The sequence below is a fragment of the Rattus norvegicus genome, chromosome X (assembly GCF_021556685.1).
Source record: "Rattus norvegicus strain SHRSP/BbbUtx chromosome X, alternate assembly SHRSP_T2T, whole genome shotgun sequence".
Taxonomy (NCBI): domain Eukaryota; kingdom Metazoa; phylum Chordata; class Mammalia; order Rodentia; family Muridae; genus Rattus; species Rattus norvegicus.
In genome coordinates, this window is record NC_141554.1 from 135,690,776 (window position 1) to 135,819,182 (window position 128,407).

Genomic DNA, 128,407 nt, shown 5'->3' on the forward strand with positions numbered 1-128,407 from the left:
CAATTAAAAGTATGTTTGAATGACCTGGAGAGACATTTATCCAAATTTTTGCTAATTGCCAAAAATCACATGAAAAGAAGCTCTCCACCACTAGTTATTAGTGAAATGCAAATCAAAATTATGATGTAATAATACTTTACACAGTAATAAAGATAAAGAATAACAAATATTCAAATGACATAGGGAAATTTAAAATCCCCATTCATATCTGGTAGGAATGTAAAAATAGTAGTCACTATGAAAAATTATAAAAGTTATTTAATTTATTAAATACATACCCACCACAACACCCAGAAATTTCATTCCTAGTTATGCATCAAAGAGAAATAAAAGTCCACATGAAAGTTTTCAGATAAATAATCTTAGTAGCAGTATTCATAATCAATAGCTCAAGTATCCATTAACTAATGAGTGTATAAACAAACTATTGTCCTTGTAGTTAAATATTACTTAGCCCTTCAAATAAAAATGATTGCTATATGCTATGACATTTATTAACATTAAAAACAATTTTCTAAGTGAAAGAACTAGGAATTGATCATATATTGCATGATTTTATTTTTATTGGATATTTTATTTACATTTCAAATGTTATTCCCTTTCCCAGTTTCCCCTCCACAAATCCCCTATCCCATCCCCCTCCCCTACTTCTATGAGGGTGTTCTCCCAGCCATACACCCACTCCCTCCCACCTCCCCACCCTGGCACTCCCCTACACTGGGGAAAGAGGCTTTCACAGGAACAAGGGCCTCTCCTCCTATTGATGCCCAAGAAGGTCATCCTCTGCTACATATGTGGATGGAAACATGAGTTGCTTCATGTGTACTCTTTGGTTGGTGGTTTAAGCCCTGGGAGCTCTGGGGTGTCTGGTTGGTTGATATTGTTGTTCTTCCTATGGGGTTGCAAACACCTTCAGCTCCTTCAGACCTTTCTCTAACTCCTCCGTTGGGGACCATATGCTCAGTCCAATGGTTGACTGCAAGCACCCACCTCCTCTGTATTTGTCAGGCTCTGGCAGAGTCTCTCAGGACACAGCTATATCAGGCTCCTGTCAGCAACTACTTCTTGGCATCTGCAATAGCATCTGGGTTTGGTGACTGTATATGGGATGGATCTCCAGGTGGGGCAGTCTCTGGATAGCCTTTCCTTCAGTCTCTACTCCATATTTTGTCCCCAGATTTCCTTTAAACAAAAGCAATTCTGGGTCAAAAATTTGGAGATGAGTGGGTGGCCCCATCCCTCAATCAGGGGTAGTGTCTAATCTCTGGATATGGTCTCGACAGGATCTCTCTCCCTGTTGTTAGTCATTTCAGCTCATCTCATCCCTCTTGGGTCCTGGGAGCCTCTTCTTTTCTTGATATCTGGGACTTTCTGGTGGCTACCCCAATTTGCCATCCCCCATTGCTACACACCTCTGTTCAATTTCCTGACCCTCTGTATATATCTCTGTCTCCCATACCTAATCCTGTCCCCCTTTTTCACCTCCCGCTCCTCTCTTCCTCCCAAGCCCCTCCTACTCTCTATCTCCCCTGAGTATTTTGTTCTACTTTCTAAGAAGGAGTGAAGCATCCACATTTTGTTCTTCCTTTTTCTTGAGCTTCATATAGTCGGTGTGTATTTCAAGCTTTTTGCCTAATATCCACTTATCAGTGAGTACATACCATGTGTGTCCATTTGTGATTGTGTTACCTCACTCAGGGTGGTATTTTCTAGTTCAATCCATTTGCCTATGAATTTCATGAAGTCATTGGTTTTTATAGCTGAGTAGTACTCCATTGTGTAGATGTACCACATTTTCTGTAACCATTCCTCTGCTGAGGAACATCTGGGTTCTTTCCAGCTTCTAGCTATTATAAATAAGGCTGCTATGAACATAGTAGAGCATGTGTCCTTGTTATATGTTGGAGCAACTTTTGAGTATAGGGCCAGGATTGTTATAGGTGGGTCCTCAGGTATTACTACTTCCAATTTTCTGAGGAACCTCCAGACTGATTTCCAGAATGGTTGTATCAGCTTGCAATCCCACCAACAATGGAGGAGTGTTCCTCTTTCTCCACATCCTTTCCAGCATCTGCTGTCACCTGAGTTTTTATCTTAGCCATTCAGACTGGTGTGAGGTGGAATCTCAGGGTTCTTTTGATTTACATTTCTTTGATGACTAAGGATGTTGAACATTTCCTTAGGTGCTTCTTGGCTTTTCCATATTTCTCACTTAAGAATTCTTTGTTTAGCTCTTTACCCTGTTTTTAATAGGATTATTTGGTTCTTTGGGGTCTAACTTCTTGAATTCTTTGTATATAATGGATATTAGCCCTCTATCAGATGTAGGATTGATAAAGATCTTTTCCCAATCTGTTAGTTGCTGTTCTGTCCTATTGACTGTGTCCTTTGCCTTACAGAAGGTTTTCAATATTATATATGGTATTCAGAGCAAGCATATTTTTAGAGCATAAATAGATTGATAGTTGCTTAGGGTTGATTTAGGGAGAAGGGAAATTGGGAAATACTAATTTTATGGGATTTCTATCAAGAATGAAAATTCTGAAACTATATTGTTGTATAATACTGTGACAATACCAAAACCCATAGACAGATCCTGTCATTTTAACAGGTGAATTATTATAAGTGTTAGTTACTTTATATTTCAGCAAAGGTATTGTAGTAGATTAACTATGTCTCTCCACAAAAGTGTGATAATTTGTAAATAAGTTATTTAAAGTTTTGCTCATGTTAAGGAAAATTATTAGCTTAATTTCTATTCAACTATGTCTGGGTCCCCATAGAAAGAAGACAATTTGAACAATGACACTCAAGAAAAGTGTCATTTGACAAGAGAATATGGAGTGTTGCAGTGCCAACCAGGTACTAAAGATTACTACTACAATCTAGAAAGACTTAAGAAAGGATTGTCCCCATAGAGGAAAGTATAGTTATGCTAACACCTTGATTTTAGACTTATAACTTCAAAAATCAGAGGCAATCTATTTTCTGAGTTTGGAGCACAACTCAAACATAAGTGCTACTATAGCATGGAGCTATAAGTCATTCCAAATTTTAATACAGTCTGTATTTCTGCCAACTATTTATGACTTTTAAATATCCAAATCCGAAGTGAACATTTGTATTTTACATTCAATGCCTCACAGATGTATTTAGCCTCTTTCATAAAATGAAGGCCAAGGAGCTACAAGAAGATCTCAGATCCTCACTCCAGAATTCCTGAGGACCCCATTCTACTCATGTTCACTGGATCATTTTGAAGCCACAATCTGAACATAAGCCATTCCTGAAGTTAGGTGATGAGGCCCTTAATGGTGGGACTATAAGGCTGCAAGTACAGGGAACCATAAAGGAGTTGGGAAGGGTTAACTCTGAGCAGGAAGTGGCTGCTATTTTCTGCCTCTTCCAGAAGAGATTCTGCCTCTCCTTTCCTGTTGGTGAGCTATCACATTCACAGAACAGTGCAGAGTTCTCTGCCTAAACTCCCACAGTGGTACTTTCTTCCCTGCCATGTGTTACCAACAGGGGTGGAGAACCTGTATCCCAGATCTCAGGAGGCTGGCACAGCAGGACCATGAGTTTGAGGCCAGCCTGGGTTATATATGGAGGTCCTCATGTGTTTCCTAAAAACTGTGACTGCTTTAAGCTTTTCTTTGTTTCCTTCATGTTATTACCACTTAGGTATACCAACTCATCCATTATCTTCAGCTCTTGAGACTCATCAGATGGGTGAATGTGCAAAGAATAGAAAATGTGGAGCATGGACACATGCAAGCATGTACACATGCACGTGTAGAAACATATTCTAGCAATTCTGCCAGACATACTCGTTACCAAAGCACTTAAGAGAAGGAGGCAGGAGGACAGTGCCTGGGCTACATAGAAAGATACTGTCTCAAAATGATGACCATTACTGAGGACTGAGAAGAATTCTATTTTAGACAGATTTCTGGGTCAGAATGTAGTATTATATTCCTTTATAGTAAGGAAATGAGTCCCTATAAAATGCCAGAGAACGTTACAAAGGAGTGAAAGGTCCACAATTTCTTTCTTCCATTGTCTACTGTGGCTTTTTTTTTCATCTTTTCAATATTTGCTTATGAGACAGGTCATCAATTCAAGACTTCAATTTCAACGTCCATAATTTGTCCAATGCATGCTTCTCTCTGTGACTTCTGGTTTTCAAAATGTACCGCTGTTGTCTCTAATAAAGTGTTCCAAAACAAAAAAAAAACAAACAAACAAAAGAAAAAGACACACAGTTCATGGTGTTCTGATAAAGTATCCCTAGGAGACAGCTACATTTTCTTTTTACATGTGGTGCTAGGATCAGAACCAAGGAGTTAAATGTACTAGGCCAGTATCCCACCAGTGACTCATACCGTCAGCCCTACAACCACAGCTTTGGAAAAATAAAATCAAATAACATGATAAGTTTTAATTTGTATGAACTGTCAGAAATGACACTGAGCTAAGAGTTAAGATTCTGTCCCATCTCTACTCTGACTTTAGTTCTCTGATCCTAAGTTTTCCCTTTTATATTAAACACAGATGACTTTGCATTGCCACTAACTCCCTTGAAGATCATATTCTCCCCCATTAACTAGACTCATTTAAAATTCTGAAAATGTAGCATGGGACCCCAAAGTGAAATAGCTTATCAATGAGCTCCTTCATTCTGATACTATTTTTTTTTTTTTGCTCATCTTGAATTTCTACTGGAAATAAAGTTAGTCTATTTCTTTTTAGCCCCTGTAATAGCATGATGTCGCTCTGTAAGGAAATACATGCCACTCGCTTTGCTACCCGACAATTGTGAGGTAAGTGTCATTGTCCTTCCATCTTTACTCCGTAAATGTGTCTTTATGAAACCTATAGGATAGTGACGAGTAAGCTTGATCCAAGGGGGGAAAACAACTTTGGCTCATTTCTTGCTTCTAAGTTCAAAGGCGCTTTGTGTAGTTTGTAAACTACTGGTTTTGATATAAATCAAAGAAATCCCATGCGGATATCCTTTGTCATTAAAAATGTACTGCATGTTGTTGCACGACTCAGCAAGTGTTCCAAAAGCCGCCCCTTCCACGGTTTGTACGATCTGGTACACAATGCTACACTTTTCCCCCTTTGTGTTCCATTTCTTTTTAATCTTCCTTTTATTCTCCTGCAGTCTTGTGTTTGCAAGAAAAGTCACTTGACCCTATTGACACTGCATTGTAGCTGAAGAAATGGAGTACACATCAGTTCTGCAGATGCTATAAAAATGTCTTTTTCTTTAACACAGCACCATGTGAGGTTTAAATTAACTTCCCAAATCACCACAAACCAGCTGAGTGTTTTTTTCACTGACTGAATATTCAGGAAGCAGTTTTATATTTAGCTTCAAAGTAATGAACTCTTCTATCCTAAGTGCCAATCATTGGCTTTTTGGCAACTCATTATGCAGAATGCCAAAGAGAAAACAACAAAGCACAATAGTCCTACAAAGAAATGACTATTAAATTGACAATGGAAGCTCAACTGAAATGGAATGATCACTTCAAAGAGATGAGGGGAAAAAAAAATACTGCTACTCCTGAAGCTTGTTCCTGGCTAAACAATCATTAAGAAACGAGAACAAACAAAAGGCAGTTTCTGATAAACAAGACTTAAGAGCAGTTTCCATTCACGGACCTTTGCTGAAAGACAATGAAAATATATACCTTTGTAAGAAACAAGCCATGATTCCACAAGGAACACTCAGAGCATGAGAAACATTGATGAGCCGAGAAAATGGGGGAAATGGTTTCAAACAAAAAAGACACCGAGTTTTAAAATGAGTACCATCAGGAATAATTTGATGATAAAATTAGTATACTAGGAAGTAACATAGAAAAGGTAGTGGGGTTTTTATTTTTATTTTTATTTTTACATTATTCAGAGAAAACAGGTTTTATGCTGGGCATGATGGCACTTCCAGCATTTGGGAAGCTTACGCAGGAGAAGCTGGTTAATCATGAGTTTGAGGCCCATTTTATTTCCCTAGAAAGGCATTGTCTCAAAAATACCTATCAGATTTCTTTAAGTCATATTATTTCTATAATTTAAAAGTAAGAAGGAACTACTTGAGGAGAAGATATGAAATGTCTGACTTCCAAATCAGTAGACGGTGGAAACAAAAACAAAGGAAACCTGACCAGTAACAAGAACCATCCCTGGAAACGCCTCAAAAAACCTAACAGTCACAATGTGGCCCAGCAATTCCAGGCCCAGACACATACCCAAGAGAACCGCAAATGTTCATAGTAGCATTAGCCACAGCAACTAAAGGGGACAAACAACCAAAGTACCAATCAATTGATGAACACGTAATCAAACCATGGTTTACCCATGTAATGGAATACAATTTGTCCACGAGACAGATGAATATCACCCATGCTATATGAGTGAGCCAAGAAAACCAGATATAAAAAAACCATACATTTGGGATTGCATTTTTAAAGCAAAAAGATTGAGGCTTTAATATATGAGAAAAAATTTTGCATAGCAAATGATTGCTTTAAAATAAATTATTTACTACTAGTGAATGCTTAGTTTCTATACCTTCTTTTTAATTTCTGAGGATTCCATACATGGACGCATGTATTTACCTTACTTCAACCCCTTCCTTGCATTTCCATTTTTATGACTAGTTCAGAATAGGCAAATTCACAGAAAGAAAGGACAGGTCACCAGAGGTAAGCAGATTCTGTTTCTTATAGCTTGTTTCTTAAATTCACTCCCCCTAAACCAAGCTTGGAACCCAGTGGACAGTGCTAGTGGCAAATTAAGATCTCTCTCTCTCTCTCTCTCTCTCTCTCTCTCTCTCTCTCTCTCTCTCTCTCTCTCTCCCTCCCTCCGTCCCTCCCTCCGTCCCTCCGTCCCTTCCTCCCTCCCTCCATCCCTTCCTCCCTTCCTCCCTTCCTCCCTTCCTCCCCTTCTCATTTCCTATTTCTCCTCTCCTTCCCTCACCTCTTCCTCTCTCCCTCTCCTCCTCTTCCTTCCTTCCTTTCTCCCTCTCTCCCCAATGTCTGTCACCGCCTCTCTCCTGCTACTGTGAACTGAACAGTTTTCCTCCACCGTGCCCTCTTTGCTTTGATGCTCTATCCAATTGCAGGCCCACAAACAATAGGAAATAGTAACCAGGGTCTGGAGCATCTAAGACTGTGAGCCCAAAGCAATCTTTCTTCCTGCAGGTTTACTATCTCAGACCAGCAAAAAGCCACTTAACATAGCATTTGTGCAACAAATGGCATGAGCAACCATTTTTAGCAATGTGGCTAGATAGCAAATCAACCTACATATGATGGTTTTATCAATTATCACAAATTATATCAATTTTTAAATAATATCGGTTAGCAGATTTTTTTTCTACAAAGCATTAGACAGTAAAACCTTCAGGTTATACATTTCAAGGAGCAAAACTGAGAGCTGAGGGTGTAGTGTGACACTTCCACACAAAGGAGAAGCTTCTGTCCTTTCCCAGCCTTTGTTCCTCGAGTATATTGTCTCAGGCTTTGTATCCTGTGTTAGAGACATTCTCCAGATAAAGCACTAGTGTCCAAAGGGTAAAACTACAATGACCAACTGTCCTGGTTCACCTGATGCTGCCTTTGTTTTGCTTCTAGGGATTATCTAGAAAATGGTCATGTTAGTCACTCTATTGAAAGGAAACTACAGTCTTGGAGACGATGCTTGGCTTTGAGTTTAGTCATACCCTGACCTCATCACACTCTTCTTTCCTTCCATAAAGCTGGCCATGCTAACTTTCTCAGTCTGTGATTCTATGAGTGCAATAAAAGACAACTCCACTGCTGCACACTTGTACTCACCAACAATAAGGCCTCCAAGTAGGCAGAGATTTGGGGATCGGAAAAGCAACAAAAAAATGGATAGCAGAAAGGGCACGAGCACTGGGAGCAGAAATGAGAACAGAGGCAAAAGGGTATTCCCTGGCTGATTCTCTACCACTTGTATTATAAGCTAGTTTTTTGAGTGTTAGGGGGCCATACTTAGGGCAGTACATAGCTCACTGACATCTTATAAAATGGATCAAGGCTTCAGAAGAGAACCTAGAAGCAGAGCTGCATATATATGGAAACTTGCTATGTAACAAATGGGGTTTTTCCTGTTCTATTTGCAATAGTAAGGAAAGGGAATCCACCCAGATGTCTATCTACTAATAAAATATGCTCCATATACACAGTGGAATTTTATGTAGCCATAAAAATGAAATTATGAAATCTGCATAAAAGCAGATGGAACTGGAAAATACTATATCAAAGTTGCTCAAGCACAAAAGGATTTTCTTATATGCACATCCTGCCTTCTAATCTGAGTGCATGTGCGTGTGCGTGTGCGTGTGCATGCATGCACGTGTGTGTGTGTGTGTGTGTGTGTGTGTGTGTGTGTATGTGTGCGTGTGTGTAGGGACCAGGAAATTCAAACAAGAAGTATAGGACTGGAAGAGAAGGCTTTGGCAGAGTAGAAGCAGGAAAAATGGTGGAGTGATTACTATATTGAAGTGAACGGAGACATAATGCTGGGGAAGGAAAGGTTTAGTGGGCATAGGGATAATGACTAGATAGAAATGGGAAGGAATAAGTGTTAAGGGAGGGTCAATCCAAACCAGGGTTTAATGAGAAGATCTCAAGCAAACCTGATAACAAATTAAAAATGAGTTCGAACAGAGGTATACCATGTAAGTAAATAAAGCTGCCTCCAGAAGTCATAGATTATTAAATGAAAATAATCCCAGTGCTGGATGTGGGATAGCTTTTTGAGGTGTTGTTTAAAGGATGTAGAGACTCTTAAAACAATGCAGGCAATTGCCATTTCTATTGGTTACCCACTAGAACAGGACAATAGAATCCTACTGCTGAGTACAGTAAATGCTTTGGTCACAAGACATACAGAAATCAAGTTGGAATTGAACTACAAACTTCCTGCCTACTGGATTAGCCCCCATATTACCAGAAGGTGGTATGTAGGCTGCTGGTGGAGAACTGTCATGAATAGTCATACTCAGTTATGACCCTGTGCTACCTCAACTGGCCACAGAAGACGTACCCACTCTTGCAATAATGGTAAGTCTCTTATGGGGATAAACAACCACATTCTGATTGGACATGGAGCCTACTCCACAGAAGAGAATTTATAGCTCATCATGTCAACCTAGTCAAAGTCTGTGGCTGGGGAAGACATAGGCACTAGTAGATAAGCTGCTGATGTTGTTTTGCTAAATAGACATAATGTTCCTATCAAATAAATGTCTTGATTTTTTATTATGATTAATAAATCAGTACAGCTGTTATCTTTGATCAGGCTTGTTTTCAGTATATGGCAGTTATTCCAGTGGTGCATAGCTGGTTAAAGTGCTGAGAATAACTGGTTTCTTAAAACTAATCCCTAAATAGGACATTTCTATCACTCCCTATCACGCTAGAGACAATTGTATAAAAGTATGTGGAATGAATGTAGGAGCCGAAGGAAAGAGTGGAGTTGTAGAATGGTTTTTCTAGGCACAGCATGGCTTTTGTACACTCAAACTGTCAGTGAGTGTGATTATCAACACAAGATCAGCATGGAATTGTACTCTGTCATGGAAAGAAGAGGTACCAAAAGGTCCCATTTCTTTGTAAGTATATAAATATACTTATTTAATGGTTTCTCAAGGAGAGAAAGAATATCTGCCTTATATAATGGCTTTAAAAAGAGATCATAAGCTTCAGAATGGAGGTGTTTTCAATTCCTCTAACCAAAAATGTGTTATTTATTACTTTACTCATAAAAATAAAACCAAACTACTAAATAGCTTAAATGAAGAAAATAGACATTACATGAATAAGATTTCAGTAAAACTGTCCAAAGGACTAATACAGGAAATACAATGTATAAAGATGCTACATGGCCTCGTTTGAATCCACCAATCCCCGTAACTATGCATCTGCTTCTGTACGCCCGCTTCTGCTTCCCCAATCCCTATAAAAGCCCCATGCTGGAGCTGCTGGGCGCGCAAGTCCTCCGAAGAGACTGTGTGCCCGCAGGTACCTGTGTTTTCCAATAAACCCTCTTGCTCATTGCAAAAAAAAAAAAAAAAAGATGCTACATGAATCAGAGTAGGTTGGACTTCCAATGACTTAATGCACAAAAGTTTCACATTCACAGTATTGGACATGAACTAGTTCTCCATTATGTGAACAGAATAAAAGGTGGAAGAATCATGGGGCTCCATTATCTCTATAACCAATCTCCATGTCCATGAGCCATACAAAATGAGAGAAGCAAGAAAGACAGACAGAATCAGAGAGGGGTAGTGGGAAAGGGAAAGAATGAATAAATGAATGAATGAGTGTGATTCACAGAGAATTTTTTTCTCCCTCAGCCAAGAAGTGGCTTATATCATCTATGCTCAAAACTTAATCTGCCAAAACAAGTGACATAATGCTGGGAGATGGGAAATATAGTTATCTGATGTTTAGAACAAGAATAGGCGTTAGCTTTAGAATTAACAATATGGGGAATTAATAATCGAAATATGAACAATTGATTCCAGGTCTAATTTCTTATGCATAGAAATATCAGTAAACAGATTTCTATCCCAGATGGGCAGGTTTTTTCTGTGGAGAAATTAAATTGTCCTAGGACAAAGTCCCCAACCTTCTGACCCTGCTCCCTGCAAAATTGCCCTAAAAATGAAATAGAGTTGAAAAGCTTTATATAAGCAGGTCTCCCAAGCAGCTGCATATTCTTATAGAAGATGACATTCAAGGATGATCAGACATATGAAAAAAAGTATTGTTTATTGATAATAAACATGATAATAGCTCCAAGAAACTGAAGGGTGGAAGAACAATAATATCAACCAGTAAGCCTTCCCCAGAGCTCCCAGGGACTAAACTATCAACCACAGAGTACACATGGGTGGACCTATGGCTCCAGCTGGATTTGTAGCAAAGGATGGCCTCATCTGGCATCGATGGGAGGGGAGTCCCCTGGTCCTGTGGAGGCTCAAGGATGCAGCATAGGGAAATGCTAGGGCGCTGAGGAGGGAAGAGGTGGGCAGGTTAGGGAGAACCTTCATAGAGGCAGGGAGTGAGGGAAGGGGATAGTGGGTTTGTGGGGGGGGAAACTGGGAAGGGGAATAGCATTTGAAATGTAAATAAATGGGGAATAGCACTTGAAATGTAAATAAATTTAAAAACTGAATCAAAAAAAAGAAAGAAAGAAAAGAAAAGAAAATAGCTCCAAGAGAAACAGCAATAACTCAGGAAATAAAGAGAACTTCACTGCTAGTAAGAACAAAACAGGTATTGTAGAGCCAGACACAAATAAAATATATTGCACCTAATCCCCAAGGATCAGGGACCCACAGCATAAACAAGGGCAGAAATTTGTAAGAGCGAATACTTGAAGTGAAACATCATTTTCTGAAGATGATAGGACCAACAGCTAGCTGCACCTGTGACATCAAAGCAGCTAGGGTTGCCTGCAAAAGCCATGCACAAGATCAAGACTGCTAACATCCTAGCACAGAGTGGGAAGGGGTTCAGGAGTCACCACCACTAACAGAGGAGCTAAGAACAGTTGATCTCTGAGGGAGGCAGAGTAAGTTTACCTTAGTAAGGGTGTGGTCTTAGTAAGTCAACCGTGCTCCAGAAGGAGCCCATACTCAGAGACAGCAAAATTGGACTAGGTGGACTATATTTAAAAGTTGGGGACACAAAGTTGGGAAGGTAGGGAGGTGAGGAGGATATGAAAGGAGGTAAAGGAAAGGAATGGAGTAGATATGATTTTTTAAAAAGGCGTTGTATGAAAATTTCAAATTAACAAAAATATTCGAATAAAAAATACTGCAGCACCAAACAATAAACAATATGCGAAATCTATGAGCCAATCAGAAAACAAGAAAGAGCTTGTGCAAATTTAAAAGGTTTTTCCAAAGCAAAATTTGTGACAATGTGAACCATAAAATTTAAGAAATTCTCAAGAAAATAGGACGGAAAAGCAAAGGAGCTGAAAATCCATTTAAAAACATCAAAAATATAGAGGACAAACACTGAACACAAACATTATAGGCAAAGAGAAGAAATTAGCAAAACGAATAAAATCAGAGAATTTTACTGAACTTCACAAATAATACTTTCTGTATCTGATAAGATCCTTTAGTACCCAGTACAAAAATACCCCACAGCAAGCTGCATCACCCTGGATTTTAGAACATCAAAAAACAAAGGGAAGTACTAAAAGCTTTTGAAAAAAGAAAAAGAAAACCGATGGCCTATAGCAATGCAAGCATTGTACCGGCAATACCACGCCTCATCAGGACCATGGGATCCTAAGAGACAACTGAGCCATGCCTTCAAGTTCTGAACAAAACTGACTTTCAGCTGAGAAGACTGCAGTACAAACCTATCAATCAAAAATGACAAAGGAATCAAAACAGCTTCCCTCCAAAAGTTTCTATCTCACACATTATTTATTAGGAAGTTACTGGCGGCATGGCTCCAGCTAAATAGAGCAAAATAGAGCAGTAAGCCAAGGAAAAGAAGTCACCGAGATCTAATAACCAGTGGATCCATCCAAGACTGAAGTGAAAAGAACTCACAGGATGACTGACGACATACATTAGTACCAGAAAGCAATCATGTCAGACTGAAAAGAAAGGAAAGAGGACTCTAGAAAGAAAACTATCCATTAAAAACAGCAGGAATTAAGAAACTGTACACTTTAAAAATGAAACCACCTCAGGAGACATATAAGACAGCCTAAACCCTACAATTAAGAGAGACATCATGCAATCAAAAACTTAGGTAATACAGTTCCAATGGAAACTTTTGGGAAGAACTCCTTTAATGAAGAAATCTACTCAAGAAAGAGATAATCAAAATTAAAATCTTAATGGGATCCTTCAGCGAAATTCATTCGTTTTCCAAAGTCTTAAATCAATGTAAATATAAATCTAAAAACAAGAACCATGGAAATGGGGAAATACAATTCATCAATCTCCCCAGAATGAACCTAAGCAGTAAAACAAAGAAGGCATTTGGGACAGCTGGAATTACTTTGTTTTTACCTTCTTCATCTTTGCTCCTTCTTTGAACCACAGACATAAGTAAAACTTCAACAGCCATATAACCTTGACAATGAAAGTCACACCCTAATGATGATGGCCAACCAGGAAGCAACGAGTATCTGGATGTCTAATGAGTCATGGAGCCTTGAACATGAACTCTGGGCTCGCTTCACATGAGAAATAATTCCTTTTACTTGTTTTGTTTTTTATTTTGTATGTCATGGTCTCCTGTGTAGCTCAGTGGAGATCTGACTAGTCTCAAATACAAAATCATCCTGCCTCTGTTCCCCAAGTGCTGGAAATTAAAGGAGTCAATCACTAAGCCTTGATCAAAACTAAATTTGTACATGTTAAGTTTCTAGAGTTTTGTCTTTATTAACTGGCAAACAATCTATAAATGGTTCCTTCAACGTAAAGCAAATGTTACAATCCTGACAATGTAATAAATCATTTTAGAAATAAAATAATGTTTAAAGAAGAAAATACATGGGATTTTCTCACTTGTCATAACAGGGCATCAATCAATACTATTTACAATTGAAAAAAGGTTTGAAAAAACATAAGGACACCAACTTTTGAGTATTTTCATCACTTTTTCCTCAACTTTAAAGGTATCTGTTGGAAATTGATATCCCTAGCAAGATATGAATGTTTGTCTCCATTTTATATTATTTTATATATTCCACTAAATCCTAGCAAAATTACATTTTTATTAAAATATGTATAGTGTGATCCAAATTTCATAAAAATGGTTCCTTTTACTTACCACCGGTCTTTAGGTACACAATGACATATAAGGAATCCAGCTAACCTGGATAGTTAAGCATTGTCATTGCAGGATGACAAGATTTAAGGGAATTTTAGCTCTCAACATTTTATTTTGAATGGCTGGAATTTTTATAATGAACATGTACCATTTTTAGAAGTACAATAAAATCATTTTTGAAATGAGATTACAGCCAATGGTCTCCAAAAATCTCAAAGCTCTGAAAGTATGATTTAATGTTGCACAAAGGAGACACAGAACCATAATTCAGTGGCAAGATGTTCAATAATCTTTTTGAATAAGTGCTATTTCACTGACTCATTTATTCTCTGTTGATCACGGCTCTTTGTCTAAGCCCAAGGCCTGTAAAAAAAACACTAGATGACCTCAAATAACCTTAAAAATGTGTATTCTTACCAACTGAAAGCAAAACTCTTAATAGAGATGAAAACTCAAAAAAACATGTAGCTCATATTATTTTGCATTTTCCTAGAAAGATGAATAAATATCAATTTTAAAATAGTATAACCATAGTATTTAATAGAATTGTCACCTCTTTATTGAAAACAAGAGTCCAAAAATATCATCTGTTGATTAAAACATTTCTAATTTCCCTAATCTCCCAGCTATTTTATACCTCTCCTTTTGCACAGATTCTTACATTCTTTCCTGCATCTATATTTGGCCAAATGCCATTTTCTGCAAAACTCAAGAATTTTCCAACTCCTACTGCCAGCATATGGGAAATAACTCTGTCATAACAGTTCTCAGAACCACCACATATAATCATCAAGGAGATGAAATCCACCCTGCTGTCAGCTGCCAAGCCAAGCCAGGCTGTACCTGCCTAAATAAGGTCTTTCTTTATATTACATTTGCATGGAAGGATCTTATAAGTTTATATCCACTCTTCCAGCTGTTTGGATTAAAATCAGAGACAGACTGTGTAGATACCTCAGTGGGCCAGATCACTTGCTAAATAAGCATGAGAATCAGACTTCAAATACTCAAGTCCCTGGTACCAACAGGAAAAAAAGCCAAATATGGCTGTATGTACATATAAACCCAGGAACATTGTGGTGGATACAGAGGATAAGAGGATTGCTGGTCACCAGCCTCATTCAGGTTCATTCCCATCTTAAAGAAATACCTTGGAGAGCGACAGAAGGGGACACCCAACATCCTTCCCTGACTTCCGTACAAATGACTAAACACACACACACACACACACACACACACACACACACACACACACCACAGACATGCACACACAGAGAGAGAGAGAGAGAGAGAGAGAGAGAGAGAGAGAGAGAGAGAGAGAGGGAGAGAGAGAGAGAGAGAATGCTTTTCTCTGGAGACCATGATCTTAAAACTGTGAGTATTCATCCCTTCAGTCCCACCATGCTCTCAGTTCCTGGAATTTAATAAGATTTCATGTGTGTTGGATGGGTGCTAAATAAATATAACACGTAACAAAGGTTGTCCAACCCACACCCTCAGGGCCACACCCATGACAGCGATGAATTCAGCCCAACTCGTTTGCAGATCACCACGTCACAATGTCAAATGGTTGGACACTCACGACGATTTCCTTAACCTATTGAGAACAAAAATAAAAATGGTTAGAAAATTTTCTTTCCCTTTATTGAGGTTGAAAAATATATGTTTTCAGTTCTTTGAGGGGAGAATAAAAAGGAATATTTATTGAGTAGTAGCTATGTATCAGGAGCCTCACTTATACTCTTATTTCATGTTCTTAATAACCCTACTTATCACTCTTTTTAATTGCAACAGCCAAACTATTTAACTGAAAGTATATTACGGACACCCATCAATCAGAGTAGACACTGTTCCAGGCTTAACTGAGCTCAGCTATGAACAAGTGTTCTACACATGCTGCAAATAGGAACTGAATGTCAATCCTAAGCATATCACAGAAAGGCAAATGAATGTTCCCAAGTAAGGCAATGTATCAAACCCACGTGGCAGCCAAGTGAGAAAGTGCAGTTGAACCTCATAGTCGTTGTTTTCCCAAAAGCTGTGTTGTAATAATCCTTACTCCACACATCACATGTAAGTACACACACTGCTTTATACCATTGCTTTGTTATTTTAATAAATAGGAGCTGTGTGTTTTTATTACTTTCGACACCAAATGTTTTAGCAAAAGATACAGTTATTAAATAATGCTTTTTGCTCCTTTTGTATTTCCTAAAGTCTATGTTCTTTAAATGAGATCTACAAAACATAGCTCTTTTTAGCAAACGTATTTCAACTGCTGGAAAGTATACCCACCATTATGATGTTCTGTGGAATTCAAAGCAATAGTTTATATCCTATATACTTCACTGTTGGCTGATGAATTCTACAATTTTTCAAAGAATTGTGTGTCCAAGGAACCATTATATATCCATCTGGGGACATGGTTATTTACTGAAGCCTTCAATCAGCCATTGCATACCACTGTGGCCAGACAATGAACATCATGCTGAATCCCTACTAGGAATAAAAACATTGAACAATGTTTGGTTTGCTCTGATGTTGTTTTCCATTACAGCCCTGTAGAACATTCTAATAGATTTGCTTCTGCTATGAAATCTGTTCTCCTCTGCAAAGAACAGAGGAATGTTTTCTTTCACTCAGTTTTGCTGGCATGTCATTGATCTACAGACAATCTGAACAGTCCTATTTATGACCAAATTTATTTTTCTGGCAAAAGAAAATGAACCTAAGCAAAGATTATCACTTAAGAACATTTTGAACACATGATTTCTCCCGTGTGCGTGCGTGTGTGCATGCGTGTGTGCGTGCATGCGTGCGTGCATGCGTGCGTGCGTGCATGCGTGCGTGCATGCGTGCGTGCATGCGTGCGTGCATGCGTGCGTGTGTGTGTGTGTTGTGTGTGTGTGTGTGTGTGTGTGTGTGTGTGATTAACAAAACTACTGGTAAGTGTTTGATTCAGAGTAGGAAATGCTAAAATTGCTTTATTAAAAAAAATCAACTAAACCACTAAATACATAGTTTGCAACTATATCAAAATAACTATATACATAGAACGTATTATATGAGTATTTTTCTCTGTAATGTAACTTTTGGATCTTCTGTCTAAGTCATGGGAATGGCATCCATAATAGTAATTGGTATGACACAGACATCAGCAAATCAAAATGGAAGCTAACATTAGCCCCAAGGCTGACGTCTAGAGCAAATCTATAGTTGATGGCTAGTCAGAAGTTATTGTGAGTTGCAGGAATGGATAAGGTCACTTGAGACTTAGCTCAGTTATTTATTAAATATTTTTAATATCATATTTTAATTTGAGTTATATATTAATATTACTAAAATCATCAGTATGTTGGTGATAAATTAACCTCTCAATCCATTTACAATACTCAAAATGTCCACTAGTACTTTCCAAACACTAAGCCCTCAGTCCAAACACCTCTTGCCTAGTCAGCTATGATATTTATCCTGTGACACTAATCTTCACTAGCTATAGCCATTACAACTCAGGGTGAACTCACAATCAGAATCAATCAAGTTCATGGTGCATAAAGTTAAGGTGATCAGCTGACCATGTTCCCAGTCTTTGGAATTTTGATGTACGTGGAGGTTAATTCTTTCCTGGCAGGAAATGAATTTGGAAGATGTTCTGACAACAGTATCCATGAATACACAGTGGATGACAAGAGTTGGAGATTCATTCATCCAAGTGGAAACAGCTAATCATAAAAGTAGGTGCAACCACGTCAATCAGCTGCACACAGGGCAGATGTCAATTCTGCTAACAGGGAGGACAGAACCCAAGGAGACCTGTTTGTGCTTTACAAAATGAAGGGTTCAGAAAAATGCAACTAGCAGACAGCCTTGAGAATTTTTTTTTCTGGGTGGAACTTACCAACAGTACAGCAAAAACCCACTGCTACTGAGCCACCAAAAGTCTGATTCAAGCCAACATCCAAGAATGATGGGTCTCAAAATGTAGTTCCCCAGCAACATGAACACCACTTGACAACTTCAAAGGAATGCAAAGCCCCACTGACTTGGAAGTGCAGAGGGCGCACTTGAGCTGTCACAGACCATCCAGGTGGTTCTGATCAAAAAATCAAAATTGAGAACCAGATCTGTAAGCCGTGTTTGCCCTGGGTGCAGCATTACCTAGAAGCAGACTGCTTCTGCCCTTTAGGCATCTCAAAGGCAGCATCCCCTTGAGTCAGATTCTCCAGTTTTTCAGAAATGCTGATGGAAGAACTCCCTTCTCTGCAATATGTTTATGCTTATTGCCTCTAACTAATAATTAGCCATCTCCAAGTAGCTACCCAATGCAATATGGACTTTAGGAAATGGTAAGTCAAGAAAATTGAAGTATGAAGATGTCCCCTAAAGATTACAGATGCTATATCTGACAGGCAGTTTTTAGTGTGTTCCTTTGGAATTGCTTCCAAACAAAACTGGCTTGTCTTTGTCCTGGAAAGAAGTTTTGGTGGCTAAGGTGTAAGAGTTGAAAGAGACTAGGCAAAGACAACTTTGTTGCTTTGGGGAGAATATTAGTGCACTAATTGGCAAGAAACAGACTTTAGGGAGGTGCCAACCGTGGCCTGATAATACACTATTTTCCCACATCATGTTGCTTATAATGACCAGTTTTGTATTATATGGTTTCACCCTTCAGCCATAGAACATGGCCCATGTCCCACCTATAGCCAAATCAGCAAAGCCATTTAGCTATGTGACCTTACATAGGAGACATTCTACCTATATGAGCCTCCCACTCAGAATTTGAAAACACTTAACAGTGAGAAATAAGGGCAAAGGTTTACAAAAATGTTTCCTGAGGTCAGAAGAAGCATGATAAACCATAAGATGAAAGCAAATCTATTCCACCACATGGAATTCCAAGAGACAAAACCATTAGGTCATCCCTTGAGGCGAGGGTAAAGATGGGTAATGCTTTGTCAAAAGCCAAAGTCAGGAAAGTACTAGGGAAGGAAGATAGATCGTTCAAATATCCACTCCACTAACAACTGAGTCATAATCTTTTGCCTGGCATGTTTCTGTGTAAAGCATACTATCCTCAGTCCATTACTACCACCCTTGTTAGGGTTTCCCCATTAGTTATTCATTGCCCCATTTAACTCAGACATTACTACCTCCACAAAGCCTTCCCTTCATCATCATCCTAAGGTAGGTTCAGACACCATTTAGCTAGAATGAGAATGTATCCATAGACTCATAAATTTTAATGCTTGGTTCCCAGTTAGTGAGAGATTTCCCTGTTTGTGTTTGATTTGGAGATATGGCCTTTTATGAGGAGGTATGTCATTGGAGGTGGACTCTAAGGTTATAAAAGCCTACCACATTCCAATTATTTCCTCCTCTATCTTTTTGTGTCTCTGCCTCTGTCCTGTCTCTGACTCTCTCTGTCTCTGTCTCTGTCTCTATCTTTCTCTCTCTCTTTGTATCTCTCTCTCCCTCTCTCTCTCTCTCTCTCTCTCTCTCTCTCTCTCTCTCTCTCTCTCTCTCTCTCTCTCGGTATGGCCTTTTTTGAGGAGGTGTTTCATTGAGGGTGGGTTCTGAGGTAATATTCCAAATTACCCAGCCCTTCTGCCTTGTGGTTGTTATCTCAACATGTAAGCTTTCTCAGGTACTGCTTCAGCATCATGCCTGCCTGCCTGTTTCCATGCTTTCTACCATGATGGTCATAGACTTTAACCCTCTAGACCCATGAAGCCCCAAATTAAATCAACCTGAAGGGATTGAATATTAGATATCCAATATTTACATTTTTATTCATAAAAGTAGAAAATTATAGTTATGAAGTAGCAACAAAATAATTTTATGGCAGGGGTCAGCACAATACGAGGAACTATGTTAAAGGTCACAGTATTAGGGAGGTTGAGAATGACTGTCTTAAGCTAATAGATACATATAGATAGGAGAAGAACCACAAGGAGAGAAAGATGATGACAGAGATATCAATATATGTATCCTGTTACCTGGAAAGTAACAGAAAGCATAAGTGTCTACATTCCTAATGCTCAAGGCCCCTCTACTAGCTCTCCTTTTGTAATTTATGTAATCCAACTTAGTTACCGGAATATCTGCAGAGGGTACCATTTACTTTAAGCATCTGCTTTAAGTATACAGTAACAGAGACAACTGATGAGAGATAGCAACTAATGGGAAAACAAAACTGAGACAAACAGTTCATCCCTGTGGCTTCAAAGCTTGAAAGGCATTCTGTGGGGAAAGTGGTCATAGACAAAACCCCTTCTCTTAAGGGGCTTGATCCAAGGTCTGGTTGGAAAGTCATGCCTGAAAGAATAAACAGATGCATGAATGGCAGATGTAAGTACATTTGAATGAGTAATTAAAGTAGCAACATTCATTTGGGTATAGAAAGGCGTCTCTGGACAGGGCATACAGCACAGAAAAGCTTTTGATTATCAAATATGAGTAAGTAGAAAGGAATGGATGTACTGAGCCACAGCCCCTGTAGTCTGACAGACACAGGACTGAATCCATGAGGTGGGACACTCAACACGAATAGTGTTTCTAAAAAGCTGAAGTGTTTAACTTCTAGAACAGGTTTTACTACAGCACCTGTACTGAATGGTGGCCTCAGTAAGAATCTCACTTAGGGGCCAGTGAGATGAGACGGCTGTTTTGCCCCTGGACACATCGATTTAGTCATAACAGGTAACAATAAAGCCTCAGCAAAAACAACAATAAAATGGCAATCAAGGGGTCACAGGCCTTGACAGCTTAGGTAGCAGACATAGGGAAGTGGGAAAGCTTGTTCTGAAGCAGCCTCCTTGGATGCCAGAGTTAGAAGTCTCATGCCTCAAAAGGGATTACCTGATTGCTAGCCTGGGGCCTTCTCAGACAAAATAAAATAACCAAGTTTGACCCTGCATGCAGAAGTATTTTTGTTTTGCATTTTGCACTTTCATCCACTCAGAATACAGCCCACTTGAGTTATAATAATTCAGCTTTCCTCAAGAGTTTCATTTAATACCTCCTTTCAACTCATACTATTTCTTTGGATGCATTAAAAAAAAACAACTTAGGTAACTGAATATGTGACATATTGTGTTTAATCCAAACTGCCAACCTAACAAAATTACAAGTTAAATATTGTTTTTAGGCACTAAGTTTTTGGGTGATTTGCTATACAACAAAATCTGATACTCTAACTAAAGTAAAGCCAAAGCAAACACAGTTGTTGTCAAAGCCTCAAGTTAACAATTCTGAATACAATTCACGATGTTTACCTTCAGTGTAGGGATTCCAAACCTCCTGCAACACAATCCCGGGTTGCGGTTCCATGAGTCAAACACAGTGCAGCTTGCCATATCACAGCACTTACCTAGCACTATGGCAGATTACCACAGGGGAAATTATACATGTATAGTTTAGATTTATTTAAAAAAAACAAAACAATCTATTGCAAAGTCCAGGCATATTCAAAATACAGCAGTGCGTGTTTGTTGTGGCTTATAAAAGGAACTTGTTTTCTGCTGGTATGGTGACCAGCAGCAGTTGCCATCTGATCTCAAAAGACTCAAAATACTGGCATTGATATTCAGTAAAACATTGTTCTCAAGAACTCGGACTCAATGAAAATCTCATCAATACATCCCCATGCACGCACACACCAATATGTAATAAGAAATCTCATGGAGAGGATACGGTTCTCATAACAAGTTGAGAGTTTTGAGGCTGGGGGTGTAATTCAGTGGTAGAGCCCTTACTGAGCATGTGCAAAGTCCTGGATTCAATCTTTATGTATCAACATGCTTCTTGTGATACTTTCTATTTTACTCAATGCTCTAGTCACATAAGAGTGTATAATCAACCACAAGCTGTAGAAACTGACCCCACTACAGAATCTTAGCAGTCTAAGGTTGGTGACCAGATTGATTTCCAAAGGAAGAAGTCCGAAGATCCTCTGTGGTCCACTCTCCAGCTACCTTCTAAGTAGCAGAAGAGTACTGAAATAACTGGCAATATCCTTAGGCACTGAGGAACAATTTCTAGTGTATGGAGCCTTGAAAATATATAAGCAATACCACATAGATAGGAAATCTCTATTCTGCTCTGGTAGCTATGATTATTTTTCTTGCTGGAACAGCAAATTTAGAAAGTTGATTTTTGGCTTAAGGGAATACTCATCCTTTTCAGTTTTGAGTTTCAAGCTATCATCCTAAGCCCCCTTAATGATCAAAACTAAATCAGTAGAGTGCTGAACTAAGGTTTGAGGCTAATATCCTACTCAATAAAATATATGTGCTTCATGTGTCACCCTTTGGGCACATGTATCCTTTGTGGAATAAAAATGGATGGTGGAGATAATGCAGGACTCAAATATTCTCTGGGCTGGTTATCACCATGATTTATCCCTTAACAGCATCTGGAACTCATCTCCATCTGTAACACACACTTGATCTAAGAAGGCAAGAGCAACTATTTGCCCCTAGCATTGATTTTGGAAAATAAGGTTACAGAGACTAGACAGCCCTCATATTTGAATCACTGGTGATGGAATACTAGGGATGTAATCCTGTGTGTACCTGACAGGTGTCAGTTTTCATGAAAACATGACAGTTGAGAAGCTTGACCATGATTTGACCCTGCAAGCGCAACAAGGTTCCACATGAGCTCAGTCTCCTTCATATAAAAAAAATAACAGTGTCTCAGACATGTAGCCTATTAGATCACCAAATACATGCACTCTGGTAGTCAACCAATTGGCAAGTAAAATTGTTCTTCTTTTAAACTATGCTCAGAAATTTGGAAAAACTGACAATGCAATAAAATCTTAAGGTGTCACAGTATAGTCTCCTAAGTCCCTTCCCCAGAAGACGTTCTCATACTGGTTTTAAGTTGGACACTGTATAAACCTTAACTTACATATTTCTTAAGACCAGATAAAGAACCCCTAGTGAACTACAAGGGCTAACCAATTTACAACAGACTCCTTATAACTGCTTCTTTGCCAAGAATCTTAGCCAAGTGTCTACTTATGCTTCTGGATTTGAGAGTCAAATTGTGATCACTGAATGCAGGGGCAGAGTTCCTAACAAAATGGACAGAGCACTTTTCATAGATTGAGATGGAGAAGGAAACTTACTGAAAAATAAACAAGACCACAAGGAAGAAAAACAGCAAATGATTGCTAGGAAGCAGATGCCTTTGCTCTGACAATTGGGTTGGTCTAGACACACTTAAAGACCCATGATTAGCAAGTAGTAGCTACAGGATATTTTAAATGAACAAACACACTTGTCCAGGGGATGTTTTAGTTTTAGAAGTTATAAGAGACAAAAAAGAAAAGGAAATGGAAGAAATGGAGAAATGGAGAAAAAGAAGAAAGTTTGGGATCCTAAAAAGCAGGAAAGACTTGTTGATAAACCCACAATGATATACTCAAATCTCAAACTTAATTGTAATTAATAGAGGCCATCTACTTAATTGCAAATAATGCAGATAACACATGCTGGGAAGCAGTGGGTGGAATAGCATGGAAATCTTAGTAAAAGAAAGACCAATGGTTAAATTCTGGCAAGTCTGATTGCCAACACAAAAATAAACAGCCAGCACATAAAAACAGCACTTGGGAACTTACAGTTTATTTTATAAGAGGGCTAACCAGAGTCGCAGATAGTGATTAATAAGAAACCTAATAGTCTAGTCAAGATGAGCTTTATGGAAAGACCTTGTTCTGTCTTCAATATGTCGAACAGGCTTTGTTTCCTGAAGGAGATACATTAATTCAAAACTGTATTTATGATATGAGTTAAAGAACTGGATATGATTAGTGCTTGCTTATCAACATATTAGAGATGCATAGAGACTCTCAAAAGTAGCCCATGTTATTTACTAGTCTAGTATATTATTAAATTCTAACATTTATATAGCAGGGAAAATATCAAAGGTGCAAAAGGTGGGTCTTATAGGAAATAAGAAAGCAAGGTTTAAAGCTAATTTAAAAGTTTAGGTTAGATCTGACTAAAATAGCCTAGGTAATTTTTTCCCAACAGGAAAGAAATGAGAAATCACTAGACCAATGATTGAAAAAAGTCATGTCACAAGAATTCTATACTGCGGGCTGGAGAGATGGCTCAATGGTTAAGAGCACTGATTGCTCTTCTAGAGATCCTGAGTTCAAATCCCAGCAACCACATGGTAGCTCACAACCATCTGTAATGAGATCTGATGCCCTCTTCTGCTGTGTCTGAAGACAGCTAAAGTGTACATATATATATATATATATATATATATATATATATACATATATATATATATATATATATATATATAACTTGGAGCATTATCTTTAGTTACTTGAAGAGTTTCTAGTTTTTTTAATACAGTTTATGTTAAAATAATCTTTATTAATTTAGAGAAGACTATCAATGTCTGTGAAAGAATGGACTGTTTGGATTTTTTTTTTTGTGGTCATTGTGAATGATTGCTTTTTCTTTTCCTTAGTTTCACATTCTTCCTTTGTTGTAAATCTTAGACTGACATCTAGCTTTGACAATCATAGTATGTTTTATTTCCTGAGGGGGAATAACTTACAATACTGTTTAGTTTTGTACTATTGGTGTGTTGGTGAATTTTTAAACTGTGTGCTAACTGCAATAAATTATATGAACTGAGAAAAAAATGAATCTTAAAAAAAAAGAATTCTATACTTCTTATATACAATGCCACAATAAAACATATAAAACTTTAAAAAGGCCAAGTCCAACCAATAGCCAGCCTAACTTGAGACCCACCCCATGGGCAAGCACCAAACCCTGACACAATTACTGATCCTCTGTTATTCTTGCAGACAGGGGCCTAACATAACTGTCCTCCGAGAGGCTCCACCAAGCAACTGACTGAAACAGATGCAGATACTCACAGTCAAATGCTGGAGCTTGGGAACTCTTATGGAAGAGTTGAGGGAAAGATTGAAGGCCCTCGAGGGGATAGGATCTCCATAGGGAGACCAACAGAGTCAACTAACCTGGACCCTTTGGGCTCTCAGAGACTGAGCGTTCATAGGCTGGACCAATGAATGTACATATGTAGCAGATGTGCAGCTCAGTCTCCATGTGGCCCCTGAACAACTGAAGTAGAGCTATCCATAAAGTTTGTCTGTGAAATGCATTCCCCAACAGGGCTCATGTATATAACCCTGCAGAAACTTGATACATCAGAGTGGGGGCTACCGTCTCAGAGAAGTAGGGGAGGACAATGGAAGAAGGAACTCTGTAAGGGAGGGACAGGGGACCAGCAACTGGGATGTAAAATATAAAAATAAATAAATAAATAAAATTAATAATTAATAATAATTAGACTGGGCATGTTGTTTATAAGAACTAGATCTGAGCCATTTGCAGTTGATCATCTCACCAAATTTCTCCTCTGCAGACTAGAAGGACACAAGCAGAGTTCAAGATGGGAAGTTCTCTGCTCTTTCTTCTATAAAATTGTCAAAATAATAATAATAATAATAATAATGATGATAATAATAATAATAAAGTCTTTTTGCTTAAAGTTATTTCTAAAAACATCCAAGTCCTGGTCCAACAAACCACTGGTATTAAAAATGAGTGCCTACTAGCATAGAGAACGCTTTGAGACAGTCGCCTGGACACCAGTTTTGGCCTTACCAAACCCTTTGGTATCTTGTAATCTGTACTGAATAATTTCCAATATTACAGCTATCAATGATATGAGAAAGTTCTGTCAGTAGAGAGAAAGTAGTAGCCAATGTTGTACCTGTCCCAGGGCACAGCCATACTGCCTATTAACTCTTCTCAGAGTGCAGTCATTACAACAACATATCTGTGGTTCATTACCTGGTCATTACTTTTCTTATCTTTACACATCTTCCAGATTTTCATGAATTCACTAAGAGCAAGGAAGAGAGAGCTATCTTTGTGAGATGTCTTATTGTGAGTTTCCTCAGAAGCAGAACCTAAGAACAATTCTGATGCCAGTAACTGTATTGAAGAACCGGCCCCAGAGCCAATTGCTGCAACAGTAAGGCTGTAAGTTGCAGGCAAGCCTGAGCACCATAAGTAAGTCCAGGAAAAGAAGAGGGAATATGAATAAGCAAAGGAGAAAAATGGCCTGAGAAAACACCGTGAGGAGTAGTGAACTAATAAATGATACAAGAAAATAATAATCCAGTAGCAAATTTGAGGTTTTCAGGAGCTGGCAAAAAAAAAAAAAAACCCTGAAGAGAAAGTCATGTGAACTTCAATATTAATTGTGGGCCTGTACACCAGGCAGGGAAACCTAAGTACTGCTAATAGGAGTAACAATTAAGCCACAAAGACAAACCTTTGACAAAACTTGGGGAAATGGCATTTTATTTCAACAATAGTGGTCGTCATTCTACCAGTTAAATGGAGGGCTTTGTTAATTTTTTTCAAACCAAAACATGTACCATAGCAAGCAATGTAGTGGCAAATATTCTATCCGAAAAACTGTCGTACTCAGAGGGCCTCAAAGCGTAAACTTTTGTGAACATTTTTTCTTAGAAAAAAATATAGATTCAGACTGTGCACCAAGGAGATCCAAAGACTGATGACGACAAAGCAATGACTGAGCACCGTCGTGTGGGTATAAGGAAAGTGGGGCCAGAGCTTAAGATGGCTGCTTTACGAGGGACCCTACAGAAACCTTGCTGTTGTTGGAGACATCATCAGCCCCTATCTTCAGGATAGACTCTTTGAGGGAAGGAGACTCCTACGGGGTTCACGTCTCTCGACCGCCTTACCCCCACCCCGCACACCACCCAAAGAATTGGGTTGACAATCAATTAGAATGCTATTGTTAGAGAACCGAGGGCAGGGGCATTGTGCTCTTACAAAATTCCGTGCACATATGTGGTGTTCTGCTCTGTTTCTTCTGGCCTTCAAACAGCTGGTGTACGAACTGTCTCTGCATATTTCTCTCTGGAACATGGCAAGCAATTCTAGGGATATGATTCCATAAATCTAGACCTCTTGTTTGAAATGTTATTTCTCTATTGGAATTTTAAAGTCGTCTATGCCAGTTTAGTTTCTCTGTAAATTTAACAACTAAAAGGGGTCTGACGGTGCCCTCGGCACGACATTATTTAGATTGTGCTATCATCTGGTGGTCGCTGTATAAGTGGTCTTCTTAAAAGGCTTAGTTCAGTAATGCAATCGCCTATCTTTAAATACAAAAGACATGCTTCCCCATGTGTGGTTGTGAGGTTTGGGACTCTTACATAAAACCATTTTATGTATTACAAGTTTCTAAGGATGAAGTCTCAAGATTTCATCGACAGTCTTCGAGAGCTGATTGGCACAACTCATGCTATGGACCAAGAAAAGAGCCTCATCATAAAGCTTGAAGAACTTACCTGCAAATTGTCTTCCTTATAGCTGACACATACAGCTTATACCGTAACCTCTTTGGGTTAACAGAGAGAATAAGATGTACGGACTTACATTTCCAACTGCCCATGTTCCGCCCTTCATCTTCACCTTCTCAGAAAACAAATAAACAAACAAAGGTTTCTCTAATATGAAGACCTTGGAGGTATCAAGTGAATTTCTGGGTATCATTTTCCCCAGCTCTGGTGACTGATGGGAGCTTTTCAGCACATTTGGGATCTTCCAATCCCAAAATCTGATTTGAAGCTTAATTGTACTGGGTTGTGGTTTGTGGTTCATAGCACAAGGCAGTGAAAGAGGAATGTAGTTGTTTCCACTTGTTCCTCTACATTAGCTTATTCTCTTGGAAATACACAGTGTCATGTGGCTTGCTGAGGACAATGTGATCTAAGTAGGTGTGACGTGTGTCACTTCTGGGTTGAAGCAGTAGACAGCCTGTATGGAATTCTCCGCCTCTTATCTTTCTCCTAGGAGGACAGATGAAAAGGCTCTGTGCCCAGATGGATAAACTATAAAACAGCAGAACTTCAGTTCGTCACGGACACTTGAGTGACTGGGTGGAGCGCATTCCTTCCCATCTGATTCTTCTGACTTGAATGGGATTTTTAGTGTGAGCAAGAAACACATTATTGGTGTTCAAAACCACTGATGCTCTGAGCTTGCTATGTGAACATGAATGTATCCCTAATGAAAACAGCTTCCGTTCTTCTGCAATGCACAGTACTTATGTCATCTTCTTAAAATTTAGTTGTAACTAGATCTATATGGTACCCAGAGAGCCCTCTGTTTTGCCTCCATGGGACAAACTATCATGCACCAATCAGCAAGCAAAGTTTTCCCTTTAGCCCAAAATACACAGCAGTGGGCAATACAATTCAATAAACACAATGCTTTGTGCTGTACAAAACACAGGAAATAATTACATTTCTTATAGACAGTTCTTTATTATATTTTCCCACTTGAATATTTAGAGAATAATTTAAATGTAACGCATACTGACAGCAAGCACAGTATCAAATATTAGGGTGGTTTTTTTAATATTTTTCTTTCCTCACCCTTTACTTCTTTAGGAAAAAGTATTTAGATGACCTCAAAGAAATGATTATTATGCTAATCACAGTCTGCAATAACACACACACAAGCCCAGACTCAATAGAAAAGAAAGCAACAAAGAAGTGAAAAAGTCTTTCTCCTCAAATCATTTTAATTCATTTTTCCACAGCCATATAAATTTAAAGTCTGAAACAACAATAATACAGCTATAGAATCTAGGTTCTCTTTCAAAGCAGCGGCATAGAAAACATAGAAAAGCTAAAACCTCAGCACAGGCTTCAAAAAAACAAGGACTGAGAGGAATTTGATGAAGACACGAAATGCACAAAATACAGTACACAAAATACTAGATGCATGAAATAGAAAGCTACACATTTCAGGTAGAAAGCATTGTAAAATATATAAAATATGCAAGAAATCAAAACCAAAGAGTATTTCAGTTTTTTTCCTTAGAGTACCATCAATACACTGGAACTGGTAATTAGCATTTGAAGATGGGAACAAGAAAATAGCAGTTTCCCATTTAAAACTTTATTTCTAGGCTTTAGGATTTCACCTTCTTGACATCCTTCTTTCCAGAGCTCTCAGTAGCTGACTCTGCTTTTCTTTTCTGTGACTAAAATGGAAACAGATTTAATGTTCTGCTCCAATATGCACACTTTTAAATGGCCCAACAATGTTAAATCTAGGATGTAAATGCATTAAAAAATTTAACATGAATATTCACTTCAATGTGAGACTCACAGTTAACACACTATATAGCCCAACAAACTATATAACCCAATGTAAAATAACTTTTAAAGGTGTTTCTTTTTCTGAAAAGACATAAAATATCCATCAAAAATAGTCATCAAGTATCTACTTACACATGGCTTATAAATGTACTTTTATCTTAAAGAACTACTTAATATTTAAAGTTTCTGGGGAAATTTTTATTTATGAGTGTTATTTTTATAACGTTAAGATAAATGTTAACACACCATATTTCATATCTTCTATGATGCGCATTTCTGTCCCCCATTAGCATCTCTGACATCAGGATGTATCTTACAACTGATAACAGATGATACTTGGCATCATATTTGTTAGTGGCACAAAAAATGTTGTGTCTTACAATGGAAAGCACCTTAGATTTGATGAATTATGGGACTACTTAACACACTCAAACAGAATATTTTGAATCATAGATATACACAGCAACCCAACAGGATTAAAATCACATGTTTATCCAGCAGTTAACTTAATGCCAAAACAGGCTATCTTGCCTGCTCAGGGTTCCCATTTGTATACACAGTTCCACAAAGATCAAACAACTTATTTGATCAACTCAGAACTCCAGGTTTTAGTCTTCAAACCATCTCACCCCTACTCTAACCTTCTGCTGCCCCCACGGCGACCTAGTCTCAATTCCTAGGATCTCACTTGCATTATGCCTCTGCTTAAATTTGTGAGGAATTTATTAAATACTGAGTCTTGTAACAAGGGAATTCCTAACCACATGTTCTTCAAACAATAACGAAGTACGTTTATGATGTGATTCTTCTTCAATCTAAAACAAATTAGCACTTCATAAAACCCAGCATTAAACATAGTATAAACATTTGTAATTATATAAAAAAAATGAGATCTACCTAAAAGTTAGGAAAATGCTGAAAATTTTACCATTGGAGTTTTAGTTGCCCGTTTCTTCTTTTCTGCTCTCTCTCTTTCCTCAATTTCCATATTTTCTTTTTCAATCAATGAAATCAAAGTATTACAGCGTCTCTGAAATTCCTAAATGAAATAATAAAGAACTTAATTTCTAAAACATATTATTTTAAGAACTTTTAAGATACTTCTTTAACTATATCATTTCTGTAGAAGAGACTTTCCAAAGTTTGTAATTTTTTCTCTGCCCCCACTCCAATCATACCAGTATTCTTTAGAACACTCATATAGGGTATTATTAGATCCCAGTATGACAGAGATAGGCTAATGTCATTTGATAGATGACAAGTTAAACAAGCTGGTCTGTTTTACCATGGAACACTACTCAACAATAAAATGGAAAGAACTAGTTATTCATCATGGCATCCAGAGAATTATGATGAGTGAAAAATACAATCACAAAAGTTATGTCTAGTATGCTTCCATTTATATAACATGTTTTTGAGGCATGGTGTTGCTCTTTAGTCCATGCTAAATTAGAACTCACTATGTGGTCAGGTTGACTTTAAATGTACAGCAATCCTCCTGCCTCAGCCTCCCAGATGCTGTGATAACAATATGGGCCACTATGCCTAGCTATATAATACCATTAAAGGACAGAATTAGAGAATAGATGAGAATAATTGTTGTCAGAGATGCTAAGAAAATAGGAGAATGTATGTAGCTAGAGGTAGTACAACTAACGTGTAGAAACAATTGTTTCTATATGTTTAATGAACACACACACACACACACACACACACACACACACAGCCTGTACAAACGCTATCCCGACAAGTTTTGTGGATTATACTAATATGAATTTTCATATTGCAATATTACACTAGAGCTACTCAAGTTGTATCCATTGGGACTGAGCTCCACAACTCTATATTTTGATTGGTCGTGATTTTCTAAACAGACTTCTTTATTACAAGGCTTCATGGAACCTTTCAGTCCCTGATGATCACTACGAACCACTAGGAAGGGGATATAAGATGCAGCTGTTCCCAAAGCTACTTAGCCAACAGAAGACTCAGGATACATATTATGGAATTTAAGTCCTGGGAATCAGGAAGGAACCTGCTAATTCGGAGTAAATACTATCTGAAAAGATTTTTGCATTAACCTTGCCACTACTATATTTTACTGCCAGCAGTCAGTGCATCCAAACTATAAACAGACTTTATGAATGTATGGTGAGCATTAAAGATATGATTCATTAATATGGAAACTCATTTATTATTAACCCTGTACACTTTGCTGTGTTTAAAGGTAAATAATGGATTAATACCAAAGGGTCAATAATGTTTAAATATGTGACTTCTTTTCTGTATAAGAAGAAATGCCTGACAAAACACAAAACAGCTAAACGCTCCAATCAAAAACTATTTTCTAGCAATTAAGAACAAACTCAAGAAAAAGGAAAATGATCAAAGTATAAAAATAGAAAACTCAGCAAAATTTTAAGGATTTATTTTTATTTTATACCTATGAGTATTTTCCTGCATGTGTGTACGTGCACCACATGTAGACCTGCTCTTACACACTGAGTCATCTCGCCATGCCTGGTACAAGAATTTTTTCTTTTAAGTTTCAAGAGTTGAAGATGTAGTTCAGTGGGAGAGCACTTGTGCAACCTGTCTAGCAATATACATGGGCGCGCGCGCGTGTGTGTGCGCGCACACACACACACACACACACACACAATTTGTTTTCTGAAACCAAGGCTAAAAAAATGGGAAGCAAACAAAGCTATTTCTATCACATTAGTAGTGGTGTGCCCGTGCTTTGTGCACACATGAGTGCAGTGTGTGTACTTGGTTGCAGTAAGATGTAAATGAGAACTTCCATTCACTGATGTTGAATGACAGTGTTACTTGATATCAACTAAACTTTCTCCCAAAAATTAAAGTGAAATTGCTAACTGTCATATTTAGAAGATCCATGAGGTCCAATGCCATCTTCTGACTATATTTAAAGAAGCCTAGTTTACAGGATTAGTTAATGCTAAATGAGTCAAAAAGAGGTAGGGTATTAACCTTCCCATTACCTTCTTGTCATGTGCAAAAGGTGGCCATCTACCCGATAGATTACCCTTGTTGGCACCTTAATCTTGGATTCCAGTCTCCAGAACAAGACAACAAAAAAGTGTTGCCTATGCCATCAAGTCTGTGTTTCTTTATTACAGCATTGAGCAGCAAACTAATACACTACCCTTCAAGGAAATGAATTAGAAATAGCAAAGAAATATTCTAAAATTTCATATCCTGTGACTTAACAATTCCATTCTTAGACACTTACTATAATAAAGAGATACATAAAATATTTCAAGAAAGTATTTAGAACACTGATAGCAGGAAAACTACTGAACTAGCTCTGGAAACCATTTTTTGATCTTGGTAATAAAGGTGCAGAGACTGAAAGTGGCTGAAAGAACACTAACTAGTAGCTGACACTAGCTAGCTCTGAAATTAGGATCAGTGGTGATTTTTTTTTTCTTTAAACAATTGGGTCTGTTTATTCTGTAGAGGATGCATTTGCACCAAAGTTCTAAAGACCCTTTTGCCACAGCAACTCATATCTGCATTCCCAACTTTCCTAAAATGATCATTTAGGTCTTGAGAAAATTTATCAAGATGTAAGAAATGTCAAAAATCCTTTTAAGACAGTTTTATCTTTCTAAGTAATATCTAGAAAACTGCCACACAACTTAGGGAATGCTGAAGTTGACTATATTATCAACTAACCAAAATTTTTTCTACTCTCTAATTCAAGCCCCCCCCAAAAAAACAAAAAAACAACTGAGATTAGCCAGAAAGATATTACACATTAACAATTCATGTTTTCTAGTTAAAAACAAAAAGTCTTATGTAATGCCAGAATGTTCAAGCTTCTTGGACATCCATAATTACCCAGGGTTAGATAAACTGATAACAATAAGACTGTAATTTCAATTACTTAGCAATGTAATGGTAACACATTTAATATGCATACCAAATATTCATCATAGTTTCATCCAATAATATATACACATACAAATTAAACAGCATGTTATTCAATTTATCTATTATAAAAAGGGCTAAGTTGACCCTGATGAGATCTGATCCTTGGTTTCTAGGGAAACTACATAGATTCTTTATAAAAATCTGATTCTTGAATCATTAAGCTATACCCTCTGGCTATTATTATTCGCAATAAGTAATAGTTGCCTGTGACTGCAGATATCTTTAGATACATATTCATAGTTCATATGAATGACTCAAGAACAAATACTAATACTTTCAGACAGTCTTACATGTAAAAAGATAGGATATTTCAAAATGATTCAAAATAGACCACAAAAAAAAGTTTTCACCATGATTCCTTTGAACCTGTCAGTAACTGCTCCAAAACAAAAACAAAAACCCCCCTTCAGAAAGGCAACAAAGAAAGGACAAGCATTTTGTTCTCTTCAGTTTCTCTGTTTCTTGTCTTCCTATTTTTCTGAGGTCAAGGGAATGGTTCATGGAATGTCAAACAAGTTCTATAATTCTGTAGTCTAATTATCTCTTTCACTGATTCCCCACTCTTGATTTAGGAATGAATTTGGAAGAAGGAAAAATAACACAGGGGAGTCAGAAAAGAGATGCCAAAGCAATTAAGGGCGACAGAAGACAATAAAAAACGACAAATTGAAAAACTGTTCTGCTGTATTGGAAACTGTGGGAAATGGTTTAAGAATTCTGTGTTCACACATGTGGGAAACTCAAAGAGGCAAACAAACTTCTCAAAGCTGTTAGCATTCTAATGTAGATTGGAAGTCTCTGTGGCAAGATTCAATGTCAGCATGCCCCAAATCTATTTTTCTGGCACAAAACATTTTTCTGGTTCTGAAATAATGTTTCGTAGAATCCAACTTGGCAAATCATCCACAAAGTAATAGCAATGGCTAAACCTAAGTTATATACAGCTCAGTGAAAAAGAATTAAAGGTTTATGTGTAATTTCACTGACAAAAGGAGCTCTGTGACAAATTTTGAGCAGTATGCGAGACACAAGCTATGTGCATTTTGTGTTCAGAAACTCCTTTAGACAGATTAGCACTTCACAAAAATCTCAGACTCAAAATTAGGAAGAGGTTTTAAAATTATTCAAGTTGATACAGAACTCCTCAATACTAGATCCTTGCTATGAAGCCATGCAGCCTGGCCATCTATCTGATTCCCTCCAATGTCAAAGTACTTGCTACCCTCTAAGCCTGGCTATTTCAACTCTGAACAACTCAAACACGTTGCCTTCTGCAACAGTGCTATTTGTTACCTTATGATCTCTAACAACTGGTTCCACATCGAACCTGTACAGTCAAAGAGAACAAGCCAATTTCCTCTCTCCCTAACAATTCTGTGCTTCAAGACAGCTTCCTCGACCAGAATCATCAGTAGAGCCACAAATACCCCATGCTTAGAGTAAATATCTGCTCTTTACCCACCCTTCATATAAAACGTTTCTTGGAAGTTGAGTAACACATAAGCCTACTTGGGATGGTTAATCTTGACTGTCAACTTGACAGAGTTGGGAAGCTCACAGATTGATAGAGCACAGCCCTCCATCTGCCTTTGAAGGTGTTGTCAGAGAGGATTAAAAGGGAAAACCTGACCTGAATGTCCATGTGCTCGGGGTTCGGATGAAATGAAATAGGGAGAGGAAGAAATCTGCAGGACGTTTTCTTGATTAATAATCAACATGAAAAGGCCCACCACACTGTAGGGCAGCAGTTCTCAACTTGAGGGTCACGACCCACTTGGTTGTGTATCAGATATCTTGCATACCAGGTACTTACATTAAAATTTGTAACAGCAGCAAAGTTGGTTATGAGATAGCAACAAAAATAATTTTATGGTTGGGGATCACCACAACATGAGGATCTATATTAAACTGCATTAGGAAGATTAAGAAAGTCTGCTGTAGGGGTTGCCCTGGGCAGGTGGCCATGGGCTGTGGTATGAAGCAGTTGAAATCCCCAAAAATGCACAAGCCAACAAACAGTGTTCATCCATGGTCTGTGTTTCAGTTGCTGCCTCCACGTTCGTGCCTTGAGTTACTGCCTTGGCGACCAGAATTGGTGACGAATATTTTCCATTTTGTAAAAGATCCACTCTCTGCCACTCTCTTCCTCTCTTCCACTGCAGCACGTAACTAGTCACTGAAAATATGCAACTGAGCACGTGCCTGAGTTCAAATGAAATCTGAAGCACAAATGGCAATCCTGGAATTTTGAATTTTAATTTTCATATGTCCAAACACTGTTTTGATTTCTTTATAAAAGTGGAAAAATAATTCTTAGCCTAACGTGCCACATGAAACAAGTAGTGAGGTTCAGTTTGCCCACTAGGGTTGAGAGCCAAAAATGGTGAATAAGCAGGGCGCCAGAAACGTAAACTAAAGAAGAAAACAGCACTCCACATGTCTGTCTCTCAATTGTACATGAAAGTCTGTATGGACGAAGTTTTGTTTTAGGATTTTCAGTATAACAAAATGGACATATTTTCTCCTTTGTTATTTTGTCTTTTATGTACTCCCTATATATTACCCGCTTTAAAAAATAACTATTTATTTGAAATAAATATCTTCATCTGCAAATCCTGCAATATATTTCCCAGATTTGAAACACTTTTGAACTCCTATAATACTAACAAAAACAGTAGCAGTATATACTAGATCTTCATAGCCCAACAATATTGGCAGCTAAATAGAAATTCATTTTCAAATAGAGGTAGCCTACATTTTTCAAAGAAGGTTTGAATGGTAGGATGCTTTTACGTAGGTATTGTCACTTAAAAACGTTGTTACTGCTAATCACAAAAGAACACATTTGATTTGTACTCACTGGTAAGTGGATATTAGCCCAAAAGCTCAGAATACCCAAGATACAATTTACAGACCACATGAAGCTCAAGAAGAAAGTCAAAGGTGTGGATGTTTCAGTCCTTTTTAGAAGGGGGAGCAAAATATTCACAAGAGGAAATACAGAGACAAAGTGCGGAGCGCAGACTGAAGGAAAGGCCAGCCAGAGACTGCTCCACCTGGGGGATCCGTCCCACATGCAGACACCAAACCCAGTCACAACTGGGGATGCCAAGAGGTGTATGCTGACAGGAGCCTGATATAGCTGTCTCCTGAGAGGCTCTGCCAGAGCCTGACAAATACAGAGGCAGATGCTCGCAGCCGACCATTGAACTGAGAACGGGGTCTCCAATAAAGGAGATAGAGATGAGTGGCTGAAGGGGGTTGCAACCCCATAGGAAGAACAAAGATAACAACCAATAAGACACTTCCGAGCTCTCAGGGACTAAACCACTAACCAAAGAGTACACATGGAGAGATCCGTGGCTCCAGCCGCATGTGTAGCAAAGGAGGGGCCTTGTTGGGCATCAGTGAAAGGAGAGGCCCTTTATTCCTGTGAAGGCTCATTGCCCAAGTGTAGGAGAATTCCAGGGCGGGGAGGAGGAAGGGAGTGGGTGGCTGGGGGGACCTTCATGGAGGTAGGAGTGAGGAGATTGAATAGGGGATTTCCAGAGGGGAAACCAGGGAGAAGGATAATAATTGAAATGTAGATAAAGGTAATATCCAATAAAAAATGGGAGAAAAAGTTATTCATGAAATATTTTATCATGTTTCACACAACGATACACTGGTATAAATACCCAAAATGCTCCCTGTTTAGTGCACTGTGTTTCTATTTGTCCAAATAGTTTAGGATTACAAATGAACCACTTTAGCTACATGTTGTTTGCAAGTGATACACAAACATACCAATAATTAAATCGACAGGACTTACAATCAAAAGTCTAGCAAGACACAGGGTCAGAAATAAACTGTAGCATATTGGTGCAATTCCTCAGATGCCATTCAAACTTTTTCAATTACAGGGGTTGAGACAAACTGAAGCCCACATAATCTGTGTTGGTTTATTGACCTAATGCCTACACTGGGTAAGCTCCTATGCTGATCTCCTTGAATAAAATCGGTGTCACTTGAGGGTTAAAACTGGGAGAAAAAAATAACTCAAGGACAGACAGTGGTACATTGGTCAAGGGAGCAAAACAGGACAGGAAACAAGGTAGAAATAAATTTGAGTATTTTACTCTAAATGGTAAGTGAAGTGAGCAGTGCTCACAGGACATAACCTCATTGCCCGCTACAATCTGTCATTGAGTCCCCTGCTTCCTATACAGTAATGACCCAAATCTAGCCTTCAGTGAAGCAGCTTTCTCCATCACTTGGCTGCTGGTTACAACATCTTCCACCATTTCTCCATGCATACATTAATACTTTTGGGATGTACTGGCCTTATTTATCCTTTTGCATAGTCCTGTGTCCACGAATCGAATTGTACCTCTTCTATGAAGCTATTTCCCTGATGCCTTTGCCACATAGCACAGTTAATCACTACAGTCTCTATTCTAAGACATTTTCAAAATTAAGGCAGAGAGGGAACATTTTTGCCTTTCAAGCACACAGAAACAGGTTACTATGCGTTAAAATGTACTTGACTTTACAAAGAATTAGTTTTTATTGTGTTTTTCTAAGAAAAATTTGTTTTTGTTGTTTCCCTCTGCCTCCATTTTTTGCCCCATCTGCTCGTCCTTTTTCTGCCCTCCTATTCCCAATAGCTTTCTTTCCACTTTCAGGTTACATATAGTGTCATACTCAAGAAGAGCCCATCAGAACATTTATAAGTTATCGATTTTGCCAGCGTATTGTTAATGTTCCTTATATCTCATTAAGAATGCAGTCTCTTAAAATATCAACACAAGATGTTAAATGCAAATAAGTAATAACATAATATTTTAGTCATAAGCAACAAAGCATCACTGTGATTATAGAACAACCAGGAAATTTCTATTCCCCTTTTATTCCTCTAAAATATCTAAAAGGAAACCTCCTTTCTGACTAGATTGAATATTTAGAAAAGTATTCTGTGCAGAACCAGTAACCTAATTAACATTTACTAGCCACTGTGATAACCATATAAAGCGGGAAGCAAGTTCATAAAAAGCTATAGCAATAATTTCTAGAAAGTAGTTTTTTCTCCTACAGTTCTAATGAGAAATGTTACTTTATTACTTTTAAATAAGGCACAATTTCATTAATAATAAAGTTGTGATTTGAAAACAAACTAATAACATGAAATTTTTATTACCCAGTATTCAACAGTGTGTGATTCTCTGAGATGTTATCGCCAAAACTCATTTAAACTACTACAAAAGACAGGGTAATTGTAATGACTAATTACTAATACTCAGCTTCAACTGTAATGTTCTTGGCCATAGGCAAAGCAACACAGTTTCCTGAGGTGGCTGTCGAGAAAAGAAAATGTTCTTCAGCAATTGAAAGGTAAAAAAAAAAAAATAACTAAAATTAAGAACCAAAGCCATCCTATAGAGGAAACAATAAACATTTTATCGATGAAGGTTTATTTCTGAGAATTAAATTTTACTTTTTCTTCTTTAACTACCTAGAAGGAAACTAAGTAGGATCAAGGCACTAGTGATTGAAGGCTAGGTTCTTTTCCCATGTGTACTGTCTAACAAACTGACCAATGTGTCATGGCCTTTAGAAGTCTGAGATTCTCTTCAACATTCTATGTCCCATCAGTCACTAATAAATGAACAGAGATTGCAAGAAAATTAATGAGCTAATGTCAATAAGAGGACAGGTCAGCATCCTATAAAAGGCGTTTTAAATAAATACAGCATATTACCATTTCCTTTTGTGTTCAGTTCTTAAGGAGCCTTTTATTTGGAGTATTTTTTGAACGAGCAAACACTAAGGCCCTATTCTAGGCTCCCCCAGTGCCAGGACAAGAGTGGAAGAAAATTCATATGCTCTGAGCTTAAAAATCCGAGTTCAGCATATGCTTCCTTCCTACTTGTTTATGGAGTTCAATAGAGGCTGATTACTTACTTAAAGACCACACAATTCTCTGAGAAAAATTCACGATCTTTTTAGCACAGAGAGATGGAAGTGAATCTTATTTTCTCTTGTACAGCCAGCAGTTTTAAATGAAGAAGAGCCAAAGCCTTTCAAAGGGAGGCATATTTGAAAGTAGGGATTCATTCCTCTCGGCACTTGGTGGGTGTTAGTTAAGTCCGATGTCATGAATTCAGTACTTTGAGATTAGTGCATAAAATATAACTATTAACATTCTTACATTTTTTTCTTAGAAAGATTTCACACTTTTTATTGATGTGTCTGGGAAAGAAGATTCTTTTAGCAAGCTGAGTTCAATCATTAGAAAGATTTTAATTTATACACAGCTATAGTCACAAAACGAATCAAATTGCATCCTGTATCTCGAAGATAAGATTTTTCAATGATTTTCCAATGTGTTTTATTACAGAAATCACAGCTGCCTCTATCAAGAGGGTGGATACTCTCCCTAGACTGTGAAGATGACTCACTAAAAAGAAAGTTATTTTTAAAACAAAGGGTGGAAGATGATCTACAAATATTAATAATCCATTTTTACAACTCTATAGCTATTGCTATTAACATAATGTAAAAAGATCATGTAAATATACGCGTATTTTGAATATATAACATACTCTAATTTCAGAAATATAAATAAAAGTTGCCCACTAGCTAGAAGGGAAAACAAATTTTAGCATAAAAGAAAATTTTACCTAAAAGCCTTTAAATAACACATTGAATTATAAAATAAATTACTATATTTTCAAAGAGTCTGTAAAAATTAGAAATTCTACTTTTTAAACGGTAATAAAGGGCACGGGCATTTCCAAGATTAATAGACAAAATACAGGTTCACATTTGTAACCACTTATATAGTTAATATCTGCCTTTCGGCAAATATGGTCTGAAAATTTAAATATCTAGAAAAAGGGAAGGCGCGGAGGTAATGTCTCTCGGAAAAACATAAGATGGAGGAAGACTAAAATTCTTTACAAAGGAGTTCAGAGACATCTAGTGGCTGTTAATATACTGCAGCTTTTCCCTCTGTGCTGAGTATGAAGGCTCTGGAGTTCTTATCACGGCCTAAGCCTTTTCTTGCACTTTCAATCTTCATCCTATTGCCTTAGTTTAATAGCTGAAGAAACTAGACCCAACATCAAGCTTTCAACCTTTTAGAAATTAGTAAAATATCACTGAAATACCACAGAATTCAATAAATGTTTCATCACATAAAAGGGCACGTATGTTTGAAAATGTGTTTCTTGAAAAGTGCAGTTAAGCATTTTTCTTTTAGCGATTACTGATGCTGGCCTAAATTATGTCATTACATAAAAAAGCCAAGTGGCTAGAAAGCGAAATGTGTGGCTTTGAAAGGACTTGTCTGTTAGGCACATTCATGGATACCCTCAATGAAATGACAAACTAACTCACGGTCAAAATAAAATTTCATTTCCAAAAGAGAATTTTAAAAAACAATTCTACATTTGTTTCAATAATCTACTTCAATGATCCCAAGAACCCTGTCAAACAACTGTTCTGTCTCTAAGGCCAATCATGGTCTTTTGTGCTACCCATTAATTCCTATCTTTTTCATTCTTCCTTCAATCCTACTGTATCATAGTAATATACACACCTCTCCATGTCCTTTTACATAAATACAACACTTAAATGCCATGCTGAAATTTTCAACTGCAACATTAGTCTAACTGTCCTAAGTTCTCACGAATCCTGGATTTTGAGGAAGTACTTGCCAACTCTCCCAAATTTGTGTCATCTATATGTTTGATAGTTAAGATGTGTTATTAAAGGCTGAACAAATAATATTGTAAAGCCTCTTCCAAAATAATGCCTTCAAGAGAACAACTTAGAGTTTTCTTTGTATTTTTCAGTGTGAACAGAAGATATAAAATGAATCAGAAAAAAATATGAAGCACTTTTTCATACCCCAAAGAACTTTTAGAAAATAAAATATTTATAAGAACAACTTAAGAAATGGATGCCATTTTACAACTAGTCACAAAAACCTCTGCTGGGGTTATTGGGTTTGGGCTCCTTTTACTTTTAGGCTATATAACTCTAGTTTTGTTTTAAGGACCTAGGCTCGTGAAAGAACGTCAATGACAACCTTAAAAGTGTTTTCACATGACTCTGAGCATGGTGGGAATGACTGTCATCCCAGGATTTGGGAGTATAATGTAGAAAGATTTTTAACTCAAGAACGTCCTAGGCTACACAGCAAGTTCCAAGCCAGCCTGAGCTGCATAGTAAGAACCTGTCAGCAAATCTGTTTGTTTGTTTGTTATAAGCAGCATGCATTTGAGTATCATCATAAACAGTGCTCTTCAGGAGCAGTAGAATTTAGAAAGAACAGAATTCCTGTTGGAAAGCTAAAGAGGGAATTCATTGCAGAGGCAAAAAGTAAGATAACTTTTACTTAACTATACTTTCTTATAACGTTCTTAGGGAGACCCAGCTTGGACTACAATCTCTTTTCACCCAAAACAAACCCTCAAGCCATCTGTACAGTGTCAAATGTCATCTGGTAAGTTACTAAGGGCAAATGTACCACCAAAAGTGCTGAGCCTTGGGAATCATAGCATAAACCAGGTAACCAAATTTAGCATCACAAGGAGTGTGATAATCTGACCCAGAATTCCTGGTGCCATGCTGCAAAGGAGACATTTGGAGAACTGCCAGAAAAGTCTGTTTATAGGATTTTATATTAGTGAATGAATGTTGGTATTTACCTGTGATTGTAGTTATTATGTAGGAAGATCTACTTATGAGGTATATATTCTTTTATTCTATTATTCACGTTAAAGGTTTAAAATTTATTTGTATTTGTCTTTCTCTCTGTGCCACATGGGTATGAATGAACGAAGAGGCAAGAAGACATCATTGGGAGCCCTGGAGCTGGCATTACAGGTGGTTGTGAGCCAGTGGGAACTGAATTCGGGTCCTCTGGAAGAGCAGCAATTGTTCTTAACCAATCAGTCATCATTCCAGCCCTCCGCATTTTGTTTTCCATTAGTTGGGGAGGGGAGAGCATATGTATGCGTGCCTGTGCAAGTTTGTGTGTGCATGTATGTGTGCACATGTGTGTGTGTGTGTGTGTGTATTTTTAAGACTATGAGTGGGCCATTGTCTGTACATGTGCAGTGGAGGAATCATCCTATATGCTAAATTCTACAATTATCAATTTTGTTGTCTGCAACTTACTTTAAAATGGTTCATAAATGTATATACTTACATAAATACATCATGTAAACATATATTTATTGATATAAAATGCAAACGTGTTTCTGAATATAGATGTTTTGCTATTTCTGAAAATAGGCACATGACATCTCCTTTGTGCACATGTGTATATAGCTATATATTGAAGGGGATGGGAGAGAAAGCTAATGAAACAAAATGTTAACAATTAGAGGAACAAAAGAAAAGAGAAAGTTTGAAGTGTGTACTTTTCCAAAATAAGTAAGCAAGAAAAGGAAAGCATACCATGGCAGTTCTCGACTTGATAAACCAGTCAAATCTAAACTGGGGAGCATTCCGTACGCACTGTCTCAATTCTTCATATACATTTTCTCTGTCAAAGCCCATTTTGTGCAACATACAGATGAGGAATCTGTCTTCTTCTTCAGTATAGTTCTTTCCTTTACTGGTTCCGTACTGAATCCGTAACTGATGAAATGGAGCCTTGTATCTTGCAATCTGTAAGTTTCAACAAAAATGACACTTTTAATGGCATGTGCAATAACTAGTCAATGCTAGTCACTACAGCAAATATAATAATCTCCTAATAAACTGAAATAGAATATACTACTTTGGCATCCAGTGCTTTCTTAATACTGATTCTTCGCTGAATTCTTGCTTCTCCACGTTCAATTTGAGCCATAATTTTCTCAATGTCCTGTAATTCATTGCAGCGTTCCCAAAATACAGCTGAAAAGAAAGTGATTACTTTAAATTACTACCATTTAAGCAAATGAATTTGAGGAATTACAGAATACAGAATTAACAGGCAGATACGGTGTCCGCTGTGTGTACATGGCATATCCAGTTACTAAGTGCACTTAAGTTACCCTTTTACCTAAATATGATACAAAAGAAACCTTTTGCATGAACTGAAACAGAAGTGAGATTCATATGAATGTAAATACAGCTTTCTAGTATGCAAAAATGAAAAATAAACTTATTACCTTTTTCCTACGAAGTGACTATTTCTACAGAAGCTGTTGGTTATATCTGCAATCATTCACTAATCGTATATTTCTAGTCACCTATAGTTTCTTAAAAGATGAGAGATTTTAACTGGGCACATACAGAAAGATATTCAAATCCCCAAGTTGCATTAAGATGTCACATCTTTTGACTTCAGTGAAAGGCCTTCTAATGACATTATCTACATTGAAAAATTCTTCCATTTTAGAGGATATCAAGAAAGGTGTGTTAGCATATGATGGTTTGCATAAGTAATTAATATTCATTTATGCATCCTCCAAGTTACTCATTCAACACACACATACACGCACTAGCACCTCCATCACCCACGCACACACACACACACATGCACTCATGCATATACCTTCGTACATAAAAATACAATATACTCGATCCCGGCCCGCAGCAGCTCTCTGCTCCCAGACCTGGTGAGAGAGAGACCCAACCGCCTGGTCAGGTGGGCACTCCTGAGGCTGCAGAGCGGAAGAGACCACCAACACTGCTCACCCCTGCCCACATCCCTGGCCCAAGAGGAAACTGTATAAGGCCTCTGGGCTCCCGTGGGGGAGGGCACAGGAGCGGCAGGACTTCTGTGCCTGAGACACCGCCGCCGGAACCTGAAAGAAACAGACCGGATAAACAGTTCTCTGCACCCAAATCCCGTGGGAGGGAGAGCTAAACCTTCAGAGAGGCAGACAAGCCTGGAAAACCAGAAGAGACTGCTCCCTGCACACACATCTCGGACGCCAGAGGAAAAAGCCAAAGACCATCTGGAACCCTGGTGCACTGAAGCTCCCGGAAGGGGCGGCACAGGTCTTCCTGGTTGCTGCCGCTGCAGAGAGCCCCTGGGCAGCACCCCACGAGCGAACCTGAGCCTCGGGACCACAGGTAAGACCAAATTTTCTGCTGCAAGAAAGCTGCCTGGTGAACTCAAGACACAGGCCCACAAGAACAGCTGAAGACCTGTAGAGAGGAAAAACTACACGCCGGAAAGCAGAACACACTGTCCCCATAACTGACTGAAAGAGAGGAAAACAGGTCTACAGCACTCCTGACACACAGGCTTATAGGTCAGTCTAGCCACTGTCAGAAATAGCAGAACAAAGTAACACTAGAGATAATCTGATGGCGAGAGGCAAGCGCAGGAACCCAAGCAACAGAAACCAAGACTGCATGCCATCATCGGAGCCCAATTCTCCCGCCAAAACAAACATGGAGTATCCAAACACACCAGAAAAGCAAGATCTAGTTTCAAAATCATATTTGATCATGATGCTGGAGGACTTCAAGAAAGACATGAACACACTTAGGGAAACACAGGAAATCATTAATAAACAAGTAGAGGCCTACAGAGAGGAATGGCAAAAATCCCTGAAAGAATTCCAGGAAAACACAATCAAACAGATGAAGGAATTAAAAATGGAAATAGAAGCAATCAAGAAAGAACACATGGAAACAACCCTGGATATAGAAAACCAAAAGAAGAGACAAGGAGCTGTAGATACAAGCTTCACCAACAGAATACAAGAGATGGAAGAGAGAATCTCAGGAGCGGAAGATTCCATAGAAATCATTGACTCAACTGTCAAAGATAATGTAAAGCGGAAAAAGCTACTGGTCCAAAACATACAGGAAATCCAGGACTCAATGAGAAGATCAAACCTAAGGATAATAGGTATAGAAGAGAGTGAAGACTCCCAGCTCAAAGGACCAGTAAATATCTTCAACAAAATCATAGAAGAAAACTTCCCTAACCTAAAAAAAGAGATACCCATAGGCATACAAGAAGCCTACAGAACTCCAAATAGATTGGACCAGAAAAGAAACACCTCCCGTCACATAATTGTCAAAACACCAAACGCACAAAATAAAGAAAGAATATTAAAAGCAGTAAGGGAAAAAGGTCAAGTAACATATAAAGGGAGACCTATCAGAATCACACCAGACTTCTCGCCAGAAACTATGAAGGCCAGAAGATCCTGGACTGATGTCATACAGACCCTAAGAGAACACAAATGCCAGCCCAGGTTACTGTATCCAGCAAAACTCTCAATTAACATTGATGGAGAAACCAAGATATTCCATGACAAAACCAAATTTACACAATATCTTTCTACAAATCCAGCACTACAAAGGATAATAAATGGTAAAGCCCAACATAAGGAGGCAAGCTATACCCTAGAAGAAGCAAGAAACTAATCGTCTTGGCAACAAAACAAAGAGAATGAAAGCACACAAACATAACCTCACATCCAAATATGAATATAACGGGAAGCAATAATCACTATTCCTTAATATCTCTCAATATCAATGGCCTCAACTCCCCAATAAAAAGACATAGATTAACAAACTGGATACGCAACGAGGACCCTGCATTCTGCTGCCTACAGGAAACACACCTCAGAGACAAAGACAGACACTACCTCAGAGTGAAAGGCTGGAAAACAACTTTCCAAGCAAATGGTCAGAAGAAGCAAGCTGGAGTAGCCATTCTAATATCAAATAAAATCAATTTCCAACTAAAAGTCATCAAAAAAGATAAGGAAGGACACTTCATATTCATCAAAGGAAAAATCCACCAAGATGAACTCTCAATCCTAAATATCTATGCCCCAAATACAAGGGCACCTACATACGTAAAAGAAACCTTACTAAAGCTCAAAACACACATTGCACCTCACACAATAATAGTGGGAGATTTCAACACCCCACTCTCATCAATGGACAGATCATGGAAACAGAAATTAAACAGTGATGTTGACAGACTAAGAGAAGTCATGAGCCAAATGGACTTAACGGATATTTATAGAACATTCTATCCTAAAGCAAAAGGATATACCTTCTTCTCAGCTCCTCATGGTACTTTCTCCAAAATTGACCATATAATTGGTCAAAAAACGGGCCTCAACAGGTACAGAAAGATAGAAATAATCCCATGCGTGCTATCGGACCACCACGGCCTAAAACTGGTCTTCAATAACAATAAGGGAAGAATGCCCACATATACGTGGAAATTGAACAATGCTCTACTCAATGATAACCTGGTCAAGGAAGAAATAAAGAAAGAAATTAAAAACTTCTTAGAATTTAATGAAAATGAAGATACAACATACTCAAACTTATGGGACACAATGAAAGCTGTGCTAAGAGGAAAACTCATAGCGCTGAGTGCCTGCAGAAAGAAACAGGAAAGAGCATATGTCAGCAGCTTGACAGCACACCTAAAAGCTCTAGAACAAAAAGAAGCAAATACACCCAGGAGGAGTAGAAGGCAGGAAATAATCAAACTCAGAGCTGAAATCAACCAAGTAGAAACAAAAAGGACCATAGAAAGAATCAACAGGACCAAAAGTTGGTTCTTTGAGAAAATCAACAAGATAGATAAACCCTTAGCCAGACTAACGAGAGGACACAGAGAGTGCGTCCAAATTAACAAAATCAGAAATGAAAAGGGAGACATAACTACAGATTCAGAGGAAATTCAAAAAATCATCAGATCTTACTATAAAAACCTATATTCAACAAAATTTGAAAATCTTCAGGAAATGGACTATTTCCTAGACAGATACCAGGTATCAAAGTTAAATCAGGAACAGATAAACCAGTTAAACAACCCCATAACTCCTAAGGAAATAGAAGCAGTCATTAAAGGTCTCCCAACCAAAAAGAGCCCAGGTCCAGATGGGTTTAGTGCAGAATTCTATCAAACCTTCATAGAAGACCTCATACCAATATTATCCAAACTATTCCACAAAATTGAAACAGATGGAGCCCTACCGAATTCCTTCTACGAATCTACAATTACTCTTATACCTAAACCACACAAAGACACAACAAAGAAAGAGAACTTCAGACCAATTTCCCTTATGAATATCGACGCAAAAATACTCAATAAAATTCTGGCAAACCGAATTCAAGAGCACATCAAAACAATCATCCACCATGATCAAGTAGGCTTCATCCCAGGCATGCAGGGATGGTTTAATATACGGAAAACCATCAACGTGATCCATTATATAAACAAACTGAAAGAACAGAACCACATGATCATTTCATTAGATGCTGAGAAAGCATTTGACAAAATTCAACACCCCTTCATGATAAAAGTCCTGGAAAGAATAGGAATTCAAGGCCCATACCTAAACATAGTAAAAGCCATATACAGCAAACCAGTTGCTAACATTAAACTAAATGGAGAGAAACTTGAAGCAATCCCACTAAAATCAGGGACTAGACAAGGCTGCCCACTCTCTCCCTACTTATTCAATATAGTTCTTGAAGTTCTAGCCAGAGCAATCAGACAACAAAAGGAGATCAAAGGGATACAGATCGGAAAAGAAGAGGTCAAAATATCACTATTTGCAGATGATATGATAGTATATTTAAGTGATCCCAAAAGTTCCACCAGAGAACTACTAAAGCTGATAAACAACTTCAGCAAAGTGGCTGGGTATAAAATTAACTCAAATAAATCAGTTGCCTTCCTCTATACAAAAGAGAAACAAGCCGAGAAAGAAATTAGGGAAACGACACCCTTCATAATAGACCCAAATAATATAAAGTACCTCGGTGTGACTTTAACCAAGCAAGTAAAAGATCTGTACAATAAGAACTTCAAGTCACTGAAGAAAGAAATTGAAGAAGACCTCAGAAGATGGAAAGATCTCCCATGCTCATGGATTGGCAGGATTAATATAGTAAAAATGGCCATTTTACCAAAAGCAATCTACAGATTCAATGCAATCCCCATCAAAATACCAATCCAATTCTTCAAAGAGTTAGACAGAACAATTTGCAAATTCATCTGGAATAACAAAAAACCCAGGATAGCTAAAGCTATCCTCAACAATAAAAGGACTTCAGGGGGAATCACTATCCCTGAACTCAAGCAGTATTACAGAGCAATAGTGATAAAAACTGCATGGTATTGGTACAGAGACAGACAGATAGACCAATGGAATAGAATTGAAGACCCAGAAATGAACCCACACACCTATGGTCACTTGATTTTTGACAAAGGAGCCAAAACCATCCAATGGAAAAAAGATAGCATTTTCAGCAAATGGTGCTGGTTCAACTGGAGGGCAACATGTAGAAGAATGCAGATCGATCCATGCTTATCACCCTGTACAAAGCTTAAGTCGAAGTGGATCAAGGACCTCCACATCAAACCAGACACACTCAAACTAATAGAAGAAAAACTAGGGAAGCATCTGGAACACATGGGCACTGGAAAAAATTTCCTGAACAAAACACCAATGGCTTATGCTCTAAGATCAAGAATTGACAAATGGGATCTCATAAAACTGCAAAGCTTCTGTAAGGCAAAGGACACTGTGGTTAGGACAAAACGGCAACCAACAGATTGGGAAAAGATCTTTACCAACCCTACAACAGATAGAGGCCTTATATCCAAAATATACAAAGAACTCAAGAAGTTAGACCGCAGGGAAACAAATAACCCTATTAAAAAATGGGGTTCAGAGCTAAACAAAGAATTCACAGCTGAGGAATGCCAAATGGCTGAGAAACACCTAAAGAAATGTTCAACATCTTTAGTCATAAGGGAAATGCAAATCAAAACAACCCTGAGATTTCACCTCACACCAGTGCGATTGGCTAAGATCAAAAACTCAGGTGACAGCAGATGCTGGCGAGGTTGTGGAGAAAGAGGAACACTCCTCCATTGTTGGTGGGATTGCAGACTGGTAAAACCATTCTGGAAATCAGTCTGGAGGTTCCTCAGAAAATTGGACATTGAACTGCCTGAGGATCCAGCTATACCTCTCTTGGGCATATACCCAAAAGATGCCTCAACATATAAAAGAGACACGTGCTCCACTATGTTCATCGCAGCCTTATTTATAATAGCCAGAAAATGGAAAGAACCCAGATGCCCTTCAACAGAGGAATGGATACAGAAAATGTGGTACATCTACACAATGGAATACTACTCAGCTATCAAAAACAACGAGTTTATGAAATTCGTAGGCAAATGGTTGGAACTGGAAAATATCATCCTGAGTGAACTAACCCAATCACAGAAAGACATACATGGTATGCACTCATTGATAAGTGGCTATTAGCCCAAATGCTTGAATTACCCTAGATCCCTAGAACAAACGAAACTCAAGACGGATGATCAAAATGTGAATGCTTCACTCCTTCTTTAAATGAGGAAAAAGAATACCCTTGGCAGGGAAGGGAGAGGCAAAGATTAAAACAGAGACTGAAGGAACACCCATTCAGAGCCTGTCCCACATTTGGCCCATACATATACAGCCACCCAATTGGACTAGATGGATGAAGCAAAGAAGTGCAGACCGACAGGAGCCGGATGTAGATCGCTCCTGAGAGACACAGCCAGAATACAGCAAATACAGAGGCGAATGCCAGCAGCAAACCACTGAACTGAGAATAGGTCCCCTATTGAAGGAATCAGAGAAAGAACTGGAAGAGCTTGAAGGGGCTCGAGACCCCAAAAGTACAACAATGCCAAGCAACCAGAGCTTCCAGGGACTAAGCCACTACCTAAAGACTATACATGGACTGACCCTGGACTCTGACCCCATAGGTAGCAATGAATATCCTAGTAAGAGCACCAGTGGAAGGGGAAGCCCTGGGTCCTGCTAAGACTGAACCCCCAGTGAACTAGTCTATGGGGGGAGGGCGGCAATGGTGGGAGGGTTGGGAGGGGAACACCCATAAGGAAGGGGAGGGGGGAGGGGGATGTTTGCCCGGAAACCGGGAAAGGGAATAACACTCGAAATGTATATAAGAAATACTCAAGTTAATAAAAAAAAAAAAAAAAAAAAAAAAAAAAAAAAAGAAGCATCTATGTAAAAAAAAAAAAAAAATACAATATACTCATGAACACCCAATTTTGTACAATTCTTCTCCTACCAATCAATCAAATAAGCCCACTCAATTCTCCCCAGCCTCTGGCATGACGATGAAAAACAATTAAACAGTCCTGTCATCTCCCCGAAGTCTGAAGAAAATTCTTCAGAAAGGCTGGGAGTGTGTGCAGAACCAGCATAGAACACTTGCCTGGACTTTAAGGCCTTGGGTTTGCTCCATAGAACTTGAGAGTAGAAGTAAGAAAATTCTTCAGAAAATTTTACTGTCTGTGTCTTTCACACTTATTTCCTGGTACTGGTTTAGTGACAATTTTAAGGGAACATCTATCATTGCACTAAAACCCCAGCTCAGAGTATCTTTCTTTTTCTCTCCTGCTTTCTTTCTCTCATTCCTCCCTTTTTTATTTCAGAGTCGTAAGTAGAACCTCAGACCCTTGCTAGGACACCTTAGTCTATATTTTTAAAACATGATCTCGCTACACCCAGGCTGACCACAAACATGCTATACAGACTAGGCTGCCATCAACCCCATGATTCTCCTACCTCGGACTCCTTACGCCGTGATCACAGGCATGCATCTCCATGCCTGGCTACCTGATATCTTTTACCCACACCCATGCCACGTCCCTTTACATTCTTTTCACTCAACTTTCATGAAAATCTATCTCTCCCATGGTCTATTGTTCCCCCAAAGCTCTCATTGTTTCCAACCATAAGGTCAATAGTACTGCCAGGCTACTGTTTATGAATTCAATGTTATATGAAATAAAATCCAGACAAAATTAACTTCTAAATTCCCTTTCAGGTTTCCATGAAAGAAAATAGAGTAGGTAGGTGTTCTCTAGTTACAACTGATTTTCTTTAAGCATTAGCTAGTACTCTAAATAAACTAAAAGCTATATGTTATAATGATTAAACTTTGATTTATTTATGAGTTTTTAACGTTTTCTTTTGGTTTTTGCTAATAAACACAGAATTTCAGTAGTTATCTCAAATATCTGGCCAGGAAGGGAACAAAGAAACTATACAATGACTTTTTAACATTGCATTCTTTTTATGGAAAATTCTTTCAAACTGTAAATAGCTAATATTCAGACCAAATTTGAAAGGTCAGGCTATTTGAAATTTAACTACACATAGAAAACAGATAGATTAGCCTATTTTAATGAGATTTCTTTCCAGAAGCCTGGCAGTTTAGGTATGCTCTGACACAGGAATTAATAATAACTCCACATGCTTCTCTACAGCTATTCTGATTCTGATTGAGGTTAAAGACACAGCTGAGTAGGAGAGGGAAATGATTCAAGGGCCACTGAACAGATTTAGCCAAGAAATCTTTTTAGATCTATTCTGAATTGCCTTAAGTTGATAAGGCCCCCCCGCTACCTGATTTAATTCCTTGAGGGCAGTTGAGTCTCTAAATGTGCCTGATAAGAACTCCATACTTCAAAGATGACGTGCAATGACTAATCCAAACTGCTAAAGCAGAAGCCGCAGGACAAGACTTTTAAAAGACCAGATCAGTGAAATGAGAGAATAGAAAACCCATGCAGTACCCACTTTTGTTTATGCTTTACTTGGCAAACTTAGTTGTCTCCTAGCCAATCATATCCTATCTTTACTTACATCTCATTCACAAAAACATTTTGACATCTCTGAACAAAGACGCAACTAAATTAATGACAAAGAAACAGGGTTTGGAGAGATGGCTCAGCGGTTAAGAGCACTGACTGCTCTTCCAGGGGTCCTGAGATCAATTCCCAGCAACCACATGGTGGCTCACAACCATCCGTAATGGGATCTGATGCCCTCTTCTGGTGTGTCTGAAGACAGCTACAGTGTGCTCATATACATCAAATAAATAACCTATAGATTAACCTATTTTAATGAGATTTCTTTCCAGAAGCCTGACAGTTTGGAGAGATGGCTCAGTGGTTAAGAGCACTTGCTGCTCTTCTAGAGGGGCCAAAATTTGGTTCTTTGCACCCACATAAGACAGCTCACAACCTGTAACTCCAGCTCTATAGGCACTTGTTTATACACAGGTCCCATCCACATGGACACAAACTCACATATAAAAAGAAAGAAATCTTTTGTCAAAAGATATGTATACGTTTAAAATTAAAGTATGATGTTTGAAGTGACATACAAACCTGAATACTCCATGACCTCCTCAGGGGACTTGCCCTCTACCTCTCGAGCTACATTGTCAATGTCATCTCTACCATACTTCTCATTAGCCTTAATAAACTGGTTAAAATCTCTCTTAGTCCAGTTTGTGAAACCCTAAGAATAAAAATTTAAACATCATCAGTAGATGGCAAATTAATAAATTCACTTACGATCCCACTTATCTCTGTACAATGTCGCATGAAAAGCAGTTTAAAATACTTAACATGTGCCCTTTTATAAAGTTCATTTCTTTAATGTCAAACCAAAAGCTGAGTTTGAGCTGCTACAGAAGTAACTGCTTTTTTTATTTTAAAGAAAATGTACTTTTCAGGTACTTTATCTTGATTTATGATCCTAAGACATTGCGTAGTCTTAATTCCATATTTCTCTGATGCCCACAACATTAAAATACAATTCTAATATAAATTCTAACATAAATGCTTGAATTCTGATATCTCAGTGTTTCGATGGCTTTTCCCACAGATCTGGTCTCATGTAAATTAAGAGAGAGAGAGAGAGAGAGAGAGAGAGAGAGAGAGAGAGAGGTAGATGTGGATGTATTGAATTGAAAGAACACTGAAAAAGATTTTTAAAAATTAAAAAAAAAAAGAAAGAACACTGAAAGAAAATCCAAAAAGAAAGGAAGACATTCTTTCAATCATTCATGACGAAAATGAGTAAATAATTTCTGCTCAAAATTGTACTCATAAGGACCAGCAAATGGAACAGCAGTTGAAATTGCTTGCCATACCAGCCTGAAAACTGAGTTCAAGCCCCGGATCCTACTGTAGAAGCAAAGAACTGATTCTCAAAAGTTGTCCTATGGCCTTTCCATAGATGTTAAACATGCACACGCCTCTTTTAATAATAATAAATAACATGATTTTTAAAGACTATATTCATAAATAGGACCTCTGTAAATATAGTACTCAAGCATCTGAACTTTTTTACTAAAATATGTAACGGCCAGTGTTTTAGGTCACTTTGCAATTTTATTATTCCATCAATGATATTGTAGGTCAGTTGGCAGGAACCTTGCCTAACATGGGCGAACCCCTGTGTTCAATTCAGAGCATCACATAAAACAGACATGGTGGCTGGCACATGCCCCTTTATTCCAACAGGCAGGATATGAAGTCAGGAGGATCAGAAGTTCAAGGTTATCCTCAAGTACAGAGTGAATTCAAGGCCATTGTGGGAAACATGAAACTCAAGAAAACTTAAGCATTAAATTTGTAGCATCGGAAAAAGATGGCTTAAATTCAACTCAGAAGGACAAAAAACTTGATTATGCTTCTAATTATAAACTCAATTATCTCAATTGAGATTACATACTCACATTATACTGTATATTCAGAATATCTTATAAGCAGTGTAGCATTCAAAGGGCACAACTTTATTTTTGTGCTCGGGAAATAAGTTTTGAAATTAAAATAAAAGCAAACATTAATATTTAAATGTTTTATTCTGTGGTTGTTCTTAAAACTCGGCCAACTGCAACTGTATTTCATGCTAAATTGTGGTGACTTACAGGCATTTGTTCAAAAACTTATGAAAGTATTTTGTCAAAATTCATTCAATAAAATTATGATATTAAAAGAAAAAGCCCTGTATCTACATATAAATACAAAAAACTCTTATTTTACTTTTAATTAACTCTTATTCCTGAGACACAGTGTGATACTGTAAAGCCCATTCTACAACTTCTTTATACATCACCTCAAGAATTAATCCTTCCTTTTTGTGAAAAACATTTCAAACTATCAGCTAACAACTACGGTGGACAATTTTCTACTACTGTGCCTTGAACATTGTTCCAAAAATTGTTCAAGAAATAAATTTAGCTGGCTAAGACAATGTCATAAGTTCACATTTTGTGTATCTTACCAGAAATCATTTCAGAAGTGTGATAAAAAAATTTTTAAAGCAAAACTTACTTGAAAGCTTTAAGGTGGAAACTTTCCCTATTTAATTACATGATGATGACATGAAAATGCTTCAGGAATTTCTCATTATTGTATTTACATTCTTTCTTGGGAACTCTTAACTTCTTTCAAAAGGAATTTTTCATAAACAAAAAAAGTTGTGTAGTACAGTTTCAGGGAGCAAGTCAATCAAAAAAATTAATTTTTAGGTATATGTTGGAAATTATTATTTAAGAAAATTCAAATCTGGATTCACTAGCATTATTATAATTGGTAAAAGGCACATCTTATTTTTTATAATTGACACTTTTGTTTTCCATGTATATATTCAACCAATATTTATAGAGAGCATCTTCTACAAAGGGAATTTTCTTTTTTTTTTTTTTTTTGGTTCTTTTTTTCGGGGCTGGGGACCGAACCCAGGGCCTTGCGCTTCCTAGGTAAGCGCTCTACCACTGAGCTAAATCCCCAGCCCCAAAGGGAATTTTCTAAAAAATAAAAATAAAGATATGTGGTAAAATGTGTGTTCATGGGTATGTCAGATCAGACAACTGTATACACTAAAAGTGGGTATTTATTCTTTTTTCTATTGATTGACTAAAAGTAGTTCAGCCACTTAAAAGAGTTTACTTGTGTGAGAAGTTTATCTTTCTCTTCACTCTCTTGTGGTGTAAGAGGTTCTGCTCCATCAATCTTTTTTTGCTCTTCTCTTTGAGCTATAGCTGGGTTGGGGAGCTCAGGATTCCTTGGGACCTAGGATCCAGAAAGAAATGAATAAATCTATGAGAAAAATTAATCAGAAAGAGTATACATAGACATATTAAACTGGAGAGTTTTCTCAACAGTAAACAGTAGAACCTCAGAGGCAGAGGCACACAGTCTTCTCTACATGTCTACCACTATGGTTTTATCATAATTAAAATCATTCTTATATTTCATGGTATACTATTTGAAAATTGCAGTCCATTCTTAAATGAATGCCACATTGTAGTCTATGTATCATTATGCTGTATTATCATATCACAATGTGGAGAATAAATGCACATTTTGATATTTATTGTCTAAACTGTATCTAAAACTGACAGCCAATATTCTGGTCATCTTAATTCATGAAAACAATAGAGTGCTTCTATTCCCTGACACAGGTTGTAAAGACAGCATGTTTGCCATAAGAAAGGTTGTCCAGAGAGAGTGGCAACATACAGAAGGATACAAAGCAATGAAGAATTTAAGAAGTGTGTGTAGAGGGAGCATATGGTAGAGCACACCAACAGCTGTGCTGGAGCCGTCGTTCATGAGAGAAAACGGTGTACTGGCAGTGACCAATAAAGATAATAAGAGTGTTCTCTAAAGTAAAGAACTTCAAAACCACTAACAACTGCAAAGAAAGCATGAACCGGAACCACTGGGCACAGAAGCTGAGATTCCTGAGGAATCCAGCAGTCATCTGCATCTCAGAATCAATCGTTGCTAAGAAGGCCGTAGTGCATCAGGGTGTGCATGTGGTCCAATGGAGTTCATCAGCATTTGGACAGCACTACTTGAATGGAAGGAGAAATCTGGTTTCGAAGCTTGAGGCCTCCTATCATTACTACAAACATCTGGAGACATGGCACAGCTCAATGATTTAAGACAGCAGGTACAGAACATGTGTAGTACATTTTATAGCATTCCATTAAACATGAAAAATGAAAAGCTTGGCAGTAAGTCTTCCACTGTTTGGAATGCACACATAATATAAATGACTCATTCCCTAGAAATGTCAAATAGACATACCACAAAAAATTATAGCATATATTACAGGACATTTTTCTCATTGTTGTACATATTTTATAGCATTTAAAACTGTATCATTATAGCTTCCAGGGACTAAGCCACTACCTAAAGACTATGCATGGACTGATCCTGGACTCTGACCTCATAGGTAGCAATGAATATCCTAGTAAGAGCACCAGTGGAAGGGGAAGCCCTGGGTCCTGCTAAGACTGAACCCCCAGTGAACTAGACTGTTGGGGGGAGGGCGGCAATGGGGGGATGGTTGGGAGGGGAACACCCATAAGGAAGGGGAGGGGGAGGGGGATGTTTACCGGGAAACCAAAGAATTATTATTACGTATTAAATAAATTTTAAAAAAATTAAAAAAAAGACATTTTCTTGATATACTAATATTCTTAGAGGATTTATGCTAAGTACACAGAAAATTTGTGTATTCTTTTGCTTCAATCTCAACTGCATTATAATATAAATTCTGATTTGTTATTATTAAACATGCTAACATTTTAAAAGTAAAAAAAAAACTGTATCATTATAACTTAAAGGTAAGCATTTCTAAAGTGTTATACCCAATAGTTCTTCAGACTAAAAACTTAACAAATAGATATTTAAAAATAAATACTGGATATTAAAAAGCCGATTCATTTGTAACCATCAGTCCCAGATAATCAAATCAGTATGTGTTGATGATCTATTGTATTCTTACTACTAAAATAAGTACGAACTGATTTACTAGACACAATCCTTGCCCACAAGAAATTCCCAAACCTCCTGTGATTTTGACCTAGTTTCACCAGATGTGCTGGCACACGACTGTGATCTTAGCACTTGGAAACCAAAGTAGGAGGAGTGTAAGTTTGAGGCTAGCTTGGTCTACCTTGTGGTTCAAGAATAGCTGGGTTACACAACAAGAGCTTTCTCATAAAAAGAGAAAGCAGGGACTATGATAGTATACATCCACTTACCTTACCAGCTGGGAGGCTGAGGCAGGAGAATAGCTCATGAGTAAGACAGAGGCGGGGAGAGGAAAGAAGGAAGGGGAGAATAAAAGAGAAGGAGCAGTGGTAGGAAAGGAAGAGGTAAAAAAAGAGAGGAAGAAGGGAAAGGAAAAGAAATGAAAGGACTAGACAGTGATTAAAATCTGAAAGTTCTAGGGAGGTGAGAAGCAAAGACTTTTCTAGACTGGCACACTATAAGTCAAAGCACGAAAGCAGAGATGCACAGGGATACCTAGGAGTTATATCAGGCATGGACTATGCTGAGGAGTGTGAAACTCTGGGTTCTACTGCAAGCACTGGAAAAAGTGTTGGGACTAATATTGAGAAAGGAAAAAAAAGCTAGGTCACACGGACACCAAGGTCCAGTTATCAAAATACATTATTTGGCTACACTGATCAATAAGTCCAATGAGGACTTATGAACTCATCCTAGCTCAGACTTCCCCCTTTTCTCCCTAAAAACCACTCTGTCAGAGACACCTGCTGCTGTCTGCTAAATCCAGAGGCAGCGCCGTACACCGTAACTTGTCCCCTCTGAGGGAAAATAAATCTCTTCTGTGCTGAGATTTGGGGTCTAGGTGTGGTCTGTGCTGACTCTGAGGCTCCTTCACTACCAGAGGCAGAAAACTGCTGAGACATTATAGCTTAGAAATGAAGTAAAGTGACAAAAGAAATAGAAAAAGTATAAACCAAACATGCTATATAGAGGCTGATGCCATTCCGAATATCTCAGCAAATAAAGGCAATCCCTGAAATCCAGATGGTGGTGGAAGGAAAGACCTGACTCCCACAAATTGTCCTTTGACCTCCGGGGCCACACAGTGGTGTGGACTCTCTCTATCCCCTCAAAATAAATGAATGAATGAAAAGGAGCTAAATTCCATGAGAGAGTAAAAAAAAAGCTTATTGCTTAGGAGTTTGGCAAGATTTTATAGAAATATGGATTGCTAAATTAAATGTGGCAGCACAGAAAATGAGAGAAGTCGCCTGAAATCAGCTTCCCATAGTCTAACAGGCAGCCCACAATGACACATTACCAAAGCTCACAAAGTGTATGGAACCTTGTCCATTTGTCAAATGTTTGTATCTGTCCCTAAAGAAATCTTTTAGAGGTAGAAACAGGAATGTCCGGAAGCTTTGTGCAGCTTTAAATATGGCAAAACACTTTCACTCGTGCTCTTAGAGCCACTACAACTTCCAGGTAGCCTGGACATTTTTATTCTGCAGTTAAAATTTCAATTGTCACCCTCTTCCAATGATACGACTTTAGTGAACAAGTAAGTATATTAAATATCAACTCCTTTAATTGTAGAGAGTAATAGAGGCTCAGAAGGTGACTCACTTGCAGCAAGGTCAAAGCTTGGATAGAGATTAACCAAGCCCACCAGCCACAAAGTGATTTCAGTAAAGCAAACAATTGCTTCTCACAGCCCCCAATGAAACCTTTTAACCGGAAATCTTACTACCCACTCTACTGCTGTGGCCTCGGTGTACTGAATGTGGAAAGACAATAGAAAACAAAAATGCTAATAGCTAATAAGCAGGCTGTCGCAAACGTGTATAAACAACTGCTTCAGAACTGGCGAGCCCACACCAGGTGTATGCCTTTAATCCCAGGACTGGAAGGCAGAGGCGGGCAGAATTCTTTGAGTTTGAGGTTAGTGTGATTTACATAGAGAGTTCCAGGCAAGCCAGCATTCATAGTGATACCCTGTCTCAGAATAAAACCTAAGCAAGCCATTGAGCCCATTACTACCCCTTTCTTCAATCACTGAAGGTTAACACTTTGGAGATTCAAAATAGACAAATCGTCACCATTAGCTACAGTATGCTCAGCTGTGGACAATGCCTGTTTCCTCTTACCCCATAGTCTAACCTGCAGTATGTACCATATGTGGCCAAGAAAAGTTTTGAATGCAGTCCAACACAAAACCATAAACTCATTTAAAACACAAGATTCTTTGCTTGTCTTTTAGAATTCAATTGTAAGGGTCCTGAGGGTGAACTGTGTAGATGACAGGGTCCTGCTGAAATGACAAAAGATTGGACACCCCTGAATGACTATTACTACAAACATCAACAGGAGAAGCTTGAGTTTTTGAGAACCTGTGTATAGAAAACATAAAATAACTCCACTGCAGCAGCTTTCCTCACAGAAAAATAAATTATTGCTTCATTTATTTTGTAGCTTTGATGAGTTCTCTAGATGCAGAGGGTAGAAATCACTATTAAGTAAACATTTATCTTTGAATGTTTTCTTTATGTTCTGTCTGTTTATGTTCAACTAAGCACATGCCACAGTATGTATAGGGGTGTCAGAGGACAACCTGAGAGAGTCACTTCTCTCCTCCCACCATGTGAGTTCAAGAGATTAAACTCAGGTCCTTAAGCTTAGCAGCAAATTACCTTTACTGTCTGAGCCATCCCTCAAACCCAACCCTAGGTATTTCCTGAGAAGATAGATATATAATGTTATCTTTGAAGTTCTGTAGATGATTAACACACCATGTCTGTACTCTGAACTTAAACATGAGACCCTTCCAGTTAGATAACCCACCCTAGCTCAGACCCATAGTTCTTGTGAGAGACAAAAAGTGTGAGCATCTGGAGTGTGGTATTTATCTTCTAGATCCTCAGCTAGGTATTCCTAAATAAGACTCGCAGCAAATCTTTAGACACACAGTGGCAGTCAGTCAAACGTGGAACTGAAGAGAGCACAAATTTAGGAAAAGAACAGCAAAGCAATGGTTCTCCTGTCATTGCCATCACCATGCCTACCACAACTGCAGCCCAAGGTTTCACCCCCATCTCTCATTTTCATATTTCAGCAGTCTTCTGAGTGGGTTTCCTAATAAATGTACTGTTCCTCATGTCACATTCAGGGTGATAATTTGGAAATATAAATCAAGTGTCAATAAGATGGCTTAGCATGTAAGAGCTCTTGCCCCAGAAGTCTGACGATGTGAGTTCAATTCCTGGATCCCATATTGTGAGAAGTGAGAAACAACTCCAGAATGTCACACTCTGACTTCCTGGGCACAGTATGCAAAGGAACACACATGCACACACACGCAGAGGCTTGCACTCACCACATGCACACACAATTTAAATAATTCTTCAAAATGTAAATCTGATCCACCTTTACCACTTATATAAGTCCCACAACTCTGAGAAAAAGCTTACTATGCTTCAGTTCCTCATTTGTAAAATAAAGACAGAGTTCCTGTAATGAGAATGCCAGGCTAATATTTACACAAAACTTGGAACTTTATGAAACACAAGGAAAGCTTAGATCACTACTGTTTTGCCATCCACCAACATCTCTGCTTTAAGGGCATCTGAGTGGTTTCTTTCACTCTAAAGTTGAATTTCAGCCTTGTTGTGACCTATACGTATCTCCACCTCTGATCACACTTTGCCTTCTCTTTCCAAATGTCCTGATCTCTTCTCTCCTACGCTTTACAGGCTCAATTCCATCACCTTCTAACTTGGCTTAAGTGACTCTTCCCTCGAGAGCATTGCCTCCATTTTTCGTACCACTTTGTACACCTATCAAACTGCCTGACAGCCACCCTTTGTAAGCACAGATAACACCACTGCATTATAGTATGTCTGATAATGTCTGTCTCTGGCATTATAATCTAAATTCTCAGAGCCTGTCATTCCTTTATTATTATTATTATTATTATTATTATTATTATTATTATTATTACTTCCATTATTACTACCGTAAGGACTTTATTGCTTGAGTACATAGGTATGCTTATGGCACGAGGGTAGAGACTATGAATTATATTTCTGATGGATGATCTTGACAGTACTGTGTTAATCAGTGAGGTTTTTCTCTCCGAATCAGATGGAATTTAGTACACTTATCTTTTCAGGTTCCCTGAAGATGCCCACACACAGCAACTATTTCCTTAGTTAAACAGTAATGACCTTCAGGAAGGCTAGGAGTAAGTCCTTTAGACTTATCAATTCCCATGAGTAGATGACCCAGCACAACAGATACTAAAGAGCAGACTGAGTGGATGGAGTCTGCCCCTTCTCGGTCAGTTTGGAAATGTGCTGCCTCACTCAGGCACATGTCAACTTCATTCAAGTAGCAATACCGCAGCAAAGGGATTGTCGACAAGAACAGGTCTTTTCCAGGAGTGTGTCTGTGTTCCATCATGGCAGTAATCCGGCACCCAAGTTTGTTTATCACTTTCTCCCAAGAGCCTATTCCAGCACCTAACACAAAGCAGTGCTCAGTGAACAGGTGTTAAACAGAGCCAGCCCCCCTTTCGCCCTTTGCCTTCTCTACCACTTTCTGTGAGGTGAGGGACATTAAACAGCAGAGTTCAAGAATGTGAACCGCATAGCATCTTGCCCCTCCCCACTCATGCTTTTCCTCTCTCCTTCCACCCCTCCCTCTTCCTTTCTCTTAGTTCTTGCAGCTGTCCGTTCATTGCGCCATCTTGTAAGGTTTCTCCCCTCCTCCATGTCCTTCCAGCTGGCCACCACCCAAATAATCATTCTGAGACCTTGCTCCTAACCACAAACTGTCTGTACTAAAAGGCACTGTTTACATTCTAACTGAATCTGTAGCCAGAATGCAGTGGGCATTGGCAGTCTCACAGGGAACAAAATCACACTAGCTCCAAAGAAGGCACATAACTAGTTCTCTCATCTGTAATGAAGTTTGGTTGGTTTTTTTTTTTTATCGCTGCTACTTGACTACCAATTGCCCCACCTCCCAAATGACATGTCACACCACTAATAAACACAATCCTTATTTAGGACTACAGAAACAAATGGGGTTATATCATGTGCAGAAGTAGCCGAGAGTGTCTGGCTAGAAAGAACACAGTATTTAAAGTGTAATAAGTGGGTTTGAGACAGCAGGGCAACCTCATTAGCTCTGTGACCTTGTACAAAGAAACTGAACCTTGCTGCACTTCAGTTTCCTCACCAATTACAAGCAGACAATCAAACTCATATAATGAGGCTGCTAGGATCAAATGAAATATGTTAAAGCACTGGGTAAATTATACAATGTTCTGCACAAATATTTCATTTATTACTCCAATTAATTCTCCTTTCAAGTCTTACTGATAACAGCTGATAAAAGAAACTGAAAATAGTTTTATGCCAAGGATGGCTACAAACAGAGGTAAACTTCTATATGCCTGTTTACACTGGGAATTAACTAATTAATAACTAATAGTTTGCATTTTGCGTTTTGTCTTTACATTGTATTCATTTTCTTTGAAAGTGGTCTTGTGCACATGCATACTCTGAGCAGTCAAACATGCTTGATTTACTCTGCTACACTGTCCTACAAATGATTCTTTCCTAATTTAACTACATTTCTCTAACAACATCATAACTGACCCAAACAAGATCTCATTGTCCTTGAATTCACTGTGTTAGTTTGAATACAACTCCTTGTTGGAGGAAGGTGTCACTGTGGGCAAACGACTTGAGATCCTTGTCCTAGCTTCCTGGAAGTCAGTCTTCCCCTAGCAGCTTTCTTTTTCTTTCTTTTTTTCTTTCTTTTCCCTTTCTTTTATCCTAACAGCTTTCAGATCAAGATGTAGAACTCTCAGTTCCTCCTGCACCATGCCTGTCTAGACACTGCCATGCTCCTGCCATTGATGATCCTCCTGCCTCAACTTCCCAAGTGCTAGAATTACATAAAGACATATACCATTAGACTTGGGTGTGTATGTTTTTCTAAACCTTCACACATACAGAGCAAGGAAGACTTTTTTGCTCCAACTATAGAAAAATACTCTAAACATTCTAGAGGCCCACTCTAGTTTGGAAATACAAATTAATTTTCTAAATACATCTCTAGGTACATTCCAGCTACTAATCAAAATAATTTATCATAGTTCAAATTCTAATAAAGGTGGAACAAAAATTTTAAAACGTATTTTCCAATTCATAAACAGAAATTTTCTTAAGATTACAATTCTGCTGATACTTTAAATTTTTCTTTACATTAGTGATTCCCATACCTTTGGTCCAACATCCCCCTGACTAAAATGTCAACTTTCACATACAGAAATAACCTTGTATTCTTAATCTTTCAAGGATATAGATATATTATTATAACCTCTAAATTTTATTTACTAAATAAAATTTGCATCTGTATATGCAAAAAGGAATTTTGAATTCTAAAGATCATTTTATTTTAAAATATATGAATCATTCTCATATGATTTGCTATCTTTGGCATCTAAGTGACCACTAATTACCAACAGAGCTTTTATTAACTTATGAGCAATAAACACAAAATATTTCTTCTTAGTTCTATTAAAGGAAATCATTTAAAAATCATATCACATATCAAAATTCATTTCCAATCACATACTTGTTCTTTCTACATATTCTTTGACAATCCAAACACTAAAACTATTAAAATAACATTACAGATGTTACTGTTGAAATATTGGAGACCAATTGCCTTCACTGATGTCCCTTTTGAGCGATTTGAAGGTCCATTACTAGTTCAAAACATTGTTATGTGCTCTTCTATTCTTTTATAGGAAATAGAGTGCATTGTCTATTTTAACCAGTGCTTGCTGTGTTGTTATATTTTATGATCTATTATTTAGCAATAATATAAGAAAACCAGGATAAGAAACCATGTTATAAGAGAATTCTACAACAGCAGTACACAATTTATTGAGACCAGAAGAAATGATTCAACAGTTAAGAGTATTGGATGCTTTTCCACGTTCATTTCCCAACACCCACACAGTGGCTCACAGCCACCTGTAATTTTTGTTTTAAGGAATTTTATACCCCCTTCTGGTCTGTATGGATGCCATGCACACATATGTTGCACAGACAAACATGTAGGCAAAACACTCATAACAAATAATTTTAAAATATTATAACACACTCATTTAAAAAACTACCTTGTAACCTATAGTCTTCCGATAATAAAGAATTTCCTTTTCCAGGAGCTCAAATAAGCGTGGTGGAAAAAATTGAAAATCTTGAACATTTGGCTGTTTTGGAGGCCGAGGAGCCTGTGAGAGAAAAATATATCACATACAATTACATTTATATTTGCTTTCATTAGGCACAACTAATATAAGTCACTTTACTGATTCTTGTTTACATTTGGAAAATTAAATATAATAGAATCCATTCATATAGCCGCTTCCCATCAAGTTTTTGCTGTGCTGTTATATTTTAGGAAGTGATAAGAAAATTTGAATCACAAACCATGTTGTAAGAAGATTCTACAACAGCACATAAGAAGTGGCCCTGTCCAGATTTACCTTTGGGACCTTTGGCTCGCTGACACGTAAAGCCTCTCTAAAGTAGGCATCCACTGCGTAGTTGGCTTTGCGTTCTCGTTTAGGAGGTTCAATCCATTCCACCGTACCAAGCTACACACAACAAGCAAGAACAAGAGGTTTAATTACTGCAAACTATTTCCTCAGCAGCACATGCAATAAGGCAGTAGTTAAAAGCAATTAAAACCTGCTTCATAAGTCCTACTTCTACCTGCAAAGTTCCACCACACTGCTGTAAATCAAGTTTAAGAAGAAAGACATTTTGTTTTATTGTTGTTGTTTAGCAATTTTTAAAATAATTTTTAAATTATTTGACAATAATCTGCATAATCTGATTAACATCTAATGCCAATTTAAGTAAATAAGTAGTAACTCTCATAAAAAGAAAAGTAATATTGATTCTGGTAACTTTAAACATACAATAGGTCAGACGAGAAAATGACCTGAAGAAGCATGACAGTCACATCTTCAAATCAAGAAAACATATTCAAAAGGAACATTCGAGAAAGCTGGGGCTGGAGGGATGTCTCAGTGGTTAAGAGCACTGACTGCTCTTCCAGAGGTCCTGAGTTCAATTCCCAGCAACCACATGGTGGCTCACAGCCATCTGTAATGGGATCTGATGCCCTCTTCTGGTGTATCTGAAGACAGCTACAGTGTATTCATATAAATAAATTAATTTTTCTAAAAAAAAAAAAAGAAAGGTAAGCTGGAATGGAGTGGAGAAAAGTCACTGGAATCAGAAAGATTCAGATCTGAATCTGAATCCTAGCATTTCACTGGTCAGACACCTTTAAGGATTATTTCTGCTTTCATGAAATGAGAATACTTAATACTTACCTGTAGTATTAAATATCACCACAAAGGATCTGGGAATCTAGCTCAGTAGTACCGTGTATGGGTAACTTGTGCAAGGTTTTAGATTGGAGCCACAACACCAAAACAGTAACCTCAACAGTTAAATATAAGATATTATTACACATGAAAATTAGTATTACCATTGACTTGTAGCATTACAAAACCTACCCCATTGCCAGCTAGAAAATGCATTGTAATAGTCAACAAACAAAACTGACAACACAAAGTTCTGGAGTCCAAGGGAAATTTTTCTCATTCCTATTTATCTCAATTTCATAGTGTTTAGCCTAGTGACTTTAAATAAAATGAGCCATGGGGCCTTTAAAAGGCCATTCGTGTATCATTAATGGTCCTATCTCTTACCTTAAGGTTGATTTCAATATGGCATCCCAGGCGAAAGTAGATGGCAAGGCTGCCTGTGACTCAGTAGAACAATTGCTTATCATGCACAAGGCCCTTGGTTCAATCCCCAAAACCACTTAAGAAAACTATGGAGAATAAACTAAGGATAATGAGGGTGGTTATGGATCTACAAGTTCCCACACGGCCCAGAGAAGTAAATCCCAAAGTTAGAGCGGATAAATCAAAGTCTGTGTAATAACAAAGAATAGATTTTTGTTGATTCCTAAGATTCAAACCAGTGTGCAAACTCACAAGAAACAACACCATTATGCGATGGAATTTAACACAGCTGGGGGTGTAGCTCAGTGGTAGACTGTTTTCCTAGAACACACAAGGGCAAGATGACAAACAGTGAAAGGATCTACCCTGAGAGAGGAGGGGATCCTAGCACTTCAGAATTAAAACACAAGCTGCCATCTGTTGGAGAAACTGTAAATGAGATTTCTTTTCTCATCCTATTTATTTATTTGTGTGTGTGCACATGTGTGTATGTGTGCATGCATGTTCATGCCATGTCGCACCTGCGAAGATCAGAGAACAACTTTTAGGAATCGGTTCTCTCCACCATACGGATTCCAAGGACTGAACTCGGGTTGTCAGGCTTTCCCTGAGCCATCTTGCTCACCCTATAAAGTGAGATTTCCTTATTACAAGAAAGGTTAGAGTAAATGGCCTTTAATGTTTTCTAACTCTAGAAGGTTATAAGAAATTGTAATGTGGTGTCTAAATAAAATAATATCCACATTTAGGGCTAGAGATGTATGTCAGTGGTAGAGAACATGCCTAGCATGTAAGAATCCCAGGGTTCAACACCAAACAAAGGAAGAAAAGAACAGTGGAAGAGAGGGAGGGAGGGAAGGAATAAGGTAAAGAAGGAGATGAATTGTGGCTTTTTTTACCAGACTAGTTCATGTATTAGGTGACAGTAACGGGGGGAAAGATTTTATAAATAGCTCAGGAGATGGCAACAGAGGATTCCCCAGAGGAAGCTGGCTTTAGTGAGCCCAATCAGTGAACTATGACTTCAAGTGACAAACCCTGCCTCAATATATAAGTCATCATTTATCAACCACTGACCTCCATACACATGTGAACATACATGTACACCAACATTAATGTGAACACATACATACACATATACATGCTTACAAAAAGATTTTATAAATAACATAATTGAACTTTTCAAAAGTAAAACTTTATTCTTGAAACTAACTTTATAAGAGTAATGTATTTGGCCATCCAATCAGTGTTTGTTTGAAAGTCTGGGTGTTAAAATTTGAAATAAATGTTAAAGGCCAGTTCTTGAACTTTCAAAAACAGAATAAATTATACTGAATTGGTTTGTTTTAGATGAAAGCATATTAATACTAACATATTCAAGTCAATTTATAGAGGAATAATGTCAGCTACCATGATTTAATTTACTAGGCATGCTAGTAAAATAATGTAACTGATTCAACAAATCATATATGCAAGTCTACCTTAACATATACTTTCTAAGATTTATAAACAATATACCTTTGGATTTTCAGTTCTCCTCAGAAACAAGGTCAACTTAATTTATGATCCTATCTAGAAAACATGAATGCACAGAAATAAAATGCAATCTCAAATGAGAATACTCAAAAAAATCCTTATATTTGGCTATTATTGTATGCTAGACATTCAATTATAAAAATCATCATTATTATTAAAATATATCTTATCTGGGGATGAAGAGATGGCTCAGCATTTAAGATCACTGACTATTCTTCGAAGGAAACTGGGTTCAATTCCCAGCAACCACATGACAGCTCACAATTGTCTGTGTCTCCAGTTCCAGGGGATCTGACACCCTCACATAGACATACATGCTGGCAGAACACCAATATACATAAAATAAAAATAAATAAATTATAATATATATCTTATCTGTAAATTATGATGTTTGCTAGAAATCAAAGCATGGAAAAGCCTATTATATTATATATACACAAGTGTTTTACTAACACTAACCTAATATACTTCAGTAATACAGCATGTGCTGAGCATGAAGGGGCCTAGGACTGGAAAAAAGAAGTTCCAATGATATTTAGGTTCTACTGATATTTTTTTCTACTTTATAAAACAGTCTTAGTACCAATAAGCCATAAGAATAATTGGAGAATAAATAAAAGTCATATCATATAATTAGATCTAAAACACATATTAGGCAGGCAATTTCCACCCTGTGCAGAAAGGCCATCACCTCCATCTAAGCAGGAAAAAGCACAAAGCAGTCTGAGTTAAAATTGCAAATAAAACAGACAAATATAAGTCAAAACCAAAACCTATCAGAGGCAGACCACAGCAAAAAAAAACGTTGTCAGTATAGTAGGTGCAATGTAATTTTAAATGGTTCAGCTCTCATTTTTTCAGTAAAACCAAGCTCTAAAGCGGAGTTTTTCTTTAATAAAACATCATTTCTATCAGTTCAAAACTATGTTTTATGGACCAATTTTAGCTACAACAATAAAAACTATTGTACATCAAAAATAAACAGACGTGAATCTAGAGTGATATAAATAAAAAAGGACAGAAATAATTGACAGAGAAGAGGTAGTTTCTTCTTACAGAAATTCCCAAGTAGGAAATATAGATGGAATGAGAAAATTGCCCTCAGGCAAACACCAAGACAATAATTCTCCCAACAGATGCTAAGATCATTGCATACAAACTTGAAAACTTCCTTAGCAAGATAGTTACCAATTACAAAAGAAAAAATACTAAATTCATAGGAAAGAAACTCAGCAGGTAAGTGAAGAAGGTTAACATCACCCTTAAAATGCTGGTTTATATCACTGATATTAATATCTGATAACATATACAGGGCCCAACAACCCTTCTGGAATATTCTTGCCAAAAATACATAATCTCAGTAAGCACATGAAAAATGGTCCAAACAACACAAAGTGAGAGACAAGTTACAAATAACTGATGAATGATTTTCCAAAGCTTCCAGATCATGAAAGAGAAACAAAAACTGGAGAACTCTCACAGAGTAGGAGCAACTAGGAACATAGGAAAAAAATGCCCCAACATCAGGCAAGAGAATTCCTCTTTTGAGTTGTTCATCACGGGGGCCCAAGAGACTCCCAAAAGATTTCAGAGTATTGCTATTAACCTTGGTTGCTCCCTAGAAGTAAAAGAAAAGTCCCTATTGCTGAAGATACCATAGATTTCAGACACACAGGTCCCTTATGTGAAACTGGCCTGAATGCCTCCTCCTTGAGAACTATGCCTCCTTGACGACTAGTTTTCTTCAAGGTACCAGAAGGTGCCATGCAAACTTCCAAAAGAGGGAAGCAACTAACAGTCCTACATAGTGATGATACTTGTAAACCACAATGATGACCAGCAGGGCACAATAACTCTGAGGGTGTTGGAAGCAACCAACAGCTCTTTCATGTGTTGACTTAAAAGACACTAAAGAGGAGGGAAATCATGCCTGGTATTAGAAATCCAGCCAACTACCCAGGGCTGGTGAGGCCATTGATATTTGCAGAAAACCTACAACCACCACTTTACTAAATCAATATAAGTCCTAACTGCATTCTGTATTAATCCTTATACCCACAAATACAATGTAGCTATCACCCTATATTGAAGTTTTTTTGTTTTTTTTTTAAGCACAGAGATCACCCTGCAGTGTTGTGGATCCCAGTTCCAACTGATACATCAATAATACACTCTGAGCACCTGAGGCTCAGGGATCACTTCAGAAGAGGAAGTGTGGTGGTTTGAATATTCTTGGCCCATAGGAAGTGGCACTATTAAGAGGTGTGGCCTTGATGGAATAGGTGTGGCTTGTTGAAATAAGTGTGGTCCTGTTGGAGGAAGTGTGTCACTGTGTAGGAGGGCTTTGAGGGATCCTAGTGTTCAAGCTCCACCCACTGCTAAAGAGAGAGCTTGCTGCCTGCCTGTAGAAGCAAGTCTCTTTCTGACTGCCTTGGGATCATAATGTGGAACTCTCAGCTTCTCCTCCAGTTGCCATGCCTGCCTAGACACTGCCTTGCTTCCTGCCATGATGATAATGGACTGAACCTCCGAACCTGTAAGCCAGCACCAAATTGTCCTTTATAAGAGTTGCTTTGGTCATGGTGTCTCTTCAAAACAATAAAAACCCTAAGACTGAAAAATAAAAATTTCTAAGAGCCAGAGGAAGAGAAAGTTTGCTGTGAGGTTATGTCTCCTAGAAATGTCTAAGAAGCTACGTACCCATGAAGTTTCACTAGCTTGAATGCCTAAATACAAGCTGAAAGGGGCAACACTGATAGGCATGCTAATGTAGACAGGAGGGACACTCATATGGCCTAAACCCTACCCAACGAACTACAAGTAACAAAGGAATGCTGACGGCAGGAGGAATAGTCTTCCTCAGGCAAGAGCACATGGGTTGGTTTTACAATACCAAAAAATCAGCCTTAAAAACGTACATACAAGTAACATTATAGGGACTGAACAGGTTGTGTTTATTTATTTAAGAAGTTAATTTTAAAGAGAACAAGGTAGGGTTGATTGGGAGATAAATGGGGAAGGGGAAATGATATAATTATGTTATAATCTCAAAAATTAAAATTACAGAATAAAATAAGGGAAAGTTACTATATACCTGTTAGAAAGGTAAAAAGCTGGTATTTTGACACCACCAAAATCCAGGCAAAGATATGGACTGAGTTTTGATTTGCTGCTTGGAGAATGTGAAGTGACATAGCCACTTTGGAAGAATTAGATTTCATTAGATTTATAAATTCAAACCTACTTTTGTCATAGGACTCAACAAGCATGTTTCCTTATAGTCCCAAAGGAATCAAAATCATTTTATTAAGACATCCTACATTCAGATGTGTACAGTAGATTTATTCAAAACCACCAGAACTTGGAAAGAATCACGATGTCCCTTAGTAGGTGAATGAATAAACAGCAATACATTCCGAATGTGGAATATCTCTCAGTGCTAAAAAGAAATTGGGCCATTGACCCATGATGAAAGACAAAGGAAAATGAACCATAAATGAAGGAAGTCAACCTAAAAAGGCTTCATTTAATGGCATGACATTCTGAAGAATGCAAAACTAAAGAAACAATAAAAAAAAAAGATGAGCCAAGAGGAAAAAAAAAGTAGGAATGAGTAAAGCTCAAAGGATTTTAAATGCAGTGAAAATACTTAATGATATTATAATGGTAGATTCCTATACATTAGTTAAAAGCCATAGAATACACCACCCTGAGAGAGAACCCCGTTTTAAATGATGTATTTAGGGTGACAATGTGTTAATGTATGTTCATAATTGTAACACATGTACGACTTTGGCATAGGATGCTGATTGTGGAGTGGGTGATGTATGTCAAAGACAAGGCGTGTAAGTTCTTTCCATTTGATTTTGTTGGGAACTTAAAAAAGTCTAGTTTGGTTTTGGTCCTCTTTTGGTTTGGTCTGGGTTTTGGGGACAGGGCATCTTTATTGTGTAGCCTTGGCTGTTTTGGAACTCACTGTGTAGACCAGACCAGCCTCACAGAATTTGCCTCTGCCCCCTCTGCTTCTCTGCCCCTCTGCCCCTCTGCCCCTCTGCCCCTCTGCCCCTCTGCCCCTCTGCCCCTCTGCCCCTCTGCCCCTCTGCCCCTCTGCCCCTCTGCCCCTCTGCCCCTCTGCCCCTCTGCCCCTCTGCCCCTCTGCCCCTCTGCCCCTGCCCTTGTCCATGGCCCTGCCCCTGCCTCTGTCTCTGCCTCATGCTGGGATTAAAGGAGAGTACCACCACACCCTGTTAGTCATGTTTGTTTGTTTGTTGAATGACAAAGACTGATAGTAATTTGTTAATATTTCAATAATTAGGTGACAGATATATTAACATTAAACTCTGTAGTATTTTTTGTGAGCTGACAAAAGCATTCATTGTTGTCTTTTTCCTGACAGTAGATGCAATACAATCAACTGCTTCAAGCTCCTACTACCTTGATACCCCTCCCATGATGTACTTATTGTACCCTGCACTAACTGTATACCCAAAATAAACAATCGTCCCTTCTTTAAGTTTCATTTACAACATTTTATTATTCAAATTAGGGGTGTGTGTGTGTGTGTGTGTGTGTGTGTGTGTGTGTGTGTGTGTGTGTATGTGTAGGCTAGTATACAGATGACAGGGGATCTTCTGGAGCTGGAGTTCTAAAAGATTATGAGTCACCTCACATGGATGATGTGAACTGAACTCAGGTTCTTTGAAAGAGCATGCTTGTTTCTAACTGTTCCGCCATCTCTCCGGCCCCATGTAAGTTGCTTTTGTTTTCTGGGTTTTTTTTTTTTTTAATCATAGCAACAGGATAAGCAACTAAGACGCTTGCTTGTAGGCACAGTGCTGATTATTTTACAAATACTAACTCATTTCCTATGAAAGTCACTCTGTCTACATACTAGAATTTGCCTTTCCTCCATGAGAAAGCTAAGTACCCACAGCTATTACCTAGTGATGGAGATGAGGTTTCAGCTTGAGATCTGGGTCTAAGGCAGACTCCTGTACTCCCTTTCACTAACAAAAGCAGTAGTGCGGCTTGAGCTTTCCCATCTAAACAAAACCATCTGAAATCCAAAAGTGCTCCCAAATTCCAAATTTTAAAGAAATTTTTGGAATAGTTCAGACTTCAAATTGTCAGACTAGTAATATCGCTGAAAATATTCCAAAAAACAAGACAAAACTAAAACCAAACAAAACAAACAAACTAAAACCAACCAAAACATGAAATGCTTTAGATCCAAAACTTGAAACAAGACTATTCCACTGACAGTGACAACAGGAAACATAACTATCATCATTTTAAAGCAAATATATTAAAGCTAACCCTTGCGTTACATAAGTGCCTGTGTTATTTCAATAGATTTTACAAGGAAAAATGAAAACTTGACAGCTTAATGGCTGAAAGTATTAAGTTACCTTCTGTTTTTCTCTATAATCTTCTCCTTCAAACTTGTACAAACTTTGTTCAAGGTCCATTCTGAAATTTCTTAGAGATGACTCTCCCATTTTCTGCATGCGTTCATTCATCTCTGCAGTCTAAAGTTGAATATATTGAAATGAGAAAATTATCAGTGAATCAACTTACAAAATGTTAATTTTCTATTTTTCTGGAATTCAGTTTGACATGAATTATCTACTCTGCTAAGTTGCAAGGGAAGAACGAAATACTAGAGCTGGAGAGATGTCCCAGCAGTTTAAGCACTTGTGGCTCTTGTACAGAGAGGCTCAAGTTCAATTCCTCGCACCACGTGGTGGCTCACTCATAACTCCGATCCAAGTCTATTTAACACTCTCTTCTGTCCTCCAGGTACACCAACCATGCATGTCGTGTGCAGGCATTTATGCAGGAAAATTCTCATACATGTAAAATAAATAAAATAAGATAAAATAAAAATTCTAAAAATAACGCACAACTGAGTGAGAGGAGGAGGGAAAGAACACAAGAGAGAACATATTTTTCCTGACATTATGGTAAAATGTGTGGTAGAGTACTTACATATAACATGCAAGGCCCTACATTCTATATCCAGTCACACACACACACATACACACACACACACACACACACACACACACACATCTAAAATTTTAACTTCTCTCAAGTATTTGAAAAACATCAAATGTTTCATTCCCAAATATTTTCATTCAGGACTTCTTTACAGGACATTTATCACTAAAAATGTATCTATATTATAATTTCCATTGTATAATTTTAATGAGAGAAATTGCTAGTACTTCCATAAAGGTAAAGTTAAACTATGAGACTTTTGCATATTGATATAAAACATAGTAACACAAGATTGTTCTATGACCTTTAAAACAAAAGCAGTTTGAGCATCAAATTGAATCTTTGCAGGATATATTTTTACTACATTTGTCATAGTTTGTTTTTATTTCCTAAATGTTATAAACTGCCAGTTTGGTCCCCACTGCAATGGTATTGAATTGGCGGAATATCAAAGAGATGTTGATTATGTCTTTAAGAGAGATTAATGATTTTCCCTCAGAAGTAAGTTAGGTCTCAGAGGCCTGCTCTCTAGCTCTTGTGTGGCTGGATTAATTACTATAACAATGGGTTGTTACAAAATCAGAAAATCTTCTTCTGCACTTCTCTTACTTCCTCTCTCTTGTGCACACATGTTCCCACCACATAATGCTATCCTCCACGAGGCCCCCACTGGAAGCCAAAGCTGGCACCAGGTTCTTGTACTTCCAAACATCTTTTTCCCCTACAAAATAGTCAGCCTCTGGTATTTTGTTGTAGAATGATCAAAAGAACTGAGACAGTCCTGAACATGTTTAAAATAGGCATAGATATGCAATCCACAAAACCTATACAATGATTAAGTCAAAAGGCAAACAACCCAGGTTTTTTTACCAAGTAAATTGGGGGAAAATACACAGAGAGAGTTATCTTATGTACAATCTGCGTGCAGTTTTTTAAAAAAGAAAATATTTCTGTAAGGACAACTAACTAGCTATGAACCACCTAAAACTTTGAGTAGTTACTGGATATTAAATGTCTGATGTTATTAAAAATACTGAGGTAGCTTCAGGTGAGACAAAGCTGTGATGATTATTTTTTTTAAGTATAAAGTGCGATAAGCACAAGGAAAATCATTAGTGCATTCAGTTTCCCTTCTCTTCTGTTTGAAACTAAGCATCATTTGTGGAATGGCCACATTAGACATAAAATTGCAATATTGTAAAACTAGGTAGGGTGATTTGATAAAGAATGATTTAATGTCTCACACTGTTTACAAAATGCTTTCTATTGTATTGTGTGTAATACAGTGTAAAACACAATCGCACAACGAAGTCCATCCATGTGAGATTAAGCACGGGATGCAATGGGTATTTTCAAAAAGACATAAAGTCACTTGATTTTAAATGCTAATGTGACTGACCTTAAAATAGGAGTTAAAACAAAGTAAAGCAGAGCCCCACGCTGGCAAAGACAATCCTTCTTAGGAAGAACTTAACTTAATTTGAAACATGCAGTTCACCCCAACACAACATATAAATGTATAGGTTGTAAATAACCCATTATGGAAATGCAGTGCTATTTTCAACCAACCTTCTTTTCCCCTCTTTCCAGAATAGTTACAATGTCTTCATCCGTCAGCTCACTTTCTTTACAGGCAAAAACGTGTGTGGCTCCATGGCGTATCATTTGTAGCATTTCCTCTTTTGCCAGCTTGTTGGATTGTTGGTCAATGAGTCTCCCTAATAACAATCAAAATGGAATATATTCAATTACACTTCAAAGAAAGTATAATGATTCCGATGAGACACATTGGACTAAATCATACATAAAGCAGATTTATGAGAAAATTAGTAAGTAACTGCAAGTTTTTCTTCTACCACATTTCCTATTTCACTGTTCTGTTAAAATGTTTTTGTGTTCCAATTCCATTTTTCATTACTTCTCTGCATGGAAAGATGCTCTGATGTATATTCATTTAAATTTTCAGAAACCAATATATTTCTGCTAACCAATAGTATAAGATACCACAAAAGTCATGTCATTGGCATTCAAGTATAACACAGTGAATTTATTTCATGTACTGAGGGCATAGGCTTAAATTACAAAGATTACAAACATCTTTTCTCGAAGATTATTTACATACAGGTAACAGTATATAGACTGAGCATGGTATATTTAGGAATATGCATATGCATACACACATGTAATAACAATCTATTAAAAAGAGGTCATTAATTTGAAAGAGCAAGGAAAAAATATACATTTGTGTGCATATATACACATACCCATATACATGCATAAATATACATATATATACATATATGTATATGTTTGGAGGGAAAAAAAGAAACAGCTGAATTATAATATGAGCCAAAAATGAAAGGAAAAAGTTTATTTTCACTAAGTTTGTGATTTTCAGTCAACCTTTCTTGAAAAGCAGTATCCTCTGAAGGAAACTAAATGTGTTTTACACCTCCTCAAATTAATGAAGTTTCTACATAGAAATACCTTGCTGTATAACAATTGAATCAAGTCTCAGTTTTATCTCAGCTCTCTCTACAATCCTTTCTTCCACTGTGTTGTCTGTAATGAGACGGAAGACTCGTACTGGCTTCTTCTGACCAATGCGATGTGCCCGATCCTAGCAGAAAGAAATCCAACTGTAAGATACTAGAGACGCTAGGAAAAAAAGACTTAAGACATCGAACTACAACGCCATAAACATCTGAAAACAAAAGCCAGACTTAAACCTCTCTAAACCTGTCACTTTTGAAAGGAGGATGATGGATGCTAAGAATATCCAAAGACTTCTGGGAACAAAGAAATTTCAAAGTGTGCTGTGCTGCTACTGGGAAACTTCCAGAATGTCATACAGCTAAGGCTTCTGCACTGAGTTACTAGGTAACGTTAACTCACTAAATGCAAACATCTCCAGGAGGAGCGAGGAGTTTTTGAAAAAAGCAAAGCAGTTAGCAAGGGCTGCTATGTTAACAAATGTCTGCTTTATCTCATCGTCAAGGAGTTCTTTCTGCTTACCAAGGCAATTCTGGGATGCATAGTAAAGGCTCATAAATATTAATGAGATCTTCATAATTTTAAGATTGTAGAATTGCTCCAATGGTTTATAATTAGCAAAGGTGGCAGGTGGCAACTTCTGGCAAACTATAAGCATGTGGAGAGTGTGTTTAAAATGCAGAAACTAACAGAGCAAATGAGAACAGAGGGGAGGTGGAGAGAATCAAAGAAACAGGCTTGAAAAAGTCCCTGTAGTAAATGGAAAAACAATACAGTCCAATAACCAAATGTTTCAATAAGGCGCTTTCAAAGACGATTCAACTAAACTAAAACCTAAAACTTCCAACTCCAACCAGCAATCTGTGAGTGACCAGACTGTGACAAAAGGTAAGATAAAACATTCTCTTACACACGCGCGCGCGCGCACACACACACAACTTGATGGCTCAGTGGAGTATGAGGACTTAAGTTGGGATCTCTAGCACCCACGTAAAAGCCAGGCAAGGTGGGGCTCACTTACAACTCTAGCACTGAGACTGAGACTTGGGGCAGGGCTGGGGGCACTGATCAACCTGTCAAACCAAAGTGACAAACTCCAGGTTCAGTAAGAGAACCTGTCTCAAACATAAGATAGAGAAGCAATTGGGGAACATATCTTCATGTCAATTTCAGGCTTTCAAATGTGCTCTGTCAGGAATGCACACCCATACAAATGTATACAACACATGCATGCACACGCACACATTTTTTATAACCTCAAATAGCACACTTTCCTTTCTTACATGTTTACCGTTTCATCCCAATTACTTTATTACTAATGTGAAAATGTAACATTTTCAAATTCCAGTACTAAAGATTTTTTAACAGTGTTTAGCCATGCATCTGGTCTAGAACTCCTTATGTAGACCTGGTTGACCTCAAACTGCACATAGAGATCCCCCTGCCTCTGATTCTGAGTTCTGGGATTAAAAGCCATCGTGCCTGACCTAAAGATTTTAGTAGGCATTTGTTAAGCAAAATAATGAGATTAATTTTTAATCCTTTTCATTTAGATAAACTCAGAAAGCCTCCTCAACACGCAAGAATAGGAAAAATTTGATATACATAGATATGGATGTAGATTAGGTATAGATATATACGTATAGATATATAGATATAGATTAGATATACGTATATAGATAGATATGTAAGTTTTACAGTTTTATTTTTAGCTTTCATTTCTTTTGTTTTCACACTTAACTCAGCAACTTTAATTCTAACCTTCACAAAAATCACTCCAAAACCGTTACCCTGTAATCATGCATTACCTTTGTTCTATGTAAACAATAGCATTCTGAGGTTCAATGATTTCCTTGTATCATTAAATGTTACTAACCATAGCTTGTAAATCAACCTGTGGATTCCAGTCTGAATCATATAGGATAACCACGTCAGCACTTGCCAAGTTAATTCCGAGTCCTCCAGCCCTAGTACTCAGCATAAAGATGAATTTGCTGCTATTCGGAGCATTGAAGGCTTCTATTGCTTCCTTTTTTAATTCACAAAGAAATATAAAAAGAGAAAAACTGAGTTACATTCCAAATTTTAAGAAAGAAAAAAGTTAGCATGCTCACAGAAAATACTTTTACACTTTGTATATAATACTCTCTGTAATTAATACGTTATAATATTATTCTCTTCCAAGCTACTTCCTTATACACTGCACTATGTAATTTGCTGGAGAAAATGTGTCTTTTTAAAGAAATTTGCAAATGTTAACCAATAGAGACAAACATAGAACAATCATACAAATAAATATAACTAAGCGAATCATTCATTTGCATTCTTTGAAATAATAGTAAGACTATTCTACTTGATTAAAAGCTGAACTCTATCTTTGGGTAACATGGCAGAAATGTCCATAGCATTGTGAGGACTGGTAGACAAGGTGTGGCTAAGATCAATCAAGAGAGAAAAGTGGAGAAATTCAGATGAGAGTAAGATGCTCTACATCAGTATAACGACAAAGGGAAAGTGGTCAAGAAAAGTGGAATGACATGCCCGGGAACATTTAGCCACGAATCTTTAAAATTAATGTTAATATCCTCTACACAAAGTTCTTATAGAAACTGATTAGGAAAATACTGTCTTCCATAAAAAATAGAACCTGAAAGGAGGAGAACTTCTTCTACTCACACAATAAATACAAATGTTCAAAACTACAAGAATAATGTTAGTTTCTCACTAGGAATCAAATAGATGAAAAGAAACAGTAGAATGACACTTTAAGGATAAATAGAAATGGGAATACTCAAAGCTCATGTGGGAACAGAGGGATATTGCTTCTGGGAGGGTGAATTGGAACAACCTCTCTAGAAAGCAATTTGACATTGTGCACCAAGACCCTTAATACGGTTCATACCCTTTGACCCGGTCAAGCCTCTTCCAGGAACTTACCCTAAGGAAATAATCAGAGATGCGCACGAAATTTATGTATAATGACTTTCACTGTAGCATAACTTACAACAGTGAAAAAGTGGAAACAACCCAAATCATCAGCAATAAAGGGACATATTATGTAGAGTACATCATTAAGCCTAAATATTTTCCTAAAACTATATATAGTGATTATTTTTATGGATAAAGTGCAATATAATCCTGATTAAAAGTACTAATATATTGAACTTTATGTATAGCGCATATATAGTATGGTACCAATTTCTTTCATATTATTTCCCATAAAGATTTCCCATATAACTGATTTTGTTAATCTCTCTCAGTATGTGTATATTACTTATATACTCACAAAATGCACAGTTTTTTTAATGCAATAGGGAAAAATGGTATATGTTCTAGTCAGACAAGGTGCCTAGCAGGACTATAGTCAGTAGAACATCAAACTGTGGAGTGCAGAATGCATAAAGGTGTGGTGACAGGTGCAAAAACCTGGAAGTGAAGCATAACTTAACTCAGCCATATCTGAAACACAAGCCTTTAACTCTTCTGGGACACAATTTAATGTGGCACAAGTTTGTCAGTACCTTAACCAGATTTTTCAGGAGAACCACTGGGAAACACCAGGTGCCTAGCTTATAGTATCTTCTGGCTAAATGTTAAGTCCTTTCCCTATAAAACTGAAACCAATTAAGTCAGAGGATGATCAGAGGCCTAGCTAGTTTATCCATAGGGAAAGGGCAAATGTCAGAACTATTGAGGGAAAAAAATCTTTACTGCTGATACACAGAGGAAAGAATCAAATATAAAAAGACATGAAATTATTATATAAATAGCAACATAAACAGGACCTCTCCCGGGGGGGGGGGAGAATGGCTCTGACGTCTCTGTATTCAAATGGGATGCCTGTAATTCAAAATCTTTGAACAAAGAATAATATTAAAGTTCAAAAAAGAGATAAGTGAAGGGAGGGGAAGGGCAAGAACTCTGAGAAGGGGGATGGGGCAACATTTGGGATGTAAATAAATAAAATAGTTAATAAATAATAAAACAAAGAAAGAAACACAACAGAAAAAATTAAACAAAACAAAACAAAAAATTCAAGAATTTGTGTGTAGCTAAGTAATGAACAGAGAAATAGGTCCGAAGTGACAACTGGCATTTTGAGACCAGATAATACCTACTAAATACTGCCTTCATGTCCTTTTCATTCTAGCAAGAAAGGGCATTCATCTTTAACAGTACTGAAGAGGTTATGCTTATGAAGAAAAAGGTTCTCAGGACTAAGTCAACAAAAGTGTCAAGTAACTATGTCAGAGCACTTCAAACTATGAGGTGGGAGATAATTAAAGTTTTAAAGCATCCTTTTCTGTGTAAAAGTTACCATAGCTGTTTCCTTTTCATTGGTAACAGTAAAGCTTTAACATAAAAGTCTGTGTGCTGTTGGCAAAGCTGCACTATGTATGTGGTAGCCAGACTTCAATAAGGGTGTGCATAAGAGACAGAAAGCCTTGACAATGGAAAGAACTGTGGAAGTAGAGGAACATGGCCTGAGAAGGTGCCTGACACAGAAAGACCTGTGTGCAATTTCCTGTCACACAGGATATAGTGCACTGTGTGGTTTTAAACTGTTTGTACCTATTATGCCCACCAATCTTCACAATGTCTCAGGAAGAAGCATTCGTATCCATTTTATCTTTATTGTACTATTAAAGATACTGAGGCTCATAGAATTAAATGGCTAATAGAAAGTGGTGGTGTTAGTGCTAAAAATTCAGATCTTCAAACCAAGTTCCGGGTATTTTCCACTATACCATAAATCTTGTGCATTTGCCCTTAACATGAGTATTGTTGAGAGAGAGAGAGAGAGAGAAAGAGAGAGAGAGAGAGAGAGAGAGAGAGAGAGACCCCTAAAGGATCATAGAAAAGAGAGAAAGAAATAGCAAAGCTATCCACAAAGTGATTAAATGGGTTTTAAATGCCTTCAATTATGCCTTTTGTGATGGATAACCTAAAGACTTACAAGAATTTCCAAATATGAAGAAGATATTGGGTGCTAGGTAGGTATACTTATTCATGATTACGAACAAACATTTGACCATCCTAAAACCCCAAACTCATAAGTACCTACACCTATTTTGTCATATTTCACTTTTATAAAAACCCTCCACAGCCAAGACTGTCCTTTCAATACTAGACTTGGGTGATCATATATGTTAGCCAAATGACCACCATTAGACTCCACAAATGGCAAGGGTCCACCATGGGACACAAATTCAGAAAGGAAAAGAAACACATAATCTGAAGTCGGGGAGTCATTTTGAGAGACAGTAATCAATGGAGCAATGACTAAAAGAGATTGTGTTCTTAGAAAAGCATATATCTGAAGAGCCTAGGATGGTTTGGAAAAAATCAGTGGAATGGAAACTAAATGTGGAAGAATGATTATAGAAGAAAGATCATGGTGGCAGTAAGAAAGTCAGTATCACTGAACAGTAGAACAGACTAAAGCTTAAAACAACAGCAAAGAAACATTGTGCAACTGAATGCCGATTTTTGATATCTTGCTTCACTTTCCTGTCCTCACCTCTCTTTCTTCATGTGGGGTTTGTCCATCCAGTCGACAATACTCATAACCACGCCACATACAATAATCCTCCAAAATGTCTAGCAGTCGAGTCATCTGGCTAAAGATGAGAACTCTTGATCCTAAATTATTTCACCAGAAAATAGAGTTAAACGTGTGTAAAGTATAAAAATTACATGATGAAATGCATTATCTTTGTGCAGTTCATATATGCAAATAATTCCAGTTAACCTTGAAAGTCAAAAAGGGAAAAAAGCATAATAAACAATCTAAATAATATGGCATACGAACATGACAACACAAACACATACACAAAAAGAAAGAATGCTACACAAAGTTATCTATGTGTTACACTCTAAGGTTTTCTTTAGTTCTTAAAAAATCTTGCAGACAAGCTTCTGTAAGGCAAAGGACACTGTGGTTAGGACAAAACGGCAACCAACAGATTGGGAAAAGATCTTTACAAATCCTACAACAGATAGAGGCCTTATATCCAAAATATACAAAGAACTCAAGAAGTTAGACCGCAGGGAAACAAATAACCCTATTAAAAAATGGGGTTCAGAGCTAAACAAAGAATTCACAGCTGAGGAATGCCGAATGGCTGAGAAACACCTAAAGAAATGTTCAACATCTTTAGTCATAAGGGAAATGCAAATCAAAACAACCCTGAGATTTCACCTCACACCAGTGCGATTGGCTAAGATCAAAAACTCAGGTGACAGCAGATGCTGGCGAGGATGTGGAGAAAGAGGAACACTCCTCCATTGTTGGTGGGATTGCAGACTGGTACAACCATTCTGGAAATCAGTCTGGAGGTTCCTCAGAAAACTGGACATTGAATTGCCTGAGGATCCAGCTATACCTCTCTTGGGCATATACCCAAAAGATGCCTCAACATATAAAAGAGATACATGCTCCACTATGTTCATCGCAGCCTTATTTATAATAGCCAGAAACTGGAAAGAACCCAGATGCCCTTCAACAGAGGAATGGATACAGAAAATGTGGTACATCTACACAATGGAATATTACTCAGCTATCAAAAACAACGAGTTTATGAAATTCGTAGGCAAATGGTTGGAACTGGAAAATATCATCCTGAGTGAGCTAACCCAATCACAGAAAGACATACATGGTATGCACTCATTGATAAGTGGCTATTAGCCCAAATGCTTGAATTACCCTAGATCCCTAGAACAAAGGAAACTCAAGACGGATGATCAAAATGTGAATGCTTCACTCCTTCTTTAAATGAGGAAAAAGAATACCCTTGGCAGGGAAGGGAGAGGCAAAGATTAAAACAGAGACTTAAGGAACACCCATTCAGAGCCTGCCCCACAGGTGGCCCATACATATACAGCCACCCAATTAGACAAGATGGATGAAGCAAAGAAGTGCAGACCGACAGGAGCCGGATGTAGATCGCTCCTGAGAGACACAGCCAGAATACAGCAAATACAGAGGCGAATGCCAGCAGCAAACCACTGAACTGAGAATAGGTCCCCTATTGAAGGAATCAGAGAAAGAACTGGAAGAGCTTGAAGAGGCTCGAGACCCCATCTGTACAACAATGCCAAGCAACCAGAGCTTCCAGGGACTAAGCCACTACCTAAAGACTATACATGGACTGACCCTGGACCCTGACCTCATAGGTAGTAATGAATATCCTAGTAAGAGCACCAGTGGAAGGGGAAGCCCTGGGTCCTGCTAAGACTGAACCCCCAGTGAACTAGTCTATGGGGGGAGGGCGGCAATGGGGGGAGGGTTGGGAGGGGAACACCCATAAGGAAGGGGAGGGGGGAGGGGGATGTTTGCCCGGAAACCGGGAAAGGGAATAACACTCGAAATGTATATAAGAAATACTCAAGTTAATAAAAAAAAAATCTTGCAGACATCATGAATTTTGCAGGCAAACGGATGGAACTAGAAAATATTATCCTGAGTGATGTAGCCCAGATGCAGGAAGAGATGCATGGTGTGTACTAACTTGTAAGTGAACATTAGCCATAAAGTACAAGATATCTATGATACACCCCACAGACCCAAAGAAGCTAAACACGAAGACCTAAGCATGGATGCTTGAATCACGCTTAGAAGGAGAAACAAAATAGTCATAGGAGGAAGAGGGAGGAAGGGAACTAGGTGGGAGAATGGAGAGATTGGGGATGAGTGTTCATGATTAGGTATGGGGAGAGGCAGGAGAGAGGTCCAGAGATCCAGGAGAATGAATGAAAATCTACAGCTGACTGAGGTGGGGGGTAAATGGAGAATCTTTAGGAAGTCCCAGAGACCTGGGATGGGGGAGGCTCCCAGGAGTCAGTGCCAGTGATCTTAACTGAGATGCCTAACATCTCAGGGACATGGAACTGGTAGAGCCTACCTCCTGTAGCCAGGCAAGACCCACCCAGTGGAAAGATAGGGACACCAACTCACTCACTGAACTTTCGATCCAAAATTTGTCCCATCTAAAAGAAATGTAGGAATGCAGCAGAGACTAAAGGAAAGGCCAACCAATATCTGGCCCAAATCAAAACCTATACCATGGGCAAGCACCAACCACTGACACTATTAATGATACTACTCTGTTATGCTTGCAGACAGAATCCTAACATAACAATCCCCTGAGAGGTTGTACCCAGCAGCTGAGTGAAGCAGATACAGAGACCCACAGCCAAACATTAGACAGAGGTCAGGGACTCCTATGGAAGAGTTGGAGGAAGGATTGAAGGCCCTGAAGTAGAGGGGAACTCCACAGGAAGACCAACAAAGTTAACAAATCTGAACCCCTGGGAGCTCTCAGAATCTGAACTATGTTATTAGAACATACACAGGCTGGCATGAGGCAGACATGCAACTCAGTCTTCACAGCTGCCCGTCTGGCCTGAGTGGGAGAGGATGCACCTAATCTGACAGAGACTTCATGTGCCAGCATGGGGGATACCCAGGAGGGACCCCACCTGCTCAGAGGAGAAGGGAGAGGGGATCAGATCAGGGGAAGAGACTTGGTGAGGGAGGGACCGGGAGGAGGAGCAGCATTTGGGATATAAACAAATAAATAAAAATTTTAAAAAATCTTGCACATACACTACCATGACTTAGATTCTGCCTTGTCATTGTCACAAGGATCTACAATGGCTCATATAATCTCTCTCTGGATTATTTCTGCAACTGTCTTCATCTCGTCTTCTGGTTTTTCTCTCTCATCCCCAGATTTCCCATATAGTGCTTCCAACATTATCCTCCTTACATACAATCCTGATCATGTTACTTCTTTTCATCAAATCTTCTTTAACTCCTCTACATCCAAAATAAAGTCTTTGTAGTATGGTTTAAAAGACCTTCCATAATTTGGTGCATAATGGTGCATAATTGGCACGATCTATCCTTACCAAATTCACAAATTGCCGTGCTACGATTCATACCATAAATACCTGTGCTATGGTCCGTTTCACTGCCCTAGACAAGCACACCCATCCCATTATCAACGGCTCACTCCTGCTTGCAATCCCGTCTTCCCTTCAAATATCATAACTAGGAAGACATTCCCGATTCCCCGTTTCTCAACAGCAGGATGAAGTGCACTTCGAACAATGTGCTGTGACTGTTCTTCCTCACTACACTGTGAAATTCTCCAAGCCAAAGCCATCGTTGTAGTCATCTTTGCATTCTTAGACTGCAGGAGAATTCCTGACAAAGAGTAATTACTCACCAATGTCCCCTAGCCAAGTGGATAAATGAATATTTATTCACATACAATTATCGTGAGTTTATTCCATGGTAACTTAAAAAAAAAAATTCCTCGCTCACCCTGTTCTTTAATTCTCGCCAATAGCTTATCCAGAGCTACCATTTTACCACTATTGCTGACAATGTGCTCATCTGTCGTATAAGGTGGACCAGGCTCTGCTCCATCAAACAGATAAGGATGATTACAACACTTTCGGAGCTGCATCAGAATATTCAATAGTCGCATCTTGTCCATCTTGCCAGAAGAGTTTAAAACATCGATATCTTTCATCAGAATTTTTGTATACCTAAAATGGTAAACTATAATTAATCAATTTTAAGAACACAATGCTATTAAAAAAAAGTCCCACTAGCAATATGGCTGGATTCCTATTAAGTAGGAATAAAGTAGATAAAGGTAGATTTGAATTGAATGCGGGAGGTATCAGGTAATGGTAGAATACATGTCTAATATGCACAGTGCCCTAGGTTCAGTCACAATAACAAAAAAAAATTCTTTCTGATTCAAAAGAAAATATGATCAGAAAAAAAAACAAGAAACAAAAGATTTGAACATTTTGTTTTGTATGTTATTTACTTCTACGCTGCTTATTGACCTGTGCCCCTATACTATTTCTAGAAACTGTCATCAGCTAACAATTGTTCCAGCAGCTACATCTGATAATTATCCACTAACTACATTACTTGCTGAAAGTTTACAGCCAACTTTTACTTGTTTGAGCTATATTCACAATCCCGTTTCCCTTTTTAAATGGAACACATTAATTTTCTAATAGAATACTTGAACAGTGTAACTTACCATTTAAGTAAATTATCATAGCTGAACAATCAGCAAATGTTATTTTTAATGAATTCTTATATATAAATAAATGTTACCAGATGAAAAATTGCTCACCATTCTCGTTGCATTTTACTCAGTCCCAAGTAAATCTTTATTTCCTTCTTTGGAGGCAGACTTTTCTCTACATCAGTTTTTATACGGCGTAACAAGAATGGTTTTAAAACCTAAAAGACAATGTTTATTGTAAAAGCATAGAAAGCACTTATGATTTCATATGGCATGTCTCACTAATACTACAGTTTTAACACTTAAAACTGTTATCCTGATGTACAACAAACACCAGCAATAACAATAGCTGCCTAATTTCTCAGTAAATACCCACCAAACCATGACCCCTTAAAGAATAAGAATAGAGGCTAGGGTAATGCTCATAAAAGAGTGTGGATGTTCATCATTCAGAAGACTCTAGTTTCCATTCTCAGATCCTCTAGACATGAGAGAGGGAAATTAAACACCCGTGACTTGACAGGAAGAAAGTATGCTAAAACTTAAGACTATTGCTTACTGAATAATCGTTGAAGAAGTCTTGCTTTACATACTGCTTTTAATACAAGGACTTATTTTCAGCATGGGAAAATAGAACATGAGAGTTTCAGTTCAAATTCCCTCAAGTAAACTTAAAATTCAGTCATTTAAAATAAATAAACAAATGAGGAGAAAAAATCGATATTAAAAAAAAAACAGTTTAAGCACTGTTTAAAAAATGAATGGAGAAAAGGTTATTACTGTATCCCCGAAAGACAGATTTTGTGTTCCTCATGGAGAACGTCCTAGCAATGTGCCACGTACTGCACCATTAACATTAGAGGCAGTAGTTAAGCCTCATAATAAATCGTTGAAAGGAATAGAATTACTTCTCTTTTCAATTTTTCTGACTTGTTTTATTTACTATTTCAGTTTATTTATTTATTTATTATAGTTTTGCCTGCATGTAGGTATATGCAACATGTGTGTACCTGGTCCCCCTGGAGACCAGAAGAGAGTATCATATCCCCTGGAACTAGAATTAGGAATGGTTGTGAGCTACCATATAGGTACCAGGAATCAAGCCTAAGTCCTCTCTAAACAGGAGCAACAACCCTCTTCAACGACTGAATTGTCTCTGCAGCTCACAATATGATTATTTCTTTTCTGTTGTTTATTTCGTTGGTGGTTGGTTGGTTGGTTTGGTTTGGGGTTTGGGGTTTTTTGTTTTGTTTGTTTTGTTTTGTTTTTTGTTTTGGGGGTTTGTTTTTGTTTCTTTGGTTTTGGTTTTTTGTTTTTTTTGTTTTTTTTGTTTTTTTTTGGAGTCAGGGTTTCTCTACCCTGGCTGTCATGATATTCACACCGTAGACCAGTCTCAAACTCACAGATCCATGAGTGGTCGTATTAAAGGTGTGCACCACCACACCCAGCGAAGCATGATTATTTCGATTTCAGTAAATCATTAAAGTCATTATGCTAATAAGTAGAAGTAGATTTAAAGACTCAGACTTCGATTTTTTTAATTTTCTTCTTCATTCATCTAAAAAATGTCATAGTATGTTTAACATATTTTGCATTGAAAATAATACCTAATTTCAAGGCCGCTAGAGAAACTTGTAGTAGTCTATTCAGCATTTAAGCTGTCTTTAAGACTTTGAGGCAAAAATGCTCTGAAGGCAGTATAAAGTTAAAAATTAATCCCATTGGAAATTACAAGATCTATATAAGATGCTCAAAATAGCAAGATACACACAATCCTACATATATGATGTGTCATAGTATATATCTATGATAAATTTAATTTATAAATCCAGCATAGAAATATGATCAATAATAACAATAAAATAGAACAAATGCATTATAATACAACACAAATATAAACTATATGAATGTAATTTCTTTCAACAGCAGGAAGTATTTTGTAAAGAATGATGACTGGTATGGAAATTGATGGTATCTAATGCATAGAGATTAATCATTGTTTTTATTTCTATGATTTTCTATATTTTGGGGCTATGATTAATCATGGTTAACTGAAATGATAGAAAGCAAAACTGTAGGAAAAGGAGAGGTACTATATAGATTTTACAAGATGCTTATGAAAAGTGAACTTGAGTTAGAAGTATATAGGTTTTACAGTAGATCTCCAGAGAAACCAAGAAATAGTTTCTATTATTAACACATACATTACTGCTAGTATACCCTGAATTTAGTAACTGGAAAGTCATTGAAAACTATGTGAATAGGTTTCACTCATACGAAATGAAGAGCCATCAGTGATTAGTGGGTTTATGAGTAAATAAAAGGTTAGAAAGAGAAGATATAAAGGTAAACTACTCTCACGAAGGTTGGCTGTCATGAAGAGAAAATCATGGTTAAGGACCCAAAGTTGAAGAAGCAGTCAATGATAGAAAGGTAGATGGGTTGGTGGGTGGGTAGGTGGGTGGATGGATGGATGGATGGATGGATGGATAGATGGATGGATGGATCAATCGATAGGGAGAAAAGTACTTGTGCATACAGTTAAGCCCTTGAGAACCCAAGAAAATTAAATTCACAGGCATCCTTCAAAGGAAAAGGATGTTTAGCATACCATCCACTCGGAATGCTGGGAATGGAGATAGTTTACAACCTGCTAATCCTTTGCTGTCTGATAAGCCAGGATCTGCCCATATCTTGCAGAATTTATGTTTTACTATCCCAGTCCCTTTCCCCCTAAAACATTGAGCATTACTTCTAGGCCATAAAATACATCCTTGTGAAAGGGTAGTTTGTAACAGCCGATATGACTTCTGTTTTATCTTAGAGGCAGGCAAAATCCTGATTCCCACGGGACTGTTTACCTCAGTCATTCCCCACAGACCCTCATCTTAAGCATAGTTTCTAAGCCTAAAGAGCCCATCTTAGACATGAAGCCACATGGACTTTGTAAAGAGCTCCAATGTAAACATGTCTTAAGCTTTGTTGTATTCACAGAGCTGAGTGAATCGTTAACAGAAAAGCTGTTTTTCCAAAATTGTGCTATGCTTAAATATGGCAAAAAAAATAAAATAAACAAACTAATGCCAGAATCCAAGTTGTAACTCAGAAACTTCTTCTCAAGGACCTCAGGGAAGCTACCTGAGCATGCTTATGTATTGAGAAAAATGAGACATTATAGAGGGATGTTCATTAAAGGACTAAACTATGGAATAAAGTCCATAAGGAAACAAGAAATGATGAGATTCAGAGTTCCCACAGAAGAATTTGCCATTGAGCAGAGAGAAAATAATGCCTCCTCTTAGGCAGTTGACTAACCAAAATGTACAAAGCTTCAGAAGACAGGACCACATGAATGAATTTCTACTTAATGGCTTCTGTTTTGTCATTCAGTAGGGAACAGTGTTACATACTGACAGTGGTGGAGAGCAAGAGATACCCAACATGGGGTTGGGCAACATCTAAATCAACTGTTAGAAGAAATAAGAAAAAAAACTATAGAAGATCATGTTGAAGGAGTCAATACCATGAAATTCCAGCTTATCCTAGAGAGCATAAAATCAGTGGTTCCCTCAAGGAGGGTTGTAGAATTGTCTTGGTATTGAGCAGTCTCAGTACAAAAAAGATCTATATACTCATACAGGGAAACAGCATTACACTATATTCCAGTTTGGAGTTATGAGGGCAGTGTAGCAGAAGAACAAGGGTGTAAAAAGGATTGACAGTAGGAGCAGAAGAGTTATCCGAGCACAGCAAAGATTGTTTCAGATTGAAGCAGGGCTCTGGGGACTGGAGGTCTCTGCCATATTACAAAAGAAATAGAACGAGTAAATGTAGATGTAACTATTTATCAAAGAATGAGAAATGTTGATCAATAAATATGAGGGCATCACCTGCTGATTACCAGATGATAGAGAAGACAGTAGGTGGGAGATAGAACCAAGAGAGGGCTCTGGCCTCTACTCTCTGGAGAATTTGTAGGATATGAGAGTGAAGAGCCTCCACAAGGAAGGACCACAGGATAATTGAGACCAAAAGCAAAAGATATTCTGGAGAGGTCAAGGACATAATGGCTTTGTTCAACATAGGGTTATTACCAAGGCTATAAGGGAGAAGCCATGAAACTGACATAAACAGGAAGCCCAAAATTTCAGATTCTATGGATGTTTGTTTTCTTGCTCAATTATATTCCCTTAAATTGATTATTGACGTTTATGATCACTATTACTTACTGCATGGAGTCTTTCCACAAGCTTTTGATCACCAAGGCAATTTTTAGTATCAAACCAAGAATCAAAGTCCTGTGAAGGGGTGAAAATTCTACAGTAAGTGCACAAGATTTTGGCAACCCCATAAGAAGAACAACAATATCAGCCAACCAGACACACCAGAGCTCCCAGGGACTAAACCACCATCCCAAGAATACACAGGGATGGATCTATGGCTCCAGCCACATATGTAGCAGAGGATGGTCTTGTAGGGCATCAATGGGAGGAGAGGCCCTAGGTCCTGTGAAGGGTCGATGCCCCAGTGTAGGGAAATGCCATGGTGGGGAGGCAAGAGGGAGTGGGTAGGTGGGTGAGCACTCTCACGGAAGCAGGGGTGGGGGATGGGATAGGGGGATCCAGAGGGAAACTGGGAAAGGGAATAACATTTGAAATGTAAAAAAAGAAACTTGACTCTCAGGGTCAACATAATTACATGAGTTCGATTCCCCGGAATACACATAAAGTTGCAAGGAGGGAACTGACTAGATCGAGTTTTCCTCTGATCGCCACACATTCTCACATGTACAAACAACAATAGTAACAATACAGGAGAGGGGGGAGATGGAAGGAGGGAAGAGGGAAGGAGGGAATGAGACAATATAGATGATTGTGAACATTAGGAATATATATTAAGATATATGGCTTTGAGCTGGGATTGGAGATCAATAGTAAAGCATTAGCTAAGCACCCTCAGTTCAACCATGAGAACCACTCCCCCTCCCCCTCACACAAATACTGTGTTTTAAACTTACATCTGCAGAATTAAAGACATCCGGCAATAAAAAGTTAAGTAATGCCCAGAGCTCATGCAAGTTATTCTGCAAAGGTGTCCCAGTTAGAAGTAAGCGATTAGTTGACTTGAACTCACGAACAATCTCTGAAAGCTAAAATAAAAATAGAACTTATGTAAGCATTGTTCTGGTTCTTGGAATGCTCACCATTCAGTTATATACTTCATTCAAACTAATTTTCCATGGAAAAATATGCTACTTCAGTTGGCATTGCCACCACAAAGCATAATCAAACACTAACATCTTAGACATGTCCACACCTGAAAGAATACAAATCATATTACATCTGAGAGCCCTCCCCCATCGTGAAAATCTTTCATTTCTCCGTTTTGGGTTTCAGAAAGTCAGATGTCTTCCATTGGATCCAAGCTATCACTTTACATAACAACATCTTCTCCCACCAGCCATCTTCATCTACATTCATAGCTCAGCTCCACCCCTGGCCTTCTCACAATTATTTAGCACCAGAATTGAGCTTGTTTTCCTTTATACTATGTATTAAGATTTCAAGTTTTAAGATCACAAAAAAATGACAAAAACATAAAATCAGTAATTTTGGGAAAAAAATCCTATTTTCATAATGTCCTTAATGAAGCAATTATTCTTTAACATGCGTCCTCTTATCAGGTATTAGTTCCAACGTGAAATTAGTATGCTCCACCTGGTGGCTTTGCTCCAGCTCTGTCCCTGTTTCTCCCAAAGTAGCCCAATGAGCCAAAGAGAGGCTCATCATTACAAGTGAAGGTTTTCCTACTGTTGATGAAGTTGAATGGCAGCTAATCATTTATGTTTCTCAATATTAATACCAGACTCTAATTCACATAAATCAGGGAACTCCCTTTTCTAATCCACAAGACGCATAAGGTAAGTCGCTCCTCAATAATAAAAAATAAGTCAATGCAAATGATAGTTGTACATCACATATTCTCAGCAATATTAAAAATGCTGTAGCATGACAGAGTTAGGCTGCAACAGGGGAGATTGCAAATAAATACCTAATTTGCATGAAAGCCAGTGCTCAACTTTTATTGGTTCTGTATTGAATAATTTAGCCTTTATGGGCACTTTAAAAACTAATTGTCATTCGCATTCTGTGAATAAAAGCACAATCTTCTGCTACTTATTTTTTATTTTAAACACAGAAAAGTGAACAAACAAGCCTACTACTTAGATAACATGACTGAGAACTTACCTTAGATTTTTCATTTTTTATTCTGTGAGCTTCATCAATGACTAAGTATCTCCAGTGAAACTTTTTAAACACGGATTTTTCTTTAATTACCATCTCATAAGAAGTCACACAAACATCCCATTCTCCTGGCATCATTTCATCACGAATAAAAGCTGCCTAATGCAAAATAAAGTTTGTATATTAGATTATGTTGACAGGGTAATTACCAAAGGAAACTATAGGGAGAATAGTAAGAGCTATGTGAGACACCATAGACCACTTTGTCTAGTTCATTTGAGAGATAGAAAAAATCTCTCATGAAAGGGCTCAAAGATAACTTTGTGGCCAATAGTTTTTTGTTTTTTTTAACTTAACTCTTTTAGAATTTTTGCAACTATTGACCAGATTTAGGGTTAAGTATCTTTATAAAATATTGAAAAGCACATGACACAAAAGGCTCTTAAAATTGTGCACATTTAAACTCACTCATAACTACACAATCAGTAGTGATATAAGAATTAAGACCATATCTGTTTCCATCTCCACTAGATACAGATTTCTCTGCGATAAATAAAGAAAAACAATACTGCAACAGATTGCAAGATGACTTTATACCAACTAGGATCAAGATAATCTCTTTTTATACAGACAGGATCAAGAATTTCTCTAAAATCACAACTAAAATGTCTTTTACAGACATTGAGTTTTCATTGTTGAATACTAGCTCCCTAAAGTATTTATTAAAAGCCAGAAAAAAAAATGAAAAGGTCAACATATCTACCCCATATGATAGCAAGGTTCAAATGGTCTACAAATGATCATCTAGAATTTCAGATATATCAATATCAGTCTCTAAGAAGTGAACAGTACTATATTAAATATTAACAATGACCAGAACAGAATTTTAAGTGACCAATTTCCTATGGAAAAATAGAAGGCTTCAGGAGGAATCAGCCTTGTGATTCTAAATTTATGAACTCAGTATTTCAATATTTAAATTATTTATAAGTTAAATTTAAATAAATTTAAGTAATTTTTCTTCAAGCAAAATGATAATGATAAAATTACATAATTCATTATGGGAGTATTCCGCTGAGAGTATCTCTTGATAATTCATCTATCTAAATATGTAAAATAGTATAAACTTTTATTTTAAATTCTGTTCTCTGGAGGCAAAATAAAGACAAATTTCAATAATACTCTAAGTGAATTATTCTTTTTGTGGTTTTGGATAATTTATTATGTTTTGATTGATTCTACAATCCTAAAAAATAATTATAGCCTACTAACTGGACAAATAGCTAATCTAAACACCTTCCTCCCTGGCCGAAACCCAAATTCTAGTATTATCTGAGAATATACACAGGCATGTTACAAGCCTTGCATAAATACAAAATGGTGAGGCTGTCTACAGTCACAGAAGATTTCTATGTGTGGACAAGTATATAAAGCCAGAACTTTAAATAGCAAAACTTAAATCGTTCCAATTTCCACACTTCTGTCTCCTAAGTAGCACAAATGATAAGGTGACTAATAGTACATACTGAGAAGTAAACACAGTTCATAAACGTGGTAGGTACAGGAGTTAGTATAGCAACAATACAACAGGGCCCAGCTGGGACTCAGGCCATCTCAACTGTCATTTAGTAGTCGTTGTAGTAGTAGTCATAGCTGAGTTAAATGTGTTTAACGTGAACATTATGCAACTGCAGTCTAGAAATAAGACTCTTGACAGTCTTTTTAAAAGTAGTTTCTCGGGCTGGGGATTTAGCTCAGTGGTAGAGCGCTTGCCTAGCAAGCACAAGGCCCTGGGTTCGGTCCCCAGCTCTGAAAAAAAAGAAAAGAAAAAAAGTAGTTTCTCACTTACTCTCACATCTTTGTCTCCAACGAAACAAATAACACGGAGAGACGGAACCCATCGTTTAAATTCATTCATCCAGTTATGTAAAGTAGACTTTGGAACTAAAACCATATGGGGTCCAGGAAAGTTTCTGTAATGTTTCAGGTAACCAAGCAAAGCAATGGTTTGTAAAGTCTTCCCAAGGCCCTGCATTTATCATTACAACGGGGAAAAACATGTAAATACGCTTTTTTTTTTAAATGAAACAATTTGTTAAAAACAACATTACAAAAAAGATTCTTGCCAATTATTTCACATTAGGGATTGGGTTTCTAGCAATAAAAACGAGAAAGGACTTTATTTAAAAGAAGAAAGACACAATACCATTTCAATTCATTATTTGTTGTGAGTGGAGAAGAAAAGAACCAAAAACCTGCAGTCAAAATATTGCTTCATGAATCACTTTTCCATTTAGGACTTGCTTCCTGGACTCTGTTGAGGAACAAGTAAACTGATCCGTAATCTTTTCTGGTAGGTACAAACCTAGGGATTGCAGGGTGCATGTTTCACAAAAATGGACTTCTTTCTAGAGCCAGTTGAGATAGTGACCTTTCCTTCCTAGTGTTCCCAACATTATTCCAGCCGTAGCATTAAATATTCAGACTGTGCATTTCAAGGTGCTCATGGCTGTCAACTGACACCCCACACGCTTAAAGACCTTAGAAATCAGAAAGTCACAGAGCATAGCAGTGTGAATAGAACTTAGAGAGCACTAGCTCAGTGTGCTTTTTAAAAAGTAATACATCAAACACCCATGAGCCTGGCGCCTAGCCCGTGGGAACGGGATCTACGCTGTTCAGCCTTTAAAAATAAGTCATCACTTTAAAATAAGAGATAGGGCGTAGTTCAGTGGACAGCACATGTTTAGTATGAAGCCCTGGGTTTGATTTCCAGCCTCCGGAGTAAAAGTAAACACTAAATAATTAAGCAGCTTTTGCATAATCTCTAAGCAGAGCAGAAAACTTTACTCTATGAAGCTAAGTGCCACTTTTATGGGCTGTATCTTATCTGATAAGTCACTTAAGATGGCGTGTTATGGACAAGACCCACCAAAACCTTAAAATGTTTAAGAAACTGATCCTACTTCCAGGAATTCTATGATAACAACCTGAGAGTCACAGAGAAACTAACAATGAAATTGTCATAGTAGCACAACTGACATTGTACCGCTAACAATCCAGCAACAGGAGAGCAGTGGAAGGAATCCATGGCACCTCCTTAGGACTATCAGATAGTAAAAACTTACTTTGACAAAATGTTAGAGAGGATTTGAAAAATACATATGAATGTGGAAAGGCCAGAATGCCAAACTCTACATACCCCATGATCTCAATTATAAATCTAAAAAACAGTTTAAAAAGAAACATAGCAAAATGTCAACCATGGTTATTTCTCAATGGCAGAATTGCTGTGTAATTACTATTATTTAATTTCTATTTTTTTCTAAATTGCATATATTCTCTAAAATGCTTTCCTCTCTTTTAGTACGTAAAACAAGTTGAATATGATGGCATACACCTGTAGTCTCAGCTCGAAGGGAGGCTGCAGCAAGAGAATCACAAGTTTAAAGCTTGAGCAACAGAATGGGACGTTATCTCAAAACAAAACATAAAACGGACTGGTGTGTAGTGTGGGGATCCAGCACTTGCATAGCACACACATAAGGCCTTAGTTTTAAGCTCCAGTACTGGAAAGGAAAAGGGAAGTGGGGAAAGACAATAAAAAATAAGATAGAATTAAAACTTATATGGCATCAGCAGAATCTTGAAGGGTCTTTAGATCTTTGTCTTAGACAAGTTGTAGCCTAGAAGTTCTTGGGGTAAATAATCCTTGCCCTTCTGTTGACAGATAAACAGAGGTTCTCCTGCTATGAACAGAATATGGCCCTCAACACAATAATGAAAATATAAGGAGCTACAAATCCTTGCTTTAAAAAAATGCTCGGCCGTACACCTAACAGCTGCTCAGCCAAAGATGAGTCCCTCTGGGATAGCCTATACTAGACATCGTAAGATGTATTTCATCATTTGGCCTTCTGGATAATAGTGATTACAAATATGGCTCCCGAGTCTCGTAGATATTATATTATTGGATTAAATAGATATATAAGTCCCTGTGTCCTCTCTTAAGTCTAATTTTATGAATTTTGTTTTAGCATACAAATCTGGGCCTTCTTACAATCCCCTCATCTACTTAATTAGCATCTTACATGATCTTACTTTTTCTCCTGTTATTTTACATGCATGTCCATGATTCATTAGCTTATCAAAAGACCGCAATTTGGTACTCTACTGTTACAGTGCTCAACACTGAAGCTGAACATTGTGGCCATGCCTATAATCTAAGTACTCAGAAGGCTAAGGCAAGAGGATTGAAACCCAGTTATCTGTGGCCATGTAATAATGGCGAGTTACAGGACAACTGAGTCTACAGTCATTTATGTACGAATCTGTTCATTCATTCATTTACTTATTGTTTTGTTTCTATATCCTACCTCATTCCCAAGAAGATGCCAGATTGCTCGTTATAAAAAACATGGAACATAAGTTAATGGTAAAACAGAAATGAAAAGTTATCAAGGAAAATTAGACTAGAAGATAAAGCATAAGAAAAGAAAAAAGAAAAGGAAAGGAAACCATCAGGGGCAGACCTTAAAGGATGAAGAGATGCTGCCTTTTGGCATTGCACTTTTCTTTGGGCTTCTTGGAAGCCAAAGTTCAAACAGAAACAAGAGCAAAAAAAGAGGTGTCGTACCACTTCAGGAAACCTCCATATGATCTTTGAGCAATGCAAAAGGTTCTATTCTACAAGTTATTTGAACAGTTATAGACAACAAACATTCTTTTGCAGGCTGGAGACATACTTCAGATGTCGAGAGCACCTTTTGCTCTGACAGAGAACCTGGGTTCCATTACTCGCACTCATGTGGTGGCCCACAATCAGCCGTAACTCCAGTTCCGGGGATCCTATGCCCTCTCCTCCCCGGGTGCTGCAAACACATGGTATTCATATAGGCAGGCAAGCCACTCACACACATAAAGTAAAAGAAAGAAATCTAAAAAGTAGATTATTTTGCCACTAAATAAAGCTTTTGGGCATAGGGCTTAAGGAAAGCTCAACACAGGTAGTTCAAATTTACATTAAAAACTTGTAGTAAATCAGAACATTCTTTGAATACCAGTGCCTTACCATTTCATCAGCTAAAATACCATTGACTCCATTTTCATACAAAGAGATCAACCAGTTTAGTCCTCGGATCTGATAATCTCTCAGGGGTCCTCCCTTCACATCTAAAACAGAAATGAAGAACCTCTCAGACTTTTACTAGTATACTCAAGGAAATTGGGTTTTCTACTGAACTGCAAAAGTGACCATGAGTGTGATAAAGTACTCACAAGAAGGTGAGACCTCAAATCTAACACACACATTCGATGTTTTCCTACTCTCTGACAGAAGCTCCTCATCTTCCTCTTGTTCTGTGCGCCTGTGGCGATAGCTAGGTGAAAAGACAAAAAGAAAAACTTTCACATTCAGGCCAGTGCGGAGACACCAAGCTAGATTTGCAAATGTCTTTTATTAAAAAAGGAATGTGTTATCTAGTGTCTGGCATAGAATGTGGTAGAGCAGTCTAAGTTTTGGGGTTTTTTTTTTAACTAATTATGTTCTGGTGAGAAAAAAAGACAAAGATTGGTGTTTCCAAAACACATTTGCATTGCCAATAATCATATTATTCACAGAAAGTTATCCTGAGCAAATGAAATGAAAGGGGGAGGGAAAAGGGAAAATGAAGAACGTAGAAAGACTACATACTCTCCCACAGAAATCAAGCTCTGCTTGTCATCTTTCTTTACTCGAGGACGAGCCAGTTTCATGTTAAGAGGAGATGTTGGAGACTTCTGTGCTGAAGGTTGAATGAAATGTGCAAAAAGTTCCGTCTGCTTCAGCAAAAACTCAAATCTCTTCGCTCTGTCTGCTTTCTAATTTACAAACGAGAGGGAAAAATAAAGATTTTCTTTTTGTGTTCATTCAAAGTTATTTATCAAACATTTATATTCTGCTTCAGTTATGCAATAATCTAGATGCTTTTAACATATTAATCTACCAAATTCCCTTTGAAATCCATAAGATGGCCACTAAGGTCATACCCATTTTACAGATGATAAAATGGAAGCACAGAATGGGCAAGGAATGCTCCCATGCTTCCCCAGATTGTAAGTAACCAAACTTCACAATGCTATTTCAAGTAGTTTGAATAGAAATAAAATGACCTGACAGATTTAATAAATGCTCCCAAAAGAAGTATACCCTTAGGATTGGAAGCACAGGGGAGCGGTAGAGTACTGCCAAGACCCAGAGTTCAATTCCCAGTGCCCAATATTACAAAACAATCAGAAAGTCAAAATTAGAAAACGAATCCTCTTTCTAAACATGATCCTCTTTTTCTTTAATTAAAAATAATTGCGACTTGTTCTCTTTGTTCTTCTCTGCCCTTCCTTGTCTCTTTTTTCCCCATACTCCCTTCCCCCCCCCCCATATGCCCATGGCCAGCCTCCTTTCCTCTTCTCTCTTCTTCTCTCATTAAACCTCTCCACATGGAAAAAAAATAATTGCCAGGCTGGAGAGATGACTCAGTGGTTAAGAGCAGTGACTGCTCTTCCAGAGGTCCTGAGTTCAATTCCCAGCAACCACATGGTGGCTCACAACCATCTGTAATGGGATCTGATGTCCTCTTCTGGTGTGTCTGAGGACAGTGACAGTGTAGTCACATACATAAAGTAAATAAATAAACCTAAATTGCATCAATTATGTATGTACTAAACATAGAAACACATACATATTGGAGCCATGCAGGGTGGCACACAACTTTAATCCTAGCATTTGGAGGACAGAGGCAGGACAATCTCTGCAAGCTCAAAACCAGCCCGGTCCACAGAGCAAGTTTCAGTATGGCCAGGACTTCAAAGAGAGAACTTATCTCCAAAAAAATCATAAACAAATGAATAAAATACACATAAATTATCATAAATAAATGAATAAAATACACATAAATTATAATACATACATACTATAAAGTTTGAGAATTACCAAGCTGCATTTAGAAATAACTGAGGGGTTGGGGATTTAGCTCAGTGGTAGAACGCTTGCCTAGCAAGCGCAAGACCCTGGGTTCGGTCCCCAGCTCCGAAAAAAAGAAAAAAAAAAAGAAATAACTGAAATCTAGGCATAGAACATCAGCTGCTCTTAAAGATATTTTCAATATCATGGTACAATAATGTAATGACATTTTTCTTTGAATTATGTCATTCTGGAAATTTATACTTTATGCTACTAGTATGTAATGTTTCTCCACAAGAGAATAGAACTTAGAGAAAAATATAGGTACACATATATGTGAAGTAGTTCGTATATATTAAGTATTTCCATACATAACGCTGTTGTTTGTGTAGTCTAAAATTTCAATACATTATCAAAATAACTTGAGTTGTTTTATTTTATTTTTATTTTTAGATTCATATTTGTTTCTTAATAAAAGAAAGAAAAGGCATGGATTTCGATGGGAGGAGAGGTAGGGAGAATCTGAGGTGTTAGAGGGAGGGAAAACATAATCAGAATATAGTAAAAAAAAACTTTTTATAGTAGATAAATAGAAAAATAAAAATAAGCTGGTTCACAACAAAACCTTAAAAGATCAAGAGTTTACTTCATCCTAAATAAAGGAAGAGATAAAGATTTTATTTCTAGCCACTCTCCGATCACTCAGCAGAGAATACTTGATTACTGGTAAAAAAAATTAATAACACAGAAACTTATAGGAGAATTCATTAGCATAGATACAAGACTTAGAAAAGTACATCCAGGGTTGGGGATTTGGCTCAGTGGTAGAGCGCTTGCCTAGCAAGCGCAAGGCCCTGGGTTTGGTCCCCAGCTCCGAAAACAAAACAAAAACAAAAAACAAAAACAAAAAACAAAACAAAAAAAAAAAAAGAAAAGAAAAGTACATCCAGAAGTCCATGCTGGAAGGAGGCCAAAACTTCTCCAATTCATGTTATCCTCTCTGGAGTGTTGTTTTTAGAAATGTTAAAACATTAACTGTCTCCTTAGATGTGGCCTTAAACATAGGCACAGACTCCTGTAAAAATAGCTATCTGCAACTAAAACACATATTTCCTCTCTATTTAGTTTCAAAACTGCAAAAATAGTCCTTTTGGGGGGAGGGGGAATCGGTTTCAACTACCTATTCAGTCCTCGGTATCTGAAAATTAAACAAGTCACAAAGGCAATACATGGGGGTCAATTAAGATTACACTAGTTAAGTAGATGGTACTTTTATGCATTGGGTTAATAAGCCTGAATATGCCTCTAACGGTGTATTACCATACTACACATTTCATTAATGCAGAACATCCATTTATATATCATTTAAGGAGAAATGCTAGTCTGGCATTGTGACTGCATTTCCCTCTAACAGCAACCTAATAATATTGGGTAAAGAACATTGAGGAAAAGTGGGGCATGAGTTCTCGTCCCAACTATTCCACATAGTTTCTGTGGTCTTTAATTTTCTCCTTTGAAAATGAGATTACTTTATTCAATGAAATGTAATTGTTGGCTGGGGAGAAGAAGGTTCCATGGGTAAAGAGCTTATCACAAAGGTACAATGTCCTGAGTTCAAATCCTTAATACCCACAGAAAAAGGAGGTACAGTGGCATCCACCTGTAGTCCCAGCATTGATGAAAAGGAAATGCGTGGATCTCTAGAGTTCACTGGCCATCCAGCCTCATCAAATCTGTGAACTCTTATTGAGTGAGTGAAAAACATTTAAGTTAAGGTGGAGAGTGATCAACAAAGGCCTTATCCAAACCCTTCCTCAGTGTAAGTCAGAGGGAGCCAGGATCAAAAACTAAGGTGAGCCGTGACTGAGAATGATACCTGACAGACGCTTCTGACCCACACACACACACACACACACACACACACACACACACACACACACATATGCACGCATGCACAAATATATACAGACACACACACACAGAGAGAAAATGGTTGTAACAATTTAATAATTAAATTACAGTTGTACTCTGAAATCAGATTATGCATCATAAACAGACAAGTCTCTTTCATCTTTGATGTTACCATAAAAATTAACTATAAATCATGTATGGTAGTATACACCAATAATCAAAGAAATCAGGACTATCTCACAAACAAACAAACAAACAAAGAGAAACATGCTGTTTACTACCTTACCAAGGGTATATTTACCATTTTCTCTTCATATTCTGGGTCCATTTCCTTTTCAGATTTGGAAGTTTTAGCAGCAAGTTTGAGTTGAAATGGAGAAGTGATTTTCTAGAATTTTAAAGGAAATGAATATCAGACGATTGCAAAGCAAGATCTTTAAGTTGGTAGGTGTTCTCCCTTGAAGGAAGACAAAAATAATTAAATAACTTAATAAATATGTCACTGAGGGACACACATTATAGCAACAATGAAAGATAGGAAGCAAACCTTATGACTAATACAGTTCTGTGTATCTGAGGTCCAATGGGGAAAAAAAACTAAAATATCAGAGAGATGGTATTAATTAGAATAAAAAACAAAAATAAAACACTGGGCCTTTTCATCTATTTCTAATTAAAGCAGAAGAAATGTATAACCATAAAATAAGAGACTTAGAAATCCTGAACAGGCTAATGTTCAACCACAAACCAAAGAATTCAAGAAATGTAAATAATAACTCTCTCAAACAGTTCTTTATGTACTGGAAACAACCCAGACTTTCAGAATAAAAGACTCTGGCTTCTGTTCCTGAAACGACACTTTTAAAATTTGTTTTCCTAGACTAATTAAGGCATGTATATTTTTATACAGTGTGACACGATCTCATACCCTTAAAATAACCCAATAGTACAGCTTCAAACTGGTCACTTTATTTCCTCTGTAAAGAAAAACATTCTGACGATGCATGTTACAAGAGTATTTTATAGGAGGGATTCATCAGAGATATTCTCTATCAGTGGTTGACACTTTTAAAGTTGGAATTTAGTGAACACTAGCATTGAGAAGTCGAAAACAACCCGGAAGTACAGGGTTAACATCTTATGTATCCCACATTTTATAAAAACAAGCCTATTGATTTGAATATCAGGACAGACATAGAGTAGATAGCCTTGTCTAGGAGAAATCAAGAGATAAAATAACAAAAGCAAGAACCTATCTGTCCAGATCAATACCATGACTGTTTGAGTTTAGACAGAGACTTTGCAAAAATTAAAGCAAAAAACAAAAGAAATAAGGTCACATCTGTCACAACTTTTGTCAACGTGTCGTTAAAATCTTCCAGAATAATTCAGCATCAGGATAGGACCTTAAGCTAGAAAAAGAATGCTTCCAATAATGAATTACTGTCTTCCAACATTTACTAAAAGTTTTATTTTGAGGAAATTCAAACAAAAACTCTGGAGGAACTGGTCAAATCCTACTTTGGAGCACTAATCATATAATAACTATGTCAATTGACAGCATCTCATGTGTCATGATCAACTCCATGAGATGGCTTGAATGTAATTCTGGGTGTATTGGAAGAGGAACTGAGAAAGACACTTTCAAGATCATACTTTCAACATTTCACATATGCTGTGAATCGTGGTGCATGCCTTTAATACTAGCACTTGAGAGGCAGAGGCAAGCGAATCTATGTGAATTTGAGGACAGCCTGGTCTACATAGAGATTTCCAGGGCAGCATAGCAACTGAATTTTAGATATTAAAATTTACACCTTTATCTTAAAAGAACAATGAGGTAGAGTTTTCTAGTTTTAAAACAGTAACCATTACTTCACCTTGTGTGTGTGTGTGTGTGTGTGTGTGTGTGTGTGTGTGTGTGTGTGTGTGTGAAGAAAAGTTCACTTTCAGAGAATTACGTCTCAGGAAAACATATATTCATTACTTCTGTACTTAAAAATCTAATCACACACTAATTGAATCCCTCATCTTGAGCAGTATTATTAAAAGCAGTGGGTAACCACTTCATTGGCACTACTTAATTTTTTAAAAAACCTACTTTTTCAACCTTCTCATTTCTATTTGAGTATGTGTCCCAAAATACATTTCTCATACAAGAAAGGATACAGGGTAAATAAGATTTGTCTAATGGAATAGTTCTGAGTTTTACCATCGTGCAGTCCTTAATATGTTTAGTTTTTTTGACCATTTCATAAATGCACATAGTATTTGGTCACTTTCACTCCTTTTATCCTCCTGCACCTCTGGTGAGCTCTTCCTTATCCCAGCTAATGCACCCCCACATTCCTGTCCTTTTCTATGTGCAGATCTTATAGCGTCGATGCCAGGAGAGTGTAGCCCAAGATCACAAAAAACTTCGGCCTTCCAGACCATGACTTTGGTGTTTTAACTCCTTCAAACTACTGTCTATTTCTGCATTCCTAAGTAATCCAATCTTTACTTAACCAAGCAAATTCAGAACTAGGCGGTAAGAAAAAATGCCCCTGTGTGAGCTAACCATCACAGTTGGCTCACTGATAATTCATCTACTTGATTCAGCTTTCAGATGCGTGTTTACCCTCATTTCTATCCAATTCTACCACATTTGATTTTGATAGTCTAGCTTTGCATACCCCAAGGAATGAAAGCAGAAGCAAATGCCATAGTAAAGACCACCAAAACAAGATTTATCATGAACATCAGGAATAGATGGCAGAACTCCAAAACTAAAATGCTTCTTCTTGTATAGTAGCATCCTTTATCCTTAGGGTTGGGCGTCACTGTTATTTTCATTATTTTATGGTAGATAAATGTCTTCTGATGAAAGTAGATGAGGTCTTTAAAAGTTGTAAGTGAATAGCTGGCTAGCGAGGAGACAGAAAGAATTATTAGAAACAAATAATTAGAAGTTATTATTACTAAAAAGAGTCTGAGAAATGATTATTTAGTTGAGGGAAAACAGCATGCTTAATGTCAACTGGTTTTGTAACACTGTCAAAATACACTAACTTATGACTATGAGGAAAGGATAAATGGGAACCCCTTACAGGTTCAAAGTAGTACAAAACATACTTAATATTTTAAAGGATTTATTTATGTACATCTCTATACATCTGTGTGGGTATATGCACAAGTGGGTGTGATGGTCCCATGCACCAAGTGTGGAGGGACAGAAGAGGGCATCAAGTGTCTTCTATCATTTCCACTTATTCCTGAAGGCAGAGTCTCTCCCTCAACCAAGAGCTGCCTTTTCTTCCCTAAGCTTTCAGCCACCAAGCCCCAGCAATTGTCCTTTCCTATCTCTGTCACCCTCAGGTGTGCGCTGCTGCATTCTGTGTTTGCTAGAACCCAAATTCTAGTTTTCATGATTATAAATCAAGGGCTCTTAACCCTTTCTCCCATCCCATCCCAAACCTTGCTTTTAAGGACAAAGGAAAATTAAATTAAAAAAAAAAGTTGGCCAAAAATGGGACTCTTTAGAGAATCAGGAAATGCAGCGTCTATCCTGAGTGGATAAATGAAATTCTTTCACAAAAGCATACAGAGTTCATGAATGTACAGCAATACACTTCATACTTATTGCATAGACTTTTATTGATCCCCAGTCTTTTCAAAATGGAAATCCAAAAACATATACGATTGCAAAATCCAACATTGACTAGCCTGCGAAGAAGAAGAAATAACTAACACATCTGTCTAGTCCAGAGAATAAAAGGCACTAGATGCATTTTTTAATTTCCTAACCAAATTCTTGGTATTTGGCCCAGCTTTAATGGTCAGTGGCATCTTAATGATCTCAGTACCACGCACATCTTACACCCAGGGTTTTCCATGGTTTTCACTTAGCACTTTCTGTTTAATCAACCTTGCAACAGTAAACTACATGACTTAACTAACTAATGGATTTAGCATCGTTCTTCTAATTCAAGACAAAGGGTGTTAATTTCCCCCAAAAGCTATTCATTTAGTCGTATATCATTGTATAATGATTTATACAAAGCCACTTGAGATTCCTAAAGCATAATTTCAATTACCCACCATTTTTTAAGTCATCGTGTATATTGTTAAATGGGGGAAAATCCACCTATAAACGATCTGTTCTGCAATTTTATTATACACCAAAACTTCTTATGTTCCACCCTATTTTTCAAAGCATTGTATAGTTTTACTTGTATATTCATGGGAGATGATACCTACTTCCTGGATTTGTCTTTAATAGGTGTGACACTGATCCTCTCTCATGTGTTCCTCCTACAGAGTAGGACTTTACAACGTTTAAAATAAAATGTGTCCAGGAGTGAATAGTGCCCCACTAGGCAAGGGAAGTGAAAGGCTGGAAGGCCAAAGGCCAGATAAGGGGATCATCAGGATGTCCTGGAGTGAAACACTATACCATCAGGGGCGGGGCAGGAGGGGGAGAGGGTGCAGAGGTTGGACATTTTCGTAAGACAGCATGGTTCCTCAGTGTGAGGGTTGTAAGATAAAGCTCAGAGAGGATGTTTTCTTGACATAACACCCCCCTCCTCACCATGAGGCAGGGATCAAAGGAACATGAGAGATTAATTTTTTTTATTTCTGTAATCCCAAAGACAGACACTGCCAATCACAGCAAGCAGTATCTTCCAACCATTCTCCCTTTTCCCCTCCTGCCCACCACCACCAGCAGCAGCACCTTGAAATTTAAATTACAAAAATAAGCCCCAGCCAAATCCCCTTCAATGCGATCGTGGGACTGAAGGGCCCTGATTTCCCTGGCAGAGGCCGACGGGAAGAGGGGGGTAGAAGAGCGAGCAAGGAGAGGGAGAGGCGGAGGCATTTTCCTGCACAGCCCCATCCCCCACAAGGTTCCCCCCAGTTCCGGGAAGGTAGAGGGGGCCCGAGGCTTGGAGAGACTCGGGGCTCAGTATTGGGACACCCCGCCACCCGGCCGCGCCCCCGCCCTGCCCCGCCCCCGCTCAGCAGGCGGCCAGCAGGAAAGGGGGAGGGGAGGGAATGCTGGAGGGTTCTGCCGCCCTGCTGCCCCCATCCCTGCGGTGATTTTGGTACCTGTCGGCGCCAAAAGGTCAGGGTTTGGGCCCCTACGAGGGGCCAGGCACAGGATGTGTCCAGCACACACAGAGCGCGCGCACACACCCCTTTCCTATTTACCTCCTTCTTCTCGCCCTTCTCAGTGGCCGTGGTGGCTTCGGTGGCGGCAGCAGCCGCTCCCTCCTCTTTAAAGGTGGACGGCCCGGGCTGCTCATCCTCTAGGACCACGATTGTGGCTCTGGCATCCGAGGCTGCCACGGTGGCTGCCTCTGTGGCCGTGTCCGGCTCCATGGCGTTGGGAGCGGGAAAGACGAGGTGGGACGAGGAAAGGGAGAAGGGAGGTTCCTGGGCGACAGCGGTGGCTGCGCTAGAAAGAGCTTGCTAGAGCAGGGGTAGGGAATACTAGCGTCCAACCCCTTCGCTCGTCCCCCACCTTCTTTAAATAACCCTCAACCCTGCCCCACTTCCGTCCACCCACCCTACGTCATGGCCTCCCCCCATCACCTTCCCCCCTCCGCCCCCCCTCACCAATCGCGAGACTCCCCCTCCCCATCCAGAGCCCAGGCTGGTCCCACACGACCAACTGTTGCCTGACTGTGGGGTGCACTCGGGGGTGGAGAACAAAACCCACAGCTCATGGACCCTTAAAAATTCTACTTCTCCATATGCCCCCAGCAGTGAGCCTGAGTTCCCCTGACAGATGTGTGCAGAAGAAATTCTCTTTCCCTTCAATCCGTTCTACCTATTCTGCACCTCTGTACCTTGGGGCGCTCTCCCCTTCTTGCACAAAGAACTCCTCTGCTTATGAGTGCACTATGGGTCTTTCTCAATATAGTGTTTCTTTGGAAAGCTCACAGTCCCTCCAAGGACTGCCCTTTCCCGGGTTTCTGAAAGGATTAGATTGATGGTTAACAGTCACCTTCAGACACTCCGCTGAAAGAGAACTTGAATCACTCGATGGCAAATATTCTGGTAGAAGGCAAAATCTGACTCACATTTTATGAATAAGTGTTCTGCTTTCCGTTCTGATTTTCTCAGATGGCCAATAGGCAGGAGTCCCTTTTTTGACTGCATCCCTGAATTTTAAGAGTCAAGGCAGACAATGCCAAAGTCTTCCCCAAAACCTAGGGCAACTTGTGATAGGTTACCTCATATTGGTCGTTGAATTGAACAGCTGTTTTTCGCTTCTGTTCACATCCTTCTATTAATCAATGATCACTGAATGTATTTGGTAAAAGGTGCAAGTATGTATAAACACATCTATTAATTATTGTTTCTTTGTCTCCTCATCATTTATCAACAATGGAAATACTGATATCTTAACCTTTAAAGTTCAGTCATTAGATGACAGACAACATAACATGTAAGAAACAGTATATCAAATCATCACAAAGCATAATGTTTCCAAAATGAAGCAAATGAAGCAAACCCAAAGTAGATGTGGTTGGGTTAACTTCCATCAATACACCTTCCTAAACAACCCAACTAAAATAAGGTGTGGTTTATGCAAATAGTACCATAGCAGTCAGATGACTCCAAATAGTTATCTATTACTGGTTACCCATACCTTAGTGTAAATAGCTGAAAGCTTCTGTCCCTAAACTAACTAACACTCTCCCTCTCCCCATCCCCCTCCCTCTCCATCTCCCCCTCCCCTCCCTCTCCCTCTCCCCCTCCCCCTCCCTCTCCCTCTCCCCCTCCCCTCCCTCTCCCTCTCCCCTCCCCCTCCCTCTCCCTCTCCCCCTCCCCCTCCCTCTCCCCCTTCCCCTCCCTCTCCCCCTTCCCCTCCCTCTCCCCCTCCCTTTCCCTCTCCCTCTCTTTCTCCTCCGCCCTCTCTACCTCCCCTTTCCCCCTCTCTTTTTTTCCTACTTCCTTCCCTCTCTTCCACCTCTTTCTTTTAAGGTAGGGTCTTGCTCTGTAGCCCAAGCTGACCTTTACTCTGGAGCGACTCTGACTCAGCTTCTTAAGCCTTAGGATTACAGGCATAAGCAATCATGCTCCGCTCCATGATCCAATTTCAAACACAGGAAAAGAGGCAAGGAAGAAGCTGGTGACTGGAGGGGTGTGCCAATGAGAGAGAAGAACCTGAAGATAATAACTTCTCATTTTACCTTCATTATTTGTGGATCCCTCCACCCCAATCGACTGTTCATATTTCTTACTGAAGTAGAGTAATACACTACGCAATGGGCATTGAGTGCCTTAGTACAAGAATAGCTGGTGTTCCTTAAGCATCAGATTCCATGAAAAAAATGAGGAAGAGGAAGAAGAGGAGGAAGGAACTAAGTAAACTAACTGACCATTTGAATATAAATTTTCTATTAAATATGCAAATATATTAAGGAATGCAAATCTTACGCCTTCCCCATTACCTGTACAATCTCCTAAATCATTAAGGTCCTTTGGGAAACAAGTTACAGAAGACCTGAAGGGACACAGTAAAATACACATATCTAGCAAACAGAGGAAGTAAAGGGTCTTTCTTTCTTTCTTTTCTGTTTTTCATCCAAACTTCAACTGAAAGAAAATAGAACTCTCCTTTTTATCACCTGCAGCTTGTAGAAAAGGCATAAGAGAACAAAAAATATTTGTTAGCCATTGCTGAGTCCCTCCTAACAAGGTACCGTGTGAAGCTGATTTATCCATTACTACTATACATGTTTATGGTATACCGTGGATTAAATGTACTCTCATCAGGAAAACCTTTTCTGTGTGAACAGTGTTCCATGTTCCAAGAGTAGAATGTGGAAATTAATTTGGGGACTGGGAATAGAACATATTTGTACTTTGGCAATTTCCCACATATGTATAATGTGATTCTTCCTTTTTGAGACAGTGCTGAAAGTGCATTCATGTATACACATTTGGATGTAAAGGTTGATGCTTAGTCAATAGACTTTGCTACAGGATTCATGTAAATATTAGCTTTTGGCTTAGAGCAACAGCTGCTATGTACCCTCCTATTGTGAATCTGTCTAGAATTCATAATTTGTAGACCTTGTTCAAGTCAGCTTGCTTATGGTTCTCAGCACCCTGCTCTAGCTGCATCTACTCTACCCTATTATGAACTTGTGTTTTGAAATGGTCTTTAATTTTAATATTCCACTGGGATTGGAGAACAAGGCAAGAACCAGAGCCATGTGAATGTAGGAATCTCAAAATTAATCTTGCCTCCAATACTAGATGTCTATTTTAACAGATATGAACATCATAGAAGTTGTACAAGTGTTATGTCAATAGAGCGAGGCATGTCCAGTAGCAATCAGAATGCATGTTCATTTTGCTACTCATGTATTTCACAAAATTCATGAAGGCCACTTATGGGTTTGGTATTCCTTCTCTTAGCCTATGTCTGAAATTTCTCATGGGAACCACATGATGGCTTCAAGCCACATCATTATCTTTCAAGGCTAGAACACAGGGTACTGGTCAAAGTATCTTAGTTGCAGCTATGATACCAGTCCACTTGAACCAATAATCTTCCTCTTTTTTGCTTTGTTTTATCTTAATTTATGGTAGTGGTGTTTTTTAAAGCCATATGTTCTTGGTACTGATAGTGTTAAGGAAATGGTCATATCGAATAGACACTTTTTACAGTGTTACAGATATTGTATTACATTCTTTCCTTGTACTATTTTTCTGTAGTAAATTTATTTTTTAATCATTTGGCAATTTCACACATTCATATAAATAATTCAATCACCTGTCTTATAACCTCCCTTCTGTTGGAACATGTCTTCTCAGCCAAGTCACATTTTACTTTTACATCTTCCCTTTGTATGTGACCCACTGAGTTGAATTAGGAATTTTGCCCACACATGGGTAGGAGGTTATTGACTGAAGCAAGAGTGTGACTGACACTTCTCCCTGAACAACATTTAACAGCCAATAGTCCCTCATAGATAGATGGGACCTTGGACCCACCTTTCATCCATGATGAAAAGATAATAGGCCATTCTTGTGCTGGTCTTGTGCATTTAGCCACAATCTCAGTGCAGTGGTTACATCATGTACTGAAGACATCTTTCTGCTGCACATCTCCACATCCTCTGGCTCTTCTAGCCTCACCCCCACCTTCTGTGATGTTCCCTGATCCTTGGCTTACTACATTCTCACTATCTGATGTTGCTAATCCTCCCAAAAATTTCATCAAACAAAAATAAACTTAGTTGTTTTGCAGATGAGAAAATGAGAATTTAAGGACACAAAATTCTAAAGTTCATACCTAGTAAGTATTATAAACCAGATTCAAATCCCAAACTCATGCAACCTCTCTTTCTCTCTCTTTTTCTTTCTTTCTTTTTTCTCTTTTTCTTTCTTTCATTTCACCTTTATCAAGCTCCCTGTTTGTCATGGGGCTTCCTCCTTAATCATGGCAATCATATTGAGAAAATGACTGAAAAATATTTATCACTTATCTCCCTGGTGTTTCCAATAAATTATCCAAACAGAAATGATTCTTAGGATAGTTAAGAAGGGGAAACCCTAATGGAAACAACTTAGATATTCCAGAAGAAATCAGAAAATAAGTGTAAAGCACATTCACAAATGGAATACTACAAAAACATTAAGAATGATTATCTGGGGGCCAGAGAGGAGGTTCACCAGTTACAAACACTGCTGTTCTTCCAGAGGACACAGTTCAACTCCCAGCACCCATATGGTGGCTCACAACCATCTGTAATTCCAGTTCTAAGAGATCTAATGCCCTCTCCTGGCCTCTTTGGGCACTGCATGCATACAGTGCACAGACTCACATGCAGGCAAAATACCTATACACATGAAACAAAAATGAATTTTTTTCCAAGAAAAAAAATTTAAAGAGGGATCATATAAATAGGTATTTATTGACACAGAAATATGCTCTTAATAAAGAGTTGAATGAAAAGGAACATCAAAAATAGAATGGTCTCATTTTAGACGAAAAGGAAAGAAAAATTTATGTAAATAGTGAATATTCCTACTCCAAATGTTACCAGTAGTTACAGCAATGTGGTAGGACCATGGGAGACATTTTTTTCTTTTCTATTATACCTAGTTGTCTGTGATGAAGCTGCATCTCTATGTAAGGAATAAAGAAAAATGGTAAAGGATGAAAATTAAAACATTGCTTAAAGCAAGAAATGTGAGCTGGTAAAATCCGTCAAACACTGGAAAAGAAAACATGAGTGTGATAGCATACACCAATAATCACAAGAGAGTAAGGCTAGAAGTTCAAAAGGTTAGGGCCAGCCTGGGCTACACAGTGAGAAAAACAACACAATTTTATCCTGAAGAAACAATGTGGGAGTGATGTGCAAAGTAGTAGAAGCAGGGGTTGGGGATTTAGCTCAGCGGTAGAGCGCTTGCCTAGCGAGCGCAAGGCCCTGGGTTCGGTCCCCAGCCCCGGAAAAAAAAAAAGAAAAAAAAAGTAGTAGAAGCAATATGGATTATTTTACTGAATACAATAATGTAAGCTGGGTAAGGAACTGCCTCTGACTATAACCATTTTAAACTGTATGTACAGAAAGATTTTTCTACTTTTAAAAATTATCTTGTAAAACCTAAGTGAGAAAAAAGATACATAAATTTTTATATGTGCCTTCCAATTCTGAAATTAGATCCATGTATAATACTCTAAGATATAAAACATGATAAATTATATGAATTGTGTTTGTTAAATGCATAATATCATTCATGGTAAAAATTATTACTGGCAGAGTAGCAGATCCAAAAGCTGGGAGTTCAAATTCTACTCAGTGATTGAGTCACTCTGGCCTCAGACCTGCATCTATAAAACAGATAGGATAATATGTAACTTAACGAGGTTAACAAAGATACAACATAAAAATGGATGAAAAAATTAAAAATGAATGAAAACATTTTGGAAGTTGCTAGTGTATAAAATTAAGTCAGTGGATGTTAATTAACAAAAAGATAAAACCCAAGGTAATATTTCAAGTTTCAGACCAAGCCAAGGGTATTTAAAAAAAAAAAAACAAACTGGCTGGAAGTCAGCCCTAAACATTTGCCAAGTGAGCTGAGTCTATTGCTATTTGTAAGGGTCAGCAATGGAGTGCAATTGCACTTTTCTAAAGGCAAGTTCCCTAGAAAGGCAGTGTATTAGGCAAAGGAGAGTCAAGAAGACACTTCCCAACTTAGACTGACACCTACCTGAAGACAGGGAACATACCTAATTCATCTTTTTAAAAAATGCTTTGTGTATGATAGTACAGTTTGCATGTCAGATGCTATAATAGAATGATTCACGTTTTGAAAATAACATAGGAGTGTTCAGTCAAAGAACGGACATCATAGCTACATTTGGCCCTTCATCCTCCATATAATACCTTTGGACAAGAGCTTCTACGTCAGCTTTTCATGTTTCTTCCATTTTCCTTCTTTTATCTTGTCCTAGGTTCCCAGTTTTAACAGATGTCCCACATATAACAATACAAGGTTCAATTATTCAGGCATCATCCCTAGTTTCTACTACTTATAACTCACTGAAATATAGTTTGAGTTCAAATTATATCTTTCCTTGAATGAATGCTCTATGTGATGGATGTGTTGCTATCTGTAATGACAAGTTACCACAACTGTTTTGCTCAGGTTTTATGGTGCCTTTTAATGTGGGCCATTCATTTTCTTTCCATACAGCTAGGACACTGTGGTTTGGAATATCTTCAATCATCCACTAATATGATTCTCGCTCATTTGAAGATCACTTCAGATCTGGTACTGCATCGCCTAGATACCAGACGCCATAGATTTCTCTCTGGCATCATGTCCCTGTACAGAGTCTGAGTATTATCCAGGCCATGCCATTTGTCCCGAGGAATATTCATATTCACATCCTCAAATGACACACATGTATTCATCCTCTTCACTCTTTTTTTTAAGAAGAATGGAACTTAATCTTTATTTACAGAACACGACAGGGTACGAAATTCCACATAGAAATAAACTCAAGACAGCTTCACAGAGTGTGTACAGTTTATAACTGCTCGAGTGTAGTTTCTTTTGTAAAAAGTACTTCAATAACAAACCACATTTAAAGAGAGTTCTTAGTAGGAACAGTAAGACAAATTTGTGAGAACACAGCACAGCACAGCACATAGCTAACAACTTTGTGCTTTGGCTGGACATTAGAAGTTAAAGGTCCCAGGACCTCCATCCTGAACTTGGAAGGTGAAGCCTTCAGAGGTAGTTTCTGGCGCCACATTTTGATCTTCCTCTTCCTCCACTGAGAAGTACTTCTCAATTAGGTTCAACGAGGCCTTGTATACAGGCTCATTCTCATGGCTCTGTAGGGCTTCAATTTTATCCTAGCCTCCACACTCTTCAATCATTATACTGACTTTTTCTGTCTCACCTAGTTTCTCTGCAGCCTGAAAGATATTTGAAATGGCATCAAGAATAACCTGAATAATTTTGGTATCTTTTGCACTCAAGAGGTTCATCAAAGGTTCTATTATTCCACAATGAACCAGATACACAATCTGTTCAACAGTCCCGCCGCTGGTGTAGTTGGTTATAGCCCATGCGGCTTCCTTCTGTGTCTTAAAGTCTGCCTTAGAGAGGACACCAACGAGAAATGGGACGAGGCCGTTATTCACCACTTGCTGTATCTGGTCCTGGCGCCCAGCGGTAATGTTCGACATTGTCCATGTGGCCTCCTTCTGCATATTAGTTTTGGGGTTTGTTAGCAGGCTGGGAAAGACTGCAAGTGCGCCTGCATCGATCACTTTCTGAGTCTGTTCATCTGTTCCGGTGACAATATTCCCTATGGCTCTCAGTGCCGGTGTCACAATGGGCAGTTCAGTAGCTCCTAGAAGCTTCACAACTTGGGGAACAACTCCCTTCTTCACGACCATCTCAATGTGCTCATCAGTCAGGTAGGAAATGGCCCAGCAGGAGTCTGCTAATACGTCTGGATCGCTGAGGTGTAGGAGTCGAACTAGAGTAGGAAGGATCTGCTCAACAGCATCTAATGGCGTGCAGGATTCTTGTTTTGACAGAGGTTTGAAAGTGTCCAGGTAAGATTCTGCAAGTAACCACGTGCCAAGGATGACAGATCAGGAACTGCAAGAAGTGCCAACAGTGGATCAATTGCACCATGTTTGATAACTAAGTCTCGGAAAACTGAGCCATCACCTGCAATGTTTCCAAGAGCCCATACAGCTTGCTCGCTGATGTGAGCATGGGGAGATGCCAAGAGAGAAATAAATGCTGGGATAGCACCTCCGTCCACCACAGCCTCGGTCTATTCAGATGTTCCAGAAGCAATGTTGGTGAGCGCCCAAGCAGATTCAAACTGAATGGGACTACAATCCGTTTTGCCCAAGAAGGACACAAATTTTGGGATCAAACCAGCCCAGATAACGTTGTCTATAGGAGGCTGCTTCTCTCTAGAAAGCGGTTTCCGAGCAGCTTGAGTAGCTTGGAGCTGGCTTTCCAACTTGTTACTGTTTATGCGTTTAACAATGTCCTCAACAGACCAATTACAGTACTCTGGTAGTTTCGGTTTTCCTGTAGTGGAGAAGTAGAGTCATCAGGGAATGAGCTGACGTTCCTCCTTTTCAGCATCTGGTCATCTTTTTTAGCTTTCTTAAGTTCCACATTAACCTCTATTCGGCGGCGCCGCATTTCTGTACTTTCTTTCCCCTTGTTCTTGAATCTGTTAAGCCGGGCAGCTGTTGAGTTAGCATTCTCGTTGGTGGACATGGTTGCTGCTGCAGGAACAAGGAGGAAGGAAAGCTGCACAGCCGGTTCAGACTTCACAAAAGTCGGTGCAGGGCTCTCAAGCTGCGGGTCGGCGGCTGTCGAAACGTCCACTACCCCCTCAGCCCTCAGACTTTATGCCCTCTTCACTCTTGAAAAGAAAAATACAGAACTTGGGAATTGTAGCTTCTGGGACACAGAATCCAAACTCAGCCTAGGGACAGCAAAGAGAAAGAGTGGTGCATAGAATACCTTCAAGGTTCCTTTACAGTATCTATCAGTTACTTTTCTGCTGTTGTGACAAAATATAAAGACCAGGGTAACTTTTTGCATATATATATATATATATATTTTGAGCTGAGGACCGAACCCAGGGACTTGCGCTTGCTAGGCAAGCACTCTACCACTGAGCTAAATCCCCAACCCCTTGCATAATTTTTAAAATTATTTTATTTATTTACAATTCAACTGGTACTCCCCCCAAACCCCCACCCAGTTCCTCACCCCATTCCCCCTCCCCCTTGCCTCTGAGAGGGTGCCTCCTTCCCCATCCCTTTTCCCTGAGGCCTCAAGTCTCTCCAGAATTAGGTGCCTCTTTCCCATCTCAGGCCAGATCAGGCAGTCCTCTGCTATAGATAGATAGATAGATAGATAGATAGATAGATAGATAGATAGATAGATAGATAGATAGATAGATATGCTGGGGGCCTCAGAGCAGCCTGTGTATGCTGCCTGATTCGTGGCCCCATCTTTGGGATCTGCCAGGGGTCCAGGTTAGGTGAGACTGCTGGTCTTCCTTTGAACTCACCCTCCCCTTCAGCTTCTTCAATCCTTCCCCGAACTCAACCATAGCGGTCCCAACCTGGGTCCCGACTTTGGTCCCCACTTCAGTTCCATGGTTGGGTGTAAGAATGTGTATCTGTGTCAGTCAGCTGCTGCTAGAGCCTCTCAGAAGGAAAAGTTTAATTTGGCTCACAATGTAACAATGATAAGAGGCCATCCTGGTGGGAGGCATGGCAGCAAGTGTCAGACTTGGTAGCCGGAAAGGGAAGCTGAGAGCTCATATCTTTAAACACAGGCATAAAGCCAAGAAAGTAAATCAGAAGTGCTATGAGAATATAAACACCCAAAGACTCCCCGACACAGCCCATGACGTACTTTCCCTAGCAAGGCCAAACCTCCTAAACTATCCCAAGCAGTGCCTCAAACTGGGAACCAAATTTTTCAAATACCTGAGCGTATGTGGGACATTTCTCATTCAAACCACCACATTCCACTCCCTAGCCCCCATGGACCCGTGGCTATATCATAATGCCAAATGTACTTAGTCCAGCATCAAAAGCACCCACAGGCTTTCTCAGTCTAAACACTGTTTACTGTCCAAACTCTCTTCTGAGACTCAAAGCAATCTCTTAATTGTAATATACTATAAAAATCCTCAAAAGCAAATTACATACCTCCAACATGTCTTAGCCATTGTTCTATTACTGTAAACAGGCCCTATGACCATGGCAACTCCCATAAAGGAAAATATTTAATTGGGGATGGCTTACAGTTCAGAGGTTTAGTCCATTGTTACCATGGCAGGAAGCATGGTGGCATTCAGGCAGACATGGCACTGGAGAGTGGCTGAGAGTTCTACATCTGGATTATTAAATAAAAAAAGAGAGAGAGGCTGGGCCTGGTTTGAGCATCTGAAATCCAGAAGTGTACCCCCCAGTTCTGCCTACAAGGCCACAGCTACTCCTACAAGGCCATACCTTCTAATAGTGCCATTCTTTGAGCAACCATTCAAACCTATGATCCTATAGGGGCCATTTCTATTGAAACCACCACACAACATATGATTGCACAGAATGTATCTTAGCATCCCAAAGGGGAAGAGGAGCATAGTGAAGAAAATCTAGACCAAAGCAAGACCAGAGGGAAAAGAGCAATACCTGTAGACACATATCCATTGTCAAAGGGCTTGGATGATACCACCCTTCCTACACCTCCCTGTTGAAATAGCTTCACTCCCTGTATGTAGACACTATTGGCAGATACCCCATGGCTCTGACATTACCCAGCTACTTTAGAAACCAGTCGGGTAGTACATTATATTACTAGAATTGAAAACATATATTGTGGTAGAGACAGAGATGTACCATCTAGATACTACTTCAAGGAAGTGCATTTTGTTCATATTTGGAGAGCAAAATAAAGAGATAACCTTCAACTGCCTGCTTCCAGAGTCTGCCCCAGTTGCTGAGAGCTGCTTGAGCCAAGGTCTTGTACATCTAAAGTGAATAAATCAAGCAGGGATGAAAGGGATCATTTCAGCCACATGGTAAACTCACCAGTGGGTGTTACTTGTTCCAAGGATTCAATGAAAATGTACTCTATGTACAACTACTTTTGTGAGAAACTATTAGGTGAATTTAACAAAATATGAAGTATATATTATATATCCTCAAACACGCAAATATATGTATCTATCATATGTTTATATGTTATAACATTAAAATAAGAACAAGGAGGAAATAGTTATCACAAAAGTCAAGATAGTGGTTTACGGTCAAAGGTGATAATAAAATTTTTGCTGAACTGGCTATCAGATCTACAGCCCTGTCTCTGCTAAGGAAACTTGTTACCACTAAGCTTCTCCCATAGCCCAATCTTCAGATGTTTTTTTTAAACAGACAGTAATGGCACAGACCTTGAGAAATGAAAATAAACATAATTTCTATACTTAGAGAATTTGGGCTCAATAACCAGTCCGGTGTTGGGGGAGGAATGATAAGAGAAGTATTGCATTTGATTTCCTGTTTCTATCCAGACAGAATTTACATGGGCATTTGCTTTATAATTATTGTTAAAGTGTGCATATCTGTTTTATTAAAGGAAGGGGGAAAAGCAGACACACTATATGAAATATAAACAGATTTTTATAAGCATTTATTTTTTTTAAAAGGTGACAATAAAGTACTGAGAAAATGGTGGGAGAGTAGAGATAAGAATGAGCAGAGGCCATCATGTGCCCCTTTGTTCTGCTACAATATGATACAAGACAGACCTTGAAGAGTTCCAAGAAGTTCTCGGAAAGGTACAAAGAGGCACTGTTGCACAGAAACTGGAGCATTCCTTTCCAGCCGAGCAGTAATGAGAGAAGAGCTTCAAAGCAAACAGCCCTATTAAGGTGAGTTCTGAAGAACTGAAGGTTCCATCAGGCAAAAAAAAATAGAGGAGATGGGAGATAGATAGAACTAAATTAATACCGACATTGAAGTAAGGAGGATATGTTCAAGAAATGAGACTGCATTTCTAGATTGGTTCTGCTCTTTGACACCTTTCAGAAAATTCTAGGCCTTTCAATATTTTTCTGTAAGGAATGTTTAGCAGATCCCTATGGAAATGTTACTGTGTATGGTACTTAGTGTTGAGTATACTTCCATAAGCAATAGAGACTAAATTCTAGACTTTACACAGCCTTCATATGGACATTATTTCTTTCCAGAGAACAGTGATGGGGTTCTTCACATAAGATTCAGTCAATTCATTATGGGGAATTCTTTCAGTCACTTCCCGCTTAGATTCAATGAAACTTAGGATCTATCTCCTCCCTCCTTCAGGATTACCATATTGATTTTGGACTCAAGTTTAAAAAGAAAAAAGGACTGAAATATCAGTTGAAGGGGAGGGGACAAGCCCATTCCTTGACTTCTGGCTGTAGTTTTCATAGGCCTTGCTTATCCACACATACTGCCATCCACTAAGGGAGTCATCTGTCTATCACACCTCCAAAGCCCAGGCCCCTACTTCTCCCCTACACAGTTTCATCTCATCCTTCCATGAGGTATCAACCTCTACTTTTTCTTCTCTTCCTACTTGTGTTCTTATTGCTTCTTTGGCTTTTATTTGTTGAAGCTAGAGAGCTATAATTTAGGGATGTAACATGTATCAACAGAAACTCTTACCAAATATGTTTCTTATACTCTGCACTAAGACTTCAAATGAAAACCAAGACTAGGTTCTTCTCTTCCTCTATGACACTTGCATCAGAGGTAAAATCAGTCTAGGGCCACACTGTCATCATCAATAAGTGTCACAAGGTAGGCACACTCAGGCAATCTTCATAGCTCATCTTACTGTATCTATAGCAGGCTTGACTAAATATTACTTGACCGTGCAGCATTCACAGGCAGAAGCTGTTTTCAAAGTCTGATGTTTTGTAATAACAAAACCGAAGGGAGGAGTAACCTGGGAAAGGAAGAGAATTAGCGAGTGAGGACCCAAGAAAGGGTGGTGAGAGAGAAGAATAAATGAGAACAAATATAATATTGACACATATGTATGAAAATACTACAATGGAATCCATTATTTTGTATGCTAATTTTAAAAACTAATAATAAAAGTTCTGATGTTTATAACTCATAACTAATGCCCCTAGTGGTGACCTCAGTTTTGCAAGTACATACCCAGTCAGTGGGTTAAATTGATAAAGGATAAAAAGTATAATAAGGATAATAAAAGTCTGTCTTCTCCTCTCGAATTTTATGGTTGGAAAAATATTGTCTTGCTCACTTTAATAATTTTTATTTTGTTTAGACATGAAATTAGAGATCTTTACTTAATTTTGCAAACATGGCTGATTTTATTCCCAATAAATGTCACCGATTTGAAATGGAGGCATAATTCTGTTCTTTTTCTTAGGCTTTCTAAAGTTCCAATTCAAGAAAATTTTATATTAAATCTCAGATTATTGATCAGCTTAGGGGTTTGATGAGTATCATCTTGACAATTTGTAGACGTTTCTATCAATTTTATGCTCTGTATTTCAACATCCCCATCTCTCTGATTCTTTGGAAAGATATTGAATATTTTATGAGCTTTTTTTATAATTTTACATACTATAAGGGTCAAAATCAAGATTGCAAGCTAGCAGTAGTCACGTGGATAAAACCGATCTTGTTGCCTCTAACTACTGCACATGTTCAATTCCAAAGACATGATGGCTAAATTGAGTTGAATTCAAGTCTGCAAAGAATGGTCTGAAAAGACATATTCAAGGACTTGTAGATGAAGCTCAGTGGTAGAGGCTAAGAAAAGTGCATTCAAAACCAGATGTGGTGATTCACATCTGTAATCCCAGCAGGTGTTGTTGTGAGATTGAGGCAGGAGGATTGTTGTGATTTTTGAGAGTTGCCTGCTCTATCTAAAAAGTTCCAAGACAGGCTGAGCTGTAGAATGAGAGATCCTGTCTCAAAAATAGAACAGAACAAAAGTCAGAGCTGATGAGATGGCTCAGAGTGTAAAGGCATCTGCTGTCAGACTTGACAGCCTAAATTCAGTCCCTGGGACACACATGCTGGGAGGAAATAACTGACTCCAGAAAATTGTCATTTGTGCATCACATATCACACACACACACACACACACACACACACACACACACACACACACACACACTCGTAATTTAAAAATTAAAAGAAAATATTCAACCAACCAACAAACAAAAATGCAACAAAGACAGATCCTTGGATCTGAGCAAGACAGGTTGATTGTTTCAGTTGGATCTCTTTAGCTTCTGAGATGTGAAGGCAAGTAGGTCTGGGTACTGCCTGGCTATGGGATTCAATGTGTGGAAAGACAAGCCAAAGACATGGTCCAAAGAGAAGAATGGTGTATGCAGGAAATGAAAAGAAAACTTAGCCAGGAAAAGGGGGAAATACCCTAAGGTGAGGCTTAGGGGAAAAGGAGGGTCGGAGGGCATCATATGCCAAAGGAGGCTAGCCGTTTCTGCTTGCTGGACTTCTCGCCATTTCTCTAGGGTATACACGACCCTCAGTAATCAACCTTTCTTAGTGCTCATTCTACACAGGAGGAAAATATATGTAAACAAAATAGAAATGCCTAGCTAGAAATACATCACAGAAATGTAAAAAAGAAATATGTAAATAAGAATGAGCTTTTCATGCAGCTCTGTATGGAAAGCAATTCCAATAGTTGGATCTCTGTGTGGGAAAAGCGAGGCTTTCTAACTAGCGGTAATTTAAAAATCAATGAATCATTTATGTCTCGTTCTGCCTGCCTTCCAGCCTCTGGCTGCTGATTCACCTCCATGTAGCCTTCCCTCCTGGCTTCATCTGTGCCGGGCAGGCCTGTGTTTTGCCTTCACAGACCCTAAGCACTATCACTTGTGGAAGCTCCAGCCAGCAACAAATTAAACATATTAAAATGCATCCCTTCCTGCATTAAACATTTATATTTTGCTATAAATTTTTGAAAGGGCTTTTGTAATTTTGCTTTTGAAATTGCCTGTGCATAACTAATTCAATTTATGACAGCTGTGATTTCTCCCATAATAATTATGCAGACTCGGGAAGTCAGGAGATCCGACCTCAAAACAATTTTCAGATATCATGGGCTTTAGGGCTAGGAGGATACTGAGCACGGTTGAACACTCTGTGGTAGAACATTAAACTAGCATGAGCAAGTCAAAATCACTGCAAAAGCAAAATAGAATTGGTTTTTGGATAAAATTAACAATTGATGTCTTGATAAAACATACTATTTTGTAGCTACTTGATTATAAATTACTTTATTTTTGTTTACTGTTTTTCTCTATCCAACAAAGAGTTACCACAAAAACCACTATCTGTTAGACACTATTTTTAAGGTACAGAAAGTACTATAAACTGGGAGGAAAGAGAATCCTGTCTGTTCTCCAAAGTTGATTCCGCTATGGCCAGGTTGGACCGTTGTCCTTCCCAATCACTGAGGGAATTTGCTTGGGATCTTGCAGCCTATTTAATCTAACTTGTGCTGGCTCCGTTCCCTTTGCTTTAAAATGCCTTTGGGGTCTGTCAAAATCTGGTTTTACACTTCTAGCTAAGTTAATTACTTTTCTCATTTTTCTTTTCAAAGCTCATCAATATTGCGGTCTCTTGTCTCCACTTTTTTAGGACAGAGCTGCCTCCTTGCACGCTCTATATTCTTGTTTCTATCCACACCTCTAATTGAAACCACACATTTAGTGTTTGCTAGTGGACTCCTTGCAACAGCCAAAGAAACTCTCTTGGCTTTCATTTTCCTTGGCCTAATTTTGGCATCTGACATTGCTTACCCTCTCCTAGAGTGTTCCCTTTATATTTTCATTGATTGAAAATGATTGCTAATGCAGGGAAACGTGTGATCAACAGAACAAGTATACATACCCATCACCCAGTTCTTGTTAAACTTACAACAACTTTCATTTTGTGTCCTAAGAACTAAATATTACAGGGACACACCATGAGAACACAGCCCACAGAATCAACTGACTGGAACTCATGGGAATTCACAGAGATCAGGGAGCCTGTAGGGGACTTGCCTGGTCACTCTGAACGTATGTAACAGTTGTGTAGCTTGGCCTTCTTGTGAGACTCCTAACATTGGGAGCATGGGCTGTCTGATTCTTTTGCCTGCCTTTGGAACCCTTTTCCTCCTACTGAATTGCTATAGGAGGGTTTGTGCCTGGTCTTACTGTACTTTCTTCTGCTGTGTTTGGTTGATGTCCCTGAGAGGCCTACTCTTTTCTGAGGGGAGGAGGTGGATCTAGGAGAAAGGGGAGGAAGGAGAGAGAAACTGGGGGAGGAGGGGGAGAGGAAATTGTGGCCAAGATATTAAAGAACGTAATTTTTTAAAAAATGAAAAATAAAAAAAGAAATATTAAAAAACAGGTATGGGAGAATACACCTGTAACTCTAGTACTTGAGTGGATACAGCAAGAAGATCTTCACACGTTCAAGAACAGCCTGGTTTACATAGTCTTTTCTGAACCAGGCAGCAGAGCCACAGAGATACCGTCTTGGCAAGGGGTGGGGGGAGAAAGAAAAAGAGAAAAGATAATATCTCTGACAGCTGCTTTATGTCAGTCCTCAGTCCTCTTCCTCCCTTATAATTTTGTGAGCATGCCCTTTGTGACTTACATATTAAACTTTTGCTGTATATGGCATCTATATACTCACAAGCAACGATTTTCAGACTACATAAATATATGATAGATGTTTTGCATAGTTCTGACATTTAATTCTGTTACTAATTAAAATTCAAAATCATTCATTTTGATTTCAAGAAGTCACGATTTAACCATTTACCGTCCAACAGGCATTTGATTTGCTTCCATGTGCTGCAAAGAATGCAGAAAATTTAGTTTTGTCAGGATCTCTACCTAGAAATGAATTTCTGGCTTTGAGGGTGTGGTCTTATCTTCATTAAACATTGTCAATTGCGCTTTACCAACTTAGAATTGTAGTACAAACTCTAACAAAGCTGTCTGTGCTCTATGTCCTCATCAAATCCGTGCTGTATATGAGAGGGATGCAGTAAAGAAACTGCCAATATGGCAGCTGTGCTTGGGGGAAAGGTTTTATTGTGCATGTCTTAGTCAGGGTTTCTATTCCTGCACAAATATCGTGACCAAGAAGCAAGCTGGGGAGGAAAGGGTTTATTCAGCTTACACTTCCACATTGCTGTTCATCGCCAAAGGAAGTCAGGACTGGAACTCAAGCAGGTCAGGAAGCTGATGCAGAGGCCATGGAGGGATGTTACTTACTGGCTTGCTCAGCTTGCTCTTGTAGAACCCAAGACCACCAGCCCAGGGACAGCACCATCCACAATGGGCTGGGTCCTCCCCCCTCGGTCACTAATTGAGAAAATGCCTTATAACTGAGTCTCATGAAGGCATTTCCACAAATGAGGCTCCTTTTCCTGTGATATCTCCAGGTTGTGTCAAGTTGACACACAAAACTAGTCAGTACAATTGACCCCTTGTCAACTTGACACACAAGCACATCACAATTAAGCCTCAAGCCTCACTTTCTTATTCATCCCCAAGATCTAAATAACTTTAAGAGTCACACAGTCTTTACATATTAAAAGTTCAGTCCATTTAAAATATCCAATATCTTTTAAAATTCAAAGTCTTTTTAAAATTCAAAGTCTCTTAACTGTGGACTCCACTAAAATAGTTTCTTCCTTCAAGAGAGAAAAATATCAGGGCGCAGTCACAATCAAAAGCGAAATCAAACTCCAACCATCCAATGTCTGTGATCCATTCACGATCTTCTAGGCTTCTCCAAAGGCTTAGGTCACTTCTCCAGCTCTGCCCTTTGTAGCACACACCTTGTCTTCTAGGCTCCAGATGCCTGTACTCCACTGCTGCTGCTGTTCTTGGTGGTCATCTTATGTTGCTGGCATCTCCAGAATGCTGCTCTCTTCCACTGAAACCAGGCTTCAACAATAGCCTCTCACAGGCTTTCTTCATGGTGCCGAGCCTCAACTCCTTTGCATGACCCCTTCAGTCCTGGGACATCAATTGCAACCGAGGGTACACCTTCACCAATGGTCTTCTACATCCTCTCACAGTGTCCAACCTCAGCTGCTCTTCATGACCCCTTCATGCCTTCAAAACCAGTACCACCTGAGTGATTCTTACACATGACCAAGTCCAGCCACAGCATGAGGTACAACCTTGGCTTTCTCTGGAACACAGCCTCTTTGTACTCTCAGAAAACACTTCCAGAAGATTTCACATCAATGATGCTGGTCTTGTCTTAATCATGACAAATTTCTTAGCTCCAGATGACTAGCATCAATAGTCCCAGTAGTGCAAAGGTTCACTTTAGTAGTCCTGGTATCTTGTTAATCACAGCTGATTCTTCAGCCCCAGCTAATCAAAACCACAGGATCGTCACAATCAAAATAGCAACAGCCATTACAAGAGTCTATAATCTTCCCCTTGAAATTTCACAAGCCAGGCCTCCATCTTCTGCACTGTTCTCAACATTATCTTCTAAGCTCCTACCAAACATTCCACAAAGCTCTTAACACCCCAATGGCTCTTCTAGCTCAAAGTTCCAAAGGCCTTCCACAGTCTTCCCCAAAACATGGTCAGGCTGTCACAGGAATACCTCACTTCTGGTACCAATTTGTCTTAGTCAGGGTTTCTATTTCTGCACAAACACCATGACCAAGAAGCAAGTTGGGAAGGAAAGGATTTATTCAGCTTACACTTTCACATTGCTGGTCATCACCAAAGGGAGTCAGGACTGGAATTCAAGCAAGTCAGGAAGCAGGAGCTGATACAGAGGCCATGGAGGGATGTTACTTACTGGCTTGCTTCCCCTGGCTTGCTCAGCTTGCTGTTCTATAGAACCCAGGACTACCAGCCCAGGGATGGCACCCCCCACAATGGGCTGGGCCCTCCCACCTTGATCACTAATTGAGAAAATGACTTATACTTGGGTCTCATGAAGGCATTTCCACAACTGATGTTACTTTTTCTTTAATAACTCCAGCTTGTGTCAAGTTGACACACAAAACTAGCCAGTACAGTGGATAAGAGAGAAAGTATCCAGAGGCAAGTAAAAGAGTCCAGAGCAGAGAGAAAAGAGACTGGTGGAGAGAGCATAGCAAGGGATAGAGCACAGTGTGAGTAAGAGAGAGTAGAGAGTAGTAACTAGAGAGTAGCAAGAGAACATTGGGTGGACAAGCCATGAAGATTATAGGAGGGACAAGTAGTTGGAAGGAGGGATTCAATTTGGGGGTGGGAAGCTTGTTTTTCTAAGCTCCTGAGGAATTTGCTGGCTTTTATCTAACCACCGGAGGTCCTTTTATACTCCATCTTGAGTGCATTTCTAGATATATGGAGGGCCTGAAACCTAACAGATGATACCCAGCTTTTCAAATTTTTTTGCCAAACAAATGGTTGTGAAAAAGTAATTCATGGATTTTTTTTTTGTTTGTTTCCCTGAATAGAAAGAAAGTTAGGCATCCTTTCAGATTTTATCAGTCACTGAAGTTTAATAGACAATTATTTCTTCATACATTTTGTCAAGAATTTTGTAGATGGTTGTATATGTGTGTTGTGTGTTGCTAGTTATTAAACCCAGAGCCTGGACATGGTAGACAAGCACATTAAGATGAGTCCCATCTCCTTGCTTCCTATGAAATAAACTCTCATTATAGAAATCCAACTAGTCTTGCACTTTCTGTGTCTACCTAGGCTACCCTCAAAGTTACAATTCATCTACTTCCGTCACTGGGTACTGAATTTAAGGCATGTGTCAGCATGCCTCACTACATTGTCTTAAGGTATATACATTGTGAAAATGGTGTAACTAAAGTTATTCTCATTCTATTTTAAGATAATTTCATTGCTAGGGGTTGCAGTGACTGTGCATGCTAAACGTATGTGCTATCACTGACCCGTATAGCCTCCCACTCCTATTTTCCCATTTTCTTCTGAAAGTTGCAACATTTTGCTTTTCACCGTCTCATTTTTCATCTACCTTTCCTTGTTTATTTTCTGTTGCTGTGATAAAACACTGACCAAAACCAACTTGGAGAGGGAAAGGGCTTATTTATCTTACAGGTTAGAATCTGTCAGCTGCAGAAGCCAGGGCAGGAACTGAATCAGGAGTCATAGAGGAATACTGCCTACTGGGCCACTGTGCTTGACTTACTTAGCTATCTTTCAACATAGGCCTACTTGCTCAGTGGGCTGGGCTCTGCCACCATCAATCAGTAGTCAGAAATGATCCCACAGAGTGTAGAACCATAAAGCAGTTACAATCAGGTCAAGGCAAAACAAAAAATTCAGCAGTATAAAAAGCTTAATGTCAGATATCTGGGACTCATTTGTGATCTTCTGGGCTCTAAAGTGCTTGGCTAACCTTACGTCTCCATAACACACACAGCTTGTCTGATAAGCTCAGGCTCTCTACTAACTATAGGATAGCCTGAAATTAAGATCTCTTCTCATGGTGTGAGATGAGAATCAAATTTTATAATTTTACATGTGGAAAATTCAATATCCCCAGTGTTATTTAGTGAAGAATAGATTCTTCCCTTACTGATAAGACATGGCATATATACTGAGTATTACTCTTCTGTAAGCCTATTGGGTATATTGGGGGCCTGTATTTTCGGTTCTACTGGTCTGTGTTCACACACAACTGAAATGGTAGTACTTTTGATGGCTATCAACAGAGTAGAAAAGTGAAAGGAGAGGTGCAACTCACAGGATTTCTTTGGAGGGAAATTCAGTAACTCAGATCAGATATCACAAAGCTTATAGTAGAGTGATGGCTGGGGGGAAAAGGAGAGAAAACAAGGAATTGAAAACATCATTTCAAAGAAAATATAAACCAGGATTGTTTGGATTAAAACAAATTAAAGGAGAGGAAGAAAGCTTGTAGCTTTGGATTTCGGGGCTGGTGGCTGAATGAAATGGTGAGATAGTTTTGTCAATGAGTAGCATTTTCACAGTGCGCTATATTAAACAAGGGGCCTAGACTAGCCCTGTGTGCTTGAAATTTGTATGCTTGTAAGTCACCTGGGGAGAATGAAAAATGGGGGATAGAAGGACAGAAGGCTGAGCTATGAGTAATTTTCCAATTCAGGGGACAGAAGAAAGAAATGGAAAGAGAAAACACCTTAAAAAATGGCCAATGGCCAGGATGGCTAAAATTATTCTCAACAATAAAAGGACTTCTGGGGGAATCACTATCCCTGAACTCAAGCAGTATTACAGAGCAAAAGTGATAAAATTGCATGGTATTGGTACAGAGAAAGGCAGATAGACCAATGGAATAGAATTGAAAACCCAGAAATGAACCCGCACACCTATGGGCACTTGATTTTTAACAAAGGAGCCAAAACCATCCAATGGAAAAAAGATAGCATTTCAGCAAATGGTGCTGGTTCAACTGGAGGTCAACATGTAGAAGAATGCAGATCGATCCATGCTTATCACCCTGTACAAAGCTTAAGTCCAAGTGGATCAAGGACTTCCACATCAAACCAGATATACTCAAACTAATAGAAGAAAAAGTGGGGAAGAATCTCGAACAAATGGGCACTGGAGAAAATTTCCTGAACAAAACACCAATGGCTTATGCTCTAAGATCAAGAATCGACAAATAGGATCTCAGAAAACTGCAAAGCTTCTGTAAGGCAAAGGACACTGTGGTTAGGACAAAACGGCAACCAACAGATTGGGAAAAGATCTTTACCAATCCTACAACTGAAAGATCTTTACCAATCCTACAACTGATAGAGGGCTTATATCCAAAATATACAAAGAACTCACGAAGTTAGGCTGCAGGGAGACAAATAACCCTATTAAAAAATGGGGTTCAGAGCTAAACAAAGAATTCACAGCTGAGGAATGCCAAATGCCTGAGAAACACCTAAAGAAATGTTCAACATCTTTAGTCATAAGGGAAATGCAAATCAAAATGACCCTGAAATTCCACCTCACACCAGTGAGAATGGCTAAGATCAAAAACTCAGGTGACAACAGATGTTGGCAAGGATGTGGAGAAAGAGGAACACTCCTCCATTGTTGGTGGGATTCCAGACTGGTACAACCATTCTGGAAATCAGTCTGGAGGTTCCTCAGAAAATTGGACATTGAACTACCTGAGGACCCAGCTGTACCTCCCTTGGGCATATACCCAAAAGATGCCCCAACATATAAAAAAGACACATGCTCCACTAAGTTCATAGCAGCCTTATTTATAATAGCCAGAAGCTGGAAAGAACCCAGATGCCCTTCAACAGAGGAATGGATACAGAAAATGTAGTACATCTACACAATGGAATATTACTCAGCTATCAAAAACAATGACTTTATGAAATTCATAGGCAAATGGATGGAACTGGAAAATATCATCCTGAGTGAGGTAACCCAGTCACAGAAAAACACACATGGTATGCACTCATTGATAAGTGGATATTAGCCCAAATGCTCGAATTACCCTAGATGCCTAGAACATATGAAACTCAAGAAGGATGACCAAAATGCAAATGTTTCACTCCTTCTTTAAAAGGGGAACAAGAATACCCTTGGGAGGGAATAGGGAGGCAAAGTTTAAAACAGAGGCAGAAGGAACACCCATTCAGAGCCTGCCCCACATGTGGCCCATACATATACAGCCATCC

General features: G+C 38.4%; 1 protein-coding gene and 1 pseudogene across 6 annotated transcripts; both read right to left on the bottom strand.

Moving 5' to 3' along the window:
* Nucleotides 1-14,392: 14,392 nt before the first annotated feature.
* On the bottom strand, nucleotides 14,393-106,193 carry Smarca1 (SNF2 related chromatin remodeling ATPase 1). 6 transcript variants are annotated; one of them, XM_087600192.1, is made up of 24 exons: nucleotides 105,857-106,193; nucleotides 100,968-101,054; nucleotides 97,511-97,677; nucleotides 97,096-97,196; nucleotides 96,890-96,990; nucleotides 93,668-93,847; nucleotides 91,822-91,977; nucleotides 90,591-90,722; nucleotides 89,803-89,871; nucleotides 85,682-85,791; nucleotides 84,847-85,073; nucleotides 81,037-81,158; nucleotides 77,392-77,544; nucleotides 75,510-75,642; nucleotides 74,592-74,740; nucleotides 72,431-72,550; nucleotides 64,209-64,319; nucleotides 63,840-63,953; nucleotides 54,788-54,910; nucleotides 52,214-52,346; nucleotides 42,803-42,921; nucleotides 42,478-42,690; nucleotides 29,999-30,109; nucleotides 14,393-15,453 (listed from the first exon to the last, which is right to left on the bottom strand). In XM_087600192.1, exons 1-24 carry the CDS (start codon nucleotides 106,025-106,027, stop codon nucleotides 15,403-15,405), a joined length of 3,153 nt encoding a protein of 1,050 aa, XP_087456318.1. In that variant the 5' UTR covers nucleotides 106,028-106,193; the 3' UTR covers nucleotides 14,393-15,402.
* Nucleotides 106,194-112,832: 6,639 nt separating this feature from the next.
* Kpna1-ps7 (karyopherin subunit alpha 1, pseudogene 7) lies at nucleotides 112,833-114,554 on the bottom strand (annotated as a pseudogene).
* Nucleotides 114,555-128,407: the final 13,853 nt, after the last annotated feature.

Coding starts and splice junctions, on each gene's coding strand:
- Smarca1 (XM_087600190.1), bottom strand. CDS start 106,027: ATGGAGCCGGACACGGCCACAGAGGCAGCCACCGTGGCAGCCTCGGAT. Junction 101,055..105,856: donor AGAAGGGCGAGAAGAAGGAG/GTAAATAGGAAA, acceptor TTAAAATTCTAG/AAAATCACTTCTCCATTTCA. Junction 64,320..72,430: donor ATTATAGAGAAAAACAGAAG/GTAACTTAATAC, acceptor TGTTGTGTGTAG/CTTGGTACGGTGGAATGGAT.